At 43.4% G+C, this 116,530-nt stretch overlaps 10 protein-coding genes and 1 long non-coding RNA gene across 28 annotated transcripts in view; 6 read left to right on the top strand and 5 right to left on the bottom strand.

Moving 5' to 3' along the window:
* nek11 (NIMA-related kinase 11) overlaps positions 1-4,241 on the bottom strand; it is a 32,201-nt gene extending 27,960 nt beyond the window's left edge. For all 3 annotated transcript variants that reach the window (XR_008828196.1, XR_008828197.1, XM_056379829.1), the window contains exons 1-2: positions 4,204-4,241; positions 3,003-3,173 (exon numbers count right to left, since the gene is read on the bottom strand). Coding sequence is in view for 1 of the 3 variants with exons in the window: in XM_056379829.1 (XP_056235804.1) it covers positions 3,003-3,160 (158 nt within the window). In the remaining 2 variants the exon portion in view is untranslated. The remainder of the gene's footprint in view (positions 1-3,002; positions 3,174-4,203) is intronic.
* A 2,354-nt stretch (positions 4,242-6,595) lies between these two features.
* cmtm7 (CKLF-like MARVEL transmembrane domain containing 7) lies at positions 6,596-17,627 on the bottom strand. Its single transcript, XM_056381235.1, has 5 exons — positions 17,394-17,627; positions 15,604-15,780; positions 14,871-14,969; positions 14,064-14,145; positions 6,596-13,460 (listed from the first exon to the last, which is right to left on the bottom strand). The coding sequence occupies exons 1-5, from the start codon at positions 17,505-17,507 to the stop codon at positions 13,447-13,449; spliced, it is 486 nt and encodes a 161-aa protein (XP_056237210.1). The 5' UTR covers positions 17,508-17,627; the 3' UTR covers positions 6,596-13,446.
* A 5,115-nt stretch (positions 17,628-22,742) lies between these two features.
* On the bottom strand, positions 22,743-28,449 carry LOC130172479 (sialic acid-binding Ig-like lectin 15). Of its 2 annotated transcripts, none has more exons than XM_056381237.1 (8): positions 28,359-28,449; positions 26,375-26,752; positions 25,401-25,760; positions 24,856-25,002; positions 24,645-24,686; positions 23,759-23,878; positions 23,231-23,275; positions 22,743-23,026 (listed from the first exon to the last, which is right to left on the bottom strand). In XM_056381237.1, the coding sequence occupies exons 1-8, from the start codon at positions 28,408-28,410 to the stop codon at positions 22,992-22,994; spliced, it is 1,179 nt and encodes a 392-aa protein (XP_056237212.1). In that variant the 5' UTR covers positions 28,411-28,449; the 3' UTR covers positions 22,743-22,991. The 2 variants fall into 2 exon arrangements, with proteins under 2 accessions (XP_056237212.1, XP_056237213.1); XM_056381238.1 differs by having other exon boundaries at positions 23,780-23,878.
* A 962-nt stretch (positions 28,450-29,411) lies between these two features.
* On the top strand, positions 29,412-32,622 carry si:dkey-11p23.7 (V-set and Ig domain-containing protein). Its single transcript, XM_056381936.1, has 3 exons — positions 29,412-29,547; positions 31,317-31,706; positions 32,098-32,622. Exons 1-3 carry the CDS (start codon positions 29,493-29,495, stop codon positions 32,520-32,522), a joined length of 870 nt encoding a protein of 289 aa, XP_056237911.1. The 5' UTR covers positions 29,412-29,492; the 3' UTR covers positions 32,523-32,622.
* Positions 32,623-49,914: 17,292 nt separating this feature from the next.
* Positions 49,915-94,671, top strand: LOC130172152 (sodium bicarbonate cotransporter 3-like). Of its 10 annotated transcripts, XM_056380610.1 has the most exons (28): positions 70,277-70,405; positions 70,672-70,966; positions 71,560-71,641; positions 71,720-71,860; positions 71,996-72,134; positions 72,980-73,140; positions 73,236-73,424; positions 75,878-76,150; positions 78,385-78,494; positions 79,334-79,381; positions 79,872-80,029; positions 80,172-80,259; positions 80,469-80,615; positions 80,700-80,803; positions 81,064-81,238; positions 81,339-81,472; positions 89,589-89,834; positions 90,213-90,318; positions 90,421-90,582; positions 90,664-90,777; positions 91,726-91,887; positions 91,978-92,229; positions 92,344-92,412; positions 92,507-92,680; positions 92,778-92,909; positions 92,998-93,077; positions 93,219-93,326; positions 93,907-94,671. In XM_056380610.1, the coding sequence occupies exons 2-28, from the start codon at positions 70,946-70,948 to the stop codon at positions 93,986-93,988; spliced, it is 3,657 nt and encodes a 1,218-aa protein (XP_056236585.1). In that variant the 5' UTR covers positions 70,277-70,405; positions 70,672-70,945; the 3' UTR covers positions 93,989-94,671. The 10 variants fall into 10 exon arrangements, with proteins under 10 accessions (XP_056236580.1, XP_056236582.1, XP_056236584.1 ...); XM_056380605.1 differs by lacking the exons at positions 70,277-70,405; positions 70,672-70,966 and adding an exon at positions 49,915-50,179; XM_056380607.1 differs by lacking the exons at positions 70,277-70,405; positions 70,672-70,966 and adding an exon at positions 49,921-50,179 and having other exon boundaries at positions 73,236-73,385.
* Positions 58,751-59,145, top strand: LOC130172155 (uncharacterized). Its single transcript, XR_008828232.1, has 2 exons — positions 58,751-58,918; positions 59,109-59,145. It is a non-coding gene; the product is annotated as an uncharacterized LOC130172155 (long non-coding RNA).
* Positions 63,697-65,639, top strand: LOC130172153 (uncharacterized). Its single transcript, XM_056380617.1, has 2 exons — positions 63,697-65,412; positions 65,603-65,639. The coding sequence occupies exon 1, from the start codon at positions 63,877-63,879 to the stop codon at positions 65,185-65,187; it is 1,311 nt and encodes a 436-aa protein (XP_056236592.1). The 5' UTR covers positions 63,697-63,876; the 3' UTR covers positions 65,188-65,412; positions 65,603-65,639.
* LOC130172154 (uncharacterized) lies at positions 83,339-88,557 on the bottom strand. Its single transcript, XM_056380618.1, has 7 exons — positions 87,634-88,557; positions 87,292-87,420; positions 86,891-87,170; positions 85,725-85,813; positions 85,121-85,171; positions 84,535-84,663; positions 83,339-83,787 (listed from the first exon to the last, which is right to left on the bottom strand). Exons 1-7 carry the CDS (start codon positions 87,680-87,682, stop codon positions 83,504-83,506), a joined length of 1,011 nt encoding a protein of 336 aa, XP_056236593.1. The 5' UTR covers positions 87,683-88,557; the 3' UTR covers positions 83,339-83,503.
* A 1,189-nt stretch (positions 94,672-95,860) lies between the features above and the next one.
* Positions 95,861-102,546, bottom strand: zgc:153896 (uncharacterized protein LOC569930 homolog). The gene is made up of 5 exons (XM_056380483.1): positions 101,979-102,546; positions 99,139-99,284; positions 97,486-98,106; positions 96,621-96,846; positions 95,861-95,931 (listed from the first exon to the last, which is right to left on the bottom strand). The coding sequence occupies exons 1-5, from the start codon at positions 102,223-102,225 to the stop codon at positions 95,861-95,863; spliced, it is 1,311 nt and encodes a 436-aa protein (XP_056236458.1). The 5' UTR covers positions 102,226-102,546.
* A 1,613-nt stretch (positions 102,547-104,159) lies between these two features.
* mrps12 (mitochondrial ribosomal protein S12) lies at positions 104,160-106,009 on the top strand. 2 transcript variants are annotated; one of them, XM_056381438.1, is made up of 3 exons: positions 104,160-104,336; positions 105,204-105,259; positions 105,548-106,009. In XM_056381438.1, exons 2-3 carry the CDS (start codon positions 105,205-105,207, stop codon positions 105,928-105,930), a joined length of 438 nt encoding a protein of 145 aa, XP_056237413.1. In that variant the 5' UTR covers positions 104,160-104,336; position 105,204; the 3' UTR covers positions 105,931-106,009. The 2 variants fall into 2 exon arrangements, with proteins under 2 accessions (XP_056237413.1, XP_056237414.1); XM_056381439.1 differs by having other exon boundaries at positions 104,160-104,366.
* Positions 106,010-106,151: 142 nt separating this feature from the next.
* On the top strand, positions 106,152-116,202 carry LOC130172609 (zinc finger protein 184-like). Of its 5 annotated transcripts, none has more exons than XM_056381435.1 (10): positions 107,706-107,882; positions 107,984-108,063; positions 109,792-109,895; positions 110,330-111,030; positions 111,562-111,879; positions 112,221-112,317; positions 112,786-113,072; positions 113,232-113,327; positions 114,737-114,914; positions 115,174-116,202. In XM_056381435.1, the coding sequence occupies exons 3-10, from the start codon at positions 109,832-109,834 to the stop codon at positions 115,776-115,778; spliced, it is 2,346 nt and encodes a 781-aa protein (XP_056237410.1). In that variant the 5' UTR covers positions 107,706-107,882; positions 107,984-108,063; positions 109,792-109,831; the 3' UTR covers positions 115,779-116,202. The 5 variants fall into 5 exon arrangements, with proteins under 5 accessions (XP_056237411.1, XP_056237410.1, XP_056237409.1 ...); XM_056381434.1 differs by having other exon boundaries at positions 107,972-108,063; XM_056381436.1 differs by lacking the exons at positions 107,706-107,882; positions 107,984-108,063 and adding an exon at positions 106,152-107,699.
* Positions 116,203-116,530: the final 328 nt, after the last annotated feature.

Genomic DNA, 116,530 nt, shown 5'->3' with positions numbered 1-116,530 from the left:
GGCGGCGGCGGGGGGGGGGTCTCTTCACAGGTGTTGAATTCTCACTGAGACGTTGTAGGAACAGGAAGTGAATACATCAGCCCCCGAGCTCGGAGCACAGCGATCAATCACTCAGCAGCACATCACAGCAGCTCAGTGACAGACTGTTCATGACGAGTTCAAGGACCAGACAGAAAACACGTCATCTCTGATATCTGAAGCTCCTAGCTCTGAGTCTTTAAATGCCTCACAGACATGTAGTTTAAAAAGACTCAGGAAAGACAAAACAGCTGATCAGCGTAGTTTTAGTGAGTAGTGAGCAGGTCCGTGAAGTAGTAAGTAGTAACTAAAAACATATGAAGAAGGAACCAACAAACTGCACAACACACTGTTGATAATGGAAAATATTTCCTCCATGAACTTTACAACAAACAAACATGAAACTCCACGAGAGCAGAACCGCAACCCGGAGGCTGAGCACCTGGAGCAGGTGTGAGTCTGGACCAGCGGTTCCCAACCTGCCGAATCTAAAAAATTTAAAAAGTTAAAATATAAATAATGTTTTTAAATGTTTTAAAACAAAATGATCTTTAAAAAATGTTTTTTTCACTCGTCACTGTGAACAACCAATCGGAGGAACTTTTATGTTGTCGTCGGGCGGACTTTATCGTATATTTGTGTCCATGGTAAAAAGTGGAGACAGAGTCAGACGGTGAATAATCAAGTGATCATCAGTCACTGCTGATTGGTTAGAGAAAAACAGAGGAGCCCCTCCCAAACTGAAAACTGTTAACATGAGTATGATCAGACAACGCCGGTATGAAAAGTGAACAGGTGTTGCTCTCCTGTCGCCATGGATACCACATCCTGAAAGACAGCCGAGGTCATGGGACCTCCCAAATACAGTTTCCTCTTTGTTCTTTGTACTGGGGGGGGGGGGGGGGTCCTGTGCTCTTCACGTCTCAGATCAACTTGTTGTGACACAGACAAAAAGAGAAAGATGTGAAGCTCATGTTTTGTTTCTGACCCACATTGATTTGGGGGGGCAGCATCTAAATCTGGCCAAGCAGGAGAGATGGGGGGGGGGGGGGGGGGTGAGACCTGTCTGATAGTGAAAGGGCAGACATGATGACTCCAACCACCAACTCACCATCTGTCCTCTCAGACACTGAGCTCTGCCTCAGCTGCAGCGTGTCCTGACGCAGGGACCTTTAGCAACACACTTCACCAAGAACACAAACCTGCTGCGGCCGACATATACTCACCAACACTGGACAGCTGAAGACCTGGGGGGTCAATTGATTGATCAATCAATCAATCAATCAACCCAGAGTTAGTGAGGGGTTCATAATAAAGTGATCACTGAGAGAGTAAAACAATAAAACTTCTTCATTTCTCCTGCAGCAGCGCTCTCTGCAAATATTTAGGAAAGGAATCAATGATCAATAACAGCCCTGACACACACACACACACACACACACACACAAACACGTACACACACACACACACACAAACACGTACACACACACACACACACACACACACACAACACACACACACACACACACACACAAACACGTACACACACACACACACACACACACACACACACAAACACGTACACACACACACACACACACACACTGTAGGTGACAGGATGTTTGTGCAGGTTTACACGTCTCTGACTTCTCTTCACCTCAGACCACTGAGCACAGACAGAGGAGGCAGACAGCCGGAAGACACCAGTGTGCGTGTGTGTGTGTGTGTGTGTATGTGTGTGCGTGCGTGCGTGCGTGCGTGCGTGCGTGCGTGCGTGCCAGTTTCTTTCAGAATGTCAGGAGGAGGTTGTGGTGGATGGAGAGCGGTGTTCGATTCCTGTGTTGTTTCTATGATCCATGACCATTTATTGATATTGTTGTAACCATGACAACAAAGATCATCTGATGATGAGGAAGAACTTATTTTAACCCAAACCACCATCTTCCCCTAGACCTAATAAAGCCATGATCATTATTACAACAATAAAGCATCTGCACATGTTCTGAATAAAGTCAGAGTCAGTGAACGCATCACGATCGAAAGCAGAAAACTATTTAAATTGGACAGCGACCAATTCATTTACTGATGACACCTGATGCTACATCAGCGGTGTGAACACCGACGCTACAGAGACAGAGACGTGGTCAGAGTGTGAGACAGGCGGACTGATCAGACCGTCACATCAGGTCCAGAGGAAATCTGCTGCAGCCTCATTCAATCATTAAATCCTCTCTCACTAACTATCCACTCAGCACTCAGGAAGCTCAGGGGCTCATGGGAAAAATTCCCACACACCCTCTGTAACAGAGCTGACACAGACCTGATCTATGATCAGTGTTTCAGTACAGCTCAGGGTCAGATGACAGGCTGGAGATACGAGGTTTCTGAAGCTGTAAAACTGACGTTGTGTCAGAGATTAATTATTTTTCATTTATTTTGAAGAGACAAATTCTACCTCACTGAACTCAGATCAGCTCAGAGAGGTTATTACACACACTGAACGCACAGGAGACAGTGTGTGTGTGTGTGTGTGTGTGTGTGTGTGTGTGTGTGTGTGTGTGTGTGCTCTTATAGTTCAATGCTGCCATCTAGTGTTTCTCCCTGTGAATCAGAGCTGCTCTCTCTGTGATGGCGTCATGAGGAGAAGAGCTCTGTCTCCACAACATCACAAATCACTGTGTTGTTCTCACAGTGTGTTGACAGGGACGTTCGTTCTCACTTTAAAAAACAGTAAAGGTCATGAAGTCCTCACGTGTCTGCGCCTGAACATCACACAAGCTTCTGACCCAATACACCTCAGAGTCTCTGAATTAGATTGTGTCAAGATCTATGGATGAACACTAATGTCAGCTAGCATCTAACTTTAGCTTTAAGTTACAGTTTAGTTAATTAATGTTAGCTCAGTCATGAGTAAGGTGTTGAGTTGTCGATGTGTTGAGGTGTTGAAGTGTTGTAGGTTGCGGTGTTGAGGTGAATCTACTCACAGCTTCTCTCCGTCTGCAGCTCTCGTGTCCTGAACCAGATAAACGGAACCAAAACTTCCTCTGCCCAGACTCTGCAGGATGTTGTATCGCTTAGCAACCAGACCACTGCCTCCAGAGGGCGGAGCCTGACCTGACTCCACCTCCTGAAACCTGGGCATCCTATCAGCTTACCTGAGGACCAGGGACAGGTTCACTGTGAGCTCAGACTGATACGGGACACTCTGAGATCAGTGGCGACAATGATAAAGAGAATGACTCTGTCTTGTTTCTGTGTAAAAGCATCACAGAAGAAGAAACTGTCAGAGAACGAGGGATGAATGAAAGGATGTTTCCTGTCTTTTCATCTGCACTAATTAAATTAAATTAAATTTAAATGATCAATTAATTGAATTCACTGAGCAGCTCAGAGGCTACCAGAAGCTACAGCTATCATTTAAGGTGGAATGTTTTCTGAGGTGTTAGTGCATGATTGATGAATAGGAATCAATCAATACACCTTAAATGACCATATGAGAACTTTGACCATTTGATTAGTTTTTATCAGCTCTCTCCATGACAGACTCTTTAGTGATGATCGGCTCTTAAATATGTAAATATATTTCAACCTGATCATGTGACCTGTGGAGATTTTATTTCATCACTTTGAAAAAAAAAATGGCGGTGCGTTGTTCTACACCTACGATTGACATGATGCAAATACTAAATATGTCAGAACCATCCATACATTGAAAAAAAGGGCTTAACTTTCATAACATTTCCAAAACAAAAGGAGACAATAACTTTATTTTGAAAAGAAAACTTCGTTGATTAAAAGGGGTTTTATTTTGTAGGTTCGCCCGGATTCTAAAAGGTTTTATATCTCACGGAGCTTGACGGTACTCTGTCCGATAATGGACCTATGTAGAAAGTGAGGGCTTTAAATGTTAAATCTGTCAGTTGTTCATTGGACAGAGGGAGGATGAAGGTCTCGACAACAAACCGTTAATGTTCATTAATGATTTTATCCGCTCATCAGCTGCTCGTTGGCGGTTTACAAGATTACACTGAGTGGGGGTGAAGAGTGTCCGGTAACCTCTCGGTTGAAATGAGAAGAGAAACAACAGTGGGAAAAAGCCTCCGTTGTTCTCGCGATAATAACGCTTTAAATGAAACAGTTTAGGTCAAATAAACAGGTGTTATCAGAGGTCTGTTTGTTGTTTACCTGCAGAGGACACGACGGACGACTTCCGTGTTTGATCCGGTTTCCATGGAGACGGGAGACAAACCCAAACCCAACCCCCCAACACAGACACGATGGCTTCTGTACACCTGTGAGGACCTGACCCTGATTCTCACCTGAACATTAAAACCTGAACACAGTCTGGACTCTGAGGGTTTCAAACATCTGACAATATGTAAAAGAAATTTCTCTTAAATTTCTTTTAAACATTTTATTATTGTTGTATTGTTGTTGTATAGTTGTTTCATAGTTGTTGTATTGTTGTTGTGTAGTTGTTGTATTGTTGTTGTATAGTTGTTGTATTGTTGTTGTATTGATGTATAGTTGTTGTATAGTTGTATTGTTGTTGTATAGTTGTTGTATAGTTGTTGTATAGTTGTTGTATAGTTGTTGTATTGTTGTTGTATTGTTGTTGTATAGTTGTATAGTTGTTGTATTGTTGTTGTATAGTTGTTGTATTGTTGTTGTATAGTTGTTGTATTGATGTATAGTTGTTGTATAGTTGTTGTATTGTTGTTGTATAGTTGTTGTATAGTTGTTGTATAGTTGTTGTATTGTTGTTGTATTGTTGTTGTATAGTTGTATAGTTGTTGTATTGTTGTTGTATAGTTGTTGTATTGTTGTTGTATTGATGTATAGTTGTTGTATTGATGTTGTATAGTTGTTGTATTGTTGTTTATAGATGTTGAGCTGAGTCAGAGGACAGACCTGGTCTGAGCTGTGAACAGTGAAGATGATCAGTTAAAAACAAACGTCTCTGAAGAGAAAATCAAGGTAAACAGTGATATTATGACTCAAACTGTCTATATGAACTTTGACCTACTGTACATCATGTTATCATACTGACAGATCTCAATCACAATGTTTGTGTACTGATAGAAATGAACAAAAGTTGTAATTAACCTGTTTTATCCTTTAAAGCTCCATGTTTCTTCTTCTTCTGTGTTTTATTTGAAGTGTTGATCCATAATAAGACACAACAACCATCTCAGTGTAGTTTTACATCTCCTCTCTCAGGCTTCTCTCTGCAGCTCTAGTAACAACAGGTCGGTGAGCCAATCAGAAGAGAGGAGGCTCTGAGCCTCTCTTCTGATTGGCTGACTGTTTTCTGAGTGATCCAATAAAAATATGTAGCAGATTTCCAGTAAAAACAGAGAAACCAAATCCTGCAACGTTTGGATGGTGGGTCCAGGTGGGCGGGGCTTGGTGACTGCTTTGTTGTGACATCACAAAGTTCCAGAAGTCCTGACGGCTGGTTTTAAGGCTCAGTTTCTGAATACAGGCTGTGTGCATTTCTCTGTGGACTGAGGCTTTGATACTTTCACAGTATTAATATAGAAGCTAGAGCTGATCTATAATCACACTACACATGGACACAGACCTTTACACTGGAGGAGCTTTAATCTCAGATCAACTCTCAGAGGTTGTCTCAGGCTCTTCAGGAGGTGGTGTGTTTGTGAACAGTGACACACTCAGTTCTTATCAACATTATAATAAAATCTCATGTTGGCGAATGTGGGAGCAGCAGACCATCAGCTGCTGCTGAGTCCAGGAAATGTAGCGGCCTCCAGAGACAGAGCCGTGACTCATATATTCCATCATATCCTCCCACCATCAGCCAAACAAACACTCAACACACACACACACTGCACTGAGTGTTTCCTGCTGAGTTCAGACTGAAGGGTGTGTCGGAGCCTCAGCTGTGGACAAACAGTCTCAACATCATTTCATTACTGACTGATGTATTCAATGTTTCTGCTCCATCATTCAGTCTATAACTCACTTCATGACTCCACATCAGGGGTGGGGCTGGAAACTGAACAGGGGTCAGACAGGGGCACAGATTCAAAGAAGAGAGCACTGATGGGAAATTAGAGGAAATGGGTTTAAACTCATCTAAAGTTCATAAAAACTACAAAGAGAAAAGGTGTCACTGGTTGGAGTAAATCTCCAGGTGGAAACAAGCTGCTCCTGCAAGTGAAGCTGCTGGTTTACTTCAGGTACACTCACACAGAGACCAGGATGAATCTGTGTGTGTCGCAACTGCAGCACAGTGACACATCCCTCAACAACCTGTCCAGGTCAGGACGACAGGTGAAGAGCTACAGGGTCTCTCTCTCTCTCATTCACTCACTCACACACACTCTCACTCACTCTCACAGACTGTCACACACAAGGTGTTTAAAACTCTACCAAACGCTCCTGAACGCTGCCTGTAAAACATGAGCAACAGTGATCAAACACTACAATAACAATAACTTCATAATAGATTGATAGTTTCATTTCTTTAGATTTGATGTTTGTGGTTAATATTTCTTCTTCTATGGTTTGTCCTGTGTGTGTTATTCTGGTTCTGAAATGAGCGAGAGACAGAAACGGTGACATGAGCCTTTAATTTATAACATGCAACAAATCACAACTTTAGTTTAAACACACTTTTAAAAAAAAGTAGAAAACAACACAAGTCATGTGAGCTCTTTGTGATGTGACGTTTAACAGTGTGGACATCTTCTCTTCTTCAGTAGAATAAAACCACTTCATCTCTCCAGCAGCACCAACCTCAACACACGCCGCCATCTTTAAACCGGCTCCATCAGCTGACTGACAGCGGCTCAAGGACCGATCAGTACTTCAACACAACATTAAGGCACTTTGGAGGAAAATCTAAAGAAACGATCAGAGTGTGTGAGTCCACCGGGCCGGTGCTGTGTAAAGGACTGAGAAGTGAATCCTGAACACACACCTCACAGGACCACGACTGCTCAGGTCCTAAGATCTGTGACGAGGACGAAATCTGCTGAGCAATTTTTCAAAAACATGATTCTCTCTGAGGAGGAAAGTCTCTTCGTCTCCACAGTCGATACAAATCAAGAAAGAAATCCAACTGGATTTTATTACTTTAATTGTTTTTACTGTAAATCACTTTGTGTCTTTGTATTAAAAGGTGCTCCATAAATAAAGTTATCATCATCATTATCTTTAACTACAGAGCACATCACCTTTTATTACCAGATCAGGTCCAGAACACACTGTGGGCTGGTCCTGATCCTGGATCAGTTCTTAAAGCCACCAAACGACAGACCGTTCACCAGCATCCCGTTTCTCCCGGTGGACACACGACTCTCCATCAGGTCACTGTGCATCAGTGAGATTAGCATCATTAAGCATCAGAGAATACAAACATGCCAAAATAAATAATGTAAACAGAGTGGATTCTGGGCCGGAGCCGGAGAGAACGTCTGATCAGAGGACAGTGGACGGACACCAGCTGTCTCTGATGGACACATTCAGAATAAAAACCAGCTCCAGAGTCAAAACAAAAGGGATGGACCAATGAAAAATATCCAAGTTCAATACCAAAACTGTAAACTGGGCAGATAGTGATGGAAACACTTGGTTTATCAAAAGTTCAACGATAGAAATACAAAACCTGGAAACACATCAGAGCATGCGAACTCAACCTCTAAAGATCGACGTTGTTCTGTCCAGTGATGAGCAAGAAGTGACGAGTGCGTTAGCTCCGGATGTTCGATGACATCAGGTGCGGTCAGCTGACGTGGTATCAGGAAATAAAGCTTCAAACTGGTCAGGACCCAAAATCAAACGGTGAAGCAGCAAACACCCAGCTCAACATCTGGCCGTTAAACAAACGTAAATCGTGTCAAAGTGAAAAGCAGCAGTTTGACTTGGTCAAAAACAGCTGCTGCCTCTCAGGGCGTGACACTGTGAACACCTACACACTGTGTGAGTCTGTCGCAGGTTCAAATCTTCAACCCGACAGACACGTCCTCCAGCTTCAGGCTCCAGTTTGACGCTGTGAGGACGTCACTGTCTCTGCTGCTGAGACAGGATCAGGACGTCAGTCACACCGGGTCATCTGCGTCTACTGATGCGGCTGTTCTCGTCATTAATGTGCGTTCACGATCATGTGACTAAACTGCGTGAAAAACAATGTGAGGAATTATTTTGGATTCAACATCAAAGATGGAGAATTTGTGAAAAGATAAATATGATTAGTAATGTTGTAAAATCACAGTAATTAACAGATAGCGGAGCAGTTCAGGGTCAGGTCATGTGATCTGTGTCAAATCCATTTGAACAAAGTGTATTATTTTTTTTATTTGTCTTGATTTTAGAAAAAAGAGACAGTATTTCTGTCTTTTATTTTGAAAATTAACCTATACACATCAGTTTCCAGGAGGTGCAATGACAGATTACTTTCATTATTGATTAATCTGCTGATGCTTTTTCTTTTTGTTTTGTCCATTACATCACCATTAAAATATCAAACAGCCTTGTGATGCGTTCAAGTAGCTTCTTGTATTTGACAAATAATCCAAAATTACGATTAATTAACCAATCACTTCAGCTGTAATCGTACCACTACTATTCATGAGACATTCATGGCACAATCTGATGCCACTTGATTCAGGTTGTATAATCTGAGTGAAGCAGTTGGACTCTCATCACACAGTGTGTAGAGGCTTCAAGCGAAGCACCAGAAGACAACAGACAATAATCTGTATTTAAATCCATTAGAATTTGTCCAGTAAATGTCACAGTCAAAGTGAAACATTCAATTTTAATCCAATTAGACAGAAATCCTTCGTTGTGTATTCTGTGCTGCTCCAGAGGAAATGTAAAGACACATTCAGTGAAAATCTGAAGCATCGCACTGAGATTTTTGGCATCTGATCGACAGTAAGGCAGTAATCTGAGGATGAACGTCTCTGACTGAAAGCACACTTCAGTTTCACATCATCAATAGTTTGGAAACAGGAAACGGCAGGAGAGTTTCACACTAAAATCACAGAGAACGCCCGCTCCAGCAGCCAGAGGAAAACAGCTGTGGATATGACTTTTAGTTCTACAAACAATCAGTTGATTAAATCTAAATCTGCTTTTTTCCCGTAGGTTAGCTGACTGCTGAACTCCAATGGCTGAAACATGTTAAATACATGTTAAATGGCTTTCAGTGAAATCTTTCCTCCACCTTCTGCCACAGGACGAGAGTGAAGCTAATATTTACAGCTAGTCAGCAACATAAAGGTTAATTCAGTTTAAAGTGATTAAATGAAAGAGTTATCCTAGCTAACAGGTAAGATCACCTTGATAATAACAATAAGGCCAATATGGAATGGAATATTGAATTAGCATATTAGCTAATGCTAAACTGAATTAGAAAACTCCTGAAGTAAAAAGGATAATTCAGTAATTCAAAGTTGTTTTACACCAAAGATTTTGTTGCTAGGTTAGCATAGCAATTTTTAACTTAGGTCAAGCAAGACATGCTAACGTAAACCTGTTAGCTAGAGCTAATATTAGCAGAAATACTTAACAACAAAGTGTTCTGCCATGATATAAAGTTGTTTTATGTCATTCCCCAAACAAAAGATCACTGTTGGTGATAAGCTAAGCTTTGCTAGCTGATGAACTTTGAGGAGTAAACATTAGCTGACTAGCTACTTTTAAGTGTCCGTAGCAGAGTATTGATAACTGTTAAGTACTGAAAGGTGGCAACAAATGTCAGATTCATAATCTTGGTCCCTTTTCTTTATCAGTTAATAAATGATTAGATAATGATTAATTAAATGACTTTTGTTTTATTTTTTGTACTTACACAAAGTTGTTTTACAGCAATTTGTGCTCAGACGAGTGAGAAAAGGGTTTTGCAGTAAAAACACGCTTATATATCTTATTTAGCTTAAACAAGCTAATTTAACATGGCTAATAGTTTATGTGACCTTTCAAGTTTGCAGCAGTAACAACTTTCACTTCAACTAAATGTTGGGTCAATCAGAAATGTTTGTAGAACTAAAAACAACTTGGTTTTAATCCACTGCACCAAAGCATCGGTGTATTATTCAGTAGATTCTGTTTAACAGCCCAGATCCACTGATTGGTCAGAAAACTACGGAGCCGGGGGTCATGTGATGTGGAAAATAAGTTGCACATATTAATGAAGTGAAAGTAAGAATCTGAATAATGGTCTAGGTGGATTAAATAGATTCAAGGGTTATATATAATTTGTTATTCTATCTTTCACTAACTGGAAGCACAGGTTAAAAATCACAGTCAGACGAATAGTGAAAGTACTACAACATGCAGTAAAGGCCAGGAGAGGTATTTTCAGACACATTTGTGCTTCAACAGTCAGAGAATTGTACAAAAGCAAACATGCTGTGACTTGTTTTTATGAAGTGCAACACACCAGATATTTATAGTATTTCACTATTCCTCTGACCCGTTATTAGTCTGTGCATTCATTAGCTGCTGACAGTTAAATGCTTTTTTCACTTTTAAACATTTTCAATTATACTTTCAACTTTTATTTTGAAAGCCACCTGATTAATCCATGCATTGTTTTATCTGTACATACAATTCATTGATCCATATGGATGTTTTAGTTCATCCTTTTTACGTATGTTGAATAAATCCATGTGTAGTTAATTATTAACGTCTGTACATTTTATTATCTCTTCATGCATATGGTTGATTATACGTTCATACCTTTAATTAATCTGTGTGTAGATTAATTGATCCGTGTACATTATATTAATCATGCATTTTTATTAATGTTACCTTTTACCTTTTATTATCTGTCTGTACGTTTTACTAATCATACGTTTTATCAAACATATTTTTATTAATCCTTCTCTTTGTTTTGTTGATCTGTGTTCACGTTATTAATCCCAATCCGTTTAAATGTGTCTGATCGGCTCAGACATTTCATCAATCCATACGCACATATTAATCTGTAAACTTTATAAATTCACGTGTACGTTTTTCGCTATTCATTATTGTCCGTAATTTTTATTATTTTACACATATTCTTTATGAATCCATGCACATTTTGTTATGTGTGAGTTAAGTTCATGAACGTGTGCAAACTAATTTCCACATCAGTACTTGTCTCCATGATTTGACCCCCGTCAGACTCCGTAGAAATCCTGATCCTGTTTTCTCTTCACATGGAACTGTCTCTGTTTGGCATGTGCTTTCTTTCTGAGATTGACTTTAAATTCAAATGATTAATAGTTGTTTTTAAAAGCACCAAGGACAATCGCACGGACCGTAGATCGTAGTGAAAGTGTAATAAAGGCAGCTCCTCTGATACTGAGCTAATGGCTGAAGCAGACAGCTAATTGATTTGTTCTCTGAACTCTAACCGCGGAGTTAATGTGATGCTTCCTGCCCCACCCAGAGAGAGCAAGCTTTAGTTCGTTCAGTAAAGGTTCATATCTCAAACTAATGGCACATTCTTTGTTTTTAACACAGCAGTGAAATCACGCTTTGAAGGATGTCTCTGGCATCAGTCTAGATTTTTGATATCATCAACAAGAGTCATGTGCAGACTCGACCCAACAGTGTGTTAGTCCGTCTCTCACTCTCTGACTTCCCTTCTCTTGTCTGTGGCTCTCAGGTCCAAGCCCATTGGTTAAAGACATAAAAAAATAATCAAAAATATATAGCTTTTAATTATTTAAAAAAGGGTCAGCAGGTTCTGAAAACAGCTGGGCACGGTCGTTTTTGGCAAACCTACTTAATAGTGCATTTGTTGGGGACTATTTTCAGTGGCGGATTAATCCACAGTATTTGGGGCACATTTGATCCACTCACTGTTAGTTTTGTTCTGCACATGAAGTGTGTTGACAATAAGAAAAATATAGATTATCACCAAACAAAGTTTTTCTTTTTCTTGGTTTTTGTGTTTGCATTGTTAGCATGCTAATGTTTTCTTTTTCATTGTTTGAATTCACATAAATCTTTAGCATGCTGTTGTTCTTTAGCACACGTAAGTATTAGCCCCTGAGTAATGTTTTAGCATGCTAACAAAGTCATTAGCATGCAAGCTATTTTCTGTAAAATATTAGCTTGTTAATGTTTGTTAGCACACCAGAGTGATGACGAGTCCCAATTCACATACTTCCATTAGTACACTCACATGTAGTACTCTGTGTATTCAGTACACCCACATGTGTAATACGTGAATCTCGACAGTGAAGTCTCAAATCAAACACTGCCGCTGCGTACACACCGGGAATGACAATCAAAACACGTGACCACGATTGTCGCTCACAAAACTTTCCGTCGCCATCTTTGCTCACGTGACTGAAAAATTAAGTTTTACTTTCCTGTGTGTGCACCGTGTTTCATGCGAAGTCGTGCCGCCAACCACGTGTCCTCCGTCCTCAGCCACCCCATCCACAAGTTTGAAAATACGTTGGTGGCCCCTCCCTTTCTGCTATGTAGCCAAGATGGAGACCGTTGAGGGCCACTCCCCTTTTTGACCATGAACCATCAGGTACTTTTGAGTTTGGAAGTATGTAAAATGAGACTTTATAAATATTTGAGTGTGCTAGCAAAATTAGCATAGCAGGCTAACAGGGCTATACTGTGCATCAGTTGATGTGATTGTAAAAAAGGGCGTCACACGTCTGTCGTCCAGACTGCTTTTACTAAGCTTGAGGAATTTTCAAAATAGAATAAAAAAGTTGGAATAAATGAACTTTTAAAACGAATCGAGCAAATCAAGCAAGATACTGTAAACCACTGAGGAGATGCGACGAAGCGGCGACACAGAGACACTGTGGCTGCGCTCAGACCCGTGAGACTTTGGAGGGAAATCGTCTGCATTGCTTTATGGCACACGACAGGAAGGGGGCGCTGTTCTTTTAAAGCTAACGCAGCTTAAACTTTTCTAAAAAGCTTCTTTACACTTTTGATCGCTGACGGCGGAAGAATGAGAAAAGCTCATGGAAAGAAAAAAACATTTCTAAACCTGTCTACGCTTTTCAGGCGGGAAAGTGAGGAGGAGCAGCAGGAATGATGGGAAATGTAGTTGTGAGAACAATACCAGCCGACTGATACTGATTCTACCAAATGTGTGACTGATACAATCGATGGTTCAATGTGACACTGAGCACCTTTAACATGGAACTGTGGCTTCAGAGGTTTGATAAGATTCAATGAGGAATAAAAATGTGTTCTGAGTAATAATGACACTACTGTCCTCGGGGTGTTACCATGACGATCGGGTGATGATGGTTACGTTTCAGATTGTTGCAAACAACAGCTGGTCCTGGATCAGCACTTCTGTTACCTCTGCAGTATGAGTTATAATCCAATCAGGTTATTATCCCGGTGGTTGCTAGGCAGAAAATTGACCAGGACACAGCAAACTGCACACACAGCCACCGGGTTCCTACAAGACGGGTCGCTTCTTTACACTGATGCACCTGGAGGGAGGGAGGGAGGGAGGGAGGGAGGGAGGGAAGGAGCAAAGGAGGGAGGAGACAGAGAGGGAGTCAGACTCTCAGTACATTATCAATAATTTCTGTCATGTGGATCTGAGTCACATGTCCGACCATCACTGGAAGTCTCTTTTATGAAACACACAGTTGGTTCAGTGGTAAAAATATCTTGATAATCTGTCAGTTCCTCTTTAACGGCTGATTAGCATCGTTAGCTTCGTAGCATTCCTCAGTGTCAGCGGCAGGACTGTGACCGTGCTGTAGAACAGACTCCAGACATCTTCAGGTCTGAGAAGCTCAAACCTGAATATTTGTAATGTTTGCTTGAAAAATGAAACGGTTAATCGATTATCAAAATAGATGCAGATGTTATTGATTGACTGACTCATTGTCACAGCTCTGATTTTTCTCGTTTCTTGTCTCTGTTGTTCTGTTGGATCAGCTGCTGATTCTGCGACACTTCACCAAGTCTTCATGACACTTTTATAATAACAACATTAGTTTGACGTTTATTCTTGCAGGTTAATTTAGTGAAAACATGAATGTGATGCTGTGAACAGCTGCACCGAGGAGGAGGTGACGACGTACCGGTCTGATGAGGGCCACAGGTCACACTGTAAGACGTCCACAAACTAACGGCCATCAGGAAAGTCGCTATGAACCCAAACACCTGAAAACAAACACAACAGAGTCTGTTTTAATGTTGAAAACACAGTTTCCTTTTTACTCGTGTGATTGTGCTTCAAAGTTTTTAAGTTACATTTAAAAAGTGTCAGATTAACTTCAACACTACCTGAAGACTGCAGCAACATCCAAATAACATTTTATAAAAGAATAAATACGAAATTACATTTCTCAGAAGCTGGACGCAAAGGAAACCAGGTGCATAAAACCTGTAAATCAGCTGTTTTCACTCCACACGTGCCAGGTGTTTCTGCTTGTTTACTGAGGCATGACTGCCTCATTTTAAACAGCAGGGACTTCAACAAATACCACAATGAAAATACAAACAACAACAGTTTCATATTGTTCACAAGAGCGAACCACGTTAGATCCAGAAACTATGGGTGTTCAAAAGAGATCAAAAGAGATCAAAGATGGGTGTGGTACTAGCGCTCCGTGAATAATGATGTAATAACTACAGAGTGCTGATGTAATAACATAGTAATAACTGCACATCCACCCCACAGAAATAAGACCAGTTCTTTTACATTATTGTTTGTCCACTCGGATCAGTTCATACATAATGTCATGAAATGAATGAGTGTTGCTGAATGAAGAACTGTACATGATGTTAAACAGACGATTCACCTTCACAAAGACTCCACACACTCATCAGGCTGTAAGGAGAGTTGTGATTTACCCAGGTATCCCAGCGTCTGCGTGTTTACGTACCGTTGCGGCCACCAGGGCAGAAACTCCTCCGTTATTCACCGCGGCCACGATGGAGGCGATGAGGATGAGGACGGTCCCGACGGAGTAATGAAAAAACTCCTGAAACAGCAGAAACAAGATTCATGTCACAGCTGAAGCTTCATCACAACAACCGTCAGCTCGTTAAGATCAGGCCTTAAAAACATCATAAACCACATACGCAACATCTAGTGCCTTTGCTTCTTTCATCACGACTTTTAAAAATGTGTCCTACGTTTCCTACCTGATCTTATGTATTTAAATATTTTCATTTTTATTTTTTTTAAATGTGTTTTTATTGTGTGTAAATGTTACTTTTATGTCGTCGAACTGATGTATTTCACTGCCTCTGTAAAGCTCTGTGTCTGAATCCTGCTGTGGAAATAAACCTGCCTTCATCATTGATGGGTCGGATACATGGACGCATCACCTCAGACGTGACTGACTGTCGTTTAACGTTTCTCTTTTTGTTTCTGCAGACAAGATCATCCTAAAACCTTCACAGTCATCACTTCACCTCCTCTGGTCCTCAGCATCACACATTTAACACAACTTCAACTTCCTGTTGTCTAACACTGAGGATCAAACATCAGTGGTTCAGAAGTTCAGTGAAATGCAGAAGTGAGAACATGAATGAACACACACACACACACACACACACACACTCACACACACACACACACACACGGAAACACGAGGCTGTTTTCCCGCTCACCGTCAGCGGCCAGTTGATGCATGGCATCTTCGCCTGCAGCCTGAACAGGTGCATGAGGAAGAAGATGAGGAAGGCGATGAGGAACCACAGCGCCACAACCTCAAAGTACTGGAAAGCCGCCCAGCTGGGCCAACCCCGAACACAGCGGACGCACAGGAAGGCGATGAGCAAAGCAAGCTGGGAAAAAAAAACAAAAAGACCAGAGACACCGAGCAGCTGTTATCAGAAATTGTAGCTGTGGTTTAAAGGATCAGTGTGTTCGTCCTGCCTTCGCTCTCAGCTCGGAGCTCATTGGTTCATACTGAAGATGTGAATCTCTACAGACTCATCACTAAAATACAATTTCATTTTTAAAACAGGAGCAGTAACTTCCTGAAACAGGAGCTCACTGTAGTTTCAGTGAGTTAAAAATAAACCCACAAAACAGTGCATTTGTTGGGGACTATTTTCAGCAGCGGATGAATCCACATTAGGTGCTGTAGTGAGTGTTTGGAGCGGCAGGACGGTTTGTGTTGATGGTGGTTTCTGAAAACTATTGAGTGAATTTCACTGAAAAAATATAGAAATAATGATGATGTGATTTCTGTTGGTCTTGCACCAATCAATCATGTTCCTTTACGTCTGGAGAATATGATCTGTAGGCCGCGGCGTCTCTGTAGCACCATGACACTGATGGCGCTGACAGTGTGACACATTTTACCTTTTAGACTCGCAGCTCCTGTGGTTTGGATATTGCACTCGGCCATATTGTGATATAGATCATATTTCTATTTATTGTGCAGCTCTAATGGAAACAGTGGAGCTCAGACGAACCAGATCTATATAATAACCACCAATATATCACAGCCCCTATGAGCAGGAGACAGTCAGTGATGTCTGAGAAGAATAAAGTAGAATAAAACTAGAGGCGTAGATCAGACACGGGGGTAAAATCTAAACCTGTAAATCCAACGTCCTCACAAACAAAAGGTAAAACAGCCGCGGTAAACTCTGATGGGAGACATGTTCAGTCCCATGCTGCTGATACGACCCAAACCATGTGACACCAGTTCAGCTTGTTAAAGGGACAGTTCAACGTTTTGGGACATAAAGTGTTTTAGACCAGTGTTGTTTCTACAGCCTCTTCTCTTGGTATTAAACTTACACCAGGGTCTCCTCCTGCGCTGAGGCTGATGTAAATACAAACAAAAACCTCTGATAAATGAGTAAATGTAAATGTAAAATTTGATCATTTTAATTTAAATTTCAGACATTTTTAAGCATAAAAACCAGAACTCTGCTGCCAGCTTCTCAAACATGAGGGTTTACTGATTTCCATTATTATATATGACAATAACTGAAATATCTTTGGGCTCTGAAGTGTTGGCTGGAAATAAAATCTTAATTTTAATTAACAGACATTAATCAGAATTTGAAGACGTTACCTCGGATTAATGGGAAACACTGCTGGATAATGCTCCATGTTTTCTTCTCTATATTTAATTAAACAAATGACTAACCAGGAAATTAATCGTCAGATAAATCGACAATCAATAATAATAATAATCACGTAGTAATAGTAATCTATCTGAACACAGAGTCAACATGAGCAGCAGAACCACACCTCCGTGCATTTTCAATTATTTACCACTTTTAGAAACTCCCGGTTCACGGTGAAGCTAACGGGTCTGTCGGTTAACATGTCCCGGTACCTCGGTGTGAACCGACCCGGTGTTAAACTCTGACATCCCGGGTAAACTCCGGGTGAGCTCCGGGTTAACCCGACATGTTTCAGGCGGACCGACTCTCACCATCTGTCCGATCTTGAGCAGTCCCGGGATGGTGCGGGTGTAGCCCGTGTTGAGGCTGAAGCCGTCGCCGGTCGTCCTGGTGGTCGTCGTGGTGGTGATGACGGTGTGCGACATGTTGGCGGTAAAACTGCTCCGGTAAGTTACACGGTAAATAAACCTTTTAGCAAGTTCAGCTGCCGCAGGGAGGAACCGTCCAGCGTTAACGTTACAGCCCGTCTGTCGCTACGGTCCACCACCGTCAAGGTACACCGGATAAACACGGACACTTCCGGGGAGAGATTTCAGAATAAAAGCTCCGGTCAGCAGTCGTGGAGGCTCTGGGCTGACTTTTATTTTTACAGGGTAATTTATCATAAATCAATACCGAATTATAATATTAAGGATTAACATAGCGGTGAAAGGCGTGAAATTAAATTGAAAAAAAAATTTTACAAAAAAAAATATAATTTGACTGTTAAAATAAATAAATAATTATTAAAGCAATGTTCTGTATTTTCAGTATTTCTGTATAAATCCCATGACAAGACCAAAACAGCAGTGAATGAATGTCTAACATGACTGACAGGTATTGTGTGTGTTTCCACCTTTACAGGAACTTCTCTCCAGAGACTGTGACAGTGATCGCTGTTATTGATCCGTGCAGCTGTTTCTGAATGAACATGTCACCCAGGACAGTGTGGCTCAAATTTCTTCTAATAATTCAATATGTTATGAGCATCTTCTACCAAAGTAACACGGGCGATGAAATCTGTAATAATTACATACCCTGGCAATAACAACATATCTGCTGTAATTACAATTTAAGTATGTTACAAATTTATTGCACACATTGTGCAATAATGTGTACATTATTTATCTTCATTAACTGTATTGTCTCTCAGTGGGGCAGCAGCACACACACGAACAATCACACACATTAATATGTGTATAAAGAAAATGTATTTAAAGAGTTTTACTTCCTGTTTTCAGACACAATGTCAGAAATGTCTAATTTTTGTGGCTGTGGTTACTCTAATTTAATGAAGCAGAGTTTTGGTGCCTTTATTTTGAAGTAAACATCCTGTATCTCCTAGTTTCATAATGGCTGAGTGTGTGAGCGTTGACTGGTGTGTGTTGGAGGTGTGGTCTGTGTCAGGAAACACTGCAGCAGCAGCAGCAGCAGCAGCAGCAGCAGTGCTGAGTGTGAAAGCTTCCAGAGAAACACAGTGACGCTCTGACAACACACGATTGTTCTCTGATCAGTGGAGACAACAGAGAGCGCCGGTCAGGACGTTTCTCTGCACATCCACACACTGGACACACACTGGACACACACTCAACACGCACTGGACACACACTCAACACACACTGGACACACACTCAACACACACTCAACACACACTCAACACACACTGGACAGACTGTTCCAGCAGACACAGTGAGGTGTGTTCTGCTGGTCTATTCTGGACCTGGTTCTGAGGCAGTAAACCACCGGCTTGTGTTTGTGTCTGCAGGCAACACCTCCGTCATCTCACAGTCAGAATCTCTGTTTCTTTTGCCTCTTTCTGATTCAGGCGTCTGTGGAGAAAACGCCGCGTTTGTAACACGAGTAAAAACGTGTGAGACTCACATTTACACTCATGTAACAAACTCTCACAGCACTAAAATACTGAACGTTAAAATAGTGGCATTGATATGAAATAATATCAGCACATAACATTCATCTCTCTGTGGTCGTGGAGAGTCTCTTCATGGTTGTTTATTTTGTGTCTTCGTGGTTGTTTTTTTGTCTCTTTGTGGCTTTGTCTTTCTGAAGCTTTCAGCCACATCCTGTGGACTTCATTGGCTGATGAGGTTGTCATGGAGATGGTTTATCATGATGAAATGTTTTTATTTTGTCCATATAACTTCACTTCTTCTTAAGTTAAAATAAGTGAAGTCAGAGTTCACTTGAAAGAACGTCATTATGACTCTGAGTTTGTTTTCCTGCTGTTGTTCAGACGACTCTGCTGTGAAACCCTCGCTCCCTCAGAGCTCGTGTGAACTTTGGTCGTCGTCAGTGTTTCCTTCATTTCCTCTGTTTAGATCTGAGAGATGAGTCACCAGCTGAGTATCTGGATCAGCCTCCTGAATTTTTGACTAAAATGCTCTCACTGCTCTCATGAATAATTCAGCCTGCAGCCTCAGTAACACTAAACCTGGAGGAGACTAGGCAGAGCAACTGCAGCGGGCCCGGACCCCCAGGGGCCCGAAGGTTCACCGTGTAGAAATGACTTAGTGATACTTGTAGTCTGAACGAGTCTCTCCTGGTGGTTTTAGGTGTGTGGGCCTCTGAACTTCGTAGAGGACACACTCGTCATACGTGTGACGTTGGACAGGAAGGTTTGACTCCAGGGAAGAACGAGACCCTGTAAGATCACGTGTGTGTCACAGAGTAATGGTCGTGCAGACTCATCAGGGTTTGTATGGTGAGTTATTAAAAGCTGAACCAGCAGCAGGAAGTTTAAAACATTTCTTCTACAGCAGGTATTTCTACAGAGGCTTGATTTGTTACCGTGGAGACGTAACAACAAATGCTTCACACCTTCAACCACATCCTGTGGCCACAAAGTGGTTAAACACACACCAACACACACCAACACAGTCACACATTGAGCAGCTGCTGCAGCAGCAGGAAGTGAAGCTGGAACCTGCAGCAGCTGCTGGACTGAAAGGTTTCAACTGATCTGGACCGAACCTGTCGGATCAAACTGACCTGGGGACAGTCGGAGGCTTTAACAGACTGTGTTCAGGCTGAAGTTTCAGGTGTGTTGAACAGAGAAGCCGCAGTGAAAGCCTCAGATGCACCACAGCTGCTGCCGCTCTCACCACACCACACTGGTTTCTGAAGCAGGGTTTAAAGTTCATCTGAGAAATGCTTCCCGGAGACAGAGCTTCTGTTCCCAGGTAGAAGCAGTCTGATTGGCCGGTTAAACCTTCAAAGAGCAGCGACAACAACTTTGGGGAAGGAAGCTTGAAGATAGATTTTGATCTTAAATCATTTCGTGATAGCGGTTAAAGATGAAATAGACAACAACATCTGACATAATGCTGATGTAATCAACCAATCACAATCAAGGACCTGTTTAGTATAATGTAATTTATACTTTTTTTCACAGTCACAAATAATGACAGTGTTGATCCATAAGAAGATATAAAAACCATCTCAGTGTAGTTTTACATTTCCTGTCTCAGGCTTCTTTCTGCAGCTCTAGTGACAACAGGTCTGTGAGCCAATCAGAGGAGAGGAGGCTCTGAGCCTCTCTTCTTCTCTCCTGCATAAAAGTGTGGAACTGGTTTCACTTATGTGTCATTCTCATAATAATAATACAATAATAATAACAATAATAATAATAATAATAATAATGACATGAACATAAGACATTGTTAAAAGTATTGATCTAAAATAAAAATCATTAAAAAATGTTAAAATAATGAATAAAATAAAACAACATAGACAGGAGCAGGTTTGACTCCAGCTGCAGAGAGATCAGAAGGAAACAGGAAAGGTCATTTCTGTCTGACAGCAGCTTCTGACCTGAGGACGTTCCCGGACGTGATGTCAGAGAACAAGATGTCACATGATGCTGAGCTCGCCATCTGTCCCACGAACCAGCAAACCGCACCGGTGTTGGGTTTTAGAGAGGAGGAACAAAGTCACAGTTCTACATCTAAATGTTCTGTTTTCATGACAGCAGCTGACTCCTGTACAGCAGGAGGAGGAGTCCACGCTCAACCAGGGTTATCATCAGTGTCACGGGTGGATACGTCCTCTCTGCTCCTCCTTGCAGGTAACACCTCCTCCTCCTGGAGGCCGACAGCCAGACGAGCTCAGGCAGTGTGTGTCCCTCCGCCTTATGTAGAGCCTGTGTATAAGAAACGCTGTGTTGGCATTAGCTTCAGAAGTCACACCTGGGGGGTTTGGGACAGTGAACTGTACTGTGTCTTTATTGGGGGGGGGCAGACATTTATTTTAAGATCTGAAGTTTCAGGACAAAAACATCCTATTTCTAGTCCTTTGGCCTCTGTCAGGATGTTTTCAACTTTCTGATCTGATATCAAAATAATATCAAAACACTAAACAGACAGGAGAACTAAACTTAGACTGAAAGTGGGTTGAGATCAGACACAGGTGATGAATTCTGTTATAATTAAGTTACTTTTACAGTTTATTTTTAGCATCTGGATCAAAAAATAAAATTCTCTTTCCCATCTGTCTGTACGCTGCAGACAAACATGACGTCATGATGGTTGGAGACGAACTCTGACAGGAACAAGATGAAGGCTTGTCCAGAGCTGGGTTTTTTTTGCAATTAGTTTTTCATGATGTGATATGATACGCTTTAATTTCACCGACATCCCTCATTTGTTCTGTTGCTGGTGGGTAGCACTTTATCAGCCTGTGTTATTGCACCCTTTACTGATTGCTAGCAGGCGTGACGCATCACTTCCTGTTTTTCATCAGTCTGAGGCAGCGTGATTGTAAAGTGAAAAACTGAAGTTATAATGTGGATTTGAGTTCACAGAACAGTTGGTTGATAATATCAGTAGGAAACATGGACGCTGCAGTTTTCTGTTGTTTTACTTGTACAGTGAGTTTTGAGAGATAATGTAACCTTGCAAACAGAGACGCCGCAACGGGTCAGGCAACCCAGGCAATTGCCTAGGGCCCCGAGCTGAAGGGGGACGGGACGGGACATCTAAGCGGGTGTTTCTCATGCTAGGTGTTGCTGTGAAGATATTATGCATCATCCCTCTCTGAAATCACCACAGGTGTGTACATTTTAGTAAAACATATTCATGGATGCTTGTAAACCTTGTTTTGTTGTGGAATTTGCTTTTAATTATTTTTTGTGTAAGTTGATGTTGAAACAAACATCAGGATGATTTTTGTGTCGGTGTTAATGTAAGTCATGCCTATATGATTGAATGACATGTAATTATCAGATAACATTTTTTATTAATTGATTTTGTATTTTATTTTATTATTTATTTTATTTTATTTTATTTACATGTTTTGAGTTAAACTCAAGTCCATGGACAGACTGAAATCACCACAGGAATAAATCTGAGTTCGACAGGTCATACCAGTGTTCAGCATCTGATTGTGCACCTGAACGCAGCGTAGTCGGGACACACAGACTAATGCATTCAGGTGCCTTAAATCATTGTAATGATGAACTGGCAAAAAGGTGATTAAAGTTGAAACCTTAACTTCAGTCTGTTTCTGCACAAGGTTCCAGCATGTGGAGACGTTACTTACAGGTAACGACCAGGTAACGTCCAGAGCGTCTGACGCTTCCTCCAAGAATCAGACTATCACAATATAAGAGGAACAGAAAGATCAGTAACGGAAATGACTCTTTATTAAACAACCAATCATAAGTGAAGCACATGAGAACAAGAGAATAAAACATATGAAACATATGTACAGACTATGTGCAGATTCCAGGAAATAGCACATCACTTATTTTTACATGTTTGTTGTTCCTGAAAGATAAAGAATAAAATATAAATGTGTGTGAATCAGCTGTTGTCCTCATTGTTCATCACATCAGGCTGATAACGTCCATCCCTCAGTCAGGACCGGACGTTCACAACAGCGTACAGGACACCTGCCGAAACAACAGCTCAGCCTTTAACACACATGATGACAAACAGTTCAGACACATAAAGAAACAGCTGCTGATTATTGATCTGTTGATTGTCTGATCGATAGTGAAATGAAAAGCTCAGTGCTGACAGTGTCTCTGTTGTATAGTGATTGACAGATGTGAATGAGTGTGGGATTTGTCCTGTTTGTGCGGAGTCACACTCACCTGTCTCCTCGTGTTGCCGTGAGCCGATGACATCAGCAGGTGGCGCTGTGACGACAAAAACAACACGTCGTCAGTCGTTTTATTTTGGAGGAATAGTTTGAGCATGTGTGTGAACAGTAGTGAAGCTGCTGATGCTTTGATCACAGTCTCTGTTCAAACATTTGTCTCTTTAAATACACGACAGTGAATTATCATCAGCTGCTGCAGGAGCTGAGAACGCGACTGTTTCTCTTCCAGCGTCTCACTGTCATGGCCCTGAAACTCAGTTACACCTTGACTGAACTAAAATCTAATTAAATAGAAAAAACATTCACTAATTATGCCACAATTTAACTCAAATGTCTATAAGGATAAAATGAGGTGATGATATTTTATATCCAAAAGGTCAAAGGTCAACTTCACTGTGACATCATCATGTTCTGCAGAAACTCTAACTCAGGAAGGAGAGACTGTGACCGTGTTTCCTGTGACACAGAGAAGCTCAGAGAATCGTTTCTAACAGCTGAAGGAGGGAAATCTGTTTCTGACCTCCAGGTGAACGGGACTCACAGGAAGTGGACCTGCTCGGGATGACGGCTGAATAGACCAGCTTATCCTCGGCGTCGCCGTCAGCTGAAGAGTCACAGGCTCGCTGTCCATGATTCTTCACTTCACACGTCACAACATGAAACAAGAAGGTTGTTAATGTTTCCACCCGACTTCCTGTGAGCGCTAATGTCAGGTCGGATCGGTGATTAATCAGCTGATTATTTCTACGTTTCTTTTCTTTCTGTTCTGTAGCTTTTGTGGGAAATGTTTGTCTGTAGCTCGTCTGTTCCAACCCACTGATATGAGCCATATTGGTGGACCTTGGTTGCCATGGTTACATATAATAAACATGCAGCTAAGCTTACGTTTGGCTAGGTTTAGGAAAATATCGTGGTTTGGGTTAAAAATATGTCATTCTGTAAGATGAGAGGACCTTCGTTGTCATGGTGACAATGATAACGATGAGGTTAAGGTGGTTTCACACAGGTGTTGAACATTGAACCTCTTAAGGTGGACTTTTTCCCTCTTCATGCTACATCACCTGACATCCTCCTCTGCTCCTGTCATAATTACTATGGCCACTAGGTGTCGCCTAGCAACAAAACGTAACTATAGGTCATAATGAGCTGCTGCACAGACGAGCTGTGGGCTCGTTTCTTATTGGAGGACAGTCTCTTGTCTGTCTTCTCTGTTTCAGGATTGGTTGGTTTGATATTTTGGTCCCTCTGAGCCTCCGTACTAACGATAAAACACACTCCTCTCCTACTGTGCGGACAGAGACTGACTGAGGTGATGCACAGTACATATACAGACTGCAGGGACATAACTGAATAAAACTGTTTGCAGATGTGAAACTTTAAAGATAAATTAGGCTTTAACCACTTACTGAAGTCAGCGTTTCCATAAATAGGAGCAGAGTCAGATCGAGCTGAGGACAAAACAAGAGACACGTTAAAACAGAAGTGACATTTTGAAGTTGGAGATTGTTGGAATCAGCAGAAGGAAAATGAAAACGACTTGTTCTTTTAAACTGGGAGCAAGATGAGGGTCAGCAGGTGAAGAGGTTAAACCACCTGACGCTGGTTGGTTTGACTCACCTGAGTCAGTGATGTCACTTCTTTCTCCTGCTCTGACACTTTTACATGAAGCTCTTTTTAGATGAAAACATGGTTTCTTCTTCAGTGGAGGACATGCTGGAAGGTCACTTTCACCTGAATGCTGTGTACTGCACTGTGACATCACACCTGTGGGCGGAGCCTGTGTGTTTATAAATGTGGGGAGGACCAACTGTTTCACACTGACATGCACACGCTACCAGACCAGCTACCAATATTAAGACCAGAGAAACTCAGATGACATCACACACAGAGGGGGCGTGGCTTCGCTCTCATTACTCCACTATATCTTAACATGTTTGCTGCAGTTTTATTGTTTAAAATCAAGTGTGCAGAAGACATTTCCAGAGGATCAGTGGTCAAACTGTTCATTAGATGCAACACCAGACTTGTTCTTATCAATGACTCATAACTGATCTATAAAGATAATGAATTTATAACCATGAATAAATCAGTGAATCACAGCCCATGAAGCTGTAGAGCCTGAGCTCCGTATGATGGAGCCATATCGTTTCACAGCAGCTCACCTCTGTTCCTCAGGTAATAGATGATGACACCTGCAGAGAGCAGCAGCAGGAGGAGGAGTCCACACACAACCAGTGTTATCATCAGAGTGTCACTGGGTGGATACGTCCTCTCTGCATCGCCCAGCTCGCTCTCCGCCCTGCAGGTCAACACCTCCTCCTCCAGGTACGGCACAGAGCTCATCAGGCGGTACAGGCCGGACGGAGAGGACTCCCCCCGGGTCTCTATCTGCTTCCTGGAGGCCGACAGCCAGACGATCTCAGGCAGTGGGTGTCCCTCCACCTCACACTGCAGCCTCCGGGGGGCGCTGTTTGAGTCGGGGGATGTCTCCGCCACAGAGAGACTCAGGATCTGAGGTTCAGCTGCAAACACACAATCAGAATATGTGTTTATTTAGTTTTGTTGATTAAAAAGTAACATGAACACAGAATCTATATGTACCTTTAGAGTGGATTCAACATGAATGCTTTTAGTCTGATTTGGTGTCAGTACGACAACAACACTTAAAAATAAATCACTTGCCTTTCAGAGCTTCCATATCAAGTCATTCATTTTCACAGATACTCTGTTCCTGTTTTGTTCGGTACATTTAAAGTCCAGTTCTTCTGCACACGATAAACTGATCTGCTCTGTAAATCTCCAACAGGAGAAATGTATTCTTATTTTTTTGTTTCATAATTGCGACCCTGTCTTTGCGTTTGTCCATCAACACTGTTTTTCATTTTCATACAACAAATCATATTGGGGTTTTTTTCTTGTTTTTTTTAATAATAAAAAAAATATCTATATATAAAAATATATACATTTTTTTTAATTACAGCATTTTGTAATAATGTTTTCCTGTTTCATCACTTGACTCCTAACTGGGATGAGTTATTGTCATTTCAGTTTGATGATGAAATGATGGAAGATGAAAAAAACAAAAAGCATTAGGTCTGAAACAACAACATCTCTTTAACTCTCAGGTGAATCTTACCTGTCACATGAAGCTTTGTCGCTGTCTGGTAACTATCCCTCTGGACCTCCAGCTCCACTCTGCAGAAGTATCTTTCATTATCCATCAGCTGTGTCTTCCTGATGAGGAGGGACAGCTCCCCCCGTCGAGGGTCTCCAGCCAGGGAATGTTTCAATCCAGAAGCTGAACAGTTGCCAAGTCCGTCCATAGAGTTGTTTCTAACTGAACAGATGAAGAACGGTGAAGCTTTTGGTTCTCTGGCCAGCCATTTCACAGTGATCTCCCCTGAATACTGCTGCTGACGGGGGTGGGTGAAGGAGCAGCTGAGGAAGGCGTCTTCTCCTCTGGAGACAGTGACCTCTGGAGGGACCACCATGTCCCAAGGCGTTGAGAGAGACCCTGTAGAGGAGGATCACATCACATGAACCATGACAGCTGTGTTGGGTTGGTGTTTGCTATTGAACTGAGCTGAAACACAATACTTATAGTTAAAAGTGGCTCTGTCGATGATGCTTGCTTTCATTACCCGCACGCAATGAACCTTGGGATAGGTAAGACCTGTTCTTTGGTGAAAGTCGCTTAAAGAAGCAGTAGTTTAGCATACATGCTAATTTGAAGAGCGAGGTACTTTAGCCTAGCAGTTAGCGCTAGCATCTCTCTCTCTCGGTGTGTCTCGGATCAACAGGTGAACTTGTTCATCAGAGTGTGGTGTTGTCGTAACTTCACTATAGAGGATTGAGATGTTTATTACAGCCTCAGGGAGTCTGCTGCTTCACCTCCGGCTCCAATCTGTGACCGTCTGTGTTCACGGCGGCCTTTAGCGTGATCCAATCAGATGGTGCTGTGTTGGCGGGACACTGTGACACAGGTTTGTTGAGTTTACTGAGATCACTCGACCCGTTTTTCACACAAACAAACTGCTGAAGTGAAAGTTCTGTCAAAAACTATGTTATTATGTATGTTTGGGTATTTTTAAGTAGTTATAAGGAAATTCCTTAGTGGGAATACGGAGTGTACCTGCGGATCACGTAGACTACCGCACTGGATGAAACAGGACTTACATGGTTCCCTGGAGGTGAGTTTAGATTCCTGCTCCTGTGTAGTCCCTGAACGATTCTTGTGCTGGTCTGCTGTGAAATTTTCCCTTTACATGAGCTGCTGAACACAACATTATATCTACATTAAACCTCAAACTGAGGATCCTCACACCACAGATGGACAAAGGGACCATTCTACACGTTTGGACCAGAATTTAACCTCCTGTGCAGAATCAAGTGCAGACAATTTCTAAGACTAAACTTTGAATCTGAATCGGCTTCAAACTGAGGTGAAGCTGAGGTGGTTCAGGCCTCTGGTCAGGATCCTCCTGGATGTCTTCCAGCGGTGGTTTTTCAGAGTACGTCCAACTGGTAGGAGACGCTGAGGTGGACCCAGAACACACTGGAGAGGGGACACTTCAAGATCCTCCAGGAGGGGATGGAAAATGTTGCTGGGGAGGAGGATGTCTGGGCTGCTTATAACTTTCTGCCATCACAACCAGAGTCTGGATAAGCAGCAGTGGATGAATGGATGGATGGATGAATGATGATTTGTCTTCTGTGGCTCTGGAAAATTACCCAGATGATTCATGAGGGTTATTTGTTTCTGAGATGATGTCATTAGGACCTGGACATCTCTGTCTCTCAGTCTCATACTTTACAAACTCTTGGAAGGATTGTGGTGAAATGAGGTTCAGACGTTCGTGTTGCTCTCAGGATGATCTGCAGTAACTCTGTTCATCCTCTGACTTTTCACGTAGCATCATCATCAACATTTCAGTTCAAAGTTTGATCAAACTTTCTTTCTTCTTCTTTTTGAAATCTGTCTCCTGTGATTTCCACCACAGACTGACAGACTGAGTCGCTGGAGGAGCCCTGTCATTAACATACATTCAATTAAACTCGAACCACAAACCAGCTTCAGACGTTTGGTCCATCCCACATGAGCAGGTGATAAAGGGTCTTACCTGTGACGATCACAGACAGAATCAGAAAGAAGGACTGAGTCTGCAGCCACATCCTCAGACTGATCGGACACAAGTGACACCCAACGGGAGAAGCCAAGTCCTCAAACATTCAATCTAGAATTGGAATTGAGGAAGTTCCGTGTCACGTGACATGAATATTTCCTGTTTGTGGGACGCAGCTTTAAGGGAAGTCACACAGAGTATTCAACACACACCCACCTAACACATTGTGTTTTTCATTTCATTCGGATCTAAGTGGTTCATCACCTGGAGAGCAGGAATGGGATGACAGACAGACAGACAGTCAGACAGACAGTCACTGAACCTGTAATTTCACACTCTGAAGTTCAGGATTGAACATGTTTTTATTTTTATTTTTATGTGTATTTTTCCTCGTGTGTTTTTAGTATTTTGAATCTATTAAATTAAGAAGCGGGTCAAAGGTCGAACACAAACAGTTCATCATAGTTCATTGATCCCACTTCGTCTCAGTTGGTGTTACACCTGTTTTTAAAAGGTTAAGGGTCACCGTTTCCAATAAGAGAAAACACGAAAACAAACACACGCTTAATAAAAGTCACAGCACTTACAAACGCTGGTAATGTTAACCATGATGTGTGTGTGTGTTTCTTTACTTCTTCTGTTCATGAGTTGGACAATGTCTAAATCCACAATCTAAATGTCATGTATTGTATTTTCAGTTATAAGCATGTTTATTTATTTATGTATCAATTTATTTATTGATTAATTTGTCCATTCATGTATTCATCTATCAATTCATTCATTTTGTCTTCAGGGAGATTCATGTCATGCATCACGGTGCTTTTCCTCACTCTGACCAGCAGAGGTCGCCATCCAGCTGTGATTTTAAAAGCTTCCAGTGATGAAGAGTTGATCATGGCTGTGAGGAAACCGTCAGCGGTTCACGACGCTTCACTTCACCATCAGGAGCAAGAAACTCACTCAGGATGAAACAGCCTCATCTCTGCTCCACAACTGCCTCCTAAAAATAAAAAAGAGGAAGACTGGCAGGAAAACGCACAGTCTGGAGGTTGTGAGTCACATGAATCGCACACACTCACACTCACACACACATATTCACCTCATACCTTGTGTGTGGTGTCTTCAGTCATCATGGTGGCCTGGTTGCTCTGTAGCTCTGTGAGTCTGCTGCTGTCTGCTGCAGGAGGTGAGCTGCTTCACACACCGTCAGGCAGGTACATGATCTTCACGCTGTGGCTGTTTCTGTAGTTTCTGTTCTGAGCTGGACACACAGACGTGTCTGAAGGACTGAGGCGGAGCTGTAGGAGGGACATAAAACAGTGTTGTGTTATATTATTGTTGTCATTCAGTGACTCACACCTGCTCAGTCTCACCTGTGGTCCTCTGGGTCACAGAGAAGGCTCAGTGTGAGTAGTGAATGTGTGAACAGGTGCTAAATGAAAGGATGAAATCTACAGTGATGTGGTCACCAGATGTGAACCAGCTGATTTCAGAGCAGTTCTCTCCAAAATCCAGTTTAAACAAGTTGATTAATTAGTTGTTTAATCGATCAGTCAATGGACAGAAACTATATTTCTTCTGTGAACTAAATCTCTGACTTTTAACTTTGGATATTTGTGAGGAGCATTTTTTAGATGAACAACTATTCAATTAATTGAGAAAATAATCAACATATTACAGTTTTTTATATATTGCTAACAAGCATCGGCCAATACTGATGCCGCTCTTCATAGTGTCTGCATCTCGGCCAAACTGTTCATCTCTCCTCACCTGTGTCATTTTTCAAGGTCAATCAGTATTTAATTTCATTACATTATAAGAATATCACCTTTTCACTTTATTGACTGCACTAAAGTAAATGTGACAAGTGAATCAGAAAATAACAATTTGCTTCAATATCCTTTATTTTTTCTATATCTTTGGATAGTCATTTATTTGAAACAAAAAAATAATTCCTGAAATTCCAGGGCTGCAATAATAACTTCAAAAACAAAATGTACAGTTTAATAACTTCATCCACAAAGATGAACTTATGTACAGTTTACCTGCTCCATCTCCATGACTCTCTAAACTACAGTAAATCAGTGTCACAGTATCTACATGTGTAGCTGTGTATTTCCCTGTTTGGTTATTGAGCAGCTCACCTGGACATATCGATGCCACAGTCCCTTCCTTCCTCATTATTTCATTTTACTGTAAATATTCTGCTCAGATTTTCTATATGTTTCAATATGTTTCCTGCAGAAATGCATGAGATTTCATGTCATTCTGTTTTGCAGTCTGTTTTGAAAACAGTGTGTTAGCAGTGTGTTCGAGTGTTTAGCTGGTGGAGTGTGAATGAGAGAAGAGTTCATGGGTTTTGGGAAATGTGGTAATTGATGATTTTAGTGATGCAGCGATGAAATGATTGACAATTACGTTCACGTAGACTTCAGTTTCTGACTGTTCACAATTGAAACAAACTGTAATCAACAATGAAAATACATGTTGTGTTTAGTCTGTCACCCGCCTGTATGTGGTGCGGGCAGATTGATGAGTACGTCTCCGCCATGCTAGCACGTCTCTGAGGACTGCGGTGTGTCGTTGTCGTCTGGCGCCACCATCACGTCACGATTGAATGCTCTATGACCAAACACCTGCAGAACTGATGAGGCTCCATCAGCCTCAGCTGTGCTTAAAACTAAGATGGAGAACATGGTGACATCATACATGCTAAACATTAGCATTTAGCATCAAGGCATTGCTAAGTCTAAGTTAGCATTGCTGTAGCCTCTTTGTGTTGTTAAACTGTTTAATAAAAAAGGTCCAACCAGCGAATCAGACACTTTGTAGTTGGGAGGCGGAGCTAAGATGAAATGTGAGACTGTGTCTTTAAAGTAATCAATGACCTGACTGTTTATTGGAGAATTGTCAGCTGTTCTAAGACACACCCTCCCTTTTCCCCCCTCCCACCAGCCCTCGGCTCTGGAGATGACGGCTGGTCAATGAAGGTGCAGCCGGAGGTCCGAGCCATTGACGGTTACCCGGTGGTGCTGCCCTGCACCTTCAGCCACCCGCAGCACTCCCAGCATTCCTCCCTGCAGGTGTTGTGGCGTCTGGGTCACGGGCAGGGCGCCGTTGTGCTTTACCGCTGCACTAGCCGGCCCGGGGCCCCCACCTGCGAGCCAGGGCCCCAGCAGGACCAGCGCTACCGGTTGGAGGGAAATCCAAGAGAGCACGACCTGTCGCTGCGCATCAACAGCGCCACCCTGCAGGACAGTGGTCGCTACTACTGCAGGGTGGAGGTTCAGGGACGAGAGCACGTCAGCTTCGAGGACAAGATGGGGACCAGACTGAGAGTGGAGGGTACGGGGCCCGGGGCAGGGTCGACCCACTGAGGGGCCCGGGTGAAGATTTGTTGTTGGGTCCCTCTGTTTCACTCTAGAACTGAAACAATTAATCAAATCAATCGACTGACAGAACATTCGTTGTGATAATTGATAGATTATTCTAATTAGTATTTTAATGATTTTAACAGTCCAGGTTTTAAAACTAGATTTTGAGTCTCTCCACCAGAGCAGAGCCACAACATGGAGGATCAGTCAGTTCATATTCCACTTCAATGTAATTTACTGTTGATTGAATCATGACCCCTGGGGCCCCGGGGCAGTTGCCAAGTTGGTTACCCAGCCCTGCCAGCAGGGGCAACAGTGGTACTGTATTTTCCTCATGTGTTTTCCCTCCTGTCTGTCTGCAGCTCCTCCGAAGATCCTGGCTCTGACGGTGGAGGGCGGGGAGCAGTCCGGTTACAGAGCTCTGTGTCGGGTCCAGGGCTCCCCCCTGCCCGACGTGCAGTGGCTCGGTCCAGACGACCTGCTGGAGGGCTCGCCGGTCGGCCCGCTAGCTCAGGGCACCCCGGCTCACTACCACACCGTCAGCCAGCTGAGAGACGTGGAGCCGGGCCAGCAGTACACCTGCAGCGCCTCCAACCCGCTGGGTAAAGAGCAGGCCACCCTCTACGTCCTGCCCCCCCAACCCCTGCACTCCGTGGCCGGGGCATCGCCTCCACTCCTGCTCCTCCTGTCAGTGTCTGTGGGGGCAAAGGTCATCCTGCTGGTTGGGATGGGGGTGTGGATTGTGCAGGGGGGAGTTCTGCAGGGAGTCAGCTGCTGGTGGAAGTGACCTGCTCTGACGTAATCTAATGTTCTTTATGCATCACTATAAATAAAAATCATTTATAATCAGTAAATAAAGATGTGATGACTGTTTCTAACCTTATCTGTTAGACCACCAGTGAAGGCTGCTGCATAAACAGATAGAGCAACAATATAGTGAGACAGAGTAAATATAAAATATGTTTGTAATATTCTATAAAATACAAACGTTGCTGACAAATACTGAAAAACAGAAAACCACGAGACTTTTAACTCCGTATCAGAAATAATCTCCATCCACACTAACACACCTGAAAACACAGATCACGTGACCATCTCCTACACTGAGCATGTGCGAGCCGGTGTAAACAGGAAGTAGATTGTCTCCTCTGCAGTAAATCCTCTGAAGGAGGAGCAAAGACATTAAGCAATAAAATAGATAATGTATCAGATGATACGTGGCTTGTGAAAAGTTGACCCAATATTTATTTCGGTGACTATAGTGCGAAAGAATCGATGACAATCTGTGATCAGGTTCACGTCTCCCATCGGAATGAACAGACTCGGACCTGCCGCTGGTCTCCTAAAGGGGCGGGGAGGGGGAGAAACCCACGTGACACACTTACAGGAAATAATTGAAAGTGAACCGTCTCTTCTCTTCGAGCTGCAGATCTACGTCACACTATTTGGCATTCGCGCATTTTGTGTGAGCGCGTGAGAGGTGCTGAAAGCAGGTTGGTTAGCCTCATTCACAAATTAAAAACAAGAAAAATAATACATTTAAATCCCTTTCCTATGATGACGCCATTGATAATTTCTTATCTGTAGCTAAATGTGCGGTTACTGAATAAACAATGTTCCTTCATTAGCTACGCCTAGCTAGCACATGGTTTAGTTTTCTGATCTGTCATTGACTGAAAATGTAAAATAGGGTTGTGTATGTATGTGTACCACGAGCTGGCTATTGTGTCTGTTTGTTTAAATGTAGGTACTATTTATCTTGCTAGCAATTAGAAAGTCTTATATCCCTACAAGCACTCTCTCGGTTGGTTACATTTGCATATAAATATCAATTGACCATGTGTTTACTTTCTTCACTAACTCAGGCAAAAATGGAAAGACTGAAACGAGAGAGATAAAGAGATAAAGGACAAGATGAGGAGACGGACAGAAACAGAAGAAGAAGAGCAGGTACTGCCCACTGTGCCCAGGATAGCATTAGCATTATGTCCCTGTGCTAGTCAACACAAACAAAACTGACTGCAGCATGCACCAAACCCCCCCAACAATCCCTCTCTGTGGTTCTAAAACCCTGAGGACGGACGGCCATGTTCACCACAACACAGCCCCCGAGTCTTCAAAATAAAACGCAACCCCAGAGTTTTCAAAATAAAACAAAGTAGAGGACGCCAGGAGCAAACATGACAGAAGTGATGAGTGGTTACTGGTTACGACATCAGATGTTAATATGTTAAATGTTGAAGCTCTTTTCAGCCTTTGCTCCTGATTTTGGCAACAAACGAAAATCACATTAAACTTCAGAAGATTAAATAATAAAGAAGGGAAACAACAGCTGTGTATTTCACACATTATGATGAATTTAATGGTACACTCCAAAACATCACAAATTCAACTGAGCCAAGTCTTTCTACATACGGTCTGAAAGCTGGTTTTGAAGTAAAGACACAAAAGTGTTTGAAATTACGTCCTCTAAACGATCGATCAATTCCTAATTCATATATAATTTTTATGTCACTATATACTGTCACCCTCTTCGATTGTCTGTATCCAAAAACATTCTCTGTCTGTGTGGAAAGTTAAAGGAAAACATGGAGTCATCATAAAACCAAGAAAGGTCAAATTAGAAATTCTCCCTTTTGTGATTTTCTCTCACAGGAGAACACAGGTGATTTACAGAGCAGATAACAAGCATCATATTTCATTTCTGTGGCTGTCATGAAACAGTTTTCCACATGTCTGTTTGTTTTCAGTGGATCATGGATCATGGAAAGTTTCTGGTGTTTTCATCAAACTACACTATACAACAGAACGTTGGAGGGAACGCTGCGGGCTGCAGGTTCCTGAACACACCGTCACTGATCACATGGCTGATCCTCTAGTTCATATATTTGAAACTTATTGTAACAACATTAATAATATCAGTCAACTATAAAGGATGTCTATATGATTATGAATATATATACCTAACCACAGAGGGGGTGTTGTGGGGGTGGGTGGATAACAACCATCATCCCTCTGAAACGACCCACGTGTCATATTCATCCATCCACCTGACGTGGACTTTGTCACCGACCCTTTTCCTTTTGCTCCTGTCATCACTACAACTACTAGATGTTGCCTAGCAACAAAACCTACCTATGATGTCATAACAACCTGCTGCACAGATGACCTGTGAGCTCGTTTTCCACAGAAGAGAAACACTATCTGACGGAGGAACAGACTTGGACACAACACCGGTCTTCTGATGGGGTTGGTTCATGTTTTCCCGCCCGTTCACCGATCCTGTTCAGTTAGGGAAGCGCGGGGGGGGGGGGGGGGAGGGGCAAGAGGACGGGCTTGCTGTAGCAGAGAGGACGGGCAGTCTTGCAGCAGTCCTTGTCACTCCACCCAAAGTCCTTTTTCAGACTCATGATGGCACACTGGCCGTCGTCCGCATTTCCGGGCTCCCCCTTCTCCCAGTTGGTGTCAGTGACTGGGTCTTTGTTCAGCCAGTACCACTCTCCGGTCAGGGAGCTTCGGCGCATGCCAATCCACACGTCCCGCACGTTGTCGCTGTTGGCCTGGACAATCTTTTTGTGGATGTGTGCCCAGAGTGTGGCATTGGACAGGCTGACCAGCTCCAGGTTCTTGTCTCTGCAGTACTGCAGAGATTCACGCCAGCCGAGGGCCTCGTTTCCCAATTCTACAACCTCTGGAGTCAAGGTGCAGCCCCTTGGATCTGTAGAGCAGAGGAAGACACACAATGGGTATTTGTCTCTTTGTGGTTGTTTGTCTCTTTGTGGTTGTTTGTCTCTTTGTGGTTGTTTTGTGTCTTTTTGTGGTTGTTTGTCTCTTTGTGATTGTTTGTCACTTTGTGGTTGTTTTGTGTCTCTTTGCGATTGTTTGTCTCTGTGGTTGTTTTGTTTCTCTTTGTGGTTGTTTGTCTCTTTTTGGTTGTTTTTTGTCTCTTTATGGTTGGTTTTAATCTCTTTGTGATTGTTCGTCTATTTGTGGTTGTTTTGTGTCTCTTTGTGGTTGTTTGTCTCTTTGTGGTTTTGTGTCTCTTTGTGGTTGTTTTGTGTCTCTTTGTGGTTGTTTTGTGTCTCTTTGTGGTTGTTTGTCTCTTTTTGGTTGTTTTTTGTGTCTTTGTGATTGTTTGTCTCTTTGAGGTAGGTTTGTGTCTCTTTGTGGTTGTTCGTCTCTTTTTGGTTGTTTCTTGTCTCTTTGAGGTAGGTTTGTGTCTCTTTGTGGTTGTTTGTCTCTTTGTGGTTGTTTTGTGTCTCTTTGTAGTCGTTTTGTGTCCCTTTGTAGTCGTTTTGTGTCTCCTTAATAGCCACCTCATTCAATGGTTCTGGCCCAGGGCCCCCTGACCCCTTGGGTCCCACAGGCCTGTTCAGTAATCTATGGATTAAAACCTGGATAAAAAAGTTGATTTATATGAACACAGGAGATACAGTGACGGTGAAGGTCCTCACCTGGACTTGTACTGATGATGGGAGCTGGGTTCCCAAACAGACCACTTTCAGTATGTCCCACAAAGTAGACGGCCATGTTGGAGGACTTGTGCCAGATGAAGTTCTGTGGCAGCGCCAATTTAAGTTCTGTAGAGACGAACTCTGTCCCTTTCAGCTTCTGCCACGCCGGATTCTTCAGAGGAAGATCTCCAATTTGAACCCCATCAGTGAAATCCTTGTGGACCACGATCACAGCAAAGCCCTTCGTGTCAGGGATGTGGTTGACTACAAAGCAGGAGGCGAAGTCCTCCTCTGGGACCAGAGCGAGGAGGAGGCCGGGCCGGTAGAGGATGGCTGTGCCGGAGGTCTTGACCAGCGGTGAGTCTGGGTCAAAGGCGACATTATAGGGTTTTTCCTTTGACAGGAGCAGAAATGTTTCCGCCACAGCGCCTGTGGCCAGAAAAGGAGGAATGTAGAACTTCAGCTTCTGGTTTCTGGCGGGCGGCAGCATGTTGTACAGCAGCCCACAGGTACAGTTCTGCCGGTTGGCACAAGGGTGAGCAAAGAGGACGGCCACCGGCTGATCAGCTGTCACAGCTCGCAACTCATCCCTTTCATGTACCCAGATTGAGGAGATCTGCTGGGGCTTAAGTGAAACCTTCTGAGTCCGTGCACCTGTGACAGTCACCTTGGTGTCCTGGTCCGCACTGACGATAATCAACTTGAACGGGTTTCTCTCAGTTACATTCACTGTGACTTGGTCGGTGGTTCCTTGGATTGAGGGTATCGGCGGGATGAGGTACTCTGTGCCCAGTTTCTCAGTCGGTATCACCAGAGCTGTCTGCAGACTGTTGCTTTTCTGGCTGATGGCCTGGACCGTGATCCTGTTGCTGCTGGTGATGACGAGAGTTTTCTCGGAGATTAAGGGCATCCTGAGCTCCAGTCTTGCATCAAGATCGAACTCCTTAGACTCTCCGGCGTTCATGTCTGCATTTGGGAGGTAGAAGGTGTGCTGTTTGAAGGTGATCTGTGTGTTATCGTGCAGGGCTGTGATCTGGACCTTGTTCTGGGGAGTAGCAGGATAATAATAGGCGATGTTCTCCGGAAAAACAACAATGAAGCTCAGACCAGTGTTGTTTTCTGGTGGACTGGATCCTGGAGAAGAAAAAAATCTGCTAAAGCAAAAATAAACTCAAACTGTGCAGTTTTCATTCCTTTGGATTCTGACTTTATAAAATGTTGTTCACTTGTGGCCCTAATCCTCGTCCTACTTTCAAACTGTAATTGCTGACATGTCAGTGTAATTCCATGAGGAGCCACAGGGAGGAGACAGAGGGTAACACTTTATAATACACTGATGAATACTGATGAAGTGACTGCGTGGATCAAGGAGAAAGAACTGTGTGTTTAATCAGGAATATATATGCTTATACTGGAACAATCCTGGGAAGGAAGTGAAGTTCAGGGAGATTAACTTAAAGAGCTCTGTGTGTAGACACACAGGAGTACATGTATATACACATATACAGGTGTACCTGAATGCAAACACATCATTTGAATGTGCACAACATTCAAATTTATGAATAAATTCAGACGTTTCTGTGACAGAAGCTTGTTACCCTCTGTGCTTCAGGTGTTTTCCACCATTCTCTGACGTTGTGAGGAGAAAACTTTATTCACTCAGTGGAAACACAAACATTCAAACCTGCGATGGAAACACAGCTGTGATCCGTCACATTATTCAGACCCAGCTGACACAGTATGTAATGAACCTGGGCCGGGGCAGCTGATGATGAATCATGACTTTACCTGCTGCCAGGTGATGCCTCCTGCTCATATGTTGAAGTGAGTTTAGCTCTGAGGTGTGAGCTGAGTGTGTGTGTTACCTGAGCTCAGAGCTGCCAGCAGCAGGACCAGGAGCGGCCCGGGACACATGGTGACACCGGGATCAGATGAGTCTGGTAAACCTGGACCCAGCACCTGGAATGACCTGTGGTTGAAACGAGTCGCTCCAGACTCAGGTGTGTGATACTCTATAGATAAAAGTCTGACTGATGATGTGAAAGGAAAAACAAACAAAAACTTTTGACACTAATAATTAAATGTCAGTTGCGAAATGAATCCCTAACTCACAAGTTTCCATTTCGTTTGTTTGTTTTGATTTTTCTTTCTTTCTTTTTTATTTTTATTTTGCCCCGCCCACACAGGACCTCCCCCATATATCAAATATGATTTAAAAGAAAAATGAATAAATAAATGACAATAAGAAAAACACAAAACAAACAGAAAAATTCACCAAATTAGCAAAATAATCGTAAATAACTTGAAACTAAAACTAAAATAAAAGATTAAACATCATAAAGAACTAATCAGACATCGTGTATGTTGAAGACGTGGTAAAGTGTGTGTGTCTGACCTGTTTAATGAAGAGGATGATGAAGATGAAGATGATCGACCTCTTGGGTGTTAACAGAATTAAATCTGAAGAAGTTCAGAGATTTAGAAATCAAAGCCTCAGAATCTTAAAATCTTAAAATCCAAAATAATTTCTCACCTCTCAGGTAAAATCTGTGTCTCACCTGTTTGCCAGCCGTCCAGTCTCCTGACTCATCTCCTCTTTCTCCTCCTCTTCCTCCTCCTCCTCCTCCTCTCCTTCACATATGGAAACACACATTTGTCAGTCAAACAGCAGCTGATTTGCATGAGACGAGCTTCAGTGTTCATGGGGGTTGGAGCTTCTACAGTTTGTGGTTCTACATCAGTTTTAAACCTGGTCTGTGGTTTTGGTTCTGGGGGCTCGTTCAGTCCGGTGGGACAGAACCAGTTCAGGTTCTGGTGAAGAGACTGAACCACGAGGAGCTGAGCTGAGCTGCTGCTGGTCGGCCAGTCGGTTGTTCCCTGATCTGATCTGGTGTCAGTTTGACAGTCAAATCAGTCGGAGCTGCACAAACAAACATTGAGCTCATGTCTGATTTCATCTGATTGAAGTTTCAGTTCCACTTCACAATAAGACGACCCTTATAAGGGATTTATAAATAGATTAATAATTCAGTTGTTAACACTTTGTAAATCATTATTACAGTTTTCATACATTGATGCAGGATCACTATTTGGCAAGATCAAGTTAATGTTTCCTACTCATTAATCTTACTAATGAGTTACGACCATTTATAACTGGTAAAAGGAGCCTGTTAGTAACTAATTAATAAATGATGATGTGTTTTACCCTTCACAATAAGACTCCCTTTTACCAGTTATAAATGTTTGTGTCTGCACCTGCAATGCTAAAGTCCTAAAGAAGAGACTTTATATCCATTGTGCAGAACAATCTGATGTATGAATTATAATATATATATATATATATATATATAGGGGAGAGTGGGGTAAGTTGTGCCATTTTTTTACTTAAAGTGCCTTTAAAGCAAGGGGATTACAGTAATGCCTCCAACTAAAATATGTACATATAGTTTAGGATGTTGTGCATCACACGGAACAATCACTTTGGATCTTAGATAAACTGTTTGAGAATTATAGCTTTAGAAAAAAAAGTGGTCAACTTACCCCCGCACCGGGGGTCACTGTTGGCCTTTTCATCCAATGTGTTATAACAGTTTATAAAGTATTTAGAAAGTGTTAATAAATTAATTAATAAACTAGTTATAAACCATTTATAAATCCTTTATAAGGGGAGTCTTATTGTGAAGGGGAACCAAAGTTTCCTGAATCACAGAGGAGGGATGTAAACTGAGTAACACGGTCCCCAGCTTTCTGCTCCAGCTTCATCTTTACTCTCTGCCGTGTATTGATCAGTTATTGATCCGGACATTTATTCTGACATCACTGCAGCACTGCGTGTGTTTCACATCTGTGGTTGTTTTCATATTTTCAGGTTCGTCCGTCTCATCCTCATGAACACGATACATCACTGATGTCTGGAGGGAACTTCTTCATATTTAGCACAAACATTCAAGGATGAACTGTTTGGTTTGGGTGGTCAAAGGTCAAAGGTAACGTGACCTCACAAAACTGTTTTTGGCCTCTTGAATGTGATATCTCAAGACCATCTTGTCCTTGGAGCAGTGATCATGTTGTCCTGCAGGTGTCTTTACACACACACACACACACACACACACACACACACAGCAGCACATAGTAATGATCACTTGTGTTGGTATCATTTGTTATAATCAGTATTGAAATGAATGTGCGACTCTGATCTTACATCATGTTGCCAAAAGTATGTGGACAGTAAAACGTGAGTGTTTAACCCTCCACGATCAATCACCTCACTGTTGTCCAACAGGGAGTCCTGGCTTCCTGTTGAATTAAATTTTACATCATGATGCTCTGCAGGTCTCTTTACACACACACACACACACACACACACAAACACACACACACACACAAACACACACACACACACACACACAGTAATCCTGCGCACACACCAAACCTTTTATTGTTCTGGTTGCTCTAGTTGTGTAACTGTGAGAGCTGTTATCTAACTGACTCTCAGAGCAACACTTTCCAAGAAAATAGGACAGTGTGTGTGTTTGGAAACTGAGGACAATTTATTTTATTTTATTTTTATTCTTATTTATTTTATTTTATTTGGGGGATTTTAAATGAATGTGTGTGATTATTGTCCTGAAACACACTCATCCCATGCATGCGAATATATATATATATATATATATATATATATATGCCTACTGTGTGTGTGTGTGTGTGTGTGTGTGTGTGTGTTCCTGTTTCTGCTAATCTTTAATCTGTCTCTAGATTACAATGTGCAGGAAGTCCTGAATAATGAATAATGACATCACTGTGCAGCTGTAGCCCCGCCCTCCTGATGACATCACACATAATGAGGACAGAGGTTTATTAGAGAGCTCAGACAGCGGAGCTCTTCATTGTGAGGAGTCAGCAGCAGCAGGATGGCCACGTTCGTCTCAGTGAGTAATTCAACCTCTTCACTTCTTCTTCATGTGTCTGATGATAAGAGACTGAGATCATGTGATGTGGAGGGAGACGCTGTCACATCCTTACCTAGAGAGTAGAAATCTGACTGAAGGCTCTTTGAGAAAAGATTATTTGACCAGACAGTTGATTAATTAGTGGATTTGTCCGTCAGCAGAAAATGAAGCATCTGTGTTGGTAATCAAATTAATTTTTTCTGTTTTTATCATGTGAAACGTGAAGATTTGATGCTTCTCTTTCATACATGACAGTAGAGTGACAGTAGAGTGACAGTGAAGTGACAGTAGAGTGACAGTGAAGTGACAGTAGAGTGACAGTGAAGTTACAGTAAAGTGACAGTAGAGTGACAGTAGAGTGACAGTAGAGTGACAGTGAAGTGACAGTGAAGTGACAGTGAAGTGACAGTGAAGTGACAGTAGAATGACAGTGAAGTTACAGTAGAGTGACAGTGAAGTTACAGTAGAGTGACAGTGAAGTGACAGTAGAGTGACAGTGAAGTTACAGTAAAGTGACAGTAGAGTGACAGTAGAGTGACAGTAGAGTGACAGTAGAGTGACAGTAGAGTGACAGTGAAGTTACAGTAGAGTGACAGTAGAGTGACAGTGAAGTGACAGTGAAGTGACAGTAGAGTGACAGTGAAGTTACAGTAGAGTGACAGTAGAGTGACAGTGAAGTGACAGTAGAGTGACAGTGAAGTTACAGTAAAGTGACAGTAGAGTGACAGTAGAGTGACAGTAGAGTGACAGTAGAGTGACAGTAGAGTGACAGTAGAGTGACAGTGAAGTTACAGTAAAGTGACAGTAGAGTGACAGTAGAGTGACAGTGAAGTGACAGTGAAGTGACAGTGAAGGGACAGTGAAGTGACAGTGAAGTGACAGTAGAGTGACAGTGAAGTGACAGTAGAGTGACAGTGAAGTGACAGTAGAGTGACAGTGAAGTTACAGTAGAGTGACAGTGAAGTTACAGTAAAGTGACAGTAGAGTGACAGTGAAGTTACAGTAAAGTGACAGTAGAGTGACAGTGAAGTTACAGTAAAGTGACAGTAGAGTGACAGTGAAGTTACAGTAAAGTGACAGTAGAGTGACAGTGAAGTTACAGTGAAGTGACAGTAGAGTGACAGTGAAGTTACAGTAAAGTGACAGTAGAGTGACAGTGAAGTGACAGTGAAGGGACAGTGAAGTGACAGTAGAGTGACAGTGAAGTGACAGTAGAGTGACAGTGAAGTGACAGTAGAGTGACAGTAGAGTGACAGTAGAGTGACAGTGAAGTGACAGTAGAGTGACTGTGAAGTGAAAGTAAGTGACGGTAGAGTGACAGTAGAGTGACAGTAGAGTGACAGTGAAGTGACAGTGAAGTGACAGTGGAGTGACAGTGAAGTGACAGTAGAGTGACTGTGAAGTGAAAGTAAGTGACGGTAGAGTGACAGTAGAGTGACAGTAGAGTGACAGTGAAGTGACAGTGAAGTGACAGTGGAGTGACAGTGAAGTGACAGTAGAGTGACTGTGAAGTGAAAGTAAGTGACAGTAGAGTGACAGTAGAGTGACAGTGAAGTTACAGTAAAGTGACAGTAGAGTGACAGTAGAGTGACAGTTGAGTGACAGTGAAGTGACAGTAGAGTGACAGTGAAGTGACAGTAGAGTGACTGTGAAGTGACTGTGAAGTGAAAGTAAGTGACAGTGAAGTGACAGTGAAGTGACAGTGAAGTGACAGTAGAGTGACAGTGAAGTGACAGTAGAGTGACTGTGAAGTGACAGTAGAGTGACTGTGAAGTGACTGTGAAGTGAAAGTAAGTGACAGTGAAGTGACAGTGAAGTGACAGTGAAATGACAGTAGAGTGACAGTAAAGTGACAGTGAAGTGACAGTAGAGTGACAGTGAAATGACAGTAAAGTGACAGTGAAGTGACAGTAAGTGACAGTGAACTTTCAGGTCCTGGACTGATCTGAGGACGCTTCCTCATTTGTTAGAAACAAACATTTTTCTCTTTTTTCTGTCGTTTTATTGACAAAATAATTGATCAATGAATCTGTAGAAGAATCTTTAGTCAAGTTTATCTTAAGTTAAGTTACTTTAGTAAAGTATCAAAAGTAAAAGCACTAATTCTGCAGTAAGATGAACTTTGATCTTTGACAGATCATTGATCCTGAGTCATTTCACTGTTGTAGCAGGTGGTTCCCAACCTGAGGGTGGGGGCCCTGCAAAGGGTCTCCAGATGAATGTGAGGGGTAATCATCAGGGTTTCATCACAACAACAAACAAACGAATGAATAAACAAACAAACAACATCAATAAGAAACTGATGAAACACAGACTTCAGATACAAACTACAATAAATAATAATACAATTCTGTAACTGTGAAAACGTGTCAGTCAGTATCTTTGTGCAGCTGCTGCTGAAGGAGGGGGGAGGGGTGGGGGGCCTAATTAAAACAGAAGTAGGTCTGTATTGGCGGTGGGGGGTGGCGTAGGGGGGGCCCCTGGGAGCCACCCTGCTCGATTTAGACCCACCGCCCTGAAAGACTGAAGCTCCTCTGAGGTGTGCTGACAGGAAGTCCACAGTGTAAAGTAGTATAAAGTATAAAGTTTTTCCTCAAAAAACAAACAAACAGGAAGAAATATATAGAGCATGTGTTTGGGACTATTTTCAGCGGAGGATGAATTCACTAGCTGCTGTAGTGAGTATCTGGGGCAGCAGGACGGAGAGTGTGGGACGGAGTCTAAATAAAGAGTGTGTTGATGGGGATGAAGAGAGAGACTCATGAGTTAGATCACATTTTATTCTGTTTTTACTCCACCCACGGACCCCCACCCTGACCCCTGCTTGAGGTTTCTACCTGTTAGGGGGGAGTTTTTCTTCTCGCTACTGTTGCAATGGGGATGTCAGGTCTCTGTAATAATATCATAGAGAGGACGGTGGACATTGGTCCTGGTCTCTTGTTTGTCCGGGTCTCTAGTGGTCTGGTCTCTGGTGGTCTGATCTCTGGTGGTTTGGTCTCTGGTGGTTTGGTCTCTGGTGGTCTGGTCTTTAGTGGTCTGGTCTCTTGTTTGTCCTGGTCTCTAGTGTTGTAGTCCCTAGAGGTCTGGTCTCTGGTGGTCTGGTCTCTGGTGGTCTGGTCTCTTGTTTGTCCTGGTCTCTAGTGTTGTAGTCCCTAGTGATCTGGTCTCTGGTGGTCTGGTCTCTTCAGAGAGTTAGTCTGTCCTCTCTGTAACTGTCAGTAACATCATGTGTCTCTGTCTCTCAGCTTGCCACCTGTCACCACTGTCCCATCGTCTCGTCCCGTCGTGGTCTGGTCTACAGAGACTCTCTTTCGGCTCTATCCAGGAACCTGAGGGCCCCAGGTCGCCCCCATCCGCCCCTCAGCCCCCGACTGCAGGGTCTGGGACTCCACAACAAACACCACTGTAGACTTACCAGGTAACTAGCACTCATACACCACCCAGGATCATTAACCAGGAACATTAACCAGTAACACCACCCAGTAAAATTAACCAGGAACATTAACCAGTAACATTAACCAGTAACATTAACCAGGAACATTAACCAGTAACATTAACCAGGAACATTAACCAGGAACATTAACCAGGAACATTAACCAGGAACATTAACCAGGAACATTAACCAGGAACATTAATGAGTAACATTAACCAGGAACATTAACCAGTAACACCACCCAGTAAAATTAACCAGGAGCATTAACCAGTAACACCACCCAGTAAAATTAACCAGGAACATTAACCAGTAACATTAACCAGTAACATTAACCAGGAACATTAACCAGGAACATTAACCAGTAACATTAATCAGGAACATTTACGAGGAACATTTACGAGGAACGTTAACCAGGAACATTAACCAGTAACATTAACCAGGAACATTAATCAGGAACATTTACGAGGAACATTTACGAGGAACGTTAACCAGGAACATTAACGAGGAACTAACCAGGAACATTAACTAGTAACATTAACCACTAACATTAACCAGGAACATTAACGAGTAACATCACTCAGTAACCTTAACCAGGAACATTAACGAGTAACACCACCCAGTAACATTAACCAGTAATATTAACCAGTAACATTAACCAGTAACATTAACCAGGAACATTAACCAGGAACATTAACTAGGAACATTAACCAGGAACATTAACTAGGAACATTAACTAGAAACATTAACCAGTAGCACAACGTCACACAGAACATCCAAACACATGAATCAGCTCCGTCAGACTGATGGTGTTAAGACTCTGATACAGGACCTTTATTCTGAAAGCAGGACTTGACTGACTCCGTTTTCTCTCCACCTCACAGACCCGACCTCCCACAATCCATTGCTCTGGCTCACTCTAAGCCATCAGGCAGCATGAAGCACCTGGTCCTAGCTCACCTGAGGAAGCTGTTGACACTGAGCCCCGCCCAGCAGAGAGGCCTCCATCTGCCGGTCAGACCTCAGACCAGCTGCAGGACAGTCACTGGTGATGATGGTGATGATGATGATGAGCTGGACTGAACTGAGAGCTTCCCGACACCAGAGGGCACCGCAGGGTTCAGAGAGACAGGAGGAGGACTCAGACTGGTCCTGAGTCCAGGAGACGGTTTGATCCTGAGGGCGATGGATCCACATCAGCTGGACTGACTAAGACTAGGATCCAGGGGGAGCTTCATGTCTCCGTCACAAAAGGCTGCAGTCTTTACTGTCCACATTCTTTTGAACACATAATGTATTTTAGGAGCTTGTAATTAAAAGGAATGAATTTTAACTGTAGATTAATTTTACAGTTTCTTCATGTTGATTAAATAGTATATATTGTTTCATGCAGGAAGTTCTACACTGTAAAAAGTTTGTTTTTAGTTTATTTATAAATAAATAAAATGATTTATCATCAGTTTGAATAATAACATTATGAACAGTTATAGGAACCGTATAGATAAGTTGTAATCATTGATAATTAGCAGAGTTCCTTCTGCTGCTGCTTGTTTTTCATGTTGTTGTTGTTGTTGTTAATTATCTTCGTTATCAAACTGTAATTTATTTTTCATAATAATAAGCAACATGTAAACTCTTTTAGAGACATGCTAACATGCTAACATGGCAGAGCTGCAGGAGTTGTTTGCAGTATTTAGACTCAGTATATTAAAACTTGGTCAGTTTGGATCAATAAATCAATAATAGGTAAATGATTAAGTTACTGCAGCTGAAACCAAAACCAACCAACAAACAAGATTCAACATGTTGATCTCTGATCTTCATCGCTGCTGGTCAGTGTGTTTCTGAATGTTGGACAGAGCTAGGCTAACTGTTCCCCCTGCTTCCAGTCTTTATGCTAAGCTAAGCTAAGATAACTACATCCTGACAGACATGAGCCTGATGTCTGACTCTCAGACAGAAAGAAACAAAACGTGGTACTGTTCTGATGATGATGAAGATGATGATGATGATGATGATGATCTGAAATAAATATAAAAAATAATTTCAAACTTTTCTTGTTCTTCTTGTTCTTCTGTTTCAACAACATCTACCATAAGTAAAAGCCACTGACAAGTCTCTAAAGCATCATGGGAATTGTAGTTGTTGTAAGTATGTTGGAACAATCAGTAAAAACTCTTCCTCATGAACGAGATCTCTCAGTCACATCTGGAGGGAACTTCTTCAAATTTGGCACAAAGATTCATTTGGACTCAAGGATGAAGTGATTAGAAGTTGGTGGTCAAAGGTAAAAGGTCAAGGTCACAGTGACCACTTTATCCATAACTCTTGAATTCATTCACTAATCATGCCACAATTTAACTCAAATGTCTATATGGATGAAATGATGTGATGACATTTTATATCCAAAAGGTCAAAGGTCAACTTCACTGTGACATCATCATGCTCTGCAGAAACACCTGCGGTCATTATTCAGCCTGTGGCTCAGGACGGAGAGACTGGGTCCATGTTTCCTGACAGTCGCTAGTTGGTGCAGCAGAGAGAGAAACTGTGAACTGTCCCTTGAAGAGTGGTTATTTCTATAACTCACATCAAACTGTGCAGCTGCGAACATCTCATCCACACAGAGACGTCTTTATTTCTGTCTCTGGACCTGGATCAGACAAGCTCAGATCCAGGTCTGGGACCAGAGATCCTGCCCCAGTCTCAAACTGGATTCTGTTGTCTCTCTGTGTTTTTGGAGAGAAATGTTCTTTTCATCGTGTCACAGCAGTTTTCTTCATATTATAAATTAATATTTATCTAAAGGTGACACCTGATGAAAGTCAAACACGTTACTTCAAAAAGATTGATTTTCCTTGTTCAGCAAATACAGGACACTGAAACATGTTAATGTAGAACAATAAAGTGGATGGTGTTATATAACAAGCAGCAGGTCAAAGGTCGTCTGAAATATTAATTATAGAGCGGTGCAGGGCCTCGTCTCCTGCTGACAGCTCCGTTTAATCTGCTCTGTTAATGAAAACCAGCAGGAAAACACACACACACACACACACACACACACACACACACACACACACACACACACAAACTGCAGAGGCCCCACTTTTCCTCATGATTCAATACTTTATCATCAGACAATAAATAAATAAAATAGTAAATAATACGTTGTCGAGATAGAAACTTTAGTTTCTCATGATTAACAGGTTGAAAGTTTTAAAGGTCCCATATTTAACACTTATATTTATATGTGTCGGTTTGAAGTAATAATTATAGTTATAATTATACTGTTATTGCTTATTCACTAATGTCAGATTTTGTTGTTTTCTAATAACAAATAGAAACTTGTAATAATCAGGAAGTTCATCATTAATGTGAGACTTTCTGAGAATTATAGAATTGTTTATTTGTTACACAACGCCAAACCATAATATGACACTCGTACATAAATATTTGTATCTGTGGTTATAGTAATATTACCCGTAATTATGAGGTCATATATGTCATACTGGTGAGCAACAAAAAAAAAATGTTGGTGAAGTTTTTGCAGTGGCAGTAATGGTCTTCCATACAGAACGGTGACTGAGAAGAAAAACATCAAAGCAAAATGAAACTGTGATCAAAAAGATTTTATTACACAATCCAAAGTCAAAACATAAAGAGTGGATATTAGAGGTATGAAATATTGAAGGTATTAGTTTTATATATAGCTCTATATAACACTGCACCATTATTTTCCTGAAGAAACAGTTTGACTCAGACACTGAGGGCGTCCAGAGCCTCCTGCTGCTTTGTGGGAACAACAATGACTTGAGTGTAATGAAATAATCTGTCAGGATTACAGGAGCCGCAGGAGGGAAACACAACACAAACATGAATCTGCTAATCACAGATAAGCTGTTCAAAAGGCCGCTTCACTGAGGGACCCTGTCACCGCTGATTCTAGCTTGATTTACACAGATTTGAACAATCATTATTTTGTTTTTCACCGTCAGATGAACTTCATCATAATCTTTCCCACAGACCAAGGGGGACTGGTGCATTCATGGGCTGTCTTACAGACTGGGAAAAATGACTTCCCTGCTTGGTAGTCTTATTTTCACAGACATATCAATACGTTATTCAATGTCCGTGTTTGTTGTGCTTTGTGTTTATCCAGGTGTGGTTGTCGTCCACATGTCCTTCACTGTGTCATTTCCTCTGTTTCTCCCAATGCCTGTTAATGTTGCGTAGTACCACAGGAGTCTAGTTCTCCACCCAGCTCTGGGTCCGGGTCATGTTATCTCTGCAGGCCTCCCTTCACACACAGTGAAACCTCACAGCTGCTCCGCTGCTCGTCGACTCCACTGTCTAATCAAATTCAAGTCACTCATGCTGCCTTCAGAGTGACCTCTGGTTTTTGAAAAAGCCAAGTAAAAAGATAACCCATCTGCAGCTCCTCCTCCTCCTCTGATGATAATGATGACGAAGATCACTCACTGTTTATTCAAGAACTAACAGTAATGTTTACCGTCCTGCAGACGTCTTGACCCGTAGAACATACTAGGGTCTGATACTGTTAGTTGAATGCAGGTATTTACTGAGAACTCTCACCAGTGTGAAGTCCTATTAAAAAGACTCATATGTGCACTATGGACGTGTGACACCTTCTACAAACATCATTAACATAGTCACACAGCTGCTGTAGGTAAATACAGGTCAGGTTGCAGGTAGAGCTTCATCCCTAAATGAAACAACATTCAACAGGTGGAGAATCTCTGCAACTAAACATCCAACAGCAAAAACAATGACGTGAAACACACAGTGATATCCTCAGCTCTCGTAACCTGCAAACATCAGACAATAAAGCTGGAAAAAGATTTTTTTTAATGTTTTTATAATTGTAACTAACAAACAGGAACACATAATGAAAGTTAATTTATTATCAGTTATCTGCAGCATTATGTTTAAATCAAATCTTAATTTATGGCAAGAAATCATGATTTTCCAGGTGACAGATATTTTACAAACATTACGAACATGATAAACATTCAAATCAAGTCCTCTCTGGGTCTCCGTACCATCCAGTCAGACTGATACTGAAGAACCTGCATCTCTGTAATTATTCTTAATTAATTTATAAAGACAAAAAAAATCATATAAAATGTTATTCATAATGTACATATATTCAAACCATACAATGTCTATGGTGAGATCAGTGATATATGATCTGCTATTATGGGAAAGTTTGTTGTGGTAATTTAACTAACACACTGAAGTGAATGAGAGCTCCCATGCTTTGTTACCGTCATAACCCCGCCTACTCCACTTTCCCGCTCGATTATTGGTGGAAGCGAAACAACGGCCGCCTCGTCAACGGAGGACTGCACTGTCAATCAAAAGGAGGCGGGATTTACAGCTGGAGTTAATATATTCCAGGCAGTTGTAAAGAAGTGGCGGAGTGAAGCTGGTTTAAGAAGAAGAAGAAGAAGAAGAAGGGGGGCCGGTGGCGGTTGGCTCAACTTGGATGAATTATCAGCTCCCCGCGGACAGAAAGAGGAGTTTTCACAACGTTTGCTGGAAAATGGCGGAGGACCAGAGCGAACAGATGAGACCTCTCCTCACATCTGTAAGTTCCCACTTCGCTCTCCAGTGTACCTGTTAGCCGGCAGCTAGCGACCCCTCTGTGAATTATCTCAGAAACAGCACCGGGAAGAAACCGGAGGCTTTTTTCCCTAAGATGGTGTCTGCTGTCACAGAAAGCTCCGCGTGAGTGTTTCAAATGTCTGTTAACGGAGAAGCTGTCAACAAGCGCGGAAACAACGGCTGCCAACATGACTGCTTTTGTTTTTAAGAGACCACGCTTGTGCCAGGAAGTGAAGTAATGATGCGTGCCGTTTCTCTGTCTCTCTCTCTCTGTCCCGCATTAGAAAACTCTGTGATTCTTGGTTCTGAGACTTGCCGCCGAGTCAGTGAACGTTATAAAATGTTGTAAAAGATGGATTTGACTTGTGTCGAACCGTCCTTACATTCGGCGCAGATCACATCCACCCAGCTGGGCTCATTGTGACAAAATGTCAGCTTCTTTCTTGACTCATCACTGTCAGTCCGTTTACATCCTGCTGCACGTTTGGCCGAGAAGTTCCTCCTGTAATCAAAGTGAAAATCTTATTTAAATGTAATTACAGTGTGACAGAGCTGTTGTATATATGCACAACATGAGAGTGTTTTAATGATTCAGAGCAACTGTCTTCACTTTTTGTTTGTGGTAAATAGTTTCGCCGATAAATAGTTTCGCCGATAACTAACGGTTTAATGAACAGAGTTTGGTGTGGACACCATCACTTGTATCTTGTGTGGAAGTGGAAGGAAAAACTGGTGTTTAACCAGGAAACTTGGGCTTTAGCCACTTTATTATCAGCTTGTTGAAGTGTCACTGAGCAAGGCAGCAATTAAAAACTCACAAGCTCTCAAGACTGCCGGCTGAGCACGTGGAGATGATTGGTGATTCACATTGTAGTGGAGGATACCAGGGTGTTAGTCAGCAGGAAGAGGCTGCTTCTTGTTCTGATGATGCTCTTCTGTAGCTGACCTCTGACCTCTGGAGCTCATGTGGGTGAACATTAGTTAATTAACACTCTCAACCTGCTGAAGTTTAATTTCCTCAACTTGCCATCCTGCTGGATGGTGCACTGCTGTTAGCATGGAGACATGATTTTCAAAACTATGAACAACTTTATCGGAAACGTGAGTTAAGCGCTTTGCTGTGTCGAACCTGTGAGCTCTGCAGGTTCATGTCGGTGAGACGGAAGGAAAATTAATTTTAACTGTAAAATCTTGGTCTCCATATACAAACATGCATCTCTGTTCCATACGTGTTCTGTAACAGCTGTTCAGGCGTGGCGGGGAGTCTCTGACTGGCTGGTTGTTGATGGGATCTGTTGTCGTACTTCCAGGTGTATTAACAGTGACGGGATCAGTCGAACTGAGAGGATTAATTAACTGAACTTATCAACAAGTCTAAGCTGGATCAGTCATAATGATGATTTTTGTTCAAGAGCTCCTTTCACTCAATAAATGTATGATTTTATATAATAATATATTATTATTATTATAAAATTTATGAAATAATTTATAGAATTAAACGTTATAGAGTGTGACAGCAGCCACTCACATTATTCCATGAGTCCTAAAACACATTTGAATCTTCCTTCATTTACAGTCGATCTTTGGCAGAGCGGCTCAGAAACATCACAGCTGTATAATCTCTCTGTGAGTGAGACCGTGTGAGTCGTGTTGAAGCTTGACAGAAATGTCACTAAATGTTACTGGTCGGACCAGAAACGTGACGTTGGCGCTCATGCAGATGAGAGGAAAACCTGTAAACTTGCCATAAAATGTCTGTAACGGATTTCATGAATGAAAGGAAAGCAGAGACACAAAGGAGGTGAAGAGACATGGGTGTGGACTGATCAGGTGTGTGGAGGCAAAACCTGAGTTTGACTTAGTTTCTGCAGCTGGTTGAATAAAAGTTTTAGTTTTTATTTCAACAATAAAATGTTCCACAGTTTATCAATGTTTTTTTTTTTTTTTTTTAGTTTTAGTTGAAAATCGTCTTGTTGCAGGTTCCATCAACACAATGAACCCAGATGGATATTTATCCTTACAGTGTGTTTGCTGTTATAAATCAGCTGCTGTGTGGTCGCTGATCACACAGAGGGGTCACATCAGACACATGCAGGTGCAAACTGACACATGACTCTGTAACTTAAACAGAGTTTTTTATCTTATAATTATCAAAACACAGGATGAAGTAACTGTTGCCATGGTGATAATAGAGTCTCAGAGTTTATAAACTGTTCTGATTCAGATAAAACTTCATGGATTTGTCAGTCAGAATCAGATGAACCTGATTTACTCCAAAGCAATTTCAGATCTCCTGTAGACTGTAGAAAGTTAGTTTAGTTACTAGTTTAGTGTATTTACTAGGTTAGTTTAGTTAGTACTTTAGTTAGTAGTTAGGGTACCTCAGTTAGGGTTAATAGTTTAGTAAATAGTTTAGTTGTTAGTTTAGTTACTAGTTTAGTTAGTACTTTAGTTAGTAGTTTACGTCAGTTTAGTTAGTACTTTAGTAAATAGTTTAGTTGTTAGTTTAGTTACTAGTTTAGTAAGTACTTTAGTTAGTAGTTTAATTCGGTTGGTAGTTTAATTTAGTTACTAACTCAATTTAGTTAGTAGTTTAGTTAGTACTTTAGTTTGGTTGGTAGTTTAATTTAGGTACTAGCTCAGTTCAGTTAGTACTTTAGTTAGTAGTTTACCTCAGTTAGGGTAAGTAGTTTAGCAAATGGTTTAGTTACTAGTTTAGTTAGTACTTTAGTTAGTAGTTTATGTCAGTTTAGTTAGTACTTTAGTAAATAGTTTAGTTGTTAGTTTAGTTACTAGTTTAGTTGGTACTTTAGTTAGTAGTTTAGTTTGGTTGGTAGTTTAATTTAGTTACTAGCTCAGTTTAGTTAGTAGTTTAGTTAGTACTTTAGTTTGGTTGGTAGTTTAATTTAGTTACTAGCTCAGTTCAGTTAGTACTTTAGTTAGTAGTTTAGTAAATAGTTTAGTTACTAGTTTAATTAGTAGTTTAGTTTGGTTGGTAGTTTAATTCAGCTACTAGCTCAGTTTAGTTAGTACCTTAGTTAGTAGTTTACTTCATTTTAGTTAGTACTTTAGTTTAGCTAGTAGTTTGGTTGGTAGTTTAATTTAGTTACTAGCTCAGTTTAGGTAGTACTTTAGTTAGTAGTTTACCTCAGTTAGGGTTACTGGTTTAGTAAATAGTTTAGTTGTTAGTTTAGTTACTAGTTAAGTTAGTACTTTAGCTAGTAGTTTACTTCAGTTAGGGTTAGTAGTTAGGAAATAGTTTAGTTGATAGTTTAGTTACTAGTTTAGTTAGTACTTTAATTAGTAGTTTAATTCAGTTAGGGTTAGTAGTTAAGTTAATTTACTAGCTCAGTTTAGTTATTAGTTTACTTCAGTTTAGTTAGTACTTTATTTTAGTTATGTTACGGTTGTGTTTATTTAAGTTAAATTACATGATCTTTGACAGGATGAAAACACTGGTTGTTGATGGCTGCTGAGACAGAGTTGCTCCTCTGACAGACAGTGGAGGTGAGACAGGAACACAGTGTTTGGTGCAGCTTCTCACATTCACCCTGTTAAAGACTGAACACTGATTCATTTAAAGAACATTAGAGAGTGAGACGACATGAAAAACAAGAGACTTTCACTTTGATGACTTTTTGGCTTTTGAACCAACTTGTTGGAGTCTAGTGTTTGTGTCTCCGTCCTCCTGCTTCTTGTTTGTTGGTGCTGTTGCTGGTCTGCAGTTTTATCACTAGCAGATGTGTGTGTGTGTTTGTGTGTGTGTGTGTGTGTGTGTGTGTGTGTGTGTGTGTGTGTGTGTGTGTGTGTGTGTGTTTGTGTGTGTTTGTGTTTGTGTTTGTGTGTGTGTGTGTGTGTGTGTGTGTGTGTGTGTGTGTGTGTGTGTGTGTGTGTGTGTGTGTGTGTGTGTGTGTGTGTGTGTGTGTGTGTGTGTTCTTACCTTTAATCTGCTGCTTCCTGTCTGCGGATGCTCCATGGAACCTGAGGTGAAACTTTTCACTCTCTCTGAGCTGTGAACAATGTGAGTGGCGTGGAGCTGAGGCCGCCTCTGTGGCTGCGGCGCTCTGATGGAGCAGCTCATTGTTCGGTGCAGATGGAGCCGGAAGTGGCAGCTCCACAATAACACAACATTTATTAGGCTGTTTGATCCAGAGCCGCAGCAGCAGGTCAAACACGTTCAGACTCTGGTCCTGAGGGGAACACAACCCTCAACCCTCGCAGGGTTAGTGGCAGGTCAGAGGTCAGAGGTCAGTCATGGTGGATGGTGCTGCAGTCGGACAGTGGTCGTTATGAGGATGCACCACATTGGCCTGAATATAGGAGGACTCAGACAGCAAAGTTGTACACCAGTCCTGTTGGTGATGGAGGCAGTGTGGCCTAAAGGTTAGAGATTAGAGGAGCAAGCTTGTAACAGGAAGGTTAATAAACTGGACACAGGTGTTTCCAGCCTTCTGATTGGCTCCTCTCTAGTCCACCAGTGGAGTTTTGGCCATGATTGCGGCAGTAGGGCGAAGATGAGGAAGTCACAGAAATCATTAGACTCCACCCTGTGAACATCATGTCAAACACTCACTGATACATCAGCTGTTTGGACCTGCCCAGAGTGTTTGATTGACAGATGGCATCCAGGCTGCAGGAACAGTAATTATAGAGACTAAAACAACGAGCCACGTGCTCATTGCTGCTGCACACACACAGTTGCAGTGTGTAGAGGTTAGTGTTGTCGAGGCGTCTCCGGTGACTCGTGTTGACGTCAGCAGACTCTTCCTCCGGGGGCCTGCTGCTCTGTGGGGGGGGCTTTTCCACTGGATCCTGTCAGGATGGAAACTCAGTCTGTGGGGACTCAGACAGAAACTGTACTGAGGAGATGATGTGAAGAGGATTTTTTTATTGTTGTTGTTTTGTTTATTTGTGTACGGATCAGAAACTGAAGGTCGACCATGTTGGATCATTAACACTGTGATGTTCCTGTGCTGAACATCTGGAGGATACAGATGACATGAGGCCTCTCAGGGTCTTGCAGCCCTCAACCTCCGTCACATTGTGATGTCATGCAGCAGCGGATGATCTAACATGTATCATATAAACTCTATGTGATGAACGCTGTGTTTCTACCGTTCACCTCACCATGAAACTAAAGGTAATTAACTTACCAGATGTAAAATTCTTCCTTAAAGTTTTTCTAAACTTCAGCGTTTTGTCTGACAAACCTTTAAATTCGAAAATCTGTCGTCAAACGGGACGAGCTGGATTTTATTTCATGTCTGATGTGTGTTTGTTTAGTGTCCGAACATCACTGAATCCTGAAACAGTGTCAGCTTCATGTTAGTTCAGCTATTTGTGAATATGTCATGGCTGCCTTCAGCTTTCTCAGCTCGTCTCGTCTGTTTCTGTTGCTTCTCGCTCTCTGAGGTTTTTCTGATCCCCAGAATTTCAGGTTAAATCTTCCAGTTGTGCTTAAGAAATATAAAAACCTAGATTATCATGAAGTTTTCTGATCCTGTTTCTGATCCTCAGAGGATGAACCCACAGCCTCTCCTGTAGCAGAGGACAAACACCTGGCTGACCCCCGTTCAGCCTGCTGCCTTACGGTGTTTATCAGAACAGAACTTGGTGGAGGGACGGGACTTGGTCCAGCGAAGAACCCAGTACATTTTAGGGCAGATCCGGATCATTTCCTCTGAATATACAGCTTTTATTCCTCCACACTGGCGATGGTCAGAGCTGGCGGCCATATTGTTTTCAGTTTGTCCATCTGTCCATCCCATCCTCTTGGACACAACATCTCTGAAACACTTTGATGGAACTTCTTAAAATTTGGCACAAACATTCACTAGGACTCAAGGATGAACTGATTATATTTTGGGGGTCAAAGGTCAAGGTCATGATGACCCTACAAAATGCGGTTTTTACCTTGTGAATGAGATATCTCCATAACCCCTTCAGGAAATGTCTTCAAATTTGGTAATAACGTTCACCTGGACTCAAGAAAAAGTTTTATTAAAATAGAATTTAGGGGTTTCTGAGGTCAAGGCCATGGTGACCTCAGAAAACACTTTTTTAGCCATTACTCATTCCCTTCTCACAGCAATTATGACAATACGAAACAATATGACTGTGGATAAACAGAGATGTAACCTGAATCTAGTCTGAGTGGCGGAGGGATACGGCCACAAGGACGTGATTCTAGTTTTCTCTGGAGTCTGGTGTGTTGTTGGACTCTGGTGGAGGTCTGTGCTCTCTGAGTGCTTTTTAAAGTTTACCTGCAGTTTAATTGAACAGTGAGAGAGATGTGACTCAACACTTTCCTCCTTCGTGTGTGTGTGTGTGTGTGTGTGTGTGTGTGTGTGTCTTGTGGATTATTTCAGATATTTACAGCTGCTGTGGATGTGAACGATCTGTGTCCAGTTTTGTGAAAGTATCTTGTTTAGTTTAGGTTGAGATCACGCTTCAGGTCATGAGACTGAAAATGATAATAAAAAAAACAAACAGAGAAAATACACCAGAAATGTAAATTTGTTCAGGTTAGATAAGCAGCTGAAGACAAACAGAAACCAGAAAGAGACTGACAGAGAAAAAGCAGGGAGAGAAGTCTGGAGACCTTCTGACTTATTGAATAATACTGTATATAAGGAGCTGCGGTGGACACTGGTGATATTGTGGCTGAATGTACAGGAAACACTGATGTCACTGCTTCTTAAAGGGCTTTGATTGGCTCGGCAGTTTCACCACAACAGCAGACCTCAATCACTCTGATCACTGACAGACGTGCAGATGTGGGCGGCGATTCAGACGTCTGGAAACAGGCCTGTGTGTGTGTGTGTGTGTGTGTGTGTGTGTGTGTGTGTGTGTGTGTGTGTGTGTGTGTGTGTGTGTGTGTGGCATGTAGTATGTGTAGTGCGTTGAATCACAGCAGAGCTGGTGTGTCATGTGGAGGGTGTTTGCCTGCGGTCGGCCTGCTGTATCCCATGATCTGACACCCCCTCTGTCTGATGCAGCCAGTATAAAAACACTGTTTTATCCTCCTGCAGTCACCATGACAACAGAAACACAAAGATGTTGATGACAACAGCTGGACTGTGAGAACAGCTGGACTCTAAAAAACAAATCACTCAAAGACCGGAGGCAGAAAGTTGGCCTCGGAGTATTAGAGGCTGTGGTCAGTGATTTCCTACAGTTCCCAGAATGCTTTTCCAGCAGCAGAAAAGAAACTTACAAACAGCTTAACAAAGGGAGTTTTTTCTTTGTTTTAGAGGTGCAACAATTGACAGAAAATTGATTAGCAAATAATTTGATAATCATCAAATCAGTTTCAGATCAGTTTCATCTTTTTTTTTCTTCTCACGATTCACCGTTTTCTTTTAGTTATATCTTTTATTTAATTGATTTCAATATCTGACGTGTTCATGAGTGAGAACACTTGCAGCACATGTGTGTCATGTGAGTGGTTCTGAAGAAGTTAACTGTGTGGGTTAAACTCACCTGTTACCAGAGGTGTGAATGTCAGACGTGCCTGTGAGCAAGGCACTGTATCTCCTCTGCTTGGTTGTGCAGTGTAAATATAAAACACTGAGTCTAAGACAAGACTGAATGTCTTTAATGTCTGATCATATATGAATCATTAAACTTCAGCTCCATATGCACTTACACAAATGTGCAGTGTGTTATATATTATATTGTTATATTATGAGACATTATATTATAGTATGTTATATCTTATATTATAGTATGTTATAGTACATTGTATTATAGTACATTATATTATAATACATTGTATTATAGTATGTTATGTTATAGTGCATTACATCACCACAGTGTATATTCAGCACACAGTACAGGTGAGTCTGTCTGGCATGGAGCCAGAGGAAACATCATGTGATCATAAAGATCCTGAAGGTTCATCCTCTGGAGAGCAGGAACAGGTTCATGAAAACCTGACCAGTAGATTTTAATAGATTTAATAAAGTCTAGTAAAGAGGTGAGGTCATTAGGGTTCATCCTCTGGGAACCTTGATCTCCTGACTGTTGGATCTCAGTTTGAACTGAATGACAGGAGCAGTCGCTGCTTTCTGATTGGCTGATCTCACAGTTAGAAAGTCTATCGTTAACAGTAACTTGTAACTGTGTGTGTGTGTGTTTGTGTGTGTGTGGGCTGGTGTGAATTTTCCCACAGTTCCCGGTGTGTTTAGTGAACGTGCTTCCAGTCCAGATGTGGTTTTTCCCTCTCAGCTGGTTTCCCTAATATGGGAGCAACAAACTGGAAGACATGTCTCTGCTCTCTGGGGAGTCCTGGGAGCAAAACTGGTTTTATTGTGTGTGTGTGTGTGTGTGTGTGTGTGTGTGTGTGTGTGTGTGTGTGTGGTTAATTAATTGATTAGTGAGTGGACAGAAGTTTAATCAGAAAGCATTTTGATCATTGATTCATCTTTAAAGTCAGTTTTCGAGTGTTTTATGATTTGAGCTTCTCTGACGATTTCCTGGTTTTCTCTGTTTTCTCTCATTAAATCGTCAAAACAGAAACTGATAAAATGATCAACAGTGTGTTGGAACTGTTTGTGCCTGCAGTTGCAGTAGCACCTTTTCGCCTATAGAGGGCGCAGTGCGTTTATTTACCTGTGTGATTTACAGGAAGTGAGGTACCTGGAAGTTTTTATTTTCTGCTTCATAACGAGAGATACTCAGTCGTCCAGCTGTTTGTTTTGCCCTTGTACTGGCAATATAAGTGAGTACATTTCTACACATCATTGTTAGAGTGCAAAGTGTTTGGTTAAATTTGACACTACGTATTTATTATAACGATCGAGACCCGATCGCGGACTTTTCCGCCGCAGATCTGTAAATGTTAGATCCGCTATTTTTTGCAATGTATGTATCTTGGTTGTTAATTTATGTTTCTGTACTCTGTGTTTCAGTTTCACAATTTTTGGCATTAAACCTGTCCAACCACAACTGCTTGCCTGTTCCTTGGAGGTCATGATGTCCATAAAGAGTTTAGCTGGCTGTGAATCCCAGTACACGACAGGAGTCACACTGGGTGTAACAGTACAGTGAAATTATAGCACTCAACGAGGGATGACGACAAACTGTTGGACACTGACTAGAGAGCCAGTGACAGACACACACTCTCCTTCACCAGCACTTCTCAGCCAAGCATAATGGAGACAACAGGGGCTCGTGGTCAAGATTCTGAGGAGACCAGATCACTCTCTGCTCGCTCCTTAACGTCCTCAAAATCTTCAGGAAGGCTGACTGTCAGATCATCAGCAGGAGCTTCAAGAAGGTCAGCCACATCAAGCAGAGCAAGTATGGCAGCAGCAAAGGCTCAAGCGGAAGCACAGGCTGCCAAAGCCAGGTTAGCCTACGCAGAGAAAGAAATGAGCATCAAGGTCGAAAAAGCTCGCTTAGAAGCAACTCTTGATGTACTTGAGCTACAGAAAGAGGCCGATGCCGCCATGGCCAAAGCAGAGGTGATGGAGTTTGCTGCTGCTCAGCTCGACGCTGCAGAGCAAAGTGGTGAGTTTGACTTCTTGCCTACCCAGGCAACCCCAGAACAGAAAGTGACTGATTATATAAATAAACACAATCACACTGAACTTCCTCAAAGTCAGAAAGACGTTTTTAAGCAGTATGGTGATACCACCTGTCAGCAAAAACAAGGGAGAACTTCGAAAACATTCACACCTTTCCAACAAGAACCAAATCGACACCACTTCTCATCACTAGATGACAGGAAACCAACACTGCAAAGAGATGTAGTTCAGGAAAGTCTTCTCCACAATGTGTCACAGCCACAGCATAAGTTTAACACGAACCACACAGCTACTGACATTGCAGCCAGTGACCTTGCAAGGTTCTTAGCAAAGAGTCAGCTCGTGACTGGAGGACTGACTAAGTTCGATGACCAACCAGAAAGCTATTTGAGCTGGAAGAACACATTTCAGAGTACCATTGCAGATCTTGGACTCACTGCAAGTGAAGAAACAAACCTGCTCATCAAGTGGCTGGGCACTGAGTCCTCTGAACATGCTAAAAGGATGAAAGCAGTCAATATACGTCACCCATCTGCTGGTCTAAGTATGATCTGGACAAGACTAGAGGAATGCTATGGTTCATCAGAAGCAATAGAAAGAGCCCTGTTTTCCAGGATAGAAAACTTTCCTAAGCTCTCCAGCAAAGAACCTCGCAAGCTCCGCGAGCTATCCGACCTGCTCTGTGAACTGGAAGTTGCAAAGCTAGATGGATTCTTACCTGGTTTAAGATACTTCGACACAGCCAGGGGAGTGGGTCCAATTGTGGAGAAGCTACCCTTTCACCTTCAGGAAAAATGGACAGCAGTTGGGTCAAGGTTCAAAGAAGACTATAACGTAGCCTTCCCACCTTTCTCTTTCTTTTCTGAGTTTGTGAGGAAAGAGGCCAGAGCCAGGAATGACCCAAGCTTCTCCACAACTCATCTCTCCTCTGTCAATTCCAAGAAAGAGAGGCTCCCGGGTTATTACAACACAAGGCCATCAGTCACAGTGCACAAGACAGACGTGTCTACAGATGGAATCACAGTAGCTAAAAATGCAGCTGAAGATTTAAGCAGGCAATGTCCTATACATCACAAACCACACCCACTGAAAAGATGCAGAGGTTTCCGAACAATGCTTTTTGAAGACAGAAAGAAATTCATCAAAGACAATAACATCTGCTATCGTTGCCTTGCATCCACCAGTCATCAGGCAAAAGATTGTAATGTCACCATTAAGTGTGTGGAGTGTGGCAGTGAGAGGCACCTGGCAGCTCTCCACCCTGGCCCACCAACACAGACACTTGAGCCCCTCTCTTCCTCTAAAGAGCATGGCGGGGAGAGTGTGAGCTCATCAAACCCAGATGTTACGACCACCTGCACAGAGGTATGTGGAAGTGGAATCACAGGGAAATCCTGCTCCAAGATTTGCCTGGTACACGTCTTTCCAGAAGGTCAACGGCATAACATGAAGAAGATGTACGCAATCATAGATGATCAAAGTAATCTGTCCCTTGCAAAGACTGAGTATTTTGATATGTTCAACATCCAGGGTACAGTAGAACCATACACCCTGAAGACCTGTGCTGGCATAACAGAAACAGCAGGTAGAAGAGCTTGTGGTTATACAGTGGAGTCAGCAGATGGAAAATTGAACTTTCCTCTCCCTGTACTCATAGAGTGCAATGCCATCCCTAATAACAGGGAAGAAATTCCTACCCCTGAAGCTGCACGTCACCACCACCATCTGAGGTCAATCGCTGCTGAGATACCGCCCCTCGACCCAGATGTTGACATCCTCCTGCTCATTGGACGGAACCTTCTGAGAGCTCACAAGGTGAGAAAACAGTTGAATGGCAGACACAATGACCCATACGCACAGAAGCTTGACCTGGGCTGGGTTATCATCGGCGATGTGTGCCTCGGCAGCGCTCACAAGCCAACCGAAGTGAGTGCTCTAAAAACACATGTGTTAGACAATGGGCGCCCCAGCTTTCTCACCCCGTGTGACAACCGTTTCAGAGTGAAAGAGAATTTCGGCCTGATCGGTCACACAAAAACGACTCTTCAACAACAGCAACTACCAAACCCATACTCCAAGCCCACTGCAGAAAATTTAGGAGAGACTGTCTTTTGCCACACTGTTATCGACAACCAGCTCGCACCTTCTGTCGAAGACACAGTCTTTCTAAAGAAGATGGAAGGAGTCTTCAAAGATGAAAGTAACAGCTGGGTTGCACCATTACCATTTAGGAGCCCCAGGCGTCTGCTCCCAGACAACAGACCCTATGCCTACAAGCGGCTTATGTCTCTTCGCCGCACACTTGACAAGAAGGAAGACATGAGAGCCCATTTTGTCGAATTCATGCAGAAAATGATTGATAACAAACATGCAGAGCTTGCACCACCTTGTGATAAGGATAAAGAGAGATGGTACCTGCCCACCTTTGGCGTCTACCACCCACAGAAGCCTGGGAAGATACGGGTGGTGTTTGACTCAAGTGCACAGTTCGATGGAGTGTCCCTGAACGACGTGCTGCTTAAGGGGCCTGACTTGAACAACACCCTTCTTGGCGTGCTTCTCCGGTTTCGTAAGGAACCGGTTGCCATAACAGCTGACATAGAACACATGTTTTACTGTTTTGTTGTTCATGAAGATCACAGAGATTTCCTCCGTTTTCTCTGGTATGAAGACAATGATCTCAGCAAGGATGTGATAGACTACCGCATGAGAGTCCATGTCTTTGGAAATAGTCCCTCTCCAGCTGTGGCAATCTTTGGGCTGAGAATGGCAGCAAAAGAGGCAGAAAGGGTATACGGCAGTGATGCACGACACTTCATAGAAAAGGACTTTTACGTTGATGATGCCCTGAAATCCTTTCCAACTGAAGATGAGGCTGTTGATGTGCTGCAGAGAGCTCAAAAGATGCTCGCTCTCTCTAATCTGCGTCTCCACAAAATCACCTCCAACAGAGTGGAGGTGATTAACGCCTTTTCCCCAGAAGACAGAGCTAAGGAAATCAAAGATCTGGACCTCTCTACTGATGAGCCTCCTGTCCAGCGCAGCTTGGGGGTGAGTTGGAACATCATGTCTGATACATTCACTTTCAAGGTCCCACAAAGCCAGAAGCCCTTCACTCGTCGTGGGGTGCTTTCAGTTGTAAACAGCGTGTTTGATCCTCTAGGCTTCCTTGCCCCTGTAACTATCAAAGGAAGACTTTTTCTCAGACAGCTCTCCAACAGTGACCTCGAGTGGGATACCCCCCTACCCCCTGACATGTATGATGGCTGGAGAAGCTGGCAAGAGTCGCTTCAGGATCTTCAGGGACTGCATATCCCTCGCACATATGTCTCCTTTTCCATTTCACAAGCTAAGTGTATTGAGCTTTGCATGTTCTCTGATGCCTCAGTCAGAGCTATAGCTGCAGTAGCTTATCTGAAAGTCACACACGGAGATGGACACACTGAAGTTGGCTTCATCATGGGTAAGGCCAAACTGGCTCCAGTACCAGAGCCTACCATCCCCAGACTGGAGCTCTGCGCCGCGGTGCTCGCTGTGGAGCTATCAGAGCTCCTCACAGAAGAAATTGACATTGAAATTGACAAAACTACATTCTACACCGACAGTAAAGTGGTGTTAGGATACATAAACAATCAGCGGAGAAGATTTCACGTATATGTAAACAATCGTGTCCAGAGGATCAAGCAATCTTCTCTACCAGACCAGTGGAGATATGTTTCAACAGAGCACAACCCAGCTGATCATGGCTCTAGGTCTGTAGCAGCAGGGAAGCTTGCCAGCACCTGTATGTGGTCCAGCGTTTCTTTTGCAGTCTGAGAGCACAACACCTGAAAAGGGTCCATTTGAACTCATTAACCCAGAGTCAGACGTTGAAATTCACTTTAAAGTGTCAGTGCTTGCCACCACAGTGTCTACAAGTCATTTGGGTTCAGCACGCTTTGAGCGCTTTTCTAAGTGGACATCGCTCATCAAAGCAGTAGCTCACCTTCATCACATCTCTCACAGCTTCATCAAATCCAGAGAAGACACCAGTTGTGCAGGCTGGCACCTCTGCAGGACAAGTCTCACAGATGAAGCTTTAAGTCAAGCAGAACACACGGTGATCAGATGTGTCCAGCATGAAGTATATTCAGAAGAAATCAAATGCATCATGTCAAAACGAGATCTGTCCTCCAGCAGTTCTCTTTACAAGCTTCATCCACTCATTGATGAAAATGGCCTACTGCGGGTAGGAGGACGCCTTGCAGAGTCAAAGTTGTCAAGCCATGAAGCCAACCCTCTTCTGATCCCAGGCAAACACCACATTGCTACACTGCTCATCCGTCATCATCATGTGGCTGTGAAGCATCAAGGAAGGCACTTTACTGAGGGAGCAGTCAGAGCAAGTGGCCTGTGGATAGTCGGAGCCAAGAGGTGTATTAGCAGCATTATCTATGGATGTGTGACTTGCAGGAAGCTACGAGGCAGAGAGGAGCAGCAAATCATGGCAGATTTGCCAGCCGAACGCTTACAGACTGACCCCCCATTTTCTTATGTTGGCCTTGATGTATTTGGACCATGGGAGGTCATTGCACGCCGCACTAAAGGAGGACAAGCCAACAGTAAGAGATGGGCGGTTTTGTTTACCTGTATGTCCACGAGAGCTGTTCACATCGAAGTCATTGAAACTATGAGCTCTTCTAGTTTCATCAATGCACTTCGCAGATTCTTCGCGATCAGAGGTACTGCTAAGCAGTTGAGGTCAGACTGTGGCACCAACTTTGTCGGTGCAGCAAGGGAGCTAAAGCTGGATCCTCCAAAGCCTGGTGAGACGAGTGTAGACGACTACCTCCTCAATCAGAGATGTTCATGGGTGTTCAATCCGCCCCACTCATCACACATGGGTGGTGCGTGGGAGCGCATGATAAGAATTACACGGCGTATCCTGGATTCAATGCTCTTACAAGTGAGCCATTCCAAGCTGACTCATGAGGTTCTGATAACCCTGATGGCCGAAGTTACAGCTATTATTAATGCAAGGCCTTTAGTGCCTGTCTCCACTGACCCAGAAGCTCCTCTGATCTTAACCCCTTCAACTCTACTCACTCAGAGGTTTGGCTCCCTCTCACCTTCCCCTGGAGATTTCACCAAAGCTGACATGTTTAAACATCAGTGGAAGAGGGTTCAAGTTCTTGCTGACACTTTCTGGGCTCGATGGCAGAAAGAATACCTCAACATGCTCCAGAGCCGTCAAAGGTGGCAGCTCAGAAGACCAAACATGAAGGAAGGAGACATTGTTCTTTTAAAGGACAAGCAACTGAAAAGAAATGAGTGGCCAACAGGAGTCATAGTGAAGGCTCTTCCAAGTAAAGATGGAGTTGTCAGGAAGGTGGAAGTCAAGATTACCCACAACAAGACTAAAAAGACCTTCTTCAGACCTATTTCTGAGTGTATTCTTCTCTTATCTCCTGAGATTATGTGAATTTGTTATTGTGGCATTTTTGAAATAATGCCAGGCGAGGAGTGTGTTGGAACTGTTTGTGCCTGCAGTTGCAGTAGCACCTTTTCGCCTATAGAGGGCGCAGTGCGTTTATTTACCTGTGTGATTTACAGGAAGTGAGGTACCTGGAAGTTTTTATTTTCTGCTTCATAACGAGAGATACTCAGTCGTCCAGCTGTTTGTTTTGCCCTTGTACTGGCAATATAAGTGAGTACATTTCTACACATCATTGTTAGAGTGCAAAGTGTTTGGTTAAATTTGACACTACGTATTTATTATAACGATCGAGACCCGATCGCGGACTTTTCCGCCGCAGATCTGTAAATGTTAGATCCGCTATTTTTTGCAATGTATGTATCTTGGTTGTTAATTTATGTTTCTGTACTCTGTGTTTCAGTTTCACAATTTTTGGCATTAAACCTGTCCAACCACAACTGCTTGCCTGTTCCTTGGAGGTCATGATGTCCATAAAGAGTTTAGCTGGCTGTGAATCCCAGTACACGACAGGAGTCACACTGGGTGTAACAGTACAAACAGCTTAATCAATAGTTGTTTCCACCTTCGAGAAGCTTGAACCACAAAATCTTTGACGTCTGATTGTTGCAGATGAATTTTATTTTGGAGGTCACCTCATCAGCGCCTCATTGTTTGTGTTAATTGTTTGTGCACTGGCTGTAGAATCAGTTCAGACCCTCACCTCCCTGCTGAAGTGCCCCTGAGCCAAACAGTGAAGCCTGTACTGTGACATCACAGCTCACCTGTACAGACCTCTTTGTGCAGGTGTGGTTGAATGTGGAGTTCATCAGACAGAGCTGCCTCAACTAAAGTCTTTTTAAGTAAAAATTCTCTATCATTCATATTTTGTTTAACTTGAAAAGATGTAAAACTGAGGCTCATCTTTTACTCCCTCACTTAGCCGCTAGCTTAATGATAACTTAATAGATGGCTAATGTGGCTATCTCCTAATTGCTAAGAGTTAAACGGCTAACGTTAACGTGTGTCGTTGGCCAGATAAAATAATATTGCAAAAATAGTTCCAAACGGTACTTTTGTTTTTTTCATTTTGAACTAAAACAGGTTGCGAAGTTCCTTCAGCAGCAGCACTCGCCATGTTAATTTAGCTTTATGCTGGAGACACCAGCTCCGTGTTGTGAACGTTAACTAGCGTTCATGTGTTCAGCTGCTAGTGGGGGGAGGGGCTGTGTGCCTGCTTGTCTGCAGTGCTGCTGTATGAAGCTGTGTGTCAACTGGAGGAGGTGAAGACAGAACTGTTGTCTCGATGCTGTTGCAAATGAGTATCTGATCCGATACTCATTTTAGTATTAATTAGTATCTGAGTATTGATTTTTTTTACTGGATTGAGCTTTAAATCTTAGATTTGATTCTCATTTCTCTTCTAAATCTTAGTTTAGAAAAAAGCTGCTTGTGAATATTTGTCAGATGACATTTAAAGTTGTTCTTTTTACTTTTGTGAGTCGAGCTCTGTGTCTGTATTCGGGGTTATGGTGTGTGTGTGTGTGTGTGTGTGTGTGTGTGTGTGTGTTTGTTTGTGTGTGTGTGTGTGTGTGTGTGTGTGTGTGTGTTGCGAGCTCGTGTCGCAGCTTGTTGTTGTGTCTCAGTTGAATTCCTGAGCTGGAGACCGAGGCTCAGGGAGGGAGGGGGCGTTCCTGCAACATGGAAATCATCTGTTGTTACCTCCAAATGTTTTAGCAGCTGATTCAGAGAAACACGAGTGAGGACCCGGTTCGTTTGTTTCTACTACAGCTGATTACACCAACCACTGTCACACAGAGACTCGCGGCAACAGGAGCATCAGCTCCAGATTAAAGAGCAGCCGTGGAGTAAGGTCAAAGGTCAGAAGACGATGGAACAACAAAGAAATGAGAAAAATTAAAGGACAGACTCAGACACCTACGTGTTCACCTATTCCTGCTGTTTATACTTGTGACACAACTGTGTGTTGAATGTGCTGAATTCATTTATCGATTATTTTCTGATTAGTCGATTAATCCTTTGGTTAACTTGACAGGAAATAATCAACAGAATCAAATAATTATTTTACAAATAAAAAATTCCCAACATAAAGAAATAAAGTGCCAAGAACTAAAAAGCAGTGAAACAACAGCAGATAGAAACAGTCTGTAAATACTGACTGTCTGGTCGTGAGGTCACAGGATGTCATGGTCATCAGGCCTCTGTTTAAGGAACTCGCACGTTTGATGCTTCAACGTAAACGGTGCGAAGCATCGACACTTCCCATGTGTTATTCCAGACTGGACCTTCTCTTGTCTTAGTCTGGATGTGACTCTGGTCGGTTTGAAACATGTTGCTCTGGAGCTCGGAGCCCGTTGGTCTTAATTTGGGACTTGTTGGTCCTGGTGTGGACTTAAGACGGGGTTTAACTTCAGACTTGTTGCTATTGACTCAGGAACGTGGTGCTCTTGATTCGTACTTTTAAATTCAGACTTCTTGACCTTGTGCATCACATGGCAACTGGTCTTGACTTGACTCAGGACTTTCAGCTTGGGACTCGACATTGGACTTAACATGTGACCTGTTGCTCTGGTCTAAAGACGTGACTTGGGACATGTTGGTCTTGATTTAGGAGTTTTAAACTTGGGACATTTGGTCTTGATGTGTCTGGTCTTGTGTGGTTTAGACTCTGGACTTGATGGTCCCTGTAGATACGACACAGATGAGGTGTCAGATGTGTAAGTAGTCCAGGTTCAGTTCAGGACTTGACCTCGCCTGTTTGTCTCTTTCCTGCTCAGAAATGTGCGTGACACCCCGCCTCCTGTTGCTGCGTTTGCAGACTTCAGGCTCTCTGCTCTGACGGGCGCTCAGTGAAGCAACACGCTCTGCTATAAATACACAAATCATAGCTGAGGCTCTGCTGCAGCTCAGCGTCTGTATTTACTGAGTGAACCTGAACGACTCGCAGAGCCACACTGTTGACAGTCAGTTTACATTCCAGCTGCTGGATCTCTGTTTCCAGTCTGTGGGGAGGATTTCACCACCACAGAGTTTGTCTCTTGCTCTGGACGTGTTCCTCTCGGTGGAGTCAGAGGAGTTGATTTGACGCCTTCAGCAGCGATGGCAGATTTCTGGGGAGATATCGCCAGTCAGAGAGTGACCAGAGCCATGTCGCTGGTATGTGTCTGCTGCTATCACTATCTGCAGTCTGACAGCATGAGAAGTCTGTGGTCAGGCTCATGTGGGTTCACTTCTCTCTCTCTCTCTCTCACACACACTCACACACTCTCACACACACACACACACACACACACACACACACAGAGTTTGACGTAGTAACTGATGTGTTTGACTTCATGAAACATTTGAGGAAATGAGACAGTTTAAACAGGAAAAGAGCTCAGTGACAGAAGAAAACACACACACACACACACACACACACACACACACACATACATATATCCTGCCTCTGTCTAATGTGCAAATATTCTGAAAGTTGATTAATGCAATGATGATCACAGCTCAAAATCACGAATCACATTCAGGGCTGCATGATGTTGGAAAAAATGTTCATTGCATTGTTTTTCTCCCTGACATACATACTGTATATGTGTGTGTATACATACTGTATATGTGTGTGTATACATACTGTATATATGTGTGTGCATACATATATATGTACCAGTCCAAGTGTGTTGTTGTTTATTAACACCAACCCCATGTTTTCTGCAGCTGCAGCTTCATATTGAGCTGAATGATATGCAGAAAAAATCATATAGTGATTATTTTGGCAGATGTTGTGATTAGTCACGATTTCAGTGGAAATGAAAAAATAAAAAATTATGCTGATGTTACTTTTGCTGTGATCTATAAGGTGAGGAATCTCTAAATTTATGGTCTGTTGTGACACATTTGACCTTAATCAAAAAAAGTTATATTCTTATATAATAATAATAATAATATTCTTAATTATATTAAATATGGGTAATTGTTCAGTAATAACAATTACCAATTGGTGGTTCACTGTGTGTGCAGAGCCTGCAGGTCACTCATCATGTATCCAGGAACCTTTAAATCAAATCTAATTTATTTAGAGTTTAAATACAAACAGCTGATCAAACAGCTGCACAACATTAAAAAATACAATCAACACAGAATCAAAATGTCAAAACAAAAAACATGACAAAAGAAAGCTCGTCATCGAGAGCTCGTCATCAGACAGACTGACATGTTGGAGTTAATTATCTTCACTTGACATCACACGTCCTGTGATGAGACTACTGTGCACGTTCACATCGCCATGACGACACTGAATCCAAATATATGGATCATTTACATTGCTGATTAATCTGCCAGTTATTTTCATTCATGGTTTAATCACCAGGTCCGGATCAAAACTGAAACATGGCCGTCAGGTTCCCCGAACTAAAACCTGTAGAAATCCAGTGCACTGTTCACGACTTAAATGTTGTCGTAGCAAGCGACAGAGAGAAATAATATTTATAAAATATATAAACTGGCTGAAAAATTCAAGTTCTGTTCTGCCAGATGTAAAAGATGTGAATTTATTAGTAAATGTTTCACTGGTCAGTCCGTCTGTTTTCTGCTGCTCCTCCAGATCGTGTTTAAAGATAATTCTGACAAATGAGAGGCAGAAATGTCCATGAATTATTATTATTATTATTATTATTATTATTATTATATATGATGTTAAAAAAGTCTGAAACAGTTTGAACTTGTTGAAACTGCAGAAACAGAAAGTCAAAAAACAAATAGAAAACTCTTTTCCTCTGATGTTCACAAAACATAACACAGACCCTGTTTCCTGATCAGTGAAATCAGTCAAGATTATTAAAGTGTTCCGACCTTAAACACACTCTGACTCCTGAGCTCATCGGCTGCTGCTGTCAGACGTCAGGCAGCTTAAGGTCACAGAACGTGAAAAGAGCATCATGGGACGTTTGGTTCCTCCGCTCACTGTAACTCTGACACCTGATCATCCGTCATCAAATTCCTTCAAGGCGAATTTTATTTTTAGAAACATGAAGCTGGATGTTTTCACCAGATTATCTTGTCTGCTCTTTTCACTTGTCCACTCACTTTGTTTTATCACGTGTGTGAACCTGAACGCACCACAACACTGAGACGGTAACCAGCAGCTTAACCAGGTCCACACTGTGAGACAGGCTGATTTAAAGGATCATGTAACTCTTCCAACCTGCAGCAGGTGACGTTTGTTAGCTTCACTAGCTTGCTAGCTTGTTTAGCCTGCAGCTAAAGGTTTCAGGTTTGTGTTGGTTCATTCTGAGAGTTGATGATAAGAAACGTGGAGCCCAACTGTATGTTAGCTTAACACGGCTAAATACTAGCTAGCAGCACTTTGTACACTGCTAGCATCTTTGTTAGCGTCACTTCAAACCCAGTACTGTGTTGTTCAGGTGAAAAAGACCATAATAAGTCTAGACTGTACTTATTTTAAATTTCCTCCGATAGGAACTGGAGGTGTTTGTTGTGAGTCCTGTCAGTCATATAATTCATCACTGAGACTGTTCTGGAAAAGAGCGGGAAGCCAGTATCATGACCACGAGCTGAAACTGATGCAGTCAGTAATGACTCCTCCTTCATGAAGGGCATGGTGTTGGTGTGGATCCAGCCACTTCATTTCTCTGGTACCAGAACCTGGTCCAGGTCTGAGACTGAAGCAAGAGCAGTGCACACCACGATGACTGACCACTGAAGAACAAGTGAAGCAGACGTGGCGGTGCCCATGTGTCTCTGCTTCCTGCTGGTGAGCGTGGCGTCGGGCCGCATGATAACAGGCGCTGTGATGACAGGAAGGGAGGAATCCTCTGAGCTGTTTGTGTGTCCACCAGAGTGTGAAATCTATATTTAACCCTGACGGACCGGATGGACCCCCCTCTCACTCACACACACACACACACACACACACACACACACACACACACACACACACACACACACACACACACACACACACACTTATGTGGGCGTGGACAACACTTCGGTCATCTACGCTTTCAGAACAACATCAGAAAGAGAAGGGCGGGGCTTCCTGTGGAGGCGAGGTCGACAGTTCTGTTCTGTGAAGACCTCCCCTAACAGATTGACTGTTGGGGGTGGGGTCATCAGAGCTGATTTAACATCAGACACAGAAACACTGAGCTCTGTGGACTTCACTGTTCGATCACGTTCATTCTCGACCTTTGGGGTCAGAACGTGTAACTATGGCAATGATGATTATTTGAGTGTAATGTGGTGACTGTTCAGCCCCACCCCCAGGAGTGTGTGTGTGTGTGTGTGTGTGTGTGTGTGAAATAAAAGCACCTTTGTGTTGTTGGTTGATCAGTGTGTGTGCTGCAGGGGAACGACGAGGAGGCGGTTCTGGACCAGGGGAAGACCAGCTCCACCCTCCACACCAACTTTGAGAAAGAGGAACTGGAGAGTGAGTTTAATGGATTTTCCCTTGGTCAGATTTGATCAGGACTTTCAGATTTCTGACTGTTGATTTCTGCTCCGTCAGGTCACAGGGCGGTGTACGTCGGGGTTCACGTTCCTCTGGGCCGTCAGAGCCGGAGACGGCATCGCCACCGAGGACACAGACATCACCGGAAACGACGGGACCGCTCAGACCGAGAGGACGGACGAGAGTCGCCCAGTAACGGTCCGGCTCCGGCCCGGTCACAGTCTTTAACAGAGTGTGAGATGCAGATGATGTGATTGTGTGTGTGTGTGTGTGTGTGTGTGTGTGTGTGTCTGTGTGTGTGTGTGTGTGTGTGTGTGTCTTCTGTCCCTGCAGACACGCCGTCTCAGAGAGTCCAGTTCATCCTCGGGACGGAGGACGATGACGAGGAGCACATCCCCCATGACCTGTTCACCGAGCTGGACGAGCTCGCCTTCAGAGACGGAGAGGTCCAGGAGTGGAAGGAGACGGCCAGGTGAGGACAAGCTCAACCTCAGTTTATTTGATGGTTTTAAAGCTTTGATGCTGAGTAAATGTTTGCTCAGGTGTTTCTCTGTGATGATGATGATGATGATGATGATGATGATGATGAATGACATACCTTCATCTTCCTCTCATGTTAATCCTTTCTTCTCTGTTCAGGATAAACCTTTAGTTTAAAATTGTAAATAATTTTAATCCTGTTTCACAGCAGTGTGAGCAGAGAAGAACGTGAGCTGTTCAAGAACCTAACAAAACATTTCATATCGTGTTTACACTGTAGAGTTGATATGTTCTGGGTTCTAGGTTCTATATTAATACTGTGAAAGTATCAAAGCCTCAGTCCACAGAGAAATGCACACAGCCTGTATTCAGAAACTGAGCCTTAAAACCAGCCGTCAGGACTTATGGAACTTTGTGATGTCACGACGAAGCAGTCACCAAGCCCCGCCCACCTGGGCCCACCATCCAAACCTTTACAGGATTTGGTTTCTCTGAGTGTTTTTACCTGAAATCTGCTATATTTATATTGGATCACTCAGAAAACAGTCTAATCAGAGCTAATCAGAAGAGAAGAGGCTCTGAGCCTCTCTTCTGATTGGCTCTCCGACCTGTTGTTACTAGAGCAGCAGAGAGAAGCCTGAGAGAGGAGATGTAAAACTACACTGAGATGGTTTTTATGTCTTCTGATGGATCAACACTTCAAATAAAACACAGAAGAAGAAGAAAACATGGAGCTTTAAAAACTCAGAACAGTCTGGAAATGTCTGATTGATTTACCTGTGTGTGTGTGTGTGTGTGTGTGTGTGTGTGTGTGTGTGTGTGTGTTTGTCTCTTCAGGTGGTTGAAGTTTGAGGAGGATGTGGAGGACGGCGGTGAACGTTGGAGTAAACCATACGTGGCCACGTTGTCTCTTCACAGTCTGTTCGAGCTGCGCTCCTGCATCCTGAACGGCACCGTGCTGCTCGACATGAGAGCCAACACCATCGAGGAGATCGCAGGTCAGCACGCCGCCCGGCACCGCGGTGTCCCCGTGCTGAAGTGCTCCTGTGTGTTTACGAATGATGTAATTTGTAAGCTAACCTCTCGTCATCAGACATGGTGATTGACAGCATGCTGGTGTCGGGTCAGCTAGAGGAGGGCGTTCGAGAGAAGGTGAGGGAGGCCATGTTGAAGCGTCACCACCACCAGAACGAGAAGAAGCTGAGCAACCGAATCCCGCTGGTTCGATCCTTCGCCGACATAGGCAAGAAACACTCCGACCCCCATTTACTGGAACGCAACGGTGAGAGCGCGGCGCTCTTGTCATTCTGAGGTTCTGCAGATCTGTGGGTTCCTCTGGTTCTTTAAGTGTCTGAGGAGCATGTTGATGAATTCAGACCTTGTAATTATCAGGTTCCTCTGAAGTTTAGTTCAAGTTCTAAACAGTTAGAAACCCAGGGAGGATCATGGGTAAGTTAGCATCACATGGCTAATATGTTCAGTGTTAGAAACATGATGCTAACAACCATCGTGTGAATAACTTGTCTTTCATATTTCCCTCTTGTTGCTGTGAGTTCTGCAGAACTCCTCCACTTTGTGTCAGTTGTCTGTTGCCTGTATTCGTCCTGATTGGTCGAGGTAACAGAGTGACAAGACGACGGGTCTCTGATCGGTGCATGTCACCATGTCGCATGTTGTCTGAGTCTCACCTGTGCTGAGCTGTTCCTCACAGACTGCTGTGACCTGAACTCTAACGTGGTTTAATATTTACTGGGAGCCTGTTTGTTCTGTTTCCCGCCGGTCAGCACTAACCCGACCCGAGCGGCCGAGTCGGCGAGCTAATAACCAGCTGACACCGGGTGATGGCGAGTCAGCGCTTTAATATCCGCACTCACAAATCCTGTTTGTGAGGGAGGAATGTTTTAGTTCTGCTGCAGTGACCAGTGTGTGTGTGTGTGTGTGTGTGTGTGTGTGTGTGTGTGTGTGTGTGTGTGTGTGTGTGTGTGTGTGTGTGTGTGTGTGTGTGTGTGTGTGTGTGTGTGTGTGTGTGTGTGTGTGTGTGTGTGTGTGTGTGTGTGTGTGTGTGTCATAGCAGTTGATGCTTCATATTTCTAACCCTCTACCTGCAATCTCTTAACACACACACACAAACACAAACACACCCCTCACATTAGTGGTGTAGTTTGTACTGATCAGATACACTGATACTCTGGTTATGTGTGTGAGGTATCTCAGTGGATGGATTATTGATTATTGATCCCCTGGAGCAGAGCCTCAGCTGCAGAGACACACAGACGTCTTCAGTCTGGGGTGGTCTTTCTCTCATGTGGGGGGGGGTTACGTCTTTTCCCAGGGGCCCATTGTGAGATAATCTGTCCATGAGTTTACCCATGATGCTGCATGGAGCAGGTACAGGTGTGATCAGAGTTTCTGTCACCTGCTGAGCGTCGATCAGAGATCTGATGGTTCTGTTCACTCTCTCCTCATCTCCATCTCCTCTCTCCTCTCTCCTCCTTTCCTCTCCTCATCTCCATCTCCTCTCTCCTCTCTCCTCCTTTCCTCTCCTCAACTCCATCTCCATCTCCTCTTTCCTCCTTTCCTCTCCTCTCCTCATTTCCATCTCCTCTCTCCTCTCTCCTCCTTTCCTCTCCTCTCCTCATCTCCATCTCCTCTCTCCTCCTTTCCTCTCCTCTCCTCATTTCCATCTCCATCTCCTCTCTCCTCCTTTCCTCTCCTCTCCTCATCTCCATCTCTCTCTCCTCCTTTCCTCTCCTCTCCTCATCTCCATCTCCTCTCTCCTCTCTCCTCCTTTCCTCTCCTCTCCTCATCTCCATCTCCTCTCTCCTCCTTTCCTCTCCTCTCCTCATCTCCATCTCCTCTCTCCAACTTTCCTCTCCTCATCTCCATCTCCTCTCTCCTCCTTTCCTCTCCTCTCCTCAACTCCATCTCCATCTCCTCTCTCCTCCTTTCCTCTCTCTCCTCAACTCCATCTCCTCTCTCCTCTCCTCCTTTCCTCTCCTCTCCTCATCTCCATCTCCTCTCTCTCCTTTCCTCTCCTCTCCTCATCTCCATCTCCTCTCTCCTCCTTTCCTCTCCTCTCCTCATCTCCATCTCCTCTCTCCAACTTTCCTCTCCTCATCTCCATCTCCTCTCTCCTCCTTTCCTCTCCTCTCCTCATCTCCATCTCCTCTCTCCTCCTTTCCTCTCCTCTCCTCATCTCCATCTCCTCTCTCCTCTCTCCTCCTTTCCTCTCCTCTCCTCATCTCCATCTCTCTCTCCTCCTTTCCTCTCCTCTCCTCATCTCATCTCCTCTCTCCTCTCTCCTCCTTTCCTCTCCTCTCCTCATCTCCATCTCCTCTCTCCTCCTTTCCTCTCCTCTCCTCATCTCCATCTCCTCTCTCCAACTTTCCTCTCCTCATCTCCATCTCCTCTCTCCTCCTTTCCTCCTCTCCTCAACTCCATCTCCATCTCCTCTCTCCTCCTTTCCTCTCCTCTCCTCAACTCCATCTCCTCTCTCCTCTCCTCTCCTCTCTCCTCTCCTCATCTCCATCTCTCTCTCCTCCTTTCCTCTCCTCTCCTCATCTCCATCTCCTCTCTCCTCCTTTCCTCTCCTCTCCTCATCTCCTCTCCTCTCTCCAACTTTCCTCTCCTCATCTCCATCTCCTCTCTCCTCCTTTCCTCTCCTCTCCTCAACTCCATCTCCTCTCTCCTCTCTCCTCCTTTCCTCTCCTCTCCTCAACTCCTCTGTCGCCTCAGGCGACATCTCTGACCCGTTCGGACATCTCCTCCCTCCCTCGCTGCCTCCTCCCACTATGTATCCTCATGGCTTCTCGGAGCCCCCCCTCGCCCACTCCCTCCATGACGCCCCTCCCTCCAGCTCTCCACATCGCTGCTCTGCTCCGGAGGGGCTGTGTCAAGGGATCCCTGAGGTGGTGGTTCACCCCCCTGAAGAGGAGGACCAGGACCAGGGCCAGGACCAGGGCCAGGGCCAGGACCAGGACCACCTCTCCTGTCAGGAGAGTCTCTCAGGCAAATACCTGCACGGTGTGGACGTCTTCCCTCCGAGCTCCAGACTAAACACTAACTGCTGAGTGTGATGCATGAGAACTGATCCAGCTGCAGAACATCTGCTCACAACAACAAACAACAACAGGGCAGCAGCTTTCTAACCTGTCAGGAGCCATTAATTACGTTTATATCGTAGAACGCAGCAGTGACCTGCTACACCTTCATTTATACCTGTGAAAACTGACAGTGGAGATCACCTGGTGGAGCCTGTTGTTACTTCTCTTTCTCTCTCGCTCTCTCTCAACTTTCCTGTCTCTCTCTCACTGTCACAATCCCATTATACATAGACAGATAGATAGATAGATAGAGAGATAGAAAGATGGATGGATAGATAGAGATAGAAAGATGGATGGATAGATAGATAGATAGATAGATAGATAGATAGATAGATAGATAGATAGATAGATAGATAGATAGATGGATGGATAGATACTTTATTTATCCCCTAGGGGAAATTCATGAAAATCAAAAATGACCAAGAATAAAAATAGACAGTGATTTGATCTGTTGAAAATAATGTCGCTTTCACTACAACAGCCTCAAACGGGTTAAAGGTCTGAACCTGGACTGATGTTTGTAACTCTGTGTGGAGGAAGAGAGTCGACCCTGGGATAAACCCTCCTGCTTCTGTGTCGGCGGTGGTTCGGTTCTGGTTATGGACACGGTGCTGCAGCTTCTGTGGATTTGGTTTCTCCTGTAGGAAGCGAGCTGCGTGGTGGGAGTCAACAGTGACGATGAGTGTGTTAATGATCTGTGGAGGTGAACCCCTCTCACACCTCGTTACTGAGTCACTGTTCACACGCTGACATCGACGCCTTTCATCCACACAAACAGGAAACGGAGTAAGACAACTGACGGACCGCAGCGACCTGCTGACTCAACCGGACCGCAGTAACTCACACTCTGGAAAACATCTGGACTGATGTGCCTTTGTAAACAGATCCAGGACCAGGTCCAGCTGTGACAAGTTATTTATTCACTTAATTCATTCTTCACAAAAATCAAATCAAGTCACATAAGTGTTTTTCATGCAGCCGTCAGACTGACCCTCCGAACCCTCCAGTTTCCCTCTTTAAACTTCCTGTTGTTTGAATCAACTTTATTGAACAGATCAGAGTGAACAACGGAGAATCTGTTCACTCTGACATTTAACTTCATGCCGCCCTGCTGGACTGTAACAGGAACCCTGTGTGTGTGTGTGTGTGTGTGTGTGTGTGTGTGTGTGTGGACCAGTTTCAGTTGTAGACCTCTGACATTCTGCTGCGTCCTCATGACTTGGTTCTAGGGTCGGGGTCAGGTTTATGGTTTAAGGGCTCAGGAATGAGTTTGTGTGTGTGTGTGTGTGTGTGTGTGTGGGGGAGATTTAAATCAGACTCTTTAACCCCACCCCCCCACACAGCAGCTGATCAGTATGGGATGGTGGGGGTGGAGAATACAAGTCAACTTTATTTATAAAATAACCATCACATCACAAATGTACCAGACCAGTTTATCCTCCTGTCGTCGTCTTGTTTCCAGATGTTTTCATATCAGAAATCTGGTTTTCTGTCACATCATCAACTGAAAATAACACGCATGGTTCCTGACCACACTTTTTACAAATGTAATTAACGATCAATATTTTCATTGAGTTTTTACTACAATGGGTCACACTGTTGAAATGGTTTCAAAACAGCATCGGGACTGAACCGTGACATACACGTGTCTGTGACCATCTGTCAACACGTTCTGAAAAATGAGCAAAGAAAGTTTAAAAGTCATGCTGATGAGTTGGAATGAAGTTGACTGAAAAGGTGTAATTCAGTTATTGGATGATAATTTTATACTCCATGTTTCATAAACCATCAAACAAACTGACAGACGCTCATCGTGAAGCTCTTTAGTCGCATCAGGACAAACATCAGGAACCTGGTTATTTCATGTATTTCCTATAAATGTCACATGTACAGAAGGTGTTTGTGTGTGTATATATATATATATATATATATACACACATATATGTAATACATCAGAGTGAACTATGGCTTTTAAATAAACAGGATTTGTTGATGAGTCAAACTGGAGCTGACTGCTCATTAGTCTTATTCTTTAAGAGTTCGTTTCCTGAAAATAAAGTTGTCAAAAATAAAAGAATAGAATGAGGACGTTGTGTGAACGTCCTCTGTTTGAACTGACGGCGTCTCCATGTCCCGCAGGTCTGCTGGCGTCTCCTCAGTCGGCTCCAGGAAACCTCGACAACAGCAAACATGGAGAGAGTCGCATCAACGGAGGCAGCCGTGAAAACAGCACAGTGGGCTTCAGCAAGGTGAGCGCCTGTTTCACTGACATGTTGCCGACAGGTTAATAATGCTGCTTAACAACTACAGCTCCCATGATGCACTCCTGTTGTGTTTTCTGCTCTAAACATTAAAGGGACAGTTCAGTTTCTGACCTGGGGGTGTGTGAGGTCGTCATATGTTAGCGGGACATTACCTGCTGCAGAGTGTCAGAGTGATGAGCTGCTGTGGGCGGGGCCACCAGAGAAAACACAACTTTCCTTTGGCACTACGTTTTTCAACCACTGAACTACCGTGTTCCTATGCACAGGCGCACCGGGGCGCACTGTGTGACGCCGCTTCCTGATTCACTCAGCTGAACTGCGGCTGCAGCGTCATACAGTGCGCACTGTAGGTGCGCTTGGATCATACAGTTGAATTAAGAATATTTGTTAACAGCACTCCACAGGATTCATGGCTGGATGACGAGTGTGAGATATTAAAGCTCCATCCAGTCTAAAGGTATGATTGATTATAATGATTATTGATTTATTTTAAAGCAGGTCTAGGTTCTATATTAATACAGAGAGGCTCAGAGCCTCCTCTCTTCTGATTGGCTCACAGACCTGTTGTTACTAGAGCTGCAGAGAGAAGCCTGAGAGGAGATGTAAAACTACACTGAGGTGGTTTTTATATCTTCTGATGGATCAACACTTCAAATAAAACACAGAAGAAGAAGAAACATGGAGCTTTAGGGGTCTGTTATAAACAGGTGTCACCTTTACCTTTAAGTCTCAGGCTGAGCTGCTGATTGGTCGGTGTGAACCTGAGGGAGCCAATCAGAGGCTGTGTTTGTGTTTTGGAGGATGACTAGTTTGTTTCTTGGCAGGACTGCGACTGTGTTTGTTTGCTGCCAGCGGTCGGCAGGAAACCCGCCGTAAGTCTGTCCGCCTGTCAATCACCGGCTGTCGACCAATCAGTGGCTTGTGTGTGTGTATGTGTGCGCGTGTGTGTGTGTGTCGTGGTTCTGTGGTGTGTGCCGGTCTCGGACTGGTAGATGTTTCAGTGTTTGATGGTTTGTGTCTCCCAGTGAGCAGATACTGGGACAGTCAGACTGATACTGGTCAGAAACCAGTCTGAAATAAAGTGATGTCACCATCAGATCACATGATCAATAAAACAGTAGGCTGATTAACTGATCATGAAAATGAACTGACTGATAATCGCTGCGTGAGACAGTGAAGTTTAGGACTTGTCCCACAGCTGTCTGCTACTGCCCCCTGCAGGCTGCAGCCTGTATTACAGCCAGGTCTTGTGGTCTCAGTCCTGTGGTCCAGGTCTTGTGGTCTCAGTCCTGTGGTCCAGGTCTTGTGGTCTCAGTCCTGTGGTCCAGGTCTTGTGGTCTCAGTCTGGATCATGTGTTTCAGGTGGACATGAACTTCATGAAGAAGATTCCTCCTGGAGCCGAGGCCTCAAACGTCCTGGTGGGCGAGGTCGACTTCCTGGAGCGACCCATCATCGCCTTCATTCGCCTGTCCCCCGCTGTGCTGCTGACCGGCCTCACCGAGGTCCCTGTGCCCACCAGGTAAACCCCGCCCCCAGGACCTGGTTCTGGATCAGACCTGAAGTCTGAATCTCTGATCGTACACGTGTGACTGAAGCTCTGACCAGCTTCGACAGGGGGTCAAAGGTCATCGTGTGTGTGTGTGTGTGTGTGTCCTGTTCAGGTTTCTCTTCCTGCTGCTCGGCCCGTTTGGAAAAGGTCCACAGTACCACGAGATCGGACGCTCCATCGCCACGCTGATGACAGACGAGGTGAGAGACCAGAAACAGGAAGTCTCAAACAGGAAGTCTGAAGGACGTCACAGAGACTAGTGGTTAAAAAGAACAAATAACAGGTTTTCATCAGCTGCTGTTTTATAGAGAAACTGTTTGTTCTCTCTCTCTCTCTCTCTCTCTCTCTCTCTCTCTCTCTCTCTCTCTCTGTCTCTCTCTCTGTCTCTCTCTCTCTCTCCCTCCCGTAGATCTTCCATGACGTGGCGTACAAAGCAAAGGACAGGAACGACCTGCTGTCAGGGATCGATGAGTTCCTGGACCAGGTGACCGTGCTGCCTCCAGGTGAATGGGACCCCAGCATCCGCATCGAACCCCCAAAGAGCGTCCCATCTCAGGTAAGACCTGCAGCGAGATCACCTGAGACCACCTGAGACCACCTGAGACCTGATGACACTCTGCTCCCTCCTCTGTCTCTGCAGGAGAAGAGGAAGATGGCGTCTGTCCCTAACGGCTCTGCCTACAGCTCTGACATTGGGAAGGAGGCGGAGCATCACACTGGACCAGAGCTGCAGAGGACGGGGAGGTCTGTCTATACACACACACACACACACACACACACACACACACACACACACACACACACACACATACACACATACACTCACACACACACATATACACACACACACACACACACACACATATACACACATATACATATATGCACAAGAAACGTCAATCTGTTGAAGCCAATGAATCTGATCAATAGTTTGATTGATTAGTCAGTTTAAATCGTTCTCTGGCTCTAGTTTTAAATCAGTATAATCTCTCTCTCTCCCTCAGGATCTTCGGGGGTCTGGTGAACGACGTGCGGAGGAAAGCTCCCTTCCTGTGGAGTGACATCAGAGACGCCGTCAGTCTTCAGTGTTTGGCGTCCGTCCTCTTCCTGTACTGCGCCTGCATGTCGCCCGTCATCACGTTTGGAGGACTGCTGGGAGAGGCCACCAAAGGAAACATAGTAAGAACCTGGATTATTGATTATTGATTAGCTCTCATATTGATATTTGTACAACTCAACCTGGTCTGACTCTCTCTCTCCTTCTCTCTCTCTCTGGTAGAGTGCCATAGAGTCTCTGTTCGGGGCGTCTCTGACGGGCGTGGCCTACTCTGTGTTTGCCGGTCAACCGCTCACCATCCTGGGCAGCACCGGTCCGGTCCTGGTCTTTGAGAAGATCCTCTTCAAGTTCTGCAGGTGAGTCACCTCCAGGTTCCTTTCAACTGAGTCACCTTCACATGGAGCTGCAGCAGGGGGTGTGGCCGCTCGCCGCTGGTCACCATGGTAACTACATTAATCGCAGTCCAGAGTGTTGTGTGCTTCTGTGGTTAGTTCACTGTCTGTAATGACAGTGGGAGATGAGTGATAGACCGATCAATCAATAGAAAATAAATAATCATAATCAACAATAAATAAAAACTAAATAAAGAAGTGGTGACATCATCACCATCGCTGCAACTTGAACCAGGAGATGAATCGTTTTCTCTCTATGTGCGAATAGAAAGAAAGGCCCCCAGGTCCCCCACATCAGACACATGAAATATTACACAGCTTATAACAAGTAATAAAAACCTAATGATTTTGATTCCCTGTGTTCGTCCATTTCCTGTTTCAGATGTTTTTCCCACAATTCATCTGGAATGAGATTCATTCATTTCCAGTCTCTCCTGGTGATGTCACTCAGGTTGAAGAGTTTCACATGTTTTTATGTGTGTGGGTGGAAACTGCATCATTTCATAACAGATCCACATTTCAGTGAGTCGGTGCGTGTCGGACTGTTCCAGCTGCAGGTGATGGCGTCACTCCACGACCTCAGCGTCGTCATTCACGACCCTGAAAATGAGTCGGACGTGTTTTTATAAAGTTAGTTGGATAAGAGCTCAAAGCGACCAATGAGCAGAATCGGGCCTTTGTGTTTTGGGTTTACAGGGTCAGAGGTCACAGATAATCATGATTTATGGACTTGTGGAGCAGCTGTGTAATTGGCTTTAGAGCGACTGTGCGTTTGTGTGTTTGAGCTCAGGGGGCGGAGCAGTTTCTATTGTCTTTTTTTTTTGACTGAGGATTAAAAAAGCTTTTTGTGATTGAAAAAAAAATCTTTTGTAACACTTACATAAAATCCTTATTTTTTAACCTGCTCCATTTCCCAGCAGATTATATCACATTTTATTTTCGGGTCTGATTCTAAAACTCAAATATTTCCAGGGAAACACGTCAGAGTTTCAGCCTCTGTAGTTATTCAAGAAGAAAATAAAAATGTAGTCTGTGATGTTTTCAGTGTTTCTGATCTGAAACAACCAGCTGATCAATAATTCATTATTTGTTTGTTTGAGTCAAAATTATCAAATTTCTACATTTGTAGACCAAATAGTTGAAGAAGATAATCAGCAGTTTATTCACTGAGCAGGTTTGAGACACTTTATGTTTCTGCTTCAGGTTTTAAGTCAACCAGGAGCGACCAGGTCAAAGGTCACAGTCATGTCTTTATGAGCTGCAGACAGGAACCTGTGAAAGTCTTTTCCTTCAGCTGGAGATTTAAAAAGCTGAGCAGGAAAGTTGATCAAATATTGACTAATTGAATCGCGAGCTGATTGCAGGGAGGTGACAGAAATACCTCTCCGCTGTTTGCTGCTAATCTGATCTGTGTCTGTGAAGCTGAATCAGCTGTTCACTGCTCCATTGGACCTTCTGATTCTTCAGATCACTAATCTGACAGGTTGAATTGTCAATCAAAGAATTGTGATCTGTTCTGGATCTATTCTCTCCAAACGTCGGTTCCCCAGGGACCAACTGATGAACCTCTTTTTAATATGTTTCTATGATTCCTGACACTGAATATTCTCTAAATATCTTTAATAAATGCTTTGTATTTTACAACAGGCCCCGCCCCCAAGATATTGGAGGGTTTCTGTCCAGCTCCAGACACTTCTGCATATGTAGGAATATAAATATGAATATACGTCCTGTGGTCCAGACTGATACTGGTCAGAAACCAGTCTGAAATAAAGTGATGTCACCATCAGATCACATGATCAATAAAACAATAGGCTGATTATCTGATCATGAAAATGAACTGAGTCTTTGAACGTTTTTATTTATGAGTCGTGAGGTGTCTGCTCAGTCAGCTGAGACGTCACACGACAACAAAGAGAAAACAGCTTTTCAGACGACGATGATGATTGAAGGACAGAGTCCAGACACCAGTTCTGGTTCGGTCCATGTGCGTCCTCACATGGGGAAGAGCAGGAAGCCGCTGAAGGTGCTGTGGTGGTTGCTGTTGTCCCAGATCTGAGTCTCGTGCCACAGCTGCATGGAGAGAGTGTCGCCCTGCTCCAGCAGCAGGGCGGCGCCGTTGGACGCCGTGTCGCTGCCCTCACCGGACGGCTGCTCGTGGGCGATGAGCTGGATGGCGCCGTTGTTTTTGTAGAGCACGGCACTCATGGGGTAGTTGGTGGGAGCGTTGGCTGTGAAGCGAATGTAGTAGACTCCACGAACAGGTGCGGTGAACACACCTGGAAGAGGGAGGGGTTAATAAGTACGGTGGGAGAGGAGGGACAAAATGACTGAAGCAAAGATGTTTCTGTCTGTCTGTATGTAGAGAGGCGCTAACGTTATTCACTGTTCCCATCCTGTAATCTGACATCAGCTCTTCACTGGTTTAAAGAAGCTGTTTTTTAAGTTTCCTCTGCTGCTGAACGTGTTTCATGTCAGCAGCAGGTGGAGCTGATATAGAGAATTGGAGCACGACCGCCTCTGTCAAATTTCGTGTAGTTGTTTTCTCAGTACTCGGTGGATTTGATGTTTGTAACTGCAATTGCGGCTGTACGCCGCTACAGCAACGTAGTGGCGCTGTATCGTAATCTGTGCATCAGGCAGAGCCATCCGAAATTACCAAAGAAGAAGAATACGAACGCGCTGGATTAACGAGTGTAATAAAGCCGACGTTTACATGATTTGAACATCAGTTTTTATTCATCTCCCCAGATGTTCTGAAAAGCATAAAGTGAGTGGCCTTCACCCGCAGTGGCTTGAGAAATAATGAAAATATAAGCATTGCCCCCCCCCCCCCATGCTAACGTTAGCTATGTAGCAATAGCAGAAACTCACTAATAGCTCCTTTAATGGCAGCGAGTGATGGGAAACAACATATTCTGGACATTTGGTTAAAGTTTGAGCTAAATAAAAAAAAAAAATATTTCAAACACAATTGTAATTTTAAAACATAATGAAATAGGTTTTTGAGTGTTTTGGTCGCTCACCTGTCTCAGAGTTGTACGCCTGTCCAATGTTGGTCATGACGGTTTTGTAGACGAGCGTTTTGCTTCCTGACGTCGTCTTCTGGAGACCGTTACCTCCGAGGGAAACTGCGAACGCCACCTTCGGTACGTCTGCAGAAAAAACCAGAACACCATCAATGAAAAATTAAAAATCTAATCTAATCATTTCAAATAAGGTATAAATATACCTTTGAACACCACACTGTATTCACCCTGTGCTCAGTTTATATTTATATTTGCTGAAAAAAACCCTAGTAAAATATATTATTTATATTATATATATTACATTATAATAAAATATATACAACTAATTTTAATAAATTTTAGCATCTTTATCGTCTTTCTGGTTTTATAATATCATTAAAAACAGTTCTGCATACCAACTGAAGAATAAATAAATCAACATCAAAGTGAATCCAGCTTCAAATATGTTTTATATACACAAACATCCACCTTCCCTGAGAGAATACAGTCAGTATGGATGATGTCCACTGGAGGGCGCTGCTCCACCACTGCTCAGACACACTGAGGTTTTACTGCTGCTGGTAAATGACAGACAGACACTGACCTCTCATGGCCTTCAGCTCCCTCTCTGTGGACTCCAGTCTCTCTTTGACTCCTGCAAACACACATTCACACCACGTAGGTAAAAACTGAACAATAATTATCTCCTGTCCTTTATATCAGGACTTGTCACAAACACTCTTTTAAAAGAATCGAATCCCTTTTATTAATGATTTTACATTTTTGGAATCTGTATCTGACGCGTGGAAAAGGAGCAGAGAAATCATTTTTAACTTTATCTGGATTACAAACTATTAATTTATCACTTGAAACAGATCTACAGTGTTTAACGAAAATGAACTGATGTCTAAATGTTGATTTAGTTTTATGACATTTAAAAACAAAACACAAAGTTTCTAAGATATAGAAGCAGTTGTTGTTAATTTGTTAACACCAACTAATATCTAACTAATGACGTGGTTCTGTAGGAAGAGAAAAGAACGGAACAGAGATGAAGAAAAATGAGGAAGTGATCAAAACTGAAAGAAACCAGTGGAACTCGTCACAGCAAAATGAGCAAAATAGTGAATATTCATTAATAAATAAATGCAGATTATATGAGCATGGAGGTGAATGTGAGGAACAGAACAGAGCACACTGAGTCTTACCCAAGTCTTCAGTCTGAAGCTGCTTCAGTGAAGCCTGAAGAGATTTCAGTTCAGCTTCAGTGTCCGTCTCTGTCGGGGCTTCGTCCACCCTGTTAACACACAAACACAAAGTCCTGTAAGAGTCTGTGGATCCGTACATGTGATACATGATTCTGGGTCTGAAGTATCAGCCTTTTTTTTTGTTTTCTCTCTTTACCTACAGTCTGCAGGAGCATCAGACGTGGTTTTACCTGTGGTTGAATGACATGATCAATGACACAATAAAAGGCTGTGTCTCCAGATGGAAGAGCAGCCAGTTCACAGAAAAACAGGAGGTGATTGTGGCTGGAATTATTATTAATGATAAGAGACATTATGAGTTGGAGACACTGCCCTCAGACAATTTACAATCATCTGAGTTCCTCAGGGCTCCGTCCTCGGGCCCCTCCTGCTTTCTATCATTCCACTTGGTCAAATGATGGTAAAATTTCTTTTCATTGCTTTGCAGAGGACATGCAAGTTTTATAGATTAGTAAAATCAAGAACCAGCAGCAGTTTATACCTCTTAAAACATGTAACTGACATCAGATGTTGGATGTTTTCAGAACTTCCATCAGAATTGATGATAAATTTGATTGGCCCCGTCAGTTAAACTTAGAGCCAGAAATTAGGGACTTCTTTGAATCTAATTTTACTTTCTATTATCATGAGTGGTGGTGTTGTAGTAGCAGCAGCTGTATTAGGAGACGTCCGTGCTACTACGTTTTCGTCTTAAAACTCATTTCTTTTCCTACGTTTCCTCCTCCGTCCACAGTTTTAAAGCCCCAAAAATCGAGAGTTTTATTTTGAAAATTCTTGGGTTGTGTTGTTGTCAGGACGGACAGAAACTGAGACTTTTGTAATCGATGAGGTCACACCCACGGTCTCTCCTGATTGGCTCTCATCAGCCTGGACTACCAGTGGTGAATACAAGATGATAATGAATTTACAGTGTTCTTCCTGTTTACTCGCTTGCACATGCTCAGTGTAGGTGATGGTCATGTGACATGTGTCTTCAGGTGTTAGTGTTGACAGAGATAATTTTGGTTTTAGAAGGAAAATGTCGTAGTGTTGGTAGAGTTGGCATTGATGATGATGATGATGATGATGATGGTAACAGAGGTATAAAGCACTTGTTTGGGCCTCACATGGGGAAGAGCAGGAAGCCGCTGAAGATGCTGTGATGGTTGCTGTTGTCCCATATCTGAGTCTCGTGCCACAGCACCATCTTCAGCTTGTCGCCCTGCTCCAGCAGCAGGGCGGCGCCGTTGGACGCCGTGTCGCTGCCCTCGCCGGACGGCTGCTCGTGGGTGATGAGCTGGATAGCGTCGTTGTTTTTGTAGAGCACAGCGCTCATGGGGTAGTTGGTGGGAGCGTTGGCTGTGAAGCGAATGTAGTAGACTCCACGAACAGGTGCGGTGAACACACCTGGAGGGAAAAGAAAGAGAGAGAGAGGAGGATTGATTAAGAATGGATCCGCCCACAACAGGAGTGGATGAAAACAAACTCTACGCTGCGTTTTCTTTTAAATTTGACTGTGGTACCTCACCTGTCTCAGCGTTGTAAGCCCCGCCCACGTTGGTCAGGACGTCCCTGTAGACGAGGTCTTTGTTGCCGTTGGTCGTCTTCACGAGGCCGTTTCCTCCCAGCGAGGCAGCGAATGCAACTTTAGGCGTTTCTGTTAAAAAGAAAAGTTGATAACACACTGTACCTCAGTTGTCAGCAGAGATCAGGACATTGTTCCAGCTGTTTTTCCATGTTGTCCTTCATTATCTGTTTATCATGCGGCCTCTTAATAAACACTAAAATCAGATTAGAACTGCATTAGTCCGTCAGGAAGCAGTAATTAATACAATTATAAATGATAGAGATGCTGGTTGAAAGTCGTCACCTTGGACTCTCTTCAGTTCCCTCTCAGCCGCCTCCAGACGCTCGCTCATCACTGTTCGTGTGGAGAGAGGAGAACATTAAACACATGGAGCTCTGCTGGTTTCCAGCTGCAGTCCCAACATCTGCTTCTCCCATTTAAAAGTCAACTATGACTCCCAAGGTGCTTACAAACTGTTTTTACAGTGCAGCTTAACTCAGCTTAACTGGATATTAACATCTTGTTTTTAAACAAATATCAGCAATCAGGTCCTTCAGTCTAGTTTATATTTTATGATATTAAAGCTCAGAACATTTGGTTGGTGGATGAGGGACTATCTGTACAACAGCTTCCTCTAGAGGTGAGATGACTATTCATGATTATTTGTGTGAACCGGCCCTTTAAAAAAAAAAAAAAGAAGAAATGAAGTTCAGCAGAGATGTGTTCTCACCTCGTCTCTCGGCCTTCAGCTCGTCGAGGGCGGCCCGGACATTCTTCAGCTCAGCCAAGTTGTCCACAGGCTGAGGCGAGCCGAACTGGGCCAGACAGGCCAGGGCCAACAGCAGCAGGGCGGGTGGGCACAGAGACATTGTGTGGGTTGAGTCTGAGCTGCAGGGGAGACGGGAGGAGACAGGACGAGCTGCTTCTTATAGAGACACAGACTCTGGTCAATGGCCTCAGCTGATTGGTGGAACAGTTTCTCCTGAGTCAGTGTTGACTCTGTACATTTTGTGGTTTCTGGGGTCATGGGTCATCACTGTTGAAGGCTGAATCCGGGTCGGGGCAGGGGGTTCAGAAGTTTTCCTTTTGCAATGAAACTGTGGGAGAAAATAAAAAATTGCAAAAACTGTCTGTACTTCATTAAAAATGGGAGGCAACTTGTTCCAGTGAGTGATCGTTTAAGGCGTAATGGAGAATAAAAGTAGTGGAGCGTGGTCCCGGAGGCTCCGGTAGCTCTACACCTGTGGCTCCAGCTCTACACCTGTGGCTCCGGTAGCTCTACACCTGTGGCTCCAGCTCTACACCTGTGGCTCCACCACAGTGTTGCAGAGTTACAGAACTATTTAACCCTTTCATGTAAAACATGGTGAACGTCTTCACACGTCTTTAACAGGGATGTTTGTTGGTGAATGTGAGACGTTCATGTCACACGTGTCTGTGGCTTCACAACATGCTTTAACACCACAAGCAAGGAAGTGAGTTTGGTGACATCATCAAGGTGTTGCGGAGGTCCATGTTATCAGTCCCAGATGAAATGCTGCTTGGTTATAAAATCATTTCACCTAAACACTTCTGATGTACAGACTCAGCAGCGCATCCTGTGTGTTCTTTTGTTACTGATTGATGGAGTATTGATCAGGTCAGTGTTCTGTCACTGATAATTCTGCTCTGGTTGTTTCAGTGGTCAGGACACGTTATCTGTAACCTCCAGCTAATGAACAGACTGGACTCTCTGAATGTCTCAATGTCCTGCAGAGACATTATCAGTGAGAAGGAAGAGACCAATGAGACAGAGAGACAGACAGACAGAGAGACAGACAGACAGAGAGAAAGACTGAGAGAGAGACAGACAGTGAGACAGAGAGACAGACAGAGAGACAGAGACAGACGGAGAGACAGTGAAACAGAACAGTGAACTATTAATATAAACTTTATTCCTGTTGATCATGTTTCAGATCATCCCTCAGGTTTTAATCTCATAGTTTTAAACTATTGTTGTTATGATAATAATAATAATAATAATATTGTTATTATTATTATAAACCTGCAGTTTGTTACCACCAGATGTTTTTATACTTTAGTTTTATTATTGTCAGTTATTGTTGCTTGTTAAAGTAGTTGTGAACAGGAAATGGAACAAACCCTCATTAATAACAATAATAATAATAATAATAATAACAATAATAATAATAATAATAAACTTTAACTGCTGCTTCACATGAAAACACATGAAGATAAAACCTTTACCCCCCCCCCAGTGACTACGGCCTGTCCTACCTGTCTCTGAGGACCAGTATTGGACTGTGGACCGCCTTCCTGTGCCTGCTGCTGGTCGCCACGGACGCCAGCTCTCTGGTCTGCTACATCACCCGCTTCACTGAGGAGGCGTTCGCCGCCCTCATCTGCATCATCTTCATCTACGAGGCTCTGGAGAAGCTGGTCCACCTGGGGGAGCTCTACCCCATCAACATGCACAACCAGCTGGACAACCTGACCTTCTACACGTAAGGCAGCACCACTCCCAGAACCAGAACCAGGGTCTGTTGTTACAGAGCGCCACAGGCCGACAGATGTTTTCATCATGTTTACATTAAAGTTGTTTCAGAGAAGTTGAAGCTCAGACTTTTACTGATGCATGATGGTTAAAGTGAGAACTCGTTGCTTCTTTCACATCCGTCACAGTGTTTTTATTCCTCTGCGCCGGCGACAGTCAGCGGCAGCCATATTGTTTTCAGGTTGTCCGTCCGACATTTGATCAATTTGACCGAATGATTGATTAATCAGGAATTTTAAAAAGGTGCCACAAGTACGGTGACAACACTTCTGTGTATTTGTGCACGTGTGACCAGTCATGTTACTGCTCATGTTGTACTCTGGTGCAGGTGTCAGTGTTCTCCTCCAGCCAACGTCTCAGCTGAACACCAGCAGATCTGGAGCAAGAGAAACTTAACCTCAGGAGACATTGAGTGGGAGCAGCTGAGTGTGAAGGTCTCACAAACACACACACTCACACACACACACACACACACACACACACACACACACACACACACACACAGTTTGTCACTTATTCTGTCTCTCTCTGTCTAGGACTGTGGGGATTTACACGGGGAGTTCGTTGGCTCGGCCTGCGGCCATGATGGTCCCTATGTCCCTGACGTCCTCTTCTGGTCCGTCATCCTCTTCTTCACCACCTTCTTCCTCTCATCCTTCCTCAAACAGTTCAAGACCAAGAGATACTTCCCCACCAAGGTGTGTGACGCTGTGCGAAGGACAGACAGGTGAACATTCACAGCCTCACACACCTGTTGATGAGGATGTTTGTGTTCTCAGGTTCGATCGACCATCAGTGACTTTGCCGTCTTCCTGACCATCATGATCATGGTGCTGGTGGATTATCTGGTGGGAGTCCCTTCACCCAAACTCAACGTACCCGACCGCTTCGAGGTGACGGCTGACTCCGCCTCCACTGCATCTGTGTCAGAGTTAAACTGATGATGTCATGTGATGATCAGACTGTGGCTTGTTGAATGAGCAGCTGTTAGCTCAGTGTGCTAACACCTGCTGTATATTACACAGCAGAGAGTACAGAGGTTACTTTAGGTCAGTTCACATGGAAAGACGACGACCTCCAACTGTGTAACTCCACCTGTACACACCTGAGTCACACCTGTCTGTAATCTGTCTCTCTCTCTCTCTCTCTCTCTCTCTCTCTCTCTCTCTCTCTCTCTCTCTCTCTGTCTCTCTCTCTCTCTCTCTCTCGCTCTCAAATCCAAATTCAAATAAGCTTTATTGGCATGACCAATCAGAAACCTTTATTGCCAAAGCAGTACAGAAAATTACAAACATTGATAGAGGATTAATGATTATACGTTGTTGTTGCACATACACAGGACAGTTTCTGAAGATCGGGGAGGCAGATAAACTCAGGATATATATGATTTATTTTTCAAAGAAAACTATTTGTCACAATATAAAAGGAAGTGAGATTCTCTTTCATGACAAAGTGAGCACAGCCTCGCCTCCCTGGGGAGCCTGTTCTGGCTGTGACGGCCTGTTTCTGTGGCCAGGCTGTGTTCACTCTGCCACCATCTGCTCTCTGTTCAGGGTCAAATAGAATTCTAATTTACTTTGTGATTTGGTTTAATTCCAATATTTGATATAATTTTCTTTTTGTTGGGTCAGATTTTTATTGTCGGTTTTTATTGTGTGTGGGCGGAGCTTCAACAGCAGCTAGATCTTTGTTCAACTCTCTCTCTCCCTCTGTCTCTCTGATCAAAGAGTGATCTATTGTCTAATTGATTGATTGATTGTTTAACGGCTGCAGCTGTAGCAGCGACATGATTGGATGACAGATGAAGGAACAGTTGTGTCTCTTTGTCTCCGTCCGTTCAGCCCACGTCCAACACTCGTGGTTGGCTGATCTCCCCGCTGGGAACGAACCCCTGGTGGACGCTGCTGGCCGCCGCCGTCCCCGCCCTCCTCTGCACCATCCTCATCTTCATGGACCAACAGATCACAGCCGTCATCGTCAACAGGAAGGAGAACAAACTTAAGGTCAGGACGACAGAGAGTTGGAGATGACAGGTGTGTTTCTGTCACAGCGGCTGGATGATAACCCCCCCCCCCGTGTGTTTTTGGTTGCAGAAAGGCTGCGGCTACCACCTGGACCTGCTGGTTGTGGCGGTGATGCTGGGCGTGTGCTCTATCATGGGCCTGCCGTGGTTCGTGGCGGCGACCGTTCTCTCCATCTCCCACGTCAACAGCCTGAAGCTGGAGTCAGAGTGCGCGGCGCCCGGCGAGCAGCCCAAGTTCCTGGGCATCAGAGAGCAGAGAGTCACCGGCTTCATGATCTTCGTCCTGATGGGCTGCTCCGTCTTCATGACCTCCGCCCTCAAGGTGAACGCCACTGATCATTTCCTCCGCTCGTCACTTCCTGTCTTCATACTCGACTCAGCTCTGGAGACGAGTTAAAACACGAAGTGTAAAATACATTTGCCCTCCTGTCCTCAGTTCATCCCGATGCCGGTCCTGTACGGAGTCTTCCTCTACATGGGCGTGTCTTCGCTCAAAGGCATTCAGGTCTGTCTCCGCGTCTGTCCCTTTGTTCTGCAGCAGCTTCCTTGCTGTGTCTTTAACCTCGTCCGTCCCTCCGCGTCCCTCTGTGTCCCTGCAGCTGTTCGACAGGATCAAGCTGTTCGGCATGCCGGCCAAACACCAGCCGGACCTCATCTACCTGCGCTACGTCCCACTGTGGAAGGTCCACGTCTTCACCGTGGTGCAGCTGTCCTGCCTCATCGTCCTCTGGGCCATAAAGGCCTCCGCCGCCGCCGTCATCTTCCCCATGATGGTTGGACAAACGGAGACACAACAGAGACGATATGTTTTATTTTATTATCAATCAGACACAGGGACTGGTCTCTAACTGGACTTGCCGTCCTCTGCAGGTTCTGGCTCTGGTCTTCATCAGGAAGCTTCTGGATTTCTGCTTCACCAAGAGAGAGCTGAGCTGGCTGGACGACCTGATCCCAGAGAGCAAGAAGAAGAAGGAGGATGACAAGAAGAAGAAGGAAAAGGAGGTGAGACACTGGAACTGGAGAAATGATGTAGCTCAGCTTCAGAGTCCACTGACACCACAGTGTTTGTGTTTGTTGTTGTTTTTCCCAGGATGCTCAGCGGATGCTGGAGGAAGCGGAGGACGATCCTCCGTACGACAGAGGAGACGTCATCAAAAACTTGAAAGGACGGTGAGTCAGTGACGAACACACTGATCCTTGTGAACACTGAGACACTGCAGCTGACAGTAACGTGTGTGTGTGTGTGTGTGTGTGTGTGTGTGTGTGTGTGTGTGTGTGTGTGTGTGTGTGTGTGTGTGTGCGTGTGCGCAGCGTGGACCCATCAGAGGTGAACATCTCAGATGAAATGGCCAAAAGCGGGATTTGGAAATCAGTCTCCATGAACTCTGACAGCAGCAAAGCTCTGAGACGCTGCAACAGGTAAAATGATGCAGGTGAACAGTGAAGTGATCAGCTGAGGATCATGGGATTGTTCACGAATCACACCACACTGCTGTAAACGGCCACCTCCAGTAACAACATAGAAAACATCTGTTAAAACATCTGGTAATCCCCTGACACCTCCCTCTAACACCATGAAGTCATGATTCCCTCCCACCCTGAACCACCCAACCCCTATAGATCCACCTGTCAACCATCAAAACCAGAGCAAACACCTAGTCACCCCCTAAACTAACTTCATGAACCACCTCTAATAATCCATTACCAACCACTAACACCTCAACAACCACTGATCAACACCATTAATACCTTCATCAACCTAGTTACCATGCAGCACTGTATTAGTGGTGGTTACCTAGATTCCCCCCCAGAATGTGCCATCGGTGGTTGTTAGGGTGTTAGTGGTTGTTGTGGGAGGTATCAGGGGATTACCAGATGTTTGCTGGGATTCAGGGTTGTTAGGAAACAGCAGTGATCAATGAATCTTTGTTTAAGAATGATAAAAACCAAATGTGATTATCAGTCTCAGCCTAATGATGGTGAGGTCCTTGTTTTCCAGCCTGGAGAAGCTGCCGAGCGTCCAGATAAACGTGGAGAACGAGGATGGTCGGAGAGTCGTGGACGCTGAGACATCGCTATGATCGAGCAGCGCTGGGGGGGGGGGCTGCTGTTACTGATGGGACCCTGCAGTCCTTCATCTTCTGAACTGAGGTGAAAGGTCATAAGAGGACCAATCAGGCTTCACCTCGTCGTGCTGTACTTCTTATCCTGCGTTTCCTCGGACGAAGGTGACATTTTATTTTCTCATCGTTTTATGGTGAAACACGGAGACTCCGCCACTGGGAGCAAATATGGCCGCCACTTATGGAAACAGCTTCCTCAGGTTTCTTTGGTTGGTTTTTAACTGGGCGGTCCACTGCTGCGCTGTGATTGGCAGCTTAAGCACAGACTCAATGGACACCTCATTTTTCCAGACTGATGATCTGAAAACACCTGAAACTTAATTTCAGTTTTAAATTTTCTGTTTCTGCTTTGATGAAGCAGATGGACTCTTCACCTCCAACAGAGTTTTTATTTAATCATCATGCTGATTTCACTTGTACGTGTCAGTGAGTCTGAGTGTTTTATATATGTGTGTGTGTGTGTGTGTGTGTGTGTGTGTGTGTGTGTGTGTGTGTGTGTGTGTGTGTGTGTGTGTGTGTGTGTGTGTGTGTGTGATCACTGTCGTACCTCACCTTGTTGCCTGCAGTGGCCGACCAGATGACGTCACAGTCGCTGTCAGTTTCTTGGTAAAGCTTAAATAAAATCAGTTTGGTGATGACGATCAGAGTCTCAGATCTTTAACTTTAACAAACAGTGAAACGTTTCAGTCTGAGATCCTCTGACCTCTGACCTCAGGGTCATTAAAGGCTTGAAGAACAGACCAGGAGAGCTGCTCAGTTCGACTTCTTCTCATTTTAACTGGGAGGTAAAAGGTGATTTGGACGGTTTTTATACTTTGGGTCACGACTGTCAACAGAACACGTCGCCATTCGATCTGTGATCAGGTTCAAACTGTGAGGGACGCTCAGAGGGAGACAGGTGAGGCAGAGACGCTGTGTGAGGGGAAGGGACAGGTGATTTAAAAACAGGAAGTCAGTCGTCAACAGCAGCAGCAGCGACACACATCACACCCTCATGAAGGACATTTTCAGACTCTTTGTCTCCGATGTCCGTCACTAGAAAACGTCCCCTTCCTTCTACCTGCACAACTTCATTCACAACCCAGTGACGGGTCTGAACATCAGGATAATATATATAATATATATACAATAATTCATTTTCCACATATGAACAAATACTGGTGAAAGTAAAACAGTAAAACTCTGTTTATATGAACGAAGACTTTTAATGTGAAATGATACAAAAGAAACTTTTAATGAACTTTTGTTTGATTGTTTTAATTCATTCATTTGTTTTAATTTCTATTTAATTTAAAGTCATTTTAAACAGTGGAGATGTTGTTCCCCTCTATGCTAAGCTATGCTAAGCTAACCAGCTGCTGGCTGTAGTTTCATATTCACTCTGCAAGGCGAGAATAAGTGGAAGACTTCCTTTCGACATTTGTCACAAACTTGACTTTATTTACAAAATGAAAAACCAGGAACATTAATACGTTTTTTTTTATTTTATTTCAGAAATCTGCATGAAGCCAAAACTGAAACTCATCAACTGAATCAAACCAGTAAATTACATGTAGCAAGATAAAATAGAAAAGCTCATGATCATAAGTTACTGTTGTTTATAAATATTAGCAATAATAATTCACCTGGATAAAAAGTTCTGAAGTCAGAACACAGAGACCGACGAGATTAAAACCCAGAACAAAACACGTATAGATCAAGTGATGGAAGCTGATCCTGGACCTGGAGACCTGATCCTGGACCAGACCTGAGCCTGGACCATACCTGATCCTGGACCAGATCTGAGCCTGGACTAGACCTGAGCCTGGACCAGACCTGATCCTGGACCTGTTACAGTGCAGCGAACATGAGCATCATCAGCAGCATCAGAGTGACAGACACTGAAGCTCTGCGAGATCCACCTGTAAACAACAGACACAGTTCACGGTCAACACTGAAGTACATATGAAGTACACTGAGTCATGAAGTACACATGAAGTACACGTGAAGTACTCAGAATTGAAACGTGTTCACCTAATCAAAGATAAATAAACTACTACGCACTGATTATAATTAAAAGTTTAAAACGATCTCCGTCCTTCCAGCTGTGACCTGCTTTCTGAACTCTACACTGTTCTCACCTTTGACTGAAGGTAATTCACTACATTTAATTAAGTGCAATACTTCAGCGCAGTTTTGAAGTACTTGTAGTTTACTTGACTGTTTTGTTCCATGACATGTAATACTTTTTACTTGCTTCATTTCACAGCTTCAGTTACAGGTTGAGCTTTTAGAACATGATGCTTGTGGGTGAAATGAACAGACACTAAACAGCTGCAGCTTCTCAGATGTGACGATTTCCTGCTTCTTTAATTTTAATGTTTTTAATCATGTTGACGTTCGGACCAATCAAGTGTTGTGAAAGTTTCTACAGTGAAGGATCTGAATTCTTCAGTGGTTTTGGATCTTGTCTTACGTCTGGACAGAATCTGGAATTTGACTCAGTTTAGTTTTCAACAGACTGACTTCCTAACATGTCGCCCCCCCCCCACCCCCACCCCCCCCCCCACCACCACCACCACCACCACCACCATGGTGAGTCCGTGCTCACCGCCGTGCAGCAGCAGCATCTCCTCGGTCACGCTCAGTGAGCCGTTGTGTGGCGCCGGGTCGATCTGCAGCAGTTTACACATCAGAGGGTAGATGTGGACGCTGTCGAACGGCTCAGACAGGAAGTTCCTCCTGAAGGCGGGACCGAAGGCCCTGAAGATTGTCTTCATGTCCATCTCTCCGTTGTGGAAGCCGTGGTCTCCTTTGTTGACATAGACAATGAATCTCTGGTGGGAAACAAAGAGATGAAGAAGCAGAGTTACAGGATGAGAGCGTTTGAGAGGACGTTACATCACTTACTTCTTCTTCTCTTCTATAAATGATCACGTGGATCTAAAGCTAAGTCAGAACAGACATTGAGAAAATACTGATTTCTCAGTTCCACCTTAAATTCACCCAAAGTTTCAGTTGTAAACTGAAGTTTTAAGGAGGCGGAGTCTAACAACTATGATTAATGATTATAACCATATGGAGGGAAAACTGATTAGATTAGAACAGAATGGATGTGCAATAGTGCTAATCTGGATTTTTGAATTCTTTGTTCGGGGTTGGGACGTGGCTTTTGTTAGATCAGGTGTTGGTGGCCGAGTGGATCATGGTTTTGAGTCTGGACTGGTTGTTGTGGGTCGTCCTACAAACTCTCTCTCTCAGAAGATGCCCAGAAATATTCTTTAAAGGAGAATCACACGGGGCGTCGAGTGGGGCAGTGGGTTGAGCAGGTGCCCCATATGTAGAGGCTTCAGTCCTCGCTGCAGTCGGCCTCTCTCTGCCTCCCCATTTCCTGTCTCTCCCTACTTTGCCATAAAGGCATAAAAAGCCCAAAAAATATACTTTAAAGGAGAATCACGGTGAAAGGTGAAACTCACAGAGTTCAGGTTGAATCCCAGATCTGCCACGACCACGATCGGAGGCAGCCGCTCACTTTTGGCGAGATGGAAGCTCTCTGGAATCTGGTTCTTCTTGTAGACCGTCAGATTGGGTGCGTTGGACAGAGCCTCAAAAACCTCCTGTTCCCTCCCCGGCCGCGGCGTCAGGATGCCGAACCCGCCGTAGTCCAGGATCTCGAAGCTGGCGAGCTTGATTAAATTCAGGTACTTGTTGAGGATGATCTCGTCCACCTGCGGCCGCTTCTTGATGGTGGTCATTCCGTGGTCGGAGGTGATGATGACGTTCAGGCTGTCAGTCAGGTTATGCAGATCGATGGCCTCCCTCAGGTAGCCGATGGTACGGTCGATCTGCCGGATGATCGTCTTCCTGTCCGGGTGGTCCGGGCCCTTGGCGTGGCCCACACGGTCGGGCTCGCCGTAGTACAGCGTCACCAGGTTGAAGTCTTCCTTGGAGAACCAGTTCATCACAGTGTCGATGTTCTGCTGCCACTCTGTCTCGTTGTCGTCCGGGTTGAAGGCCTCCACCTTCACCCGGTTCACCGCCTGGCCGCTGTAATTGGCACCACCTCCGGGGAAGTGGAAGGAAGCAGTTTTCAGACCCTGAAACAACAAGAAACACAAAGAACCAGAGATCAGTTTGTTTCTGTCTATGGTTCACACGAGGTCTGACATGGTTTATAAATCCTCCAGGATTTAGCTTTGGTTCCTGAAGAGAGAAAACCTCATTTAAAGCTCCATTGTTTACTTTTATTTAAAGGGTTGATCCATAAGAAAATATATTTGTGGTTTTAAGAACCAAAAAACCAGCTCAGTGTAGTTTTACATCTCCTCTCTCAGGCTTCTCTGCAAACCTCAAACATGAAGCATCAACACTGAAGAACCAGAAGCTGCAGTTCCTCCAATGACCACTAGAGTCTGGCTCCAGTGAGTCAATGGCGAGAGGAGCCCCTTAGCCTCTCTTCTGATTGGCTGACTGTTTTCTGAGTGATCCAATAAAAATAAAGCAGATTTCAGGTAAAAACACTCAGAGAAACCAAATCCTGCAAGGTTTGGATGGTGGGTCCAGGTGGGCGGGGCTTGGTGACTGCTTTGTTGTGACATCACAAAGTTCCAGAAGTCCTGACGGCTGGTTTTAAGGCTCAGTTTCTGAATACAGGCTGTGTGCATTTCTCTGTGGACTGAGGCTTTGATACTTTCACAGTATTAATACAGAACCTAGACCTGATCAATAATCACACTACACATGGACACAGACCTTTACACTGGAGGAGCTTTAACACTCCTACAGTGATAAGTACAGGTCTCTGTTCGCACCATAAATCGATCTAAGGACAGCATCCTTTAAAAAAACACCCTAATATTATTTATTCCATATTAATGTTTTAGCAGCATTTAACAAACATAATTTCCCATGAACCTTAATCGTCACGAAGATTGATCAATGAGTGATCCAAGTGTTACAGGTTAGTTCATGCGTCTGTATTAACAGCAGCACAGCTGACAGTGCTGCAAAGTAACGTAGTACATTTTACTCAAGTACTGCCCTTCAATACAAATTTAAGGGACTCTTTAAACAATAAAATGACGTGTAACCTATTAAAAATTGAGATGAACTAAATCAAGCAGACTCACCTGGTTCTGAGCTGTGATCCATAACGGCAGGACTCCGTTGTCCCACCACTCTGATCTGGTCAGAGTCTGTTTGTGAGGAACTTTCAGGTTGGTCTTGGTGTTGAACATCATGTTGTGGACGACTTCGTGATCCTCCACCCATCTGCCTGACGCACAGGAAACAACACTTCATTTCAAAGTAAGACTCCTAAGCTTTTCAGTGACACCCAATGAAAACCTCAAGACGAACAGAAAAAGATCTGCACCACTAAACAATGACATCACTTGTCTTGTTGGAGTCATTTTGAGTCTTTAGTTTTAAGATATGTCAGTTACTCCATTAGAAAGATGGGGGGGGGGGGCTGTACCATGTCTTAACCTTGATGTTAGCTGAATGTCTGATCTGCTGCCTCACTCCATCGATGACCCACGACCTCGTCTCTGTTCCTGTGTCGCTCAGACTCTGTAGCTTAACGTGAGTAGCAGTAGCTAATTAGCTTTTTTAAAACACACTTTCTTACCTTCAGAGTTTCTGAATAGTATCTACGGGTGAATGCTCATGTTAACTTTAGCCGTAAGTTATAGTTTAGATAACTAATGTTAGCTAGTTCCTAAACTTCTTCAGAGTTTATGATTTCATGTTAATAGTCTTTGTGTGTCTGTGGAGGTTTAGTTAGTTAGTCCTGGTAGTCTTTTTACCTCTTTGATATCAGCTTTAATAATAGACACACACTTTACCATTTTCATTTGTGCTACTTTATCCTTCCACTCCTACATTTCTGAGGGAAGTGAAGGAGCAAACATCTCATAGGGAGCTTGTATTTCAGTTTGTGTTTAGCACCATTTCACAAAACAGTTTCCTCCCAACCTCCACATCTGAGGACCGATGGGTCGACGTCATGTTCTGACAGACATTTGGCTCTTTTTCCCTTTTTTCTCATGTTCAACACTTTGGTCTAAATTATTCTGCAGTTACTTTGCTTCTGTTCTTTGGTTGTGATTTGGAAAACACTCTTCACATCTTGTGTCCCCAGATCTCTGATAGAACAGGTTCTAGATGGTGTAATATCATAATTACACCATGTGTTAAAGTGTGTTACAAGTCTGCCCCCACTCGCAGGGACACCAGTCAGTTCCCTGACTACAGAGGATGCACTTTGTACTAAGACCTGTTGTTAGTTCATGTGTTAAGATCTACCTCCACCTGTGAGGGTGGATGTATTCTATGCAAAGTCCCAAACACATCCTGCACTGTAATTTACAACATATATCATCACCTGGAACACATTACTGGCCTGTTATTGTACAGTACAATGTATTATTCAACATTTTTATCGTTTAGTTTATGAGTTAAGCTTCTTTTTATGACTTGGCAGTTTTAAGACTGAGGTTTATAGAAGCAAATAATCCCCATAAAGATTTTAATATTAATGACTGATACTACTGAACTGAACTGACTTTTCTTTCAGATAAACTTCTAATTGTTTCTGTTTGGTTGAGTTTGTTTAAATCGAGTGATTTTCTTTCATGACCTTTTAATATTTTTATTTTGAGAGAAACGAACCAGGAGTTATGTGACTGAGAACATCGACCTTTTGCAGAGTTTGAGCCTATAATTCAGACGTATTGATCCGGGCTGATCAAAACCACTACAACACAAATGAAATCCTAAATGTGAAATGTAATCACCTCTGAATTTTTTACTGTTGAAAACTATCTATACTTCATGTGTTCTTCAGTAGGGGAGGCCTCTTTGAAATGTTCAATACTTAGTTTTGCAATTTCAATTTTTTTTTTGTTTTATAAAATGAATGTCTATAAAATCCAAATGTTCAATTTCAAAAATTCAAGTCAAATATTTAATATTTCAGTGTTTAACTTTTAGTCAATCAGGAACTCACAGTTCAAATCTTTATGGCCATTATGGGATTAATAACATACTATACGTACTATTACTTCTACTACTACTACTTCTACTAGTACTACTTCTACTAGTACTACTTCTACTAGTACTACTTCTACTAGTACTATTTCTACTAGTACTATTTCTACTAGTACTACTTCTACTAGTACTACTTCTACTTGTACTATTTCTACTAGTACTACTTCTACTAGTACTACTTCTACTAGTACTACTTCTACTAGTACTACTTCTACTTGTACTATTTCTACTTGTACTACTCCTACTAATACCTGTTGCTGTGCTGATGTAGTATCAGCATCAGTGATGGAAAGTGACTCAGTACTTCTACGCTGCTGCATGTCAGAGGGAATGTTGTACTTTTACTGTTGACATTTCGAGTTACTTTAGAAATTTAGATTTACATTTAAATGAACATGAACTTTTACATTTACTTTTTATTCGGCAGATTTTTCTCCACAGCATCTTACAAGTGAGGGAGAAAACATTCACGGCTGCAGCTTCTCAGGAATGACGATTTGTTTCTTCTCCTTTTAATAACGTGAATCATTTTAAATTTTGGTTTCACTTCCACCTGCAGCATCATCAGATGATCGATCAAAAAAATGATCAGTCCGACGCCAAACACTGACAATTGGCTGGACGCGTCCAGCTGCAGCAGTAAAATGCTGATCACACTTGATGCACTTGAATGCATCAGTGATGATAATATGATGAATGATGGTGAATATGACAGTGAAACATTTCTCCGCTCTGAACACTTGTCACGTACTTGGTTTAAATACTTGAACTAATGTAAAAGATCTGAGTATTTTTCCACTTGATGTTTCACGTCATGTTATTAAAGAGAAGGTGATTTAAATTGTAGAGCAGGTGTGTCTTCAGTGATAATGATAATGATAATAATCATAATAATAACAATAATACAGTTCAGTGTTACCAGTGATGGTGGTGAAGTGGGAGGGGGAGGTCATGGTCAGCATCGGGGGGGTGATGTATTTGGCCTTGACCCCGTCCACAGCGAGCTGGTCCAGGTTCGGCGTGTCCACGTCCTGGTCGTAGTCCCACCTGAAGCCATCGAAGGAGATCAGCAGCAGCTTGTTCCCGGCTGCTGCCTTGCTGAGCGGCTTTCCAGCAGCACTGATCACCGCCGTGAGGACGAGGAAGAGCTCCAGCCTCATCTTCATCTTCGCACAGACTGACTGACTGTACCTGAGCAGCACACCTGTAGCTCCAGGTTAATATGTAAATGTGATAGGGATCTGCTGATGTGCTGCTGTGAAGGACGAGACCTTCGACTCAACACTTGTATCAGGTTCTTATCAGGGGAAGTCATTGATCACCATCAGTGATCTGTGGACCCGGCAGTCCAACTCAGTCCAGACTTTTACTGTGACAGTCAGAAACAAACTGGACGAAGGATTCACATCTTTACTGAGGAAACAGCTCCGCAGTTTAAACGTCCAAACTATCACCAACATGTATTTACAATTACAATTCTGCAGTAAAACGACCTTTGACAGATTATTGATACAGCATCCAATCATTATCAGATCATTGATCCTGAGTCATTTTACTGTGGGAACTGCTGTAACTACTCCACTGGTTCCCAACCTGGGGGTCGGGTCCCGCCAGAGGGTCACCAGATCAATCTGATCATCACATGATTCATGGGAGAAAAACGCTCATTCACTGATCTGGATTCAGTTTTTAGACTTTTCTTCAGTCTGTGATTATTTATTGATGTTGAAGTGAAACCATGTTAAATCGATCAGAGGTGATCTGATCACAGACGCCTGACGTGTGACGGGGCCAAAAGCCAAAAAGGTTGAAACCTCTGGTTTAAGGTTGGAACAGTGAACTTTATAAGCTCATGTTCGTTTCATGTAAAAAAGTTTTTTGAAAAGTTGAAGCTCTTCAAATAAATGGAGTGCAGTAAAAAGTACAATTTTCCCTCTGTCATGTGGTTTGGGAATATGAAGTACCAGAAAAAAATACTCTTGTAAAGTAAATGTACTGCATTACTTTATGTTTCTGAACACACAGGAGTCGGTTTGAAGTTTATTGCATCGTCATGAAACAACAGGTCAAATAAAATTAATTCAATAAAAGCTCAAGGTTAATTCACCAACAGTTTCAAGGACTTTCAACCACATGTCCTGGTCATCATCCTGTGCTGTGTAACTCAAGGACACAGGGTTTCTCATCATGTGGCTGGAACATCAGAGAACCTGCAGGGGACATCCTGAGAGCACAGTAAAATGTTTTCAACAAGTTATTTTATGATATAATTTTCTACAGAGTAATTCAAACGAGAGAGAATTGAAAGCAGCAGATTTTCAGTCTGATTAAACCTGAACAAACAAATTTGTTCAAAACAATTTGCTGAAGTAAATTCAGAGAAATGTTGGAGGAAACCGGAGTGAAGGCAAGGTTTGTTGTAAAATAAAGTCCTTCAAAAAAGGATGTTTTGGAAATACAAAAGATTTTTCAAATAAATTTGCATGCACCAATAAATAAATTGTTCACTCAAAATAAAAGTCAATGTCAAATCACACTAATTTGTGATTCACATTATTCATGCTCTTTATCAGTTTGTGAGCATGAACGTAGCCTCAAACATCGAATGTCAACATTTCCTGTGTTTATACATTAGTACTATTTTGTGAGCAGTTTAATAATTTGAGGGCACAAATAATGAATTTATGTGCACAGATTATTTTATTTCTCTATGACACCTGCGAGTCTCCGTAGGTCCAACGTATAGTGAAAGTCAAATAATGAAAATATTTGAATTGCTGTAAGATATGAATAAAGATAAAAATAAATTACAATAATATAAGAGACGTGTGGGAAGGGAGACTACTTTTTTAGTTTCACTTTGTTTTATTACATTTCCACTGTTGATACGTCTTTTAATTAGATTGTTGTAAAATTGCTGATTTTTAAATTCATCAAATGAGGTTTTAATGTTTATATAATTTATGTTTCTGTAAATATCTGGCAGGTCAAACAATTTAAAAAGTGTTTGATTCAAAATCTGCTTTAAAATGTGCTAGATTTACTTCAAATAAATGCCCGTCTCTTATTTTGGTGGGAGGAAATCCGGAAGCACTTTTACGTTGCTGGAATAACATCCGGGTGACAGGGGTTAACGTCGTTCACGTTGAGATGTTGAGTCTCCGGTTGGTTTTTGATTAAAATGCGATAAAACAGCTTCAGGTTCGGGGATTTAAGTTCTGTTTTTTTCCGAATATCCTCGGAGACTCTGCCGGTGTCGGTCCGGGACTCTGAGCAGGTCTGTGGATAAAATCACACGTAACCTCTGGTGCGTCCTGGTAGTTAGCTCACGTTAGCCACTAGCCAGGTTGTATGGAAGTACAAGCACAAGTTAGCATTAGCACGTAGACTGAGTGAATGTGTTCTTTTAACTTCATGTTCAACACTTTGGTCTAAATTATTCTGCAGTTACTTTGCTTATGTTCTTTGGTTGTGATTTGGAAAACACTCTTCACATCTTGTGTCCCCAGATCTCTGATAGAACAGGTTCTAGATGTTGTAGTATCATAATTACACCATGTGTTAAAGTGTGTTACAAGTCTGCCCCCACTCGCAGGGACACCAGTCAGTTCCCTGACTACAGAGGATGCACTTTGTACTAAGACCTGTTGTTAGTTCATGTGTTAAGATCTACCTCCACCTGTGAGGGTGGATGTATTCTATGCAAAGTCCCAAACACATCCTGCACTGTAATTTACAACATATATCATCACCTGGAACACATTACTGGCCTGTTATCGTACAGTACATTGTATTATTCAACATTTTTATCGTTTAGTTTATGAGTTAAGCTTCTTTTTATGACTTGGCAGCTGTAAGACTGAGGTTTATAGAAGCAAATAATCCCCATAAAGATTTTAATATTAATGACTGATACTACTGGGAATCCTGTTGGGGATTAGTCTGGTTTACTGGAATGAACTCGTCTGGGAACCGTTGTTGTATAAACTGAACCGGACTTCTAATACTTCTAATGACATCCGGCCCACAGGTTGGGAACCGCTGCTCTATGTTACACTCAGCTGTCAGTGGGAATATAACTGCGATGGTCTTTGTGGGTTTGTAATTGATCTGTTCTCATGTTCTCTCCTCTGGGCTGTTTCAGGATGATAATGTCTTCATTATGGAGCCTGAGGCCAGTGCTGACGTCACTGTATCAAGGTAAGTTTACACACCTGTTCACTGTCAGAGAGTCAGGTGCAGAATTACTAACAGCAAACAGCAGCAGCAGTAAATGGACAAACAGGAAGAGACCAGAGAACAGCGACTGACTGAATAACGTTAAATAATTGTCTGTTTCCCATAAATAAAGTTGTGCTGACTATCTCACAATCTATGGTGCCAAACAATGAATCTAATAGAGATGCATATTTTTATTTTGTAACCCTTTTACATGAAAACCTCTTTTCTTTAAATTTTAAACGAGTAAATGACTTTCCCTCTCTGCAGCCTCCCAGCATGCCTCTGCCTGGACAGGCCCCCTCCTCTCCAGGACCATGGCCACCCTCAACCAGATGCACCGGCAGGGGAAGCCCAAACCGTCTCCTAAATCTGTTGGTGCAACGTTCAGCCGCCCCCAGCTGAAAGCGGTGATCCTGAAGACCATGATCCGAAAGCCCAAGAAGCCCAACTCTGCGAACAGAAAGTGCGCTCGGGTGCGGCTGTCTAACGGGAAGGAGGCGGTGGTGTTCATCCCCGGGGAGGGACACAACCTGCAGGAGCACAACGTGGTGCTGGTGCAGGGCGGGAGGACGCAGGACCTGCCCGGAGTCAAACTCACCGTGGTCAGAGGCAAATATGACTGTGCTCACGTGGTGAAGAAGAAACATTAGAGTGAGAGACGGACGCTGGTGTGATGCAAATGTTTCAGTGTCACAGCTGGTTAATAAATATGTGTGCTCTTCAAATACACCATCATCTGGGTGACTGTCTCAACGGGGAGGTCAGGCTTTTACAAGAGGAAGGTGAAGACGTCAGATACACTGCATGGCCAAAAATATGTGGACACACAGATCACAGCCACATACGACCGTGTAACATCAGAATCAGAATCTGGTTTATTGCCAAGTGGGTTTTCAACAAACCAGGAATTTGCTTTGGTGTTTTGGTTCATATCAATAAACGAAATAAAAAATAAAAAAAAGAAACATAAACAAAGATAAAACAAGCAAGTAGTGCAGGTCAGATATCTGAAATTTAACAATAAGAAAGTATTTACAATAAAAATGTGGAAAAATATAAATATATACAAATTCTGACATGATTGTGGCTCCATGTTCGTCAGATGGTGAAACCTGTTGCGGGGGTTTGCTCCCATTCTCTGGTGTTGGGTGACAGAGATTCATACGGGACTTATCATATCGCATGGAAATGGATGAAAAACCAAATATATAGACTCCTCCTGTCAGCCAAAGCCAAATGTACTTGATATAGTGTTATGTTATTAATGCACGTGTTTTTTTACCAGTCTGCAGTGTGTTCAGCAGATTAATCAGAGTAACAGACACTGTTTGTAGTCGCTGCTCAATGACATGAACTAAATTCCAGTCACCTCCATATTATGAGGTTGGAGGCAGAATGTCAAGACAGATATCAGTATCTCAAAACCTGGAATAATAAAACCAAAACTATTTACATGGACAGATGTAGAGTAAAATTATTTAGTTTGGGTGAACTTGCCCTTTAAACCTTGAAAATTCCTTATTTGGTGAAAAAAAAGACACAAACGTCTGAGAGAGCTCAAAACTGCAAAGATCTTAAACATGAAGTGATTCTCCTCCCAACATGACTTTTTTTAGTGGCATATCAGCTGGAAATCAAACCAGGGAGGTTGCTACTACCTGGTATGTATGTTAGAGAGATGCGTGGAGTAAATATGGAACACAGCTTTGATTCATGTTAGTTACAATAACACTGATATATTTTTGTGGTGGGAGAAAATGTCAAAATATAAGTAAAAGGAGACAAATTGCCAAATCTGGTGCTTCACAAAAGTAATTTAGATTTCCCTTTTGAAGTTTGCATCAGAACTTTTCCAGAATATTCACAAATGTAAAGTAGGAAACTAAAGTAAATACAAGACTTATGTAAATCCTAATATCACCCTGTAACATCTGATTATAATCATTGATTTGAATCTTAAATTCTTACAACAGCAGTTCTTTAATTTAAGCATGAATGAGACATGACAGTTTTTAACCTGTTAACCTGTCAGTTACACTTCAAGTCTTATGGTGCAACACAAAATATACATTTGCCTGTATGACTAATTTTTAGCAGAAAGAGTGTCAACATGAGCTGCTGTTGCTCCATCAAGGGAAAAATCACATCTTTAAAACTAAAACAACCAGTTTTATGAATTTGTTCTATTTTAAAATAAATAAAATACTCAAAACAAAATCCAAGAAAAATGTTCCCCCGCTCTTAGACCAGTACTGAAAAAAAACCCACTTTGCTCACCTGAATCCTGCTCAGTAGCTGATTCAGTGTTGTTGCAGTAAATCTTCTAACCGTCGGTGGCAGCACTGAGCGAGGAAAACATGTCCGCCATCTTTGATTCTATGGTTTGATTTCAGTGGGATTGTACCGGCACTTTATCGGAGTAAGTTGTGTTTTCGCTCATTTAACTGCGCCTGACATCAACGTGAGTTCACCCGACAGGCCGTTCAGAAGTTCTGCTTTTATTCCCGTGGGTTAATATTTGTAACAGCGGCCTGATTCGACACGTAATTAGTAGTGAACGACAGAGGTGGTGTTTACGCCGGGGCAGCTGTTCGGGACCGCGGTAAGGACACTGACGCCTGCAGCGGAGCTAGCAAACATTAGCCGTTAGTCATTATGGTAAACCAAAGTCAAAACTGTCATCTGGTTCAGGGGGGTTTTCAGGTTTAGGAGCCGGAAAGTTCTTGGGACGTTTTCGGAGTCTTGGTTTGCTTCCCCTCTACAGAAAACAACCGTCGGTAACGGTACGTGTTTATTAAGTGTTTCGGGGAATGTTGATGCTTTAGCTCAGGGTTAACTGCTAACCGTTAGCTTCTCTGACTGGAAGGATCCATTCACAAACCACACAGTCATCCCAGCTAAAGTACATTAATTTAACACCATGTGATACTAACGGGTTCATTAAAGTATAATGCAGCAAGGGGCAGAAGAGCTAACACACAGCTAGAGCTGCATCTAATGATTATTTTCATTATCCATTAGTCTACTGAAATAATCTCGATTAATCGATTTGTGGTTTTGTGCAGAAAATAGTGAAACATGTCAGTCATAATTTCCAACACTTCAAATATCATGTTTTGTTTAATCAACAGACTGAAACCTGAAAGATATCGTTAACGGTTAAGAATTTAAAAAACTAAAGTTTGGTATTTTCTCTTTTAAAAATAAAAATGTTAGTGGACTAATCGCTGCATTTTTAAACAGCTGTGAGAACATAGTGATTAACAGTCAAAGCTCAATTACAGTCACACAGAGCGGAATTTAAACATCTTAAAGCTGCTGTTAAATGTAAACTGTATGTAGTAAATATTTCCTGTGTGTTTACTTGAGGCCTTTTGTTCTGGGTCTGTTTGTCCTGCTTTGGTTCAGGCTCCTTAGTTTAAATGAAGTGAAATCCTATTGCATATAATATTTTTGATGAAATAAAAATAAAGTTTCTATAAAAAAAAATGAAACTTTACATGTGCAGCACCTTTCAACAACAAGGTAATGTTAAAGTGCTTTCCACCAGACATGAAGAGCGTTAAGAAAAGAAACACAGGGCAGTATAGAATTATAAAAATACACATTTTAATAAGGTTCAAATGAGAAAAAAATATAAAAGATTAAATATGAGAAAAAATCATAAGACAGAATAAAAATGACAGTGACGGAGCAAGAACGATGATTAAAACAATGGCAAAAGGAAAAGTCTCAAGCTTTGATTTAAATGAACTGCGTTATGGCAGATCTGAAGTTTTCTGGGAGTTTCTTCGGAGACCTGAACAGCTGACCTGTCCCAGTCTACCTGAGAGCTCTATGGCTCAGAACGGAGCAGGAGATATAAACCATTGAGTGCTTTGTTAACCAACAGATGTGTTTTAAAGTCAGTCCTTCAACACACAAAGCCAGTGTGAAATCTGAGAACTGATGTGGTCTCTTCCTGACTCTGAATCAGCGGCAGCTGAGTGTGTGTGAAGACAGCAGTTGAGCCTACTGAGGATGAATCCATGTTTTTTCTAAATCCTAAAGTAAGATTTCTGACCTGGTTTGTGTGTGTGTGTCTTAAACATTAGCACCTGAAGCTGAGCATCATCTTTTAACCTTTGGCTCCAAAAACAATAGTTATATTTTGTTCAACTGAAGGAAACTTTATTTATGGCTTTATGGGACACCATAGTCGTCCCCTGTTGATATCATTCATATATATTTGGTTGTTTTCTTTTGTCTGAGTAGCATTGAGAAGATGACTGGTCGACTGTCAAAAGCAGCTCTGAGATCCAGAAACACCAAGAGTGAAACTTTGCTGCTGTTTGAGTTTAAGTGACTGTAATTCAGGATCTTGACGAGCAGTTTCTGAGCTGGGGGATACTGGAAGTTCTGACTGGAAAACATCAAAGCCAGAGCCAGCGCCATAAAGAAATGCTTTTCCCAGGTTTGGACGTATTTGACTCATGCTAATTAATTCTGGTTTCTAATGGTTTCTCTTCCAGAGCCGTGAGGAGTCCACCGTCAGGAGCAGAGCATGAGGAGATGAATGGAGTGACAGTGGAAGCAGAAGAAAGAGGAGAGGACTGTCAGCAGCTTCCTGCTCAAGGTCAGAGGTCAACTCTTACACTTTTTATCAATAAATGTCATGTTAAGATTTTACAAGGGCTGAAGCTACTTTTTTGTGTTAAAGCACTATAAATACAAAAAGGTTGCATTGCTGTTTATACAGAGTCATATTAAATATTAAATATCAACTGTTTGATAATAATTGCTGTGACGTGTAAGAAGTGTTTTCTGAGGTCACACTGACTTTGACCTTTGACCCCCAAACTCTAATCAGTTCATCCTTGAGTCCTGATGAAGGTTTCCATCAAGGTGTATCTGAGACATCGTGTCCACCAGAACGGACACGATGTCGGAACCTGACAACAATATGGCCGCCGGCGACAGTTAGCGCGGAGGAATAACAAATGTGAATCTGTCCAGTGGCTTTATATTGATGATCGTTTGAGATGTTAATGTCAGTGTCACTTCCTGCAGGAGAGACGAGTCCCGACACCGAGGCGCCGCCTGCACCAGAGGAATCTGCAGGAAAACAAAGCAGCCGTCAGTCAAAACGCCGTCACCGCTGCTCAGTATGCAGCAGGGAGTTTTCCCGCCCATCTCGTCTGGCGGACCACCTGGCCACGCACACAGGCGAAAAACCTCACAGCTGCAACATATGTGGGAAGCGCTTCACAAAGAAGATAAACGTGACGGTGCATCAGCGGATTCACACCGGTGAGAAGCCGTACTCCTGTCCGGACTGCGGGGTCAGCTACGCCCAGCTGGGCTGCCTGCGGAGGCACCGCATCCAGCACGCCGCCGAGAAGCCCCACCAGTGCTCGGTGTGCGGGCGAGGATTCGCCGAGCGGCGGCATCTCGTACAGCACGAGCGGACGCACACCGGAGAGAGGCCGTTCTCCTGCCCGCTGTGCCCCAAACGCTTCGCCTCCAGGTCGGGCCTCAGCGACCACCAGAAGACCCACAGAGTGGAGAACGTGCACTGCTGCTCCTTCTGTGAGAAGGTCTTCTCCACGCCGTCGGCCCTCAGGGATCACGTGAGGCTCCACACGGGACAGAAGCTCCACCCCTGCTCGCTGTGCAGCAAGAGCTTCAACCGGCCGGGCCTGCTGAGGAAACACCTGCAGAAACACGCCGAGGAGAAACGAGTGACCGCGGCTGAAGACGCTGCGAGCAGCGTGAGTGACGTGTCTCTCACCTTGACCTGAGCCCAAGGTGTCTTCGTTACACTGTGGCTCTGGGGGGTGGGAACTGTTTTTCTACACAGCACGTAGAATAATTGTTTTCCAATCTGCTGAAGTGTTGTGTTGGTGGTTGAGCGGAGGTGTTGGGTGGAGAACAGGTGTGAGGTTTTCATGTTGCTTGCTCTGGCGTCAGGGAAGAGTGAAAAGGAGATGATCTCAAATCCACACAAGTTACACACAGATGCTCTAAACAGGAGCCACTGACGTGACGTACGGGGGGGTGGGGGGTTCCTCTGCTTCCAGTTGAACAGTCAGTCTAATGGCCGTGTGGTTTCTCTGTGACCTCAGAGATTAGAAGAAATGAATCTGTTAGTTAATTAGTTAACGACGCTCAGTTCTAAAACATACGTGCTAATGAAGTCGATGTTTACTAAAGAAAACACCTCAGAGCTTCTGTAGCATGTGACTGTAGTATTTGAAACTGTAATAACCCGTCTCCACCTAATGATCACACATCGTCTTCAGGAGGAAAATCCTACTCGCTGCCCCGTGTGCCGCAAAGAGTTCTCCACCGCCGAGAAGCTGCAGCAGCACAAGCAGCTCCACCAGGGGGGGCTGCAGTTCGTCTGCGACATCTGCGGCCGGGGTTATACCAGAGCGTCGCGGCTCAAGGAGCACATGAGGTGTCACACCGGAGAGCGACCGTACCAGTGCCACGTCTGCAAGAAGCGCTTCTCCCTGCAGCGAGTGTTCAGGAAGCACCAGCAGATCCACTGCAGGGAGGGCCACGCCCCCGCCACGCCCCCGGACCACAGCTCAACGCCGTCAGGAGGCGACCACCAGGTGAGTGATCATCTGATCATAGAACTGAAACAATTAGTCAATTAAGCAATTAGTCGATCAACAGAAAATGAATCTGCAACTATTCAGAGAATTCGCTGGTTCCAGCTTTTTTATGTTTTATGTTAAACTGAAGAACTTTAGATTGTTGCTTCCCGCCCGTTTCCAGTCACGGTTTCCTGCTGAGGTTTACAACAGCAGCAGGTGATGACTCGGCTGGAGAAAAAGAAAACCAGAGAAATCAAATGAAGCTGCTTCTTTATTTAATGGGTATGAATGAGTTGAATATGAATCCCAGGTTTAATATGTGCAGAGGAACGAGGCTCACTGCTGCTTTCTTACAGCTCAGTGACAGCAGCCTGGACGGGATGTCAGCAGGTACTGACGGTCTGAACGAGCTGAAGGTCGAGCACGGAGAGGACGTGGTGCGTTCACTGCCTGGTAAGAAACTCTGAACATGCAGTGAGTCAGGAACTTTCTGTGTCGCACAGAAACACACACGTCAAAAGACTGAAACCGTCAGAATCACATTGACATCACAGAGCATCTCGACTGGAGGGATTTATAACGGTGGTCACTTCACTCTCTCAGTCACAGCACATTTAAAACCTGATAAACCAGAGACCAGAGAGGATTTACAATCACTTTCTCCTTTTTTAAGGCTCAGTTTCTGAATACAGGCTGTGTGCATTTCTCTGTGGACTGAGGCTTTGATACTTTCACAGTATTAATATAGAACCTAGACCTGAGCTATAATCACACTACACATGGACAGAGACCTTTAGACTCGAGGAGCTTTAAAGAGGAAATCAAACATCTGAGCTGAAATCAGCTCTAACATCCATCATGATTAGTCCTGCTCATCCTGGGTTTCATTCCTCTCTTCTTCTCTTTCATTCTCTCCATCAGACAGCAAGAATCTCCACATCTGCTCCGTCTGCGGGAAGAGCTACTCGAGGCCGTCCAGACTCAGAGAGCACTTCAAGATCCACGCCACGGAGAAGCTGCACCGCTGCTCGGTGTGCGGGAAGTCCTTCACCACCACCACCAACCTGAGGGCGCACGAGAAGATCCACATGGCCGACAAGCCCCACCCCTGCAGCATCTGCCCCAAGAGCTTCCTGAGGCCCTGCCTGCTCCGCAAACACATGAGGATCCACATCAGGGACGGACTCATCGCAGACCCCGCCGACAAGGTGAGACCATGGTCCTGAGACATCAAGTCACACAGCGGAATAAACTGATTTGTTTCTTTTCGATAGAAATAAATCAGGATTCCCTCAGTGCTCTACAACAGATGTGAGTTCTCTGTTCGTCTGCTGAAGCATGTGAAGAGAGGATGTGATGTGTTTCAGGAGTTCTGGCTCAACATGCAGACTGTGGAGGAGGAGAGAGAGGAGAAGGGAGGGCTGATGATGAAGGAGGAGGAGGAGGAAAGTCTGGACGAGCAGGTAAGAACTAAAGCTGCGAGCACCAGCTGCTGCCTTCAAGTGAAGCTGGTTAGTTTGTGTCTTTTTTTTTTTTTTTTTTAAAGTATATTTTTTGGGCTTTTATGCCTTTAATGGATAGCACAGTGGAGAGTGACAGGAAACGGGGAGGCAGAGAGAGGGGGAATGACATGCAGTGAAAGGCCGTCCGATGCAGGATTCGAACCGGGGCCGACTGCAGCGAGGACTGTAGCCTCTACACATGGGGCGCCTGCTTAAACCACTACGCTACACGACGCCCCTAGTTTGTGTCTTTTAAACAGGAAGTGGAGTGCAGAGTATGCTCGTGCTGCGTTCAGGTCAAGATTTAGATGTTTACTATTTTAAAAATTGTTTCCATGTGTGTGGGATTCCTCCTCTGTTGCTCTCCCTCAGGTTTCTTCCATTTTATCTGTTAAATGTTTGAGGAGTTTTTCCTCATATGATTTACTCTCTGAGGGTATTTCCTCCGGTTCTCCAGTATCTCTTTAATGGACTTTCCAAAGGTTGATATCACATGACGCCCAGTTGTTTATATCCCAGTGTTCACATCTGTCTCAGCTGCTTCTGTAATGACGCCCCTTTTTCACCCTCTTTGACCAGATGCTGAAAAACTGAAATTCTCCAAAACAAACTTCCTTGATGGTGATGAAGTGAAATGTGTTGACCAGAGTCTGAGCTTCATCAACAATAGAGCAGTGTATGAGTGAAATACATGTTTAATAGAAGCTTAACATGAGATTTTGTAATATCACTGAGTGGAAGCGTCGTCCGCCACTCTGCTTTAACCAGCTTTTAGAGACCTGCTTCGACGCCTTCCAGCTCCGGCTCTGACTCACGTACCATCTCACAAGAGTATGAAACGGAAAGTGGAGAGTCGACAGAGTCTAACAACATCTGAAGCAGATTTCTACTCTGTGTTCTCACAGAGATATTAACAGGAACACCCGTCCTCCTCACAGGGTTGAGGGTCTCAGGACAGAGGGTGCTGAATGCTGCTCAGATCTTTCGGTCCTTTGAGGCACATTTCAGTTCTACATATAAAACCTGGCTTGACAACAGCTGTATAACTGAGGGGTTAAAATATTGTGCATTGACAGTATAGATCTATAATCCTTAAATTTGGGTTTACAACCTTGAAAATTGGACTTTAGCTGGGGAGAGGCTTCATGTGTGTTTGATTCTTTTATCATATTAAACTTAGAACTTTCAAGTTCAAGACTTCTGAAGTTCAGTTTTTAACGTCTTTGAGCGTCTGGTTTAAAAATGCTAAAATCATTTAGACCATTAGACGTGGTTGAAAGCTCTGGGAAATGTCAGGCAGCTGCTCAAAGACATCTGCTGAGACATGAAGGAGTTTTATTCTTCTATTAAACTGTCTAATGATCCTCCAGGACTCGGAAGACATTTTCACCACCGTGCAGTCCTGCATCCCCAAATCCATACCTCTACTTGGTAACTATGGCGACCACAACAGTTTGCTGGTGAAGGAGGACGACAGTGGGGAAGGAGACGTCAGTGGTTTGATAAACTCTGATGGAGAGGAAGAAGACTGGAAACCAGTGGTCATCGGTACATCACAGAACATCACATTCATTTCATTTACTTTATTAACTTCTACGACCTGCTGCACTTATTCATTCATCTTACTTTATTCCTTTATTAACTCACATTATTTCACTTCACTTTCTCACTGACGTCGCTTCTTCCTGCCCTTACCTGACTCCACCTACTTTTTGTGTTGGTTCATTTTTATATATATATACGTTATATATTGTCCTCAATCCTTCAGGTTGAGCTGAGGAATAACTCTCTCTCTCTCCTCTGTCAGAAGCCGATGGCCGCTCAGAGGTGCAGGTAGACGGTGGCGGCGACGGTAAAAGCAAACACTGCTGTCCCGTGTGCGGTCGAGACTGTTTCAAAGCGTCAGCTCTGCAGAAACACCTGAGGATCCACTCCGGCGAGCGTCCGTTCCAGTGCCCCACCTGCAGGAAGAGCTTCACCCAGCAGGTCCACATGACGGAGCACCAGAGAATCCACACTGGAGAGAAGCCCTACACCTGCAACGACTGCGGCAAGAGCTTCACCTTCTCCAGCGCCCTGCGCCGACACCAGCGGCTGCACACCGACGCCCGGCCGTACCAGTGCTCCGTCTGCCAGAAGACCTTCAAACAGCAGAGCTCACTCAAGAGCCACCAGCTGACACACTCGGGAGTCCGATACCAGTGTCCGGTCTGCAGCAAGAGCTTCAGCCGCGCCCTCGAGCTCACCTACCACGTGGATGTGCACTCAGAGGCCCGGCCGTACTTCTGCAACATCTGCAAGAAGAACTTGAGCGGCGCCAGGATCTTCCGCAACCACATGAAGAAACACGAGTCTCAGAACTCGCCGCTACCGCTGATGTCACCGCCACGAGACGGACCGTTGTCAGACTGAAACCACCGGACAGACACTGACCCACAGAGCCGAGTTCAGTCAGTTCATCACGTCAGTTCCGAGAGAAACTGAACGACTTTAAAGGCTTTAAAGGGATAGTTCAACATTTTAGTTCAATGTCAAGAGTCAAGTTCAAACCTGGAGGCAGGATGTGGTTATCCTAGCTTAGCATAAAGACTGGACACAGGGAGAAACAGGGAGCCTGGCTCTGCCAGCAGAAGTGTGAACAGTTTGTTTGTCGCTTTAGACGTGTTGGCAGGTGTGTTTGTGTGTTTTGGACAGAGCTAGCAGACTTCTTCAATATTCTCTGATTTAAAAGCAGCAGGTAGATCATGAAGCTGCGTCTTCTCTGGTCCCCTGACGCAACATTCAATATATGATAATATATAATGATAATGTAATAATAAATATATATAATATATCATTTTCTCGTCCCACATATTTCAGAAATGGATCTGGAAGAAATGTCACTTATAAACAGATGTTGGTGTTTGTTGACGATATGAAGGTCAGAGGTCAGCCACAGAGCCACGCCCCCCCCCCGCAGCCTGCAGGGGTTCAGTGCCTTGCTCAAGGACACTTTGTAAGGTTGATCAGTCAACCCAAAGACGGTTTGCGTTTACCCACGAGGCCGTTCTGCTGCTACTGAGTGTGTGAGTGTTTCTATCACTAACCCTGTAGGAACCAAAGGGACTGAACATGTCTGAGTTACTGACAGTTTTTTTATTAGGAATCACTGAAACTCAATAAAG

The sequence above is a fragment of the Seriola aureovittata genome, chromosome 7 (assembly GCF_021018895.1).
Source record: "Seriola aureovittata isolate HTS-2021-v1 ecotype China chromosome 7, ASM2101889v1, whole genome shotgun sequence".
Lineage (NCBI taxonomy): Eukaryota > Metazoa > Chordata > Actinopteri > Carangiformes > Carangidae > Seriola > Seriola aureovittata.
This window is presented reverse-complemented; position numbering and strand designations above follow the sequence as displayed.

Coding starts and splice junctions, on each gene's coding strand:
- cmtm7 (XM_056381235.1), bottom strand. CDS start 17,507: ATGTCGCACACCGTCATCACCACCACGACGACCACCAGGACGACCGGC. Junction 15,781..17,393: donor TGCTCAAGATCGGACAGATG/GTGAGAGTCGGT, acceptor TTTTTTTCCCAG/CTTGCTTTGCTCATCGCCTT. Junction 14,146..14,870: donor CTGCCCTGGTGGCCGCAACG/GTACGTAAACAC, acceptor GTTTGTTTTCAG/GTGTTTGGGTTCATAGCGAC.
- LOC130172479 (XM_056381237.1), bottom strand. CDS start 28,410: ATGTGGCTGCAGACTCAGTCCTTCTTTCTGATTCTGTCTGTGATCGTC. Junction 25,003..25,400: donor CTATTACCTGAGGAACAGAG/GTGAGCTGCTGT, acceptor CTCCGCCCACAG/GTGTGATGTCACAGTGCAGT. Junction 24,687..24,855: donor AAGTGACATCACTGACTCAG/GTGAGTCAAACC, acceptor TTTTGTCCTCAG/CTCGATCTGACTCTGCTCCT.
- si:dkey-11p23.7 (XM_056381936.1), top strand. CDS start 29,493: ATGGTGGCCTGGTTGCTCTGTAGCTCTGTGAGTCTGCTGCTGTCTGCT. Junction 29,548..31,316: donor GCTGCTGTCTGCTGCAGGAG/GTGAGCTGCTTC, acceptor CCCTCCCACCAG/CCCTCGGCTCTGGAGATGAC. Junction 31,707..32,097: donor GACCAGACTGAGAGTGGAGG/GTACGGGGCCCG, acceptor GTCTGTCTGCAG/CTCCTCCGAAGATCCTGGCT.
- LOC130172152 (XM_056380605.1), top strand. CDS start 50,078: ATGAATTATCAGCTCCCCGCGGACAGAAAGAGGAGTTTTCACAACGTT. Junction 80,030..80,171: donor GAGGTCCCTGTGCCCACCAG/GTAAACCCCGCC, acceptor TGTCCTGTTCAG/GTTTCTCTTCCTGCTGCTCG. Junction 91,888..91,977: donor GGAAGGAGAACAAACTTAAG/GTCAGGACGACA, acceptor TTTTGGTTGCAG/AAAGGCTGCGGCTACCACCT.
- LOC130172153 (XM_056380617.1), top strand. CDS start 63,877: ATGTCAAAACGAGATCTGTCCTCCAGCAGTTCTCTTTACAAGCTTCAT.
- LOC130172154 (XM_056380618.1), bottom strand. CDS start 87,682: ATGAGCGAGCGTCTGGAGGCGGCTGAGAGGGAACTGAAGAGAGTCCAA. Junction 87,171..87,291: donor GGCTTACAACGCTGAGACAG/GTGAGGTACCAC, acceptor TTTTCCCTCCAG/GTGTGTTCACCGCACCTGTT. Junction 84,664..85,120: donor GGAGCTGAAGGCCATGAGAG/GTCAGTGTCTGT, acceptor TTTTTTCTGCAG/ACGTACCGAAGGTGGCGTTC.
- zgc:153896 (XM_056380483.1), bottom strand. CDS start 102,225: ATGAAGATGAGGCTGGAGCTCTTCCTCGTCCTCACGGCGGTGATCAGT. Junction 98,107..99,138: donor GGATCACAGCTCAGAACCAG/GTGAGTCTGCTT, acceptor TTGTTGTTTCAG/GGTCTGAAAACTGCTTCCTT. Junction 96,847..97,485: donor TGGGATTCAACCTGAACTCT/GTGAGTTTCACC, acceptor GTTTCCCACCAG/AGATTCATTGTCTATGTCAA.
- mrps12 (XM_056381438.1), top strand. CDS start 105,205: ATGATAATGTCTTCATTATGGAGCCTGAGGCCAGTGCTGACGTCACTG. Junction 105,260..105,547: donor GCTGACGTCACTGTATCAAG/GTAAGTTTACAC, acceptor CCCTCTCTGCAG/CCTCCCAGCATGCCTCTGCC.
- LOC130172609 (XM_056381436.1), top strand. CDS start 109,832: ATGAATGGAGTGACAGTGGAAGCAGAAGAAAGAGGAGAGGACTGTCAG. Junction 109,896..110,329: donor TCAGCAGCTTCCTGCTCAAG/GTCAGAGGTCAA, acceptor CACTTCCTGCAG/GAGAGACGAGTCCCGACACC. Junction 111,880..112,220: donor CGTCAGGAGGCGACCACCAG/GTGAGTGATCAT, acceptor GCTTTCTTACAG/CTCAGTGACAGCAGCCTGGA.